At 46.2% G+C, this 121896-nt stretch overlaps 3 protein-coding genes across 7 annotated transcripts; 1 reads left to right on the top strand and 2 right to left on the bottom strand.

Annotated features, from left to right (window-relative positions):
- Positions 1-66793: 66793 nt before the first annotated feature.
- TRMT44 (tRNA methyltransferase 44 homolog) lies at positions 66794-79335 on the bottom strand. Of its 4 annotated transcripts, none has more exons than XM_081332847.1 (11): positions 79005-79335; positions 78097-78214; positions 76725-76941; positions 74478-74546; positions 72588-72695; positions 71449-71520; positions 70917-71017; positions 69657-69840; positions 68948-69332; positions 68379-68495; positions 66798-67192 (listed from the first exon to the last, which is right to left on the bottom strand). In XM_081332847.1, the coding sequence occupies exons 1-11, from the start codon at positions 79318-79320 to the stop codon at positions 66957-66959; spliced, it is 1923 nt and encodes a 640-aa protein (XP_081188973.1). In that variant the 5' UTR covers positions 79321-79335; the 3' UTR covers positions 66798-66956. The 4 variants fall into 4 exon arrangements, with proteins under 4 accessions (XP_081188975.1, XP_081188973.1, XP_081188974.1 ...); XM_081332850.1 differs by lacking the exon at positions 79005-79335 and adding an exon at positions 78316-78361 and having other exon boundaries at positions 66802-67192; XM_081332848.1 differs by lacking the exon at positions 76725-76941 and having other exon boundaries at positions 66800-67192; positions 78153-78214.
- Positions 78912-99775, top strand: ACOX3 (acyl-CoA oxidase 3, pristanoyl). 2 transcript variants are annotated; one of them, XM_081332845.1, is made up of 18 exons: positions 78912-78948; positions 80709-80899; positions 81588-81821; positions 83297-83371; positions 83794-83883; positions 84642-84785; positions 85854-85942; positions 88824-88920; positions 89287-89469; positions 90552-90674; positions 91789-91909; positions 92621-92743; positions 93745-93855; positions 94377-94492; positions 94683-94857; positions 95819-95886; positions 96357-96443; positions 98607-99775. In XM_081332845.1, exons 1-18 carry the CDS (start codon positions 78927-78929, stop codon positions 98724-98726), a joined length of 2169 nt encoding a protein of 722 aa, XP_081188971.1. In that variant the 5' UTR covers positions 78912-78926; the 3' UTR covers positions 98727-99775. The 2 variants fall into 2 exon arrangements, with proteins under 2 accessions (XP_081188971.1, XP_081188972.1); XM_081332846.1 differs by lacking the exon at positions 78912-78948 and adding an exon at positions 79374-79564.
- An 852-nt stretch (positions 99776-100627) lies between these two features.
- SH3TC1 (SH3 domain and tetratricopeptide repeats 1) lies at positions 100628-120657 on the bottom strand (the record flags this gene model as incomplete). Its single annotated transcript, XM_081332566.1, has 17 exons — positions 100628-101131; positions 102674-102870; positions 103881-104031; positions 104165-104287; positions 105088-105238; positions 106456-106636; positions 107138-108820; positions 109173-109214; positions 109675-109802; positions 110398-110602; positions 110979-111052; positions 111181-111319; positions 112654-112794; positions 113665-113770; positions 114530-114657; positions 115725-115999; positions 120542-120657. The coding sequence occupies 17 exons, from the start codon at positions 120655-120657 to the stop codon at positions 100895-100897; spliced, it is 4077 nt and encodes a 1358-aa protein (XP_081188692.1). The 3' UTR covers positions 100628-100894.
- Between the last annotated feature and the right edge of the window lie 1239 nt (positions 120658-121896).

A 121896-nucleotide genomic window follows, 5' to 3' on the forward strand; every position in this document is an offset into this window, starting at 1 on the left:
TCCAAGATCAACTAGCTTCGTGCCCAAGGCAGGACTAGAACTCACCGTCTCCAGGTTTCTGGCCTGGGGCTTTGAACCACTACACCTTCTGCCAAGGGGCTTTTCTGCTTTCTACCTTGTGGCTAGTTGCCATCCCATTCCCTGTTTTTAAGAGTTAATGGAAATCAGTAACATTTTTTTTAATCTGGCCTATTAAAAATTAACCTTTTTGATCCTCTTTGGCCAACATATAAATCAACAGGATTACCCATGAACCAAGGTTCATAAATGTTTCTGGCAATTAGTAGGCCCCTAAAATTGGACCTCCAGCAAAAAAACAACAACCAACTATTTAGTTTCTACTGTAATCTTTTAATCTCTCATTGTTAAACATTACAATCATAACGATAGTGTGTTCCATTATAAAGTGCCTATTCATAATGTTGCTACAAATTTTAATAATCTCATAAATCGCAACCAAGAATGACTTTGCTTTCATACTTCTCCGCTCTTGATCACAACCGTCACAGTTTTAATCTCTAATCAAGTTTATGGAAGTTGAGAGGACAGTCAAAAACATGGTCCTTTCAAGAATGTGTCAGCACCAGGGTCCTCAAGTAGCCGCCTGCTAAATGGTTTATATTGTGTGTAACCTTGGAATGTACTCTCCTATTTCGAAGTTTGCCACTTTTTTAACTGATTTAATTGTATTATTTATGGTTTTGTTTCCTCACTTGTTTTTGATTGTTTGATTTGTTGTTACTTTAATTGTGTGCACTGCCCAAAGTCACAATATCAGAATGGTGCAAGTCACGGTATTCCCTGTGACCGCTCTATAAAGAAGTGAAAGTTGAACTGTGAAGAAAGTGGACAGGATGAGAAATGACACTTTTGGACTGACTCTCTTCGGAGTAGCTTTTTCACACAGAACTTGTTAAGAAGATGAATTGATGGGTTGGATTACAAGGATTTGTAAACAAAATGAAATTCAATATAAAGGAAAGTAAGGTTCTACACTTAGGCAAGAAAAACCAAATGCACAGGTACAGATTAGGCAAAACCTGAATCAATAGCAGTAACTATGAGAGAGATCTTGGAGTCCTAGTGGACAGTCACTTAAATAGGAGCCAGCCGTGTGCGGCGGCAGCCAAAAAAGCCAACACAGTCCTAGGCTGCATTAACAGAAGGATAGAATCCAGATCACATGAAGTTGGTTCCCTTTCATAAGATTCTCAAACCTGGTCCGCTTCCATCACAAATCCCTTTTCCACCTGCTCACAGCTAAGCCTCTTTTGTTTCCACTGCTGGTGGTGAGACCAGAGTTTCTTTAATAGAACCCCAATACATAATTTTCAGCCACAGGTAATCTTTATTAAACATGCTATGTTATTATTTCAACGTATAGGTTACCCAACTGCAACTGGACAGATTACGAATAAAAAATAAAATATATCAAAGAAAAATAAAGAGTGACAGCTATTTAGGATAAGTATAATTTACCCCAGGTTTTTTTAAAAAGAGACATCTGCATGAAAATACAGTAAATTTGCTTTTTGCTCATTATTCATAATCTTGAAGCATTTAACGTCTCTGTTCCTCTTCCATTCCAAATTCCGTTGATTAAACTCTGGCCTAACCTTCGGCCATTACTTTCCTTGCAGGATAAGTCAAATTCTTTTAACATAAAGTTCTGCTCCGTCAGTCTCCTTGAATCACCTTCTCTACCAACCCATAATTAGCTCCAACTGATTCCCTCAACTTCCATCCACTTGTCAATCAAAAGGCTTAACTCTTGCTTCCTTGCAGCGGTATGAAATCACCGAATGATGTGTATCCAAATTCTCCACGCTGTGAATTATTGAAGGAAATGAAAGAGTAATTGAATAGAAGGAGATTTTCCCCCTATTCCTCCCTCAAACACTCTTGGCAAAGCAATGCTTGAATCTTTTTCTGTGAGGATTAAAATTGAGCCCCAAGTTCTCAACTAAGTTAGGCCCCTAAAAATGGGCAGCACATGACAGCGGGAGCCAAGTTCTTTTAAACTTTAGTAAGAAGGCTAAACAATATAGCAGTGGGGCTTTTATTAATGTTGACTTAAATGTCTGTCCTTTGGAAGGAACAGCGGCGCTTCCTCTCCAACCAATTTCTCCCACTGTACTTCTGACGGGGGTCCTGGTGAGGGGAAATTCCGGCTATGCTCACTTCTTAGGATAGCCTGTTCTTCCAAATCTATTTCTGAGACACTCCGTTGGGCTGAAATGAACACAACCCTGCACAGGTATCTAGACACGCTTTACCATTTCTGATGATCCTTTCTGATGAGTCTGCTCTCCATATCGTATCAACGGTTATCCAAAGGATTGCATCCATTACTGTCTTTGAGCAAATGGGAAATAGGTCTTTGGCGAGGCATGGCACAATAGGTTTTAAAGGTCCAAAACAAGATCTGAAAATATATTTTGTTCTCTCTCTCTCTCTCTCTCTCTCTCTCTCTCTCTCTCTATCTATCTATCTATCTATCTATCTATCTATCTATCTACTGTATCTATCTATCATCTATCTATCCAATTATAAGAGAATGCCATTTTTATTTTTTGCTAGGTCAGTTTTTGTATCCGCTGTGTATTGGCTAGGGTGGAACTGAATTTGGACAACAAAACCCTTTTCCATTAGGGCTATTAGATCTGGCTCCAGCTTGCAGCTTGCAGCTTCACATTCGCTCCCTGGGGAAGAGTGCCTTCGGGTTTTGTTTCCTGTCCAATGCCTAGAGCAGTCCCTGCAGTTTCCTTAGCAAGGTTTCCGGAAGTGGTTTGCCACTTCCTCCTTCCTGGGTGGGAGCGAGCAGCCCGAGGTCATTCAGCTGCAGCTCAAGGCAGGGCTAGAACTCACCGTCTCCCGGCTTCTAGCCAGGTGCCCTAACCATTGCACCAAACTGGCTCTCCGCGTCTCTGCCCCCAGAGCGCAGCTTTCAGACTGGGCTTCGGAAAAATGAAGAGGGTCGGTCAGCCATCAGTAGCTCCTGTATCTCTCCATTATTATCCGCGAGTCACTTGGAGTTTGCCGTCCAACTGCGGTAGCCCCGCTTTCAATCCCAAACGCTGAGCCCTCAGACAGACTCATTTCATTCTTCAAGGGGCCGTCCTTGTACCATTTTAATACATGAACAACATAATTTTGTATTTGATTTGATTGCATATGTTTTTATTCAAACTGTAACATTCATTGTGTTTTATTGTAAGCCATCAGAGGGCGTGGGCTAAAGTTTAAATACATTTTAACAGACAAATAAAAGACAAGACAGGAATCTTTCAGGCTCCACTTGTCACCCTATTGCAAAATGAAAATGCTGCTTTTATCATCAACGGCACCTTATTTTGTCACCATCTCCTGGGTATGAAGGGACCCTTAAGAGTGGATGTGAGCTGGTTTTTCCAGGGCACAGCCGTGGCGAGAGACCAGCTTGTTATTTCTCAGCTGTTCTGCCCGTGTAGACAAACAGCTTGAATTCAGAGTTGTGATTTCTTTTAACTTATTTCAATGCACACAAAACACATCACAGAAACTAATTTGTACCTAATGTAATAAGTACACGGTGCTGATGGCATGAACAGAAATCAGAGAGATGTTTGGGGGCTAATTATTGGGAGATGCCTTTCTTCCTCTGAAACTAATTAATCAGAATATAAAATAAGAAGCAGCTGTGCTTATAACGTAGGACTCTATATAACCAAAGACTGTTTCTTGTCTCTATTGTTAATCAAGTCAAATCTGCTTTCTATTTTTGATGTAATTTGTCTGATGTAATTCTGATTGAAGGATTTTAGGAGGGAGGAAAATTAGGAAATCTCTAAGGATTTATTAAGTACTTGAGAGTATCAAGTTTTGCATCATATTGTGTCAATCTATCTAATAGAGCTATTAAATTCTTGAAACAGACAGAAAATCATCTCAATTCAGGTTTTAGCTTAATGTGCACCATTTGTATTTTAATACTAAAAAAACACATTTTTCTATGGAAAAGTTATCTACTAGTTGAAAGGTCACCCAATATGAAAAAGAAGGAAATATGTGATTAATAACCTACTCTAGTCAAAAGCTCTGGTTCCTACAGCTTTTTAAAACCTATATCTTTCAACCCAGAATATTTGGTGGTGGGAAAGGACAGAAAAGAATTTAGCATTTTTTTATTAAAAAGTTTTATAATACATTTTATCTTTAGCAAACCAAAAAAAAACCCTCCCAACCCCCTCCCCCCCACCCTCTTCCCCCTCCCCAACCCCTCCCTCCCTTTCCCCTCCCCCCCCCCCCGGCTTCCCAGAGCAAAATACAGGGTATAAAAATACAATCATAATCTAACTTACGCAAACAATCCTAAACTATTTAAACTACCAAACTTTAACTCATATAAGAAAACTTCAGACATATATATATATATCATATCAATAATTATACAAATACAAAATAATACTTTCCAATCTAATACCAAAACACAGGGTGTAAAAATACAAACAAACAATCATAATCTAATTTACGCAAACAATCCTAAGCTATTCAAACTATCAAACTTTAACTCATATAGGTAAATTCCAAACATACATATATATATCATATCAATGATTATTCAAATACAAAATAATACCTTAAATTCATATTATCCTAATATATTATACAAATTAAAATACCATAGATTACTTCCAACTTAATTTTTTTTTATAATCACATCATTCTTATATTCTTATATTCTATTACCTACTCCAATATTGCCCATAAAAGTATTACAAATTTATTTCAATCACACATAAAACAATTTATATCAGTTTTATAAAACTATTCTTCTATCCAACTAGACTTTAACATACTAAAACCAAATTAATACAACCTTTCCTTCTCCTAATATATTATACAACTTAAAATACCATACACTACCTTCCAGGCTTAAAACTTTCCATCCAAATAACATAGCATAACCTACAGAGTATCAATAAACACTACTACAAATCTTCCCAATTAAATTTTCATAATCACCTTCAAACTAAAGCAACACAAAATATTATATAATTATTTTATAAGGGTGAAAAATGAATCCCCACATACTTAATCCTTCTAGCATCCTTATTACATTATTATCTCTTGCAATTATGCAACTAAATCCTCAGGTTTGCTTCATTCTTCCAGAAGCAGCACACCTCTTCCAATTTCTGGCCTTCTCCCGTGGTGATGAAATTTGACCCACTCCTGTAACTTTCACATCTGTCTGTGTTAGCCCTTCAACATCTTGTGGATTCTCTCTGGAACGTTGAGGCTCTCTGTCACCTTTTTTCTTTGTAGACTCCAAAGACGATATGGGGACTGCTTTTAAAACATTACAGTAAAAATCACGTGCCTGAACCACCGTGGTAAGACAATGCCTTGTACCTACATAAGTCACCACCATACCCTCTGGTATTTGCCATCTAAACTTAATATCACGTCGTCTCAATTCTTGTGTCAAAAAAGCAAATTCCTTCCTTTTTCTTAAAATTCTAGCAGGGATCTCTTTTAAAATCAAAACTTTTTGCTCATCCATTACAAAATCAATATTATAGGAGGCCTGGATAACTTCATTTCTAATCTTTCTCTTTGTGAAATAAACCACCACATCTCTGGGTAATTTCCTTTGTCTTGCAATCCACGAATTAACACGGAAGGTTTTATCTATATCTTCCATTATTTCATCTGCTGGTCGCTCCAACACCCCTTCCAAAACCTCAGAAACCATTTTCGTCAAATTTTCCTTAGGATTTTCTTTTAGGCCTCTGATTCTCAAAGCAAGCTCCATCTGAAAATACTGTGTTGAAATCAAATCATAATCCATTTTTGCTATCATATTTTCAGTTTCTGTCATTTTGGCTTCCATTCTAGTATCATTTTGAACAAGATCTTCCACTTTTTCATCCAAAATCTCAATGCTTTTAGCCATATTTAACATTGCAGATGTGATGTCTGCTCTCATTTCTGCTAATTTCTCTGTAAACTTCTCCTCCAACTTTTTCTCCATTATCTCAACAAATTGTTGCATTTGCTTTTCCATAGTTTCTTGGAGCAAACTCTGCAAATCTTTTACTGTAAAAGCTGATACAGATTCAGATGCAGAGGACAATGAAGTTTTCACCGAAGACTGCTGCCTCAGGGCAGGAACTTTAGAAGATATAGTCGCCATTTTCACCCTCTATTGTTAACTACTCACTTTCACATGCAGATTCAGCAAAGTCCATTGAGTTAAAGATCAAAACATCATCTTCACCAAAATCTCCTGCATCGCTCTGCCTGCGTCCTCGTTCTCATAAGCTCTTCCTTGCTAGCAGGGATGGTTGCGAACGCCCTGTTCTGCTCCAAAAAACCCGGAGCAGAGACGCCTCGCAGTCTGGAGCATGCCCAGGCTTCGGGGGGGGGGGGCCTCAATCCTTCCGCCACCAAAACTCTAAGTTCTGGCGGCCCCGGAGAGCTCTACCCCTACCTGGACGCTCACCCCCTCCTCTTCTCCCAAGGTGGGGGCTTCCGAGCCACCGAACAGCTGATTGACGCTGTTTTCGGCGGCTCTACGGAGCTGCGAGGCTGACAGCCAAGTAATGGCTGCCTCCGGCATCGCCTTGCCATCCGGAAGCCCAGAAAAGAATTTAGCATTAAATCAGCAAACCTAAGGCATAATTTACACCAAATTCTTAATCCTGCTCCTGAAAACTACTCTTAGGTGGTTTTCCTCAAGGGTGCCAATGAGCATAGCAATTACGTAGGTCTTCGGCTTTTCCACTCTTTATCCCCTCCGCAAGAAAGATGAATCCCGCCACTTTGATTCCTGAATGATGTCCTTCCCCATCTATTATTTTACTTAGTGACCATTGTCTTCCAGAGGTAGAAGAAGGGCATCCTGAGGTGCTGGATAACTGCAAAGGTGTGTCTAGATGACCTTTGGAACCTCGGCCAAGAAAGACTGCGAAGGAAAATGTTGGATAAGAGGAAACTTAGCCTGCAGCTAGATAGTAGACAGGACCAGAGGCTCAACAGAGACCCTCTCTAGTTTCTCCGACTGTATGGGAGAAATGGCAGGGGGGGAGGTTTTCATACTTTCAGACTTGCAAGCCTCCGTCAATGTAGCTTTACTATAAAGTAGAATTAGCTCCTCTGATTGTGATTCATATCTAGTTTATCCTTTCTTCTTCTTCTCCTCCTCCTCCTCCTTCTCCTTCTCTTCCTCCTCCTCCTCCACCTCCTCCTCCTCCTCCTTCTTCTCCTCCTCCTCCTCCTCCTCTTCCTCTTCCTCTGCTTTGGGTGTTGAGGGAGATACAAAGTTCTGGGCTTACTCTTCTGACAGCCTTAACCATGGTTAACTGATGGGATGACTCTTAAGGATTGCTGTTATTGAAGATACCCCTGAAATGGCATCAGAGAAGGGACACAATGAAGAGAAATAGAGGATTTGGGAGGAAAAATCACCTTTATTGAGTTGAAAAGCAGACCTAGATATACTTTAATGCAACCCTAGAAGCTATTTAGCTTCTATTTCTGAATTATTTCTTATTCAGAATATTCCATATTGGAATAGTGCCTGGGGTTAGGTGGATTTTAATGAAAAGGGTCTATGAAGCATAAAATGGTTAATAAAATGGTATGATGGACGGAGGCAATGTCTTTATTCAGTTTTACACCTTTTCCAGAATAAGCCAATATAACTGAAATTGCCAAAATTGGGAAGGAAACACTTCAGCCTTTTGGTACCATGGGGTAGCGTTATGCATAAATACTGCAGATCCCTGCATAGTGCAAACTAGAACAATGCAGAGAGGAAACACTTGAGCATCCTGGAATTCTCCCCTGGTTCAAACACAAAGTAGTGGGGTGGAGAATTCTATATCCGTTTACGGTACTTAAAAATTGCAGACTTGGCTCCTAGAAACATAATGATTGTTCCATTTCTCACAACTTTTTAAAGTCTCTTTTAAGGAGTCAAGAGAAATTCCAAAATGTTAAACAATCCTTGAGTTATTAAAAAAAATTGCAGGAGGAGGAGAACAGTTTTATAGAAAATTTGATCATACAATATAAGTTAGTTTTACAGTTGCCAAGCAAAATACAAGAGATTTCCAGTTATTCTTAAGCCTTATTCTTCCCATCTTTTTTTCCGTGATCATGCCTGATACATTTCAACACTTTTTCTTGTGAGAATGGAATGGTTGTCTCAGATGAATGACTGTGGTGGCCCCTGAATTGTGCCTGAACTGCGGAGGAAGCTGAAAGAATCCAAGATGCATTTTTGAGATAAGTGATTAATGTCCTTATAAATATTATCCGTGTGAGTTTTAAGCGTAGTCAAGATTTCTACTGATTGGCTTTTCAATAGAAATATATATTTGCTTGGGTTGTCATAACTTTAAAATGCATTATATGAATATGGTCTAAATGCACATCTTGGTGGGCTTTGAAGGAAATAACCCGGTGGTGATTCAGGCTCCTTGAGGATGGAAATGCTTGCAAGTAACAATCACAGCCCTTTCATAGCCCTGCAAAGGTGGACTGACTTAAAAACATGGGGAGCAGAGAGCACAGCCTATAATCAAGAACGGGGCTAAGCAGGCGGCTACAATAGTTTGAGTCAAAAGCCTGTTACAGCATTTTTTATTTTTTTTTTAAAAAAAGTTCCTCTTTTCAACTTCACAACCTCCTTTTCTATTTTTAAACAAAACCTGGGGTGGGGGGGGGACCCAACAACCTAAAAAAGAACCATTAACCACCTTACAGGAGTTAAGAGCTTAATTTATAAAAATCCACCAGAGAAAGAATCTTTTCCGTTCCTCCCACATGTCTCATTCTGGCATATCAGTTGGGGGCAATATTCCCCACCCCACCCCACTTTGTAACCAACGAAGCACGGCAGGAATGTTAAACATGCAAAAGCTGCATAGGATTCAGTGTCCCTCCCCCCTCATTTCCCCCCCCCCAAAAAGGTAAGTTTGTTCAAATGAAGAAGCGTAATTTTCCCTGTTGGGTGAAATCCTGAAGCGCACAAAGGCCAGCCTACCCACGTCAGTGATACAAGATTCCTCCTGCATAACTTTATAATGGTTTGAAAAATAAGCTCTTCTGCACTATGGTCCTAAAAACAAAATCAGGAAAAAAATCCTGCCACTTTTCTTTCCTTTCTGGACTGGCTGAAGAGCTGGCCAAGGCTTTGGCCTAATTATAAACCTGGTCCTTTCTCCTCTCACGTGAAGCCTCTTAACACAGAACATGGAATAACAGAGTTGGAAGGGACCTTGGAGGTCTTCTAGTCCAACCCCCCCCCCATTCAAGCAGGAGACCCTAGGCCGTCTCAGACAAGTGACTGTCCAGTCTCTCTTTGAAAACTCCCAGCGATGGTGCACCTTCCTCGTATCCCACAAATTAGGGCTACCTTATATGAGATACAGAAATACAGACAATCCCTTGATGGCCAGCAAAAAAGATGAAGAAAATATTTAGATCTATGGTGCCGTTTGACAGTGCAGCTATGGTAGCCAAACCACTGGCTGTTCCTATCTTATTCTTTCTTTTTGCCTCCAGCATTATCTGCACTTTCTCTGTTCAGTTCCTCTTTCTGTCCCATCCCTGTCAACTGTCCTTTATTCAGTCGCCTTCCTAGCAGCTTTCCACACTTCTTTGTGTGCTTCTTCAGAAATGCTTGGTCTCGTGTCCAAAACCCATGAAACTCAAGGAGGTTTCAGACGAGACAAGGAGACAACATCTGTTTCACCGTTTCAGCTGAGAAACAACGGATGGAGACTCATCCAGGAGAGAAGCAACCTAGAACAAAGGAGAAACTTCCTGACGGTGAGGACAATCAACCAGTGGAACGGCTTCCCTGCAGAGGTTGTGGGCGCTCCATCACGGGAGGCTTTCAAGGAGAGACTGGGCAGGCACTTGTCTGGAATTATGGAGGGTCTCCTGCGTGAGGAGGGGGTTGGACCAGAAGACCTCCAAGGTCCCTTCCAAGCCTGCTGTTCTATGTTCTATGTAGGTCACAATTCTCAGTAGATTAATTGAAATGTAAAAACTTGTCCAGTTGCTAGTTAACATTTTACATGTTAACTAAATTTCTACAGTTGTAATGCAGCCTGCAATTTACAAAACGCCATAAAAATGCAAAGCCTCCATTAACCTAGTAAAAATAATTGCAAAAAAAAGTTGTACACACAAAAACACCGGAGAGCTGCTGGAAAACCCTGGATGAGCCAAAATGCAAAGCCATCAGAGGGCCCCTGTGACATGTTAAATTACATTTACTTAAGAGTTTAGAAACCAGCTGGATGCAAGTCTGAAGACGTCACTAAGACAATGGTTTAGGATGACATCTGAAAAGTGTCTGAGTTTGTTCCTCCTGTAGAGGTGGGAAAAATCCTGGGTAAAATGGGCTCTACCACTGAGCTTGCATAAGCTGAACCGCATCTGTCCCTGGTGAATATCTCATTGCAGGAGGAATAGAAGCTGAAGACCCTGAAGAGATCTTTTGTGTGCAACAAACGTGAAAATGGGTAGAGCTTGGGTTAGAACAACGCGGTCTCCACATACCCTCCAGAGTTCCCTGAGACGATGCCTCATCTTCCCAGGGATGTTCTGATCTGCCCAAGCAGGTGTGGAAGACATCCTGGATTAGTCTGAAAACCAAAATGGGCCTCATCCATGACTGTGGTCTTGCCATATATTCCAAGCCTGGTCAAAACTAGCATGATTTTCAGTCCGTGGAGGTACTTTCTTACATTCAATAGAGCCCCCTTCTGCAGATCTATGCCGGAGTTGGATGCGAGTCAGAGGAAGTCGTAGTTACGACCAAATTCCAAATGCTTAGAGGGGAAGAGCCACCTCCTGCTAACAAAAACCTCAGGCTTGGATCTCCTGTGATTGGCGATGCAATTCCTAGTGCCTCTGAGTTGGTAGTTTGCGAGTATTTTTACCCACCACGTCTCTCCTTTGATATTTCCTTTTCTTTGCAAACTGTTTGGAAAAGTTGTGTTGTTCACCCATAGCCAAACAAAGTTCACTTTGGCAATATTGGGAACCCAGAAGATTTGGAAGGGGAGGGGAGGGGAGGGGAGGGAAAGGACTTACAAGATTTGCCATTTTTGTTCTCCATGCTCCACACTTTACAAAGCAACGTGTCATTCTCTTGGAGGTTTCTATTATGTTTCAGAGCTGGGGAGGCAAACCCACAATACTCAGAATTCAAGCTGCAGAAGGAAATCAGATTATAACTTCTGTTCAGGCAAGCGACATTTACAAGCATGTTCCCATGTATTAAGTTTCACAACTCAATTGCATTTGTTTATACAACCTCTTAGGTATGTGTTGCTGTATATTCTCTTTCTTTTCTGGGCAAAAGATTTGGAAATCTTCAAGAAAAGTTTGGTTATATAATGAAACTATATAATTATAGCCCAAGGAAATCAAGAAAGGTTTCTTGAAATCTTCGGGAAAATTATATCTTAATGAGGCCTTTCTTACCACAAAAACACACTGTTTGTGGCACCTGAAAGGCTGACTCATTCACTCAGGGATAAGCTAATGGAATCTTAATGCCTGCTCTAAATGGTTGTTTATCATTATATACCACCGAGGGTTGCTTCAATAGTTGAGGTGGCTGATAAACTGACTGAATAAATACACTTCCGCCTTGCAAACCAGGATGTGGTGCTGTAAGTGCTGGAAGGGGCCAGCTGGGAGAATATATATTAGGACAGACAACTTGGCCTCCACATCTCCTCAGTGTAAAGTCCCTGTGGGGGGAAATCTACACAGGTGGTCTTTGATTTACCATCAGCCGTGACCGTTCCAACCCCAAAAAAGGGGATTTGCAACCCCGATTCAAAGTTTCACACAGTCGGAGCCCCTCCTTGTCAAGTGCCAAACTTGAGGCACTCAGGAAAAGGGCCAGGTGGCTACATTTTGCAATGTTTTTGCCGAAAACCAGCACTTCCAGTTTTTGGCAAATCTGTGCCCATGGCAAACCATTGGCTCACTTAACAACTGTGTTATTCACTTAATGACCTCAGCAATTCATTTTGCAACTGCTGATTTGTTAATATTTCAGCGTTTGCTTCAGTAACACCAATCTGCAATATTTTAAAAAGGGCGAGTATAGTCTGGAAAATGACAGATGCATATCATTTGCAGGAGTGTGTAAAAAGGGTATTTATGTGTAAACCAGATGTAAGACTAAATCAAAGACGTTTACAAACTGAGTATGATAATGTTTTATTAGCTGAGGGGCTAATTGTTTTTATTTTTCTGGGAAAGCTTGCCTCAGAGTTCACTTGAAAATATATTCTACATTTTCTTTTGTGCTGCCGAAATTGAGCAGGGAATCTGACTAGGTGTTCCAGATTCAGATGGCAAATTCTGTTGTAAAACAATTCAGGCTTTGTTGTGCTGCCTCAGACTTCAAGGCAGATATCCTATTACCATGTATTTTTCATCTTCCTCCTCTTATAAAAACAGGTGTTGCCTATTCCAAATCACAAAGAAGATTATATCTTTATTCACTTTCTGCAATTACATGGTGTGCAGGAGAGGGATTCTCACAGTGTACTTCTCCATTTGAACTTTCACTCCTTGGCTGTGATTTCTGCCCGTTTTATCTAAAAAGGAGGAGGAGGAGGAGGAGGAGGAGGAGGAGGAGGAGGAGGAGGAGGAGGAGGAGGAGGAAGAGGAGGTCAGAAATTCATTGCATCAGCACCAGTGAGGAAGCGGACTTGATTTGCCTTATTCCAGAAAAGATGATGGCCGCTTTTTGATTTCCCACCAGACTTCACTTGGGGTGGACTTCTGTTTTGGCATGGACCGAGCTCCTGATGATCAGAGGAGCATCAGTTTACCAAACTATGAAATCTCTTTCTGCTGCTGTTGTTTCCTTTGCTGAATTATTTTTGTTCTCTCTGAGGAGAACAAGAAACAACAAGAAGCTGGGTGCCTTTCCTACTGCATCATCACCTCCCAAGGAACAAGGGGATTTTTCCTATCTCCCCTAATAAAAAGTAGAAAGAGTTTCCATTGGTCGGCTTCCCTTTCTGTTCACTCCACCTGTCCTAGAACATAGACAATAGAATAATAGGGACGGAAGGGACACCAGTGGGACCCCCTTCTCCAGCAGGAGACCCTATAGCATTTCGGACAGGTGGGTGTCCAGCCTCTTCTTAAAAACCTCCAGTGATGGAGCACCCACCACTTCTGGAGGCAACTTCCGTTCCACTGGTTAATTGTTCTCACTGGCAGGAAGTTCCTCTTTCGATCCAGATTAGATCACTCTTTCATGATTTTCCCTCCGTTGCTTCTTGTCCTGCCCTCGGGCCCCTTGGAGAATAGGTCGACCCCACCCCTCTTCTCTGTGACAGTGCCTCAAGCCCTGAAGATCCCTCCAGGTCCTTCTCTTGGTTAGATTAGAAATACCCAATTCCTCAATCGTGCATCGTATAGTTTAGCCTCCAGTCCACTAATCATCTTTGTTGCTCTTCTTCGCCTTCTTTTGGGGGGCTCAACATCTTTATTTGTATCAGGGTGACAGGAGGGATTGCAAAGAAGGGAAGGAAGAAGATTAATCTGCAGGAGTTGTTGTTTCCAGGCTTCCAGCACTAGGTGTTATTTCATACTCCAGATATGCTAGAAAATGGTATCCTTGTTGCCCCAAGGGCTCAGCTTTTAACTCAATTTCAATAGCTGCTCACCCATAACAACTCTTGATTTAACAGCGGTCTGAATAGCGTCAAAGCGCGCCTGGGGTTCTAAAATCGCTAATTTACTGTTAATGAAGAAGCTAGCAATTGCCTTCCTCCCTCCCCCTTTGGGCTCCTCAGTTCTTAACGGCTGGTTAAATATTTAAGTTTAGCTTGACAGATTGTGTTCTATTATGGAATATAGTCTCGTTATTAAATACTAATCCAACGGTCATAAATTTCGGCAGTGTACAGGGTATAGAACAGCAGATAATAAATTGTTAATAAATGTGGACCATTGTAGTAGGTTATGATGCTGTCAAGCTGAGTTTAGGATGTCTGAAAGAAAATCAGTTTTCAGTAAAATATTCCAAGTATAGGCAAAAACGTGAAACACCACAACCATCTCCAATAGATCACCATATAGACACTGCCGAGAAATATAATATCTTTTGCTACGTAGCTAAAACTTGACAGCTCCTTTGTAAAACAAGAACATTATTATAGGTTGCTCTTTAATAATACATCTTCTGGGATTCCTAAAAGAATGCTATGAACCTCTTTTTCTTCAGTGTGCCACTGCTGAGACTTTTGCCAAAAAAATACCCTTGTTCCCGCTGTGGGGATAGGTACCCGGTAGCAATGCCAAGATCCAGAATTTTCTCTTTTGCCTCTTGTTTTGGAAAAAAGGACTATCCCAGCACTCTCATTGCTTGGGCAGGCCCCATCTGAAAATATTAGAACTGCAAGGAAGAATTGGCAGGCTACTCAGATTGGGAAGACCAGGAAGGTGAAGCAACATCCCAAGACGCAGCTGTGGAAAACCCGCTTCTCTGCTACTGCCAAAAAAATGAATCGGAAGGGGGGATGGAGTCAAGGTCGCCAGGGGCTCAGCTTGAGAGGCTTCAGTTTCACTGCTAGATACATTTCTTGGTGGTGTTGGTTATACTGACTAAGTGAAGAGATGCTTTGGTTTCTTCAATGATGCCTTGGATGAATGGATGGATGGATATATTTATTTATTATTATTTATTTATTAAATTTTTATACCGCCCTTCTCTCGAAGGACTCAGGGCGGTGTACAGGGCAATAAATATCAAAATGTAAATACAAAAGTTAAAAAAGAGATTAAAAAGAATTAAATAATTATGCCCAAGAATACAATGCTAAAAATGTGTTAAGAACTTATTTAAATCCAACCCCAAACCCATCAGACCAGGCCAGATTGTTCGAATAGATAAGTTTTTAAATCACGCCGGAAGGAGCGCAGGTCGGGGGCCATCCGGAGCTCAACTGGAAGGCGGTTCCACAGGTCTGGCGCGCCCACAGAGAACGCCCTCCCCCTGGGGGCCACCAATCGACATTCCTTGATCGGAGGCACCCTGAGGAGGCCCTCTCTGTGGGAGCGCACTGGACGGAGGGAAGTTGATGCCGGCAGCAGGTGCTGCCGTAGGTAATCCGGACCCATGCCATATAGGGCTTTGTAGGTCATAACCAGCACCTTGAATCTCACCCGGAGGGCAACCGGCAGCCAATGCAGCTCGCGGAGCAGAGGTGTAACATGGGAGTATCGGGAGACCCCCAACACAACTCGCACGGCTGCATTCTGCACCAATTGAAGCCTCCGGGTGGTCCTCAAGGGCAGCCCCATGTAGAGAGCGTTGCAGTAGTCCAAACGAGAGGTCACGAGCGCATGAGTGACTGTACGCAAGGCATCCCGGTCTAGATAGGGCCGCAACTGGCGCACCAGGTGAACCTGGGCGAAGGCCCCCCTAGTCACAGCTCCTATATGATCTTCTAAGGAGAGCCGTGAATCTAGAAGGACCCCCAAGTTGCGAGCCCTATCTACAGGGGGTAATAGCTCACGGGGGGGTGAGATAGATAGATAGATAGATAGATAGATAGATAGATAGATAGATAGATAGATAGATAGGAGATAGGAATAGACAGACAGACAGACAGATAGATTCACTTAATGACCTTATAAGTCCACTTAACAACTGTGGCAAGAAAGGTCATAAAATGGGACAACATTCATCTAACCATTGTCTCGCTTAGCAATGGAAATTTTGGCCTCAATTGTGCTTGTACATTGGGGACTATGAGGTGCGCATTTTTTATGTACAGCCAAATTCCTTGCACATAATTCCTTAAAAGCTTCCTCGTGTTAGGTTTTTTCCTTTATTTTTCCCTTTTAAAAAAGAAGTTTGCACTTGCTAACGTGCAACTCTAACCTATGAGAAGAGCTGCAGAAATCATCCCCTCCTTTTAAGGGCAGTTCATTTTCATGACGTGGTGGCTTCCCTTTCTCTTGTTCCGTTTCCACCCCAAAGGGAGGGGATGTTATTACAAGAGCTATGATTGCCTAAATTACAATTTAATTAATGCCGAATTGAGAAATAGCATTAATGAACAAACCTTTGTGGCACGTCCTTGTGAAAAATCCCTTCCAAGTCATTAAGGGATGTTGCTAAGGATTAAGCCCTGATTTCCTGGCAGCAAGAATGTCACCTTCATCTGGCCCTGTTTGGAGAAATGTGTGGCTCAGTTGGGGAGCTTCTGGCACCGAGAAGTTCCTCCCATCGCCATTCAAGGCCTAGTACATAATAGGCACCCCGTGTGGGAGTCATGTTGAGAAAGCCAGCCGCCGTTTGCCTAAAACAAACAAAATGAGGCTCAAGAAAAGCTTTCTTTCTTCTTTCTTTTTTTTTCTTTCTCTCTCTCTCTCTCTCTCTCTCTCTCTTTCTTTCCCTTCCCTTCCTTTCCTTTCTTCTCCTTCCTTCCTTCCCCCTTCCCTCTAGAAGAACGTGTACCATAACAAGCTACTCCTCTGGACACCAGAACATGGAGGGCAGAACTTTTATTCTGTTTGTTTTCAGTTGGGTCAGAGCATTTTGCCTGCTCTGTCAGTAGCTCCTTCATTTCTCAGGCAGAGAATTTCACCTCTCTGGTAACCTGACTCCCTTACAAAACGGTGGCTATGCCCAATGTCTTTTTAAAAAATATGGCCGTGCCAGAGGTGTTACGAAGAAGGCTTGAAAAGATTCCCCACCTCTTGGAAGGAAAACCTTGCCAGTTTTCATTTATTGTCCCTCTTAAGTAATCTGGCATTATAAAACCACAGGCTTCAGCCGAACCCCAACTGTCCACTCACAGGAGTGTGACTGTTCCATCACAACCGAACTGAACTCGGTGCTAAATCTCCCTGCAACGAGATGGCAACCGGTGCTCTGAATTAGCCCCACGGCAAGCAACAACACCCATCCGTGAATTCGGCGATAATAGATGTAAACAGGGGAGAAGAATCCCGAATGACTTCACACTCCTTTACTTCGCCACCATGTGACATAACTCATTTTTTCACCTTGCGGAGAGTATTTCAAAATCCCACTCGAGAACTCGGATAGACAGGCACAGACTCTCACTCCAGGGAGTTGTAACGCTGAGTTAGCTCTGAAAGCTCCTGACAGATAAATCACTGTTGACTTGTGTTCAAATGTGGCACCACTGAGCCTTTGTGTGGAGGTGTGGAGGCCGAAAGGAGCGTGAAGCATTTCTGCCTGGCGGCTTGCAAATCTGAACCGTGGAAAAAGGGGGCAGCCAAGAGAGTTGATCCTTCCTCTCCTGGGCTGGTTCTCCTCGCCTTGCTTTGGCTGCTCAGAGACTTTCAGTGGAGTCCCAGAGGGGACCCGGGGCCCTCAGGCAGAGACTGGCTAGGAGGGAAGCATGCAGGCTTCCTTGCGCTGAGCAGACCTCTTGAATGGTGAGACAGATCAGAGGAAAACACGTTATGTTTATGGACTTGGCAAAACAGGGAAGGTGCATGGATCTAGAGCAGGGCTCATCAAACTCGGCCCTTTTGTGACTTGTGGACTTCAGCTCCCAGAATTCCTCAGCCAGCGTTCAAGCCAAGTTTGAAGACCCCCGATCTAGAGTGAGACAGAAGTAGCAGAGATTTGGCTAGGAATCCAAGGGCCCCCAAAGAGCTCTTTGGAGCAACCTTGTTGTGCCATTTTATTTTCTAACCAAAACTTAAATTCAGATTAATTTTAGGAACTTAGAAGAATTTCTAAGAACTTCTAAGAATTCCACAAAGATTTTGTAAGATGAAGTTGGGGGGATCATGTGTTATTGTCAACATCACTTATAATAGCTATGTGCTCCCTCCCCCTGCCACCACCACCCCAGTGGTGGGATTCAAATAGGCAAACAACTGGTTCTCTGTGTGGATGCCGCTTCTGGAAGTCCATTCCTGGCCTGGGCAACAAAAAATTAGCTACCGGTTCTGCCGAAGTGGTGCGAACCAGCTGAATCCCACCACTGCCTCCCCTCGAACTGAACCTCTGAAGCTTCTTTTATTTTTGTCTTTAGCAAATCCTTTAAAAATATAAAAATGGAACGTATAATAACATAGTTATCATGCTATTTGTTAGGTTGGTTCGTTGGCAGCCAAATTAATAAACTGAATGCTGTATTTTACTAGCTGCGTTGAGACGCTGCTTTCCTGGCAATGCTTATTTGGAGCAAATGGCAACACTTGATTGACTTTGTCTGAGCTCTTAAACTAATCTGGGATAGTCCTGATTAGTATTTGGATGGAGACCTCCAGAGAACACAGTACCAAGATTGTGGGTTAGGCTGAGAAATGGAAAGAATCATCCAGAAGAAAGCAGGCTGGCACAGATTTTTGGTGGAGAAAACCTGGCGGGAGGATCAATGAAATGGCAAAAATTCAAGCTCACTTTGAAGAAGATGTTCCTTTTGAGACACAATCACTGACAGAGAATTAAAAATGATCTCCCCTGAGCCTTTTGGTAAATTCCAACTCAAAAAAGCCCCTCTAAAGGACACGACACTTAACCTCACAATTTTACATGATTTATTTATTTTTAACGGTACAAGGATGTTTATAGTGCATGCTGAAGCTTTGTATATTGAAGGCAAACAACTGGAAAGCCAACCCTCTTAGGAGCCGGGAGAGGAGATCTCAGAATAATGCGGTGGGCAGGACCTCTAAGGAGCTGGCAGGCAGGCAGGCAGCCAGGGGTCCTGCCATCCACATGGAGGCTTCTGCTGAGAAACAGCCCTCAGAAACACAAAAGCAGCCGATTTCTTCATGCTTAGGAACGCCTAATGCTCTCCTCAGAGGGTTTTCTCTTCGCTTCTCCTCTTCTTAGTGTCCACGAATGCCTGGCCAGCTTGTGCAAGGCGCCTATTTCCCCCAACAGCCTGGAGAAAACTCTCCCAGATGTCAGCTCAGCATCCTCCATCAGCACATCGCAGCCTACACTCTTGTCCCATTTTGGGTTTCAGGGCCTGGGCTCGTCTCTCCACACTTCCCCGTCCAAGAGCCGTTTTCCCACCGTTCAGTCAAGAGCCGAGGATCCCTGGGGGTTGGCTTCCCTCCGCAGGTCAAAAGGCCACCCTGGGGCAGGCGGAGGGGGAGGATTTCCCACTGAGGGAACGGCTGAGGTTCACCTGGGTGATGGCAAGTATGCAGGCTGACAGAAGGAAGGGAGACCTGACAAACTGGGGACTAGAAGGCCTTCTTCCCCGTAGAGCCATTCTTTTAGCCGGGAGGGGAGACAACGGCCCGTCGTCCCGTTGTGGCTTTGATGAGACTGTGGTCTGTTGGCCATTTGTTTGTATATTTCACTTGAATCTTTTGAAAACGACAGTCTGGGTGATGGAGGAATTAATGAGGAATGCCATAAATGTTCTTAGTATATTCTGGTGAAGGAAGGGGAATGCACACACAGAAATGTTTTGCAGTTGTGTTGAAAAATTGTGACTACGCAGCTGGGATAGAACATTAGTTTTCTAATGGGAAAAGCTGTGATTGTTGGTTATTTCTTCCTTCCTTCCTTCCTTCCTTCCTTCCTTCCTTCCTTCCTTCCTTCCTTCCTTCCTTCCTTCCTTCCTTCCTTTCCTGACAAGGAAATAATCTCTGTTTATGAGCATGGAAAAATACCTTGAGGAATCAAACATATTTGCTACACCTTCCAGAAAATTGTGTTTGGAGGAGGGGGAGAACCACAATTTTCATAGGATAAATAGACCCACCTACCACACCCAGGTTACAAAAATCCAGATAATCACAACATGAAAGATTAAAGACTTTTCTGAATTTCTTTCAGGATTTTTGCAACATGCTGGTTGGATAAGCAAAATATAGTTTGTAGTGTTCTGTTGATGCTTTCCTTTTTCATTAAGCTCCTGCTGACCAATCATTTTAACTAAATACTGTATAAAGATCTACTTCTGAAGTCATAGCATTGAGATATCATTGGAATTTCGAATTTGAGAGGGAGGGAGGGAAGGAGGGAAGGAGAGAGAGAGAGAGGGAGGGAGGGAGGGAGGGAGGGAGGGAAGGAGGAAGGGAGAGAGAGGGAGGGAGAGAGGGAGGGAGGGAGGGAGGGAGAAGAGCTGGGCTGCATTTGGAAATTTATCTTCTTCCAATTCCATAATAATTAACTCTGGTCCATTGGGAAGTTTATTGTTGACATTGCTGTCAACAACCCTGTGCTTCTAATAAAGACCTCTCTATTTAATGAGTGATTTCTCTCAAATGGAAGAGAGGATCCTCAGAGCAGATTAGTTCTTTGGCCAAGAGCAACCAAGCCCATCCTTCCACTGGGCTTTTGACCTCAACCTTCTGATGCACTCACAGTTCCTAATACAGTCCCAGGTAGCTAATCCTCCTGGCTGGTTCTTCTGTTACACAAGCAATATTTTCCAGCGTTTCCAGCATGATAAAAATAGACTTATTTTTGGATTGTTCCTCCTAGCAATGACGGATGATGTCTAGGATTAGTTTAATGTACTCATGGATCTCCAGAGGTGCAAGATGAAACTTCTGCTTTTTACTGCTCCGATGATTGGTACTCTTCTAAATAGCATATCCCGTTCCTGATTCCGAGGCTGCTTGGCTTCAGGAAGTATTGGAAGAAAAGGCTTGGACCTCACATCAGACCTTGCCTGAATCATGGGAGCTTCCCACCTTTTTCAGCTGACCTGCACTGTGAGGTCCAAACTATTTCATCCAAATTATTTTCAAAGCACGCACAACTGATTTTTCTCCTTCTCCGACAATTGTGCGTAGCTGTTGAATATATTTGGGCATGTTGGATTGTAGCTGTTCTGCTTCTCTTGCTAAGCATAACAGTTTTATAATTTTTCATTTTCTTTCAGAAAATACTTTGGGCTACAGTTATATGCTCACATGTGGGAGAACATTCGGCTTAATTATACTAACTGCCAATAAAACATTACTTGACACCATATTTATCTGTCAATATATTGTGATGCCTTTCACAATCTTACCTTGATGTTATTGACGGAAGGACAATAGGATTCTTCAATTGGAAGGACCCTTTCAAGTTTTAGTCCATGTCCTGTTTGAGGTAGGAATCCAGATTAAAGTATCCTAGACTTATTATCATTTCTTGAACTTCAGTTGAGGGATCATCACCCCTCTGGGTCATGGGTTCCCCTGTCAACTCTCTCTTGTTAGAAAATGTTTTTTTAATGTTTTGATGCCTTCCTTCCTGTAACTTAATTCTTTCCTCCATGTCCTTCCCCCTGGAACGAGATAGAACAGATCCCAATCTTTTTCTATCTGACATCTTTTTAAGTCTTTGAAGAGTGCTGTAAGTTACTGAAACATCCCTGCCTAATGCTAAGATCTTTTGATCTCTTTTCATAAAACGTGTTGCTATTCTCTAGCCATCTATATTGCTCTTCTCTGAATGCGTTCCAATTTCTCTGAATACTTCCTAAAAAAGGGCAGCCCAAATTGGTCAAATTATTACATTGGGAGTCTGATTAATGCAGAACACAGTGGAGTAAGTTCTTCCCATGATATGGAAATTATGGTTCCATTGTCACAATCTAAATTTGCATCTTCCTTCCTTGCAGCTAAATCATATATTCATAACGCTTTTTCACAGAGCAGAGAAGACTATATCCTTCCGTTGAGCATTTGATAAAATGACATTATTGTGGTTTGAACAATAATAGGGCCATGTTTCTCATGGGCAGCCATGTTATTCTTTTTTGGTTTAAGATGATTGAATCCTGTGTTTTTAATCTTAATGTTGTAACTCTAACTATAGGAGATGACCAGGCTGAGTCCAAGGGAGGAGGGCGTCAAACATGTCATCAGTCTGGAGTCTCCATGTTCCCACAAGAGACCCAAGTCCAGCCCACCTTGAGTTACGTTGACTCTTATCTACCATTAGTAGTTCAGATTCTTGTAGAGAGTTTTTGCATACAATAAACCTATATATTCCTTTGAACTGCCCGGATTCCAGATGAGCTGCAGATGACACTAACAGAAGTATATGAGCTGGGAAGTATGTCCATATGATCTAATAAATAAATAAATCAGACTCAAATTCAAATTATAGTCAACTACTGTCCCAAAAACGTTTTTATGAGTTCAATCTCCATCCTATATCTGAAGAGTCACAACTTTTTTTAAAATACAATGTTAAGTGTACTTTTGATCAGTTTTATTTCCAGCCCTCCTTGGGGCAAAACCATCTACAGAATTTTTGGGAGAAGTGACACAAATTAGCTGGATGACAGCCAAGGGGCGAGAGTTAAATACAGGTCCCTTTTCTGTCTGGTTGAGTACAAAAGAGGGCCTTCTCCTTCAAGGGAGAAATTCTGGGCTGGGCAGAGTTTTCTGGCCAGCCAGATTCTCCTGAAGAATAAGACAGATATTCAAATCTTTATTGGGGCAAGGTGTCAAATTCTCTCCACATTGCATGACACCTGTGTGGATTTTGGAGACAATCAACCTAATTGTCTTTTGCCTTTTAATCAATTTTACTGCATCTACAAGTGAAATACTTATGCTAATTTTAGATACTGCTGTCTTAGACCACAATGGCCAATATTATGCTTACTATAAAATAAATAAATCAAAATTTAACACTTTTGATTTCAGCATTATATCCTTAAACTACTGAACTTTATCGTGAAAAGTTTTAGAAATTTCTAAAACATTCCTATAAAGACAAAGACAATAAAAATGTGGGGACTTTAACTCTCAGAATTCAGAATTCCCCAGCCAGCATGTTATTGGATTTTAAGAAAGCGATTAAACTTGATTGTTTCTTGAGAAATGAGTTGATTTCTCTTATCAAACCATTTTCAAGGCTGCAGAACTTCCTCCTGGTCCCGTGGTTATTCTCCCATTTCATTATACTCTCCACCTTGATCTGGTAGGCAATACAAATAGAAGAGGGAGCGAGGAAAGCTGTATACAGAGCTGTCTGGACCTGTGCAGCATCTCTTATTCCTTAATACTATGTAACAAGGTCTAATACTTAGTACATGGGCCAGCAACCTGTGGCTCTGGAGCCACATGCGGCTCTTTCAGCCTTCTCCTGCGGCTCCCAGTCATCCTCTGCCATTTGCAGAGAGAGAGGGGGGGCACTTATGCTTCCTCTCTCTCTCTCTCTCTCTCTCTCTCTCTCTCTCTCTCTCTCTCTCTCTCTCTCTCTCTCTCTCTCTCTCTCTCTCTCTCTCTCTCTCTCTCTCTCTCTCACACACACACACACACACACTGAGTGGGGGAAGAGGACTGGCAGACCAAGGGCAGGAGAGCCAATCCAATAAGAATGTGTGTCAGCTGGTCAGAGAAGATCATGAGGCCAGCTGGCCAGATGAGAAGAAAATTGGAGAGAGGGGGAGAGGGGGGAGGACAGAGGGAGGGAGAGAGAGGGAGGGGGAGAGAGGAAAGGAGGGAGAGGAAGAGAGAGAGAGAGAGAGAGAGAGAGAGAACTCATGCACAGCAGCCTCTATTTCTTTTTAATTAAACTCTTCACTCAAGCTTCCTCCCCCATCGAGTTTTGCAGCTCCCCGTGTTTTCTTTTCTCTGGGAAACGGGTCCAAGTGGCTCTTTGAGCATTTAAGGCTGCCGACCTGAAGTAGCCGAAGGACCGCTCGGGACGACAGGCTAGTTTAACAACAAGTTTATTAGAGCAAGACAAACAGAGAATAACTTGTCCGGCTTTTATAGCCGGCAGCTGGTAGCGAGGACCAATCAGATGTATTTATTTTGGCGCCGTGTCAGGCAGGGACCAATCGGCGTCGTCTTCTGTTGACAGCTCCGGCTTCCTCGTGGTGTGGTGTTTTGACAGCCGCGAGCTGTCAGTGGCTGCGCCTGCGCAGTGTGGCGGACGCTTTGACAGCTCAGTCTTCTTCACGGTCCGGAGTTTGACAGCCGCGAGCTGTCAGTGGAGGCGCCTGCGCAGTACGGGGAACTTTGACAGCTGTCAAAGTTCCCGCGTGTATTCCTGTCAGGCGGCTTTCCTATATATATGCTTTGACGATACTTTTGTGCTGTTAACATATACACTCAAGGGAATGTTTACATCATATATAATACACCCCTTACCCCTCCCCTGGTGCGTTTCTTTCCTCTTGGATGTTTGACCCTGCCCACTGATAGTCCTTTAGGTAGGTGGGTGGTCTTCGATTCCTGGATGATCGGCGAAGGGGTGGTGGATGGTCTGGTTCTGGTTCTTCGTTTTGGTGTTCAACTTCCTGGTTTGGGATAGGCAGCATTTCCGGAGGGGGTTGTAAGTCGGCGTTGGTTGGTTGCTCGGAATTGTGTGGCGGTTGTCTGGGTCTGAGCTGGTCAATATGGCGGCGTATGTTGCCCTGTGCCTGCGTAGCTATGAGGTATGAGATGGGCCCTGTTTGTTTTATTACTGTCCCTTGAACCCACTTGTTTTTATCTGTGTATGATCTTGCCCATATTAATTGACCAGGTTTGAGTGTGCGGCCGGGGTGGGGGTGCTGTTTTTCTTCTGGGTATGTGTCGGGGTGCAGTCTGTCGAGACGTGTTATTAGCCTCCTCCCCCATCTTAATTCCGCCGGTGATTTGCCCGTTGTGGAGCATGGCATTGTGTGTTGTGATAAGAGGAACTGGCTGAGTCGCCTCTGCCAGTTCCCTTTAACGAATTTTTTTAATGCTTCTTTCGTGGATCGTACCATAATTTCAGCCATTCCGTTCGACGACGGGTGGAACGGCGCCGACGTGACCAGCCTAATACAATTCTTCGTAGCGAAGATCTGAAATTCACGAGAGGTGAATTGAGGTCCATTGTCGGAAACTATGGTGTCAGGTAGGCCGTGCGTTGCGAATATTTTTCTTAAGGCTTGAATAGTGGCTGCGGACGTTGTTTTTCTAAGGGGCGTGACTTCCAGCCATTTGGAATAGCTGTCTACTGCTATTAAGAAACTTTGGCCCTGGATAGGTCCTGCAAAATCTATATGTATACGTGACCAAGGGTTCCTTGTAGTCTCCCATTTATGGATCGGTGCCTGGGGGGGTTCGCTCCTGGTCTCCTGACAGGTATAACACCCACCCACATACTTTTCAATTTGTTTATCTATGCCAGGCCACCATACATAACTTCTAGCCATTGCCTTCATTTTTACAATTCCAGGGTGCCCCTCATGTAATATGTGTAATGTTTGGTCTATGTTTTTCTCTGGTATGATGACCCTATTTCCCCATAGCAGGCATCCTCTATGTGTTGAAATCTCGTTTTTCCTGTTATAATAAGGTTGGAATTGGGGTTGTGGGTTTTGAGCTGGCCACCCTGTTGTGGCCCATTTGAGGACTCTGGCAAGTATTTTATCTTTTGCTGAATTATTAGCTATAATGTTTGCCGTCAAGGGGCATTCTGGAAGCTGAGAGATTGCTAAAATTAGGCTGGCTGGGGCTGGATCTGAGTCCCTGGTTTGTATGGGCAGTCTGCTGAGGCAGTCAGCATGTCCCAATTCCTTACCTGGTTTATGTATTAGTTGATAAGAATAGGCTGCTAAGAACGTTGACCATCTTAAGATTCTCGGGGAGAGAATTTGTGGTGTAATTTTATTCCAAGTAAATGTGCCTAGCAGGGGTTTGTGATCTGTAAATATCGTAAATGGTCTTCCATACAGATAATCATGAAATTTTTTGACCCCTGCTACTATCGCTAGGGCTTCCCTGTCAATTTGTGCATAGTTTCTTTCAGCTTTGGTCAGAGTGCGAGAATAGAAGGCTATGGGTCTTTGTGTGCCGTCCTCGAATAGGTGACTTAAGACTGCCCCAATTCCGTAGGGAGAGGCATCGCAAGCGATGCATATTGGGGTGTCTTCTCTGAAAAGGGTGATGGTTGAGCTTTGACAGATGATCTTTTTTAACGATTGGAAACTATTTTCATGTTCCTTGGTCCAGGACCAAGTTGTACCCTTGTCGAGGAGTCTATGGAGAGGCTCTGCAATAGTGGCTTTGTGGGGAATGAAAGCATGGTAAAAGTTTAACAGTCCCAAAAAGGATTGAAGCTCTTGCTTATTCCTAGGGCTGGGTGCGGTTTGAATAGCCCTTAGTTTCTCAGAGGTGGGGTGGATGCCCTGGCTATCGATTTTATACCCTAGGAATTCTGTAGAAGTGACTCCAATGGAGCACTTTTCCCGCTTAAGTTTGAGACCGGCTTCTCTGAGCCGGCTCAGCACAGCTGACAGCCTGTCAGCTAAACTAGCTTCATTTTCTCCGGCGATGAGAACATCGTCGAAATAGGGGCAGACCCCGGGTATTCCTTTCAGGGTCTTTTCCATGATACCCTGGAAGATACCCGGGGCTGCAGATATGCCGAACTGAAGCCTCTTAACTTTAAAAGCACCGCGGTGGGTGACAATAGTTTGCGCTTCCGCGGTGTCGTCTGTGACAGGCAGCTGTAAATACGCCTGCGAGAGGTCAAGCTTGGCGAAAATGGTGCCAGAGCGGATGGAAGCAAATACGTCCCTTACCGCTGGCACCGGGTAAGCATGGGGGCTGAGGGCTAGGTTGACTGTCGCCTTATAGTCAGCGCATACTCTCACTTCGCCATTAGGTTTGATTGGGGTGACAATAGGGGTCTCCCAGGTTCCCCCATCTGTTGGCTCTAGCACCCCTAGACTCACGAGTCGGTCAAGCTCGTTTTCAATTTTTTCTTTGAGGGCAAAAGGTACCCTCCTAGCTCTTATTTTAATTGGTTGGATTGCTGGATTTAATTGCAGGGAAATGGGGGGACCTGTATATTTCCCTAAAGTGCCCTCGAAAACGTCGGCGTACTTTTCGCAAACGGCTTCCAGGCTGGGTGTTTGAATGGTATTAACCCCTGATAAGGCGATGCCTAGTGGAGTGAACCAGTTAAGCCCTATCAAGTTGGTACGGTTCCCTGGCGTAACTAAAACCTCTAGGGTGCCTTTGAACCCCTTATACTGTACAAGGACCTTGGCTTTCCCTTCCAACGGAATAGGGGTCTTCTGGAAGTCTGCAAGGTGAACCAGAGTTTGTTTCAGGGGAATTTGTCTTCGGCCTTTCTGACAGATCTCCTGATAAGTAGTTAGCGAAATTAAGGAGACCGCTGACCCTGAATCCACCTCCATGTGGCAAGGCACCCCCTGAATTCTGACCCAGACCTTAACCTTGGAACTTATGCAGTTTACCCTATCGATTGTCTCAACCCGGTTGCCTGGTGGGGTTTCCCTGTTGGCCTGGGCAGCTGGCCTACCTGGGGGGTTTGCCTCCACCTCATTGACGTTGTCCCGGCCCTTGCTGCGGCACACCGGCTTGATGTGGCCAGTCTTCCCGCAGTTGTGGCATTTTGCGTTCCTAAAGCGGCAGTTTCCACGGGCATGGTTGCCCCCGCAGCTGGCACAGGCGGCTCGTTGCACGTAACGTGGGGGTGGCGGTGGAGGGTCCCTGGATCCTCGGCGGTCCGACGTTTTTCCCCTCCTCGGCTGTCGGTGCTCCATCCTGCGCTGTAGGGCTTCTCCATCGGTGAAATCTACCGACTCTCCGCTGTCGCTGAAGGTTGCGCTTTCCTGGTAGACGGTCGCCGGGGACTCTGGGGTCGTGTTCGTCGGCTTCTTTTTGTGGCTGTGTTCGTATGCCATGATCTCCCTGGTCAGCTCAGCCAGATTCATGTCGGGTTTGGACGTCAGTTTTTTTTGTAGCTTCTCGTCCCTCAGACCGATCACCACCTGATCTCTGATGCGGTCTTCCAGGTCGGGGAAGCAGCAGTTCCGCGCGGCGTGTCTGACCCCAGCGATGAACTCGTTGGCGGGCTCGTCCTGCCGTTGTTTCTTTTGTGCGAATTGCACCCGCCAGTACAGTTCCGAGCGAGCCGGCATGTAATACTTGTTCAGCTGGTCCACCAGGTCCGCGTAGGAGACTTCCGTGATGGGCACTGGGCTGAACAGCCCGACGGCTGCGTCGTACACCGGGGGCCCGCTGATGTACAGCAGGGCGGCGGCCTTTGCTCGGTCGTCAGTGATCTTACTGACGAGAAGAAATCCTTCAACTTGGCCGAGGTGTGATTGCCATCTCTCGGGATGGCGGGTATCAAACTCCCTCACACGGCCGAAGTTTGCCATGTCGTCCGGTCCTGGGTTGCTCCGATGGAAGTTAAAACTTCCGTGTCAGCTCTTGCCGGGAACTCTCTTCCTCGGCCGTGACTTCAGCTCCGGAGCGATCCCACCTTCGTCGCCAGTGAAGTAGCCGAAGGACCGCTCGGGACGACAGGCTAGTTTAACAACAAGTTTATTAGAGCAAGACAAACAGAGAATAACTTGTCCGGCTTTTATAGCCGGCAGCTGGTAGCGAGGACCAATCAGATGTATTTATTTTGGCGCCGTGTCAGGCAGGGACCAATCGGCGTCGTCTTCTGTTGACAGCTCCGGCTTCCTCGTGGTGTGGTGTTTTGACAGCCGCGAGCTGTCGGTGGCTGCGCCTGCGCAGTGTGGCGGACGCTTTGACAGCTCAGTCTTCTTCACGGTCCGGAGTTTGACAGCCGCGAGCTGTCAGTGGAGGCGCCTGCGCAGTACGGGGAACTTTGACAGCTGTCAAAGTTCCCGCGTGTATTCCTGTCAGGCGGCTTTCCTATATATATGCTTTGACGATACTTTTGTGCTGTTAACATATACACTCAAGGGAATGTTTACATCATATATAATACACGACCCCTGACTTAGTAGAAGGCAGTGGCCAATGAAGTAATCAGGATATGTAAATGGAGATCAGGCTAAGAAGCTGAAGCAGTGGCAGGACATGCACAGAGTCATTGGTGACTTTGACATAGCCAAGCTGGTTTCTAGAAGAACAATTTGATGGAGAAGGCACCACAAGATGCAGGAAAGAAGAAGGAAGAGGAGGAGGAGGAGGAGGAGGAGGAGGAGGAGGAGGAGGAGGAGGAGGAGGAGGAGGAGAACATAACTTTTAGGAATATGAAATAAGTCAAAGTTGCCTTTCCCAACTCAATGTCCTCCAGAAACACCAGACTTCAAATATCATGGGACAAGAAGAATGATTGCGTTAAGTTAGAAGGAAACATCACAAATCTTCTGATCGAGGAAATTAGTGCTAGATTATACAGACAAAGCAGTTTTCCCTTTTCTGTTGACTCCATCCAAAGCTGGGCACATAGCAAAATAAGCACCGTTCATATTTCAGCAAAAGAAGAGCATTCCTGGACTCACTAGGAATAGAAGAATCAGCCCCCAAAATCCCACTTCCTCCTCTGAATGATCGAAGAAAGCAGTTGAAAGTCCATGAAAGATGAAAAGGCTATAATTTTGGAAGACAATTGAGAATTGAATCCAACAAACCCGACACATAAAAGTCTGTTCCAGAGCTAATGGAGTGAATGGGAGTTTCTGGGGAAGAAATTGGATGGAGGAACCGCTTTGGGCTTTTGAATGTCATCCTGGCTCCAATATCGACTCCTTACTTAGCCACCTAATGGACTCAAATGTTAAAGAGAGAAGGAAATACGCATTTGTTTCTATTGGTAGCTAACTGGGAGGTTTAATGTCTTTCTCCCTAGAGAACCAATAAGTGGATTCAATTACTTGTTAGCTGTGAAAGGCTGATAATGGAAACACTTTATTCTACGTGATCACCCCTAAACCAAGCAACTTTTTGAGGAAAAAGAGAAAACTTTTATCCAGAAAGCAAACCTTTTGGCTGTTCCTAGCAAAGATGTTATGTGCTGCCCATTCAGATCTTTGCTTCCCAAATGGGTTTGATTGGGGGGTGGGGGTGGGTGGGAAAAGAATTTAACTGCCAGCTGGCTGTCAACAACAGCTGGCACACCTGGCATAGTGACGTGGTTCCCAGGGTGACAATATTATAATATGCAAACATTACAAGGTGGGACACGTAGCGGCTCTCTGAGTGAACACTGGAAACATTTGTAAAACAAGGAGCCCATTCCCACAGCAGATGCCACCTGGGCAAGCAGCCTTAGGCGACCTATTGTTGCAAGTACGGATGCAAATAATATGCTGAAAAAGACACTGGAGACTTGTTTGAGCGGCAGGCTGGACCGGCGGTGAGGCAGGCGTCTATTCCGTTCATTATGAAGCCTTCACACGGGATGGAATAGGTTGAGAATCACCTGGGCCGCTTTTGTGATCAGGAAGAGGAGGAGAAGTACAGTTTTGGACAACAGACGTGGCAGTGGCTGGAGAGGGCAGAAGACAAAGGAGTAAGAAAATCACAAAATAGAAAGGCCCAGAAACAAAAGTAGCTCCGGTGGCAAAAGAAAGCAACGGTATCAACCATTAGGCACCCTGGATGAAATCCCAAAACATCTGGAGAACCACTTGAACAAAGGCAGCTTTGCTCGGAAACAGCTGGCCTCCTGCAATTTCATTAAACAACATCTGCCCATCAGAGAGTCTTGGAAAGGACTTGAGAGATGGACAAAACTGCCACTTCGAGTCCTAATTTTTGTCTGACCGGGTAATCAACCATAATAATCATAACAGCAACATAGGATTAAATTTTGTAACACCTTACGTTCCTGAAATTGAAAGAGTCGCCAAAACCTAAATAAGACTATTTATAGTCAACTATTGTGTCAGATACAAAAACAGAGAACAGCACGTTTCTCTACCTGGCACGGGGTCTGACAGACTGCAGAGGAGGCGATTGTTTGTCTTGTCTCCAAAATACCGGGCAATGTAAAACCAATTTTTCTCATCCACTTAGAGAAATAGAAAGGAACATTAGAGTCCCAAATATACCCGGTGTTTTGCTTCTCTCTTGAGGCTCCAGGCCTTCGTTCCTTCCCTGTGGCCTGTTTATCAGCCCCCTTGATTGACAGCGGTGCTAAGTCCATGCCAAGCCTCAGGACTCCCGTGGAATTTAGCTTCACCTTTTAAATCAAGGTCTGAAAGGCACTTTTCTTCTGCTCTGGAAACATTTCCAGGCTGTAAAAAAGACAGGCGTGAGCTGGGAAGCTCCTGCACTCTGTGCTAGAACTCCCAAGGCTTCGTCTGCCTCCGAGGCACCCTGCGCTCTGCTTAATTACCCGTGTGGTCCATTTAATGACTGCAATGGGGAGAGAAGGGATTTGGGTCATTAAGCGAGGTGATCATGTGGGCACGTTTAATGGCCACCATGACTTGCAGCCACAATGGGCAGGCTCCATGACAGTCATAAATAGAGAACTACCCATAATGCAAATGAACAAACCAGGGAATTTACAACGTCATAGAGATTATCGCTTTCTAATATATATTCTGCATTAGGTGCAGGGAGTTATATGTATTGTATGCATTATATCCCATTAAAAGGCTGAGAATCGCTGTAAAAGCCAAAAGTGAATATTATGAAACATGGTCGACACAACACAGACCAATGAATAAATGAATGCAGCTGGTTCTTGGGTTACGACGGCAGTCGTAGTGCATTTTATTGTCTTTGAACTGTATCCAAACCATCACCCTCCGGAGAACGACCTCGCTTGAAATCCCTCAGTGTGGCCCTTTCTACAGAGGTGTCCTTAGCCATGTCGGCCCCACAAGGAACCAAGAGCCCAGACTCTGGGGGAAAAAGTAAATGAAACCATCAATTAAGCAAGTTTATGCACCTGTTCCTACTAGCGTTAAGGAATGCATACTTCGGTGACTGAAATGCATATATATGTCAATGTGGTGCAATAGTTGGGCTGCTAGATCTGGACTAGATCAGGGGCTGGGAGGCCGTGTTCTGGTCCCACCTCAGCTAGTGGGTGACCTTGGACAAGAATCAGCACAGGGTAATGGAGCACAGTGGTTACGCTGAGCCCGTTTGGGCACGGAGTCATCTGGTTCATGCTGGGCCAGGCTCTCTTCCTCACTAGATGGAGAGGTTGAAGAACATCTGTCTACCAACCTGAGGTAGACCAGTACGGTAGATCGTGACCTAAAATCTTCAATAAAGAGTATTTTATCCTGCAGCAAATTAAATGATGTCTATATATTCATTCTGATAACGCACAGATTTCATACTGGGTAATGCTGTTCGTGAAATGAAACCTTATTCACAGGACCAGTTTAAATTTGACAGTAATGCTGTTGGACACAAATCTCGTTGGCAGATTTCATGCACTCTAAAGCTGTGTTTGCATTTGATATAATTGCAGGTGTGGGTGGTCGCCATACAAAGCTGTTTCTACCATATCCCAAATGTGTGTTTAGAGATCATAGCAAATCATGGCTGAATATAAAATTACAACTAGACAAGCAGAAGTTACGTACATTTGATCAGTTTATATAGCTAGTCATCTCACTTTGGGCAGCAAACACAGGATTTAAACAATTAAAATAATAAATAATAGCAATAAAAATGATAACACAATAATAACACACTGGCGCCTCAGAGCAATTAAACTTAAACCATATAATCACAGTCAGGTTAATGCTAGTAATGACTGTGATCTGCAAACCATTGCCTTTCCTGGCATCAGTAAGATCTTAGTGTCTTAATCTGATCTGTTAAGAAGCCTCAGGGGAAGTTTAGGAAGCCACACTCCTCCTGAAATCCAGACTGAAGTTGTCAAATTAAACAAGAGCACTGCGGCTCCCGATGTAATGATATCAAGATTCGATTTTGCTGTGTAATTCGGTCTAGGGCTGCTAGATTTCTGCTACAGAATTCAGCCACCACTAGGGTGCAGCAGAGCTTATACAAAACTCTAATATTTCTGCCACCTAGTGGCCATGTGGATTTATGCTGCCCGCTTCTGATAGCCGGGAGCAAAGACAAGGGGCCAAAAATCCAGCATAATCCAGAAAGAATAATCCAGAAAGTGAGAATTAAGCAAAAGGGAATTATAGCTTTTGGGAAGCAAGATCAAAATCATTCAGAATACTGCATCCAGTTCTGGTCACCAGAACATTAAAAACACATTGAGACTCTGGAAAGAGTGCAGAGAAGAACAACAAAGATGATTAGGGGACTGGCGGCTAAAACATATAAAGAACAGTTGCTGGAACTGGGTACATCTAGTCTAATGAAAAGAAGGACTAGGGGTGAGATTATACCAGACAATATTTGAGGGGCTCCTACAAAAATGAGGGGGTCAAGCTATTTTCCAAAGCACCAACAGGCAAGACAAGAAACAATGGATGGAAACTAACCAAGGAAAGCAGCAACCCAGAACTAAGGAGAAATTTCCTAATGGTGAGAGCGGTCCACCAATGGAACAACTTGCCTTCAGAGGTTGTGGGTGCTCCATCACTGGAGGCTTTCAAAAAGATACTAGACAACCATTTGTCTGAAATGGTATAGGGTCTCCTGCTCGAGCAGGGGGTCAGACTAGAAGACCTCCAAGGTCCCTTCTAATTCTATTATTCTATGTTCTAAGAATTCCAAACTCAAAGGAAAGGAGTTAATGAATCCTTAGTTACCATGGCCCTGGTAACTAAGAAAGACCTTGTCCTTTGCCTTCTAGTCTTACTAAAACAATTAGTCAACTCAGTGACCCTTGCATAGTTAATCAAGGGCAATGGCAATTAAAATCACCAAAGATTAATAGTGTTAGCAATAGTATTGGATAGATGAAGGTCATCTGCAGAATGACCTTGAAGTAGTTCTTCTAACTCTACCACTAATAAACCCAACGGGAAGGGTTGAGTGTAAGATATAGAATCTCATTTAGTGTACAATAAATCATATTTTATGGCATGTTTACAGTGTTACCTTAAAAGCAATGCCTATTTTTAGCATAAAGCAGGCTTTATAAATATGAGTCTCCCATAAAAGCTTAGAAGCATTAGTATTAGACTTATAGTAAGCTAGACACTTCTTGAAGAACTAAATTATTATGGTTGTTCCCACAGCCAAATGTTTAGTCTGGATTTGGCATTTTTATCCACCTGTCAAGTCCTTCCCAAGGATCTCGGGTGAGGAGAAGTTATTGTTTGATGTTGTTAAAAGGATGTAAGCTTTTCCAAGTAAAGCTGCCTTTGGCAATTGACTGATGGGGATTTTGTCAATGCTGATGGGGTTCAAGTGGAGCTCCAGATGTGTTGGGATTCCACCCAAAGTGCCTATCGCTACTGGTACTCTACTTTTATTTTCAGGTCTTTGTGTTTTGTGAATTTTTCCAGTTCTTTATCTTCTATTCTGATACCTCAGAACAACAAAGTTGGAAGGTACCTTGAAGGTCTTGTTCAGGCAGGAAACTCTACACCATCTCAGAAAAATAGTGGACCAATCTCTTCTTAAAAGACTTCCGGCGTTGGAACGCCCACAACTTCTGGAGGGAAGCCGTTCCACGGGTTAATTGTCCTCACTGTCAGGAAATTCCTCCTGAGTTCCAGGTTGTTTCTCTCCTTGATGAGCTTCCATACGTTGCTTCTTGTCTGCCCTTCTGGGGCTTTGGAGACTAGGCGGACCCCCCTCCCTCTTCTTTGGGGCAGCCCCTCAAATATTAGAAGACTGCTAGGACATCACCCCTGGCCCTTCCTTTCACTAGAGGAGACAAACCGAGTCTCTCTGCACTGCAACACCCGTTATCTAGAGCTGCCTTTTTTGTCAACAATTGTGACCCCTGGGGTGTTACCTGGCAGATGTTTTCTGCTTGAATTCTAAAATCCCAGACCCCTCAGGCCTCCTTGATTTACAGCCACAAATGAGCCCAAAATGTCTGATGATCAGTGTGACATTTGTTGAGGTTTGCCCCATTTTATGACCTTTCCTGCCACAGTTGTTAAGTGAATCACTGCAGTTGCTAAAATAGTAACACAGCTATTCAGTGAATCTGGCTTCTCCACTGACTTCCCAGAAGGTGGCCAAAGGTGACCACCTGACCCCGGGCACACGGAGGCCATCATAAATGACACATGCCAGCTGACCGGCATCTGAATCCTGGCCATGTGACCACGTCGGGGATGCTTTTCCCAGCGGCTTTGCAACTTCAGGCGGCCACTAAACAAATAGTTGTGAGTCAAGGGTGTTTGTAATGCTTGTCCCTCGTTCAGACGATTCCTTATACCAATTTCTACTCCCCTACAAAGGGTTTGCACAGACCTTGTGCCACAGCCAGAGAAACAAGTGCTGCATCTAAAATATCAATCTGTAATTTCAAAAATTAACTTTTAGGCAGGGGGTTAATTCCAACTGCTAAGGGCAGTCGTTATCTCCTGCTCATTGCCTCCTGACCAGTGTCCTCCCATCCATTTAAAAATCTCCTTTTAAAGACCTGACATTCTTCATTCAGTATGTAGCAGCAAAGACGAAGACCTTAAGGAGACTCACCTTCCCTTCTCCGGGCTGCATAAATCAATTTATGCGCTGTCCACGTGGCAAAGGAATAAATACATATCTAACGTGTGGCTGATTTTTAAGATGATATATTGACAGAATTAATGAAGATACTTGATGATAAAGAGTTTCTGAAAAAGGAGCACTTCAGAAATTTTTGTAATACTGAGAGTGGATCATAGGAAAATTAGACATGAAAAAAATAAAGGGGTGAAATAAACTGAAGAAGAACAATGACTAGAAATTGGAAGACATATTAGAAGACAATTACTGTAATAGGGCAATAGATGGGAGTAAGGAAGGGGGGGTTGTGTGCCTTTTCGTTGCCATCTAGTGGGCCACTCAAAATTTTGCAGCCCAAATATGGAACCCCAAATGCCATTGCTTTTCTCCAAGATCTCAAGGTAACATTTATGGGGATACTCCTTCTTTTTCTTCCCAACTCTGCAAGGCAGAACAGAACGAGAGAAAATGCTTGGCCCGAGGTCGCAATGTGAATGTCATCATCTTATATACCAACAGAAGCCCTGCACGTTTCTCTACCTTTCCCATCTAATGACATGAAACCAGAGTAGAAAATGCCAATTTGGGTATCTGTGCAAAATAGGGTATTGCTATTTTCAGCAAGGTGCCCTTGTGTAGTATATCTTGCATCCTAAAGAAAATCTTGCAGTTTTTCTGTCCCTCTGAAAAACAAATAAAATAGCTCACCCTTAATAACCTGGATCTGCAGCAATACTTGGTGCCCACCGTAACTTTTCAATTTTGCTTGTGAAATGAGCAAGGAGCACAATAAAATTAGCAAATTCATTTTCTACTCTTCTTTCCGTCTTCCTTCTGTATTACGAGTTTATCATATTTCATATATATATTGGAAATTATTCAGTCCCATAGTATTTCATTTGCAGGAAAACAAAATAGCCCAATCGTGTTTTCTAATAAACTAGAACAAAATGTAGAAAGAGGGACTTAATACAATATAAAGTTATATAACATCATATACACACTGCAGCTGCTGACATATTTTATTTTATTATTATATTTTTTTCCAGTTCTGAGCCTTCTTGCCTCTATGGGAAACCTCTACAGTTTTTACTCCTAAGCAATTCTGCATGAGAGTCATTGCAGCACAGATTGTGAAATTAAAAAAGCTAGGTTAAGGGAGATTTCTTGACATCTCCTTCATTTAGGCCCAGCTTTCCCACTCCCCAATTATCCAAGTATCTCCAAAATCAGACCCCATGCCCCCATTTAAGTATGAGACTCTCAGCTTTGCCCACCTGTAAAAGTGCATGCAATTTCAAAAAATCATCTGAAGAAAGCAAGGTCTGACTTGCTCTGAAAACCTGGAAATGTCCTCTAGGACGTTTAGCCTGAGTCAGAGTTTGAACAGATGTGACTTAGAAGGTCCATGAACTAAAATCCAGGCAAGGGAAATATTCAAGCAATTCACGTTTTCCCTTCAAAGGACGAACGCTCCTGTCTCTTTTGCCTGGATCTCCAACTTCTAGCAAAAATCACTGGTTGGAGCAAAGGGTCAAAAAAAATCAAGATGGCAGCTGCAACCGCACGACTGAAGCCCCGCCCCTTCTACATGTGCAGTGCCTGTACGGGGGGGAGGGGCCTGTTCAAAGGATTGCAAAGGCCACCCTGGTTTTTTCTACTCCCCCAGCAGACATCTCCGTGGGCTGTGATTCATGAACGAGGAGAAGAGAAACGGGACGCCTCCCGAAAGTTATTCCTGAAGTTAATCGGAGAGACAGATTCCAAAGCCAACTATTTTGTTACAATCACTCTGAGAATTAAATACTATTTTTCCACTGCGCTTCCTCCCCTCGGTTGCTTTTCCTGGCATGAGTTCCTTCCTGCATTTTCCAGTTGCATGTTCTTCAGCAAAGCTTAACACAATCTCTAGCTGAAAAGGTTTTAGACTCCTGAGTTGTAAAGTGAACTAATCAATGGCCGCCAGGTTCAGTATCGCCTCCCGATACCCCAGAGGAACATTTTTAAAGGGATTAGAATGGGCGATGAATGAGGGTTAGTGTTAGAGGTCTGGCTTTTTCAACAAATTGTTCGATGATTTCACAGCTGAATTTTGATAATCATTCACTGGATGAAGCCTCTCTTATGATCACCATACCTGGCCCTTCCTGTCATCCTCACGCCAGCTAGAAGAAAGCTTTTGCTGAATAGGTTAGTTTCACAGATGTTAAGGTTTCTGTTAAGGATGTTCACGCATTAATGTGTATCTATTTAGAAAAGTGGGGATTTTCTTAATTGTTAAGCCATAATAATTGGCTTGCAATGCCACTTGATGCGTATTTATTTAGAAGTAAACCCTACTGTGCATAAGAAATATGCTTGGCTTTGAAGTTTATATTAGTGTGTTTTGACGGCCAAAATAAGAATAGCAAAAAATCTACAGACTGATCCTGCCTACGTTAGGGGTCTTCAGACTTGGCCCTTTTATGACTTGTGTACTTCAACTCCCAGAATTCCTCAGCCAGCATGCCTGGCTGAGGAATTCTGGGAGTTGAAGTCCACAAGTCATAAAAGGGCCAGGTTTGAAGACCCCTGGCCTATGTTATTGAACAAGACAAGGGTGAGCATAGGAAGGCGGGGGTGGATTAAATCAAAAAGATATCAGAAGGAACATTATGCTAAAACCCCACATCCTTTGTAAGAGTGTCCATGTTGCACACTTATTAAAAAGGAGTGAGGCTTTGCATTTCTGCAAAGATTCTGCCATGTTTGGATGCTGCTGACAAAAGGCCAGCCTAAATAGATTCTGTGCTGATGGCCACACAGCTTCCGATTTTACACCCATGATGGGAACCGTCTCGGGAACCCACCAAATAACAGAAAGTTACCTCTTTGTTTTCCAGAAGCTGACCAGGCTCTGCGGTCTGGAGCAGAGAGTTCTTCTCTCTGCCTGTTTTATCTCTTTTCTAAAAGGTTCCCTGGAATCAAAAACACCTGGCTGATTCATTCATCCAGTTCTTAGACAAAATGAAAATGAGTCCTCAAAAGTAAAGCTCAGACAGGTTAATACGGAGCGATCTGACACCGCGAGGTTCTGAAGGCTGGTAGCTGAGGAGGGCTGGGGAGCCGGAGTCAGCCTCTGCATTCACACCTTGTGCCAAACTATGTTTTGCTTTGTTTCTGTGTTTTTTTTTCCTTTTTTGAACCAGTCTTCCACCTCAATACTTCCACAGAATCGTAAGCCACAGTCCCACTAACCACATCTTGGCTAAAAGAATCAGTCATTACCTCATGCTGAGATCTGGAGCCTATCAGAAAAGGCAGTGAAGAAAAGGAGGGAGGGATGGAGGGGAGAATTCTCTTGCCAACCTCAAAAACAAGTCTAGTCGCTTGTCAGCATCCAGCTTGCAAAACTTAACACTGGAAAGGTCTTCTCAAAGAAAAGAAAGAGGGGGGGGGAAAGCGCTGAGCCCTCTCAGCATCACCACGGAGCCTAAAGGATTTGTCATTCTGTTTCCAGGACCAGATGTTTCCACACTGACTTCCACATCAGCCCACATCCCAGCCAATTCTCAAACCTCTAGGAGAGCAAAGGACACGTCAAAGTCACCAGTGAAGAGGAAGGCTACCAGATCTGGATTGAAGAGATCTGTTCTGCATCTCCCTGCTGTCACCTAGTGGTTGTCTGACGTTTTACAACTCAGTTCTGGCAGCTCTATATTTGATAAAATATCCAATTCTCTAGCAAAAATACTGTTCCTGGAAGCCTTACTAAGAATATGACCCCACAGGACTGTGATATACGAACTAAAAAGTCTGGCTTTAGGATTGAGAAAAGGGTGAAATATTGGGGGTCATATTGACAAATACGAACACAAAACTGTTTCAGAATAAATATGTGCCTCTCGGGAATGATATTAAAAAGGACATGTTAAGATGGGATAAGCGGCATTCATCCCTATGGGGTAGAATTTCTGAAATTAAGATGAATGTCTTGCCAAAGATGCTCTTTTTTTTCCAGGCATTACCAATACTTGCAACTGTTACTCCATTTAAACAACGGCAGGGGGATATTTCCAAGTTTATATGGCAGGGGAAACAAAAGCAAAAGTTAGATATAAACTATTGCAAGATGCTAACGAAAGAGAGGGCTTGGGTTTAGCAAATCTGAAACTGTATTTCAATGTTTGTTGTTTGGTCTGAGTAAAAGAGCGGGTGAACCTCCAGAATAAGAGCTACTTGATTTAGAAGGCCACGAATTAAGATTTGGATGGCACGGTTATTTATGGTATGACAATGTTAAAGTAAATGTTGATTTTTAACAATCACATTGTTAGACTTGTCATTCTAGAAGTCTGGAATAAATATAAAACAAGGTTTTTTTATGAAGATGTCTCTTGGGTGTCCCCTCAGGGTGCTTTTTTCAAAAAAGAAATGGTGGTGAAGCCGGACTGGTGGACCTATGGTAAAATAATATCATTTAACCTTGGTGATTCATTTCAACTTGAAAATGAGGATTTTATAGACATTCTTAACAGAATAATACAAAACAGAGTTGGAAGGGACCTTGGAGGTCTTCTAGTCCAGCCCCCTGCTCAGGCAGGAAACCCTATAGCAGACATGTCAAACACAAGGCCCTGGGGCCGGATCCGGCCCGCGAAGTGGTTTCATGTGGCCCACGAAGGCATCCTGGAAACAGTGAGGGAACCTCACGACCTCCGATCATTCCACCGGGGCCTGAAGACCTAGCTCTTTGAGCTCTCGGGCCCAGGCTGAGGAGAAATTTATTTTAATTGGGGTTTTTAATTTGTACAGGGTTGGTTTAATCTTTTTTAAATTGGTTTTTTAACTTTTGTATGTTTGATTTTTAACTCCCTGTAAACCGCCCTGAGTCCTCAGGGAAAGGGCGGTATATAAATGAAAAATAAATAAATAAAATAAATAAAATAAACGGCCCCCACTGCCTTGGCCCTTGCCCAGAGACCCTCCTTCTGCCAGAGACCCTCAGATCTGTCCCACTCCTGCCCAGGCCCCCATAGGCACCCTTGATGCCAACGATGTAGAGCTGGCCACGCCCACCCAGTAGGCCATACGCACTCTAGCCACGCCCACCCAGTAGGGCACGCCCACCCTGACCATACCCACCCGGCCCCCTGAGGGCAACCGCAATGCTGATGCGGCCCTCAATGAAATTGAGTTTGACACCCCTGCCCTATAGCATTTCAGACAAATGGCTGTCCAGTCTCTTCTTAAAAACCTTCAGTGTTGGAGCATTCACCGCTTCTGGAGGCAAAGCTCTTCCACTGGTTGGTTGTTCTCCCTGTCAGGAAGTTTCTCCTTATTTCTAGTTGCTTCTCTCCTTGAATTTTAAGCTACTGGACAGTTCAAAACTGACATGGCATCCTTTCAAATTTTTGGTCCTAGCAATATTTAAAAGAAAATATATTCTCCCATTGATGCTAGTTAAATTATTCTCCCTGCATAATTTATTTGTTCCAACCCAATGTCCACCTTCCTGGTGTTTTAGTAAATAAATTTGGACCCTTTAACAGGGCAACATTAGTTTAGCCTTCAGAAAGTCCAGCAACTTCATTTCTTCCCTGGTCTGAATTGTTTTGTCTGCAGGGCATACCTCTACAGTCCAGCATTTTTCACTTTGGAGCCTAATCATGCTATGCATCTTCATATCTCCCGCCAATGGTTCAGCTCCCAGAACATTAGATATGGAGAAAGAATAAATTAGCTAATCATCAGAGGCTTGATTCAGTTTTAATGACCCATGGAAAGACTCCCTACATCTTAGATCAACGTCTTTGGCAGAAAGGTCAGCCTTACCAAAGAGAAACATTTATTAACTTTATTGTGCCCCGGGAGCTCCCCAAGGAGAGAAGACCTTTCCAGAACCCCTTTTTCCAAATCTGCCCCTCAATAAGGTTGCTCAACTCATTCGTTTTCTGGGTTTGCAGACTACATTCAACCATAAGCCAACCAGACAGGCGGGGTTCATACAATACACTAGCACGCTCACACGGAGAGAGAGAGAGAGAATCCTGACTGTTTAATATTAATCATATTTTGTAAAGGAGAACTTTCATTGACTTGGTTAGGAATGTTGGGTGAGCACAGACTCTGCTTCTAGCCACATCAGTTCCTACAAACTGACGAGGCCGCTTCTTACTTCTCAAGTAATTGGTCTCCCCTGTGCTTCTTCCGTGGTCCAGCAAGCCCAGCCAGGAGCTGAGCATCAAGAACACCTCTGACCACGGTCTATGCAGTAAGAAAAAAAGTAGCTAGTTCCTCCCAGAGTTAACAGAAATACCAGTTATCACCACAACCTGTAGTTGCTGGGCTAAAAAAAAAATTGCAAGTATCACGAAACTGTGGAAAAGCAGCAAAAATTATGCCCTGGTGAGCTACCATGGGAAAGACGGGTCCCCACATACAGTTGGCAATCAGGCCTGCAGCCATGAGGATGCCTCGTGATCAAAGCACAGATTCAGGAGAAGAATGTTCATGGAAGTGTGTCGTTATCCATGAGTGGAACGTATTAGATTAACATGGGATTGGGTGGCCCATTAATCAATTTACTATCATTTTATTTGCATTTATGAAATGTATGGGGGCCATGGGGGGGCTCAGCAGTTAAAGAGGCTGAGTTTGTCAGCTGGAAAACGGACAGCCCAGGTTCAAGACCTGAGCACCACGTGACGAGGTGAGTTCCCGTTACTTGCTCCAGCTCCTGCCCATCTAGCAGTTCGAAAGCATGCAAATGCGAATAGATAAATAGGTTCCATTTGGGTGGGAAGGCAAGAGCGTTCTGTGTGCTTCGGCATATAGTCATGCTGGTTACATGACCATGGAAATGTCTTTGGACAAGTATGTTGGCTATCATGTGAAGACAGAACACAAACATTTGTTTGTCACATTCTGTAATTGAGTTTAGTACATTTTGGGTGACCATCCCACCTCTTAATGGGAGGAGAGCCATCTATCCCTTACAGCTACACATCTCCCATGTATGGAGCCACTATATCTTCCCCTTTAAACACCTGAAGGATGAAACTCAACTGAACTTTGCATTTCTTTGCATAATATGATAGTTAATTTCAGAATAAATAAAGCAATCACAGTGATAAACAATTCAGAGATACACATACTACTAACGACTGCAACATTTGTAGTACAGTGTTGATTAGCAGCTTGAAATGTCAAATAATTTTGCCTGAGAGGACTTTTATTTGTTTAGCTTTTACAGTTATAATCAAAGAGAAGTCAGATGTTTAAACCATATGGCATTCTGCTCTGATTTTTATCTAAGCATAATTTAATTCAGAGTTAAATTCAATAAACACTCTATACATTTTTCCAGGTTTTTTTCTAGTTCCATAAAATGTAAACAGATTACATATTGTATCTCATGATGTTCGGACTGTAGTCATTCGAGCAACAATTGCAGAATTTATTTAAGAAAAATGGAATTCTTCCTATATTTTCACCTCCAGCCCCTTAATCATCTTAGTTGCTCTTCTCTGTACTCTTCCTATGAGTTTCAAAATGAGTGTCATTTTTTTTTTGCATTGTGGTGAGCAAAACTGGATACAGGATTGCAAGTGTGGTCTTACCAGGGCATTATAAAGAGGTAATTAACATGTATTTACTTTCCCTCAGAATTCTGCTAAACATCTTCCCAGAGACACCAAACAAAATAATATTCCAATAGGCTTTTTGGGGGGGGGGTGTCTGGGAAAGGTAGAGGAGGAGGTGGAGGAGGAGGAGGAGGAGGAGGAGGAGGACGAGGAGGAGGAGGAGGAGGTGGAGGAGGAAGAAGATCAGCCACAGGATGGATGAACATGGTTACAGTGGCGATGAGTACATTCTTGGAAAACCTGAAAAACCAGGTTACAGACAGAACTTCATGAAGAAAATCTCTCTCTGTGGTTGCTAGAAGTTGAGAAAAGAGCTCGATGGCAGATAATCAATCAGTTAATCAAAATACTCCTTCCAGTGTCCTCTCCCTTCAGCTTCACCTCAGGCCAGTTCTATTTTTAACTCAAGCTGTGCCAGAAGCTCCTTGTTGAGTCCATGTCGCTTACTTCCAAAACAACTTTGCCTTCCTTAATTTTGTGCCCCTTGCTCTTTCAGCTTCCCTTCTGGCAACTCCAGACGGCACAGATTCCTTCTTCTTCTTCTTCACCCTCTCCCTTTTACAGCCCTGGCCTTCTTGCCCAGCTTGTCAACATCCGTGGCCTTCTTCGTACCACTGTTCCCACAAAACATCCTTCTCCATCAGACCCACTAGCCCAACTCTGCACACTTTTGTGACAGTCTGAATTTTTTTTCACTCTTTTCCAAATCAATTCCCACATCCTCTTTCCTTATGATTATTTTCCATTCATTGCTTTGGGAGAAACTGCTTTTTTTCTCCTACAAAAGAAAAGCAGTAAGAGCTATTTAATTAGCCTGTGTTGGGCTTAATCCTACCCTACCAAACCATGTACAGTTTCTCTGCTTATGCCCTTGTTCTACCTCTTTGTTGCAGAAAAGCCACCACTACGTTGGCGCAGCATATTCCTTTTCCTAGAAGCTCCTCGTTTAAACAGTCCCTTCCTCAAAAAAAAAATCTTTTGTCTTTGGAATTCTTGAGCCAAAATGCAAAGTTGATACGATCTCTTCAAAGCTTACTATCAATGTTCATTTTTGAATTGCTACCAACTAGGCCAGTGAGAAAGATAATACGTTAGCATATGGAAAGATTGAACGGTGGACGAAGCAGCATAATTTTATATATTAATTGTATATATACTGAGACAACAGTATAACCATCTCAAGAGAATATTCACCAATTCCTGACAGCTTTTAGGAAGACCACAATGGGCCAGCCTCAGCATTTGCAAGGGAATCTCAGAACAGGACAGTCTAGGCTTAGATTAGAATTGATGACGCTTTGCCTGCCAATCCAGCTGACAAATTGCAGCTGCTGACTATTTTCCTGGCATGAGATCTACGTATTGAACTTCTGTTTATCCATCCCACATTGGCTATCATTATAATTAATTCTACTACATTTAGATTTTTTTAAAAAAGTGATTTGTGGCTGAAGAAAAGTGGATTTAATTTGGAAAGACCTGTCTTGGGTCACCTTTTGAAGTGACCTCCATTCGAAAGAAGAACATCGTATTTTGAGTCCGTATAACAAGTCCTTGTTTTATTCCAGTGTGGCTTACAGGCACCCCGGGGGTTAAGCCAGCCTGAACATTTAAGTTGGACCCAAATATTCAGATACTGATACTGAACTGCAGTAAATACAGTCCCAATAAGCTACATAATTCTTTATGTAATAGTAACAATTTTAACTCTTGTGAGATACTTTTTCACCTTGTATGGGTTTCATTTAGCACAGATATAGGGCAGTAAAATAAAGTTCTGTCTGAGGCCCAAAGCAAATCTCTCAGAAGGAACCCTTGTTTCCAAGATTATTCACATTACAATAAAAATACACACCTGCAAAAAAAATAATCAGAATGCTGGGAAATAAGCAATTTTCCAGTGGTGATTCAACACTTGTGAATGTAGAATAGAATAGAGCTGGAAGGGACCTTGGAGGTCTTCTAGTCCAGCCCCCTACTCGAGCAGGAGAACCTATACCATTTCAGACAAGTGAATGTCTAGACTCTTCTTAAAAATCTCCAGTGATGGAGCGCCCACGACTTCTGGAGGAAAGCTGTTCCACTGGTTAATTGTCCTAATGATAAATTATGTCATGAAAATTTAGTTCCTCCTGGACATAGGCAATTAAAAGATGAGATGAAGACAAGGAACTGCCTCAAGGGGGACTGTTGTTTCCCCCTTTTCCTATTCTCCTCTCCCCATTATCAGCATCATCCACGGAAGAAGAAGACCTTATTCTCTCGTGACTGCGGGAAAGGAGAAGGGTCTTCAGTGGTCAATCGCTGGTCCAACGATTCTCAATTTTGAGAACTTTTAAGATGTATGCACCAATTCCCAGATTTCTCCAGCCAGCAAAGAGGTTGAATAACCCTGTTCTGGCCAATGAAGGGATCGACGTTGGTCAAGAACAGGTCAGAGGGAAGGATTGGGTACTGCTGCATGACATGGCTGAGTTGGCAGCTGTGGAAACTGGCCACCCCATTGCTATTTTGCAAAATTGGGTTTTTCGCCCCTCAAATCACATAATTGCAAAAACACTTGCTTATTCATGTTGTTTGGGAATTAAGAGTCAAACCTGCCTACTTCTTGATTGAAAAGAAAACCCAAACAATGCACTCCTGGACTTATTTTTTAAAGCACCGAGAAACGTAGGAAGTCCAGGGAAATTTTAAAAATAGCAATAAAATATTTTTGCCAGGTTTCAAACCAGCAACATACCATTTACCAGGCAAGAATTATAATCATCGTGTTGTTGTAGCATTTCTGATAAGGAGAGATTTAAAAGACATTAGAAAGGGACAGGTTATCTGTACCTGTTGCAGATGCCCTTTCATGCACTTACATGCAAACAGACATGTTAATGTATCTGCGTAGATTAAGACATATATACAAACATCTACGGTATAATCATGAAAGTGCCCAAGGAAAATCCTTCCACAGAAATGGAAGCAATTGTCAACAAGGCAGGAGGGCAGAGTAGCAAGGGAATTACCGAGTAAGAGTGCTCCTGAGAGTGCGTATCTCCAAACAATTGATAAATGTTGTGACCGGATTATCATGTGCCAATTTATAAAACACCCAGAATGAATACAGGATAGAAACAGCACAATAAAGCGGTTGATACAGCCCAGGAACATTTTTTGTATTTCTCTGCTGCCCTCTGGTGGCCATCTATGAGTTTACAGTACAAATATTTGAGCTGTAAAAATCCAAGTGACCATATACAGACAGGCACTCCTCGACTTACAACAGTTTGTTTAGTGACCAAAGTTACAGCAGCACTGAAAACAAAGTGAATTATGACTGTTTTTCATGCTTACGACCGTTGAAGCATCCCCATGCTCATGTGATCAAAATTCAGAGGCTTGGCTCCTGACTCAGATGGCTTGCTTCGGTCACTTGCAGGGAATTGGCTGGTCTTCGGTTGGCTTTTTTGTGGAGACAATATTAATGCTCCCTCAGCCATGTCTGCAAACCGACTCCCGTGTTGGAAGAACAACGGGCGTTGGCTTGGGGACAAGAGGGATATAGTTCCTGTCTGACATTTTGCATGGTGCAACCATCCAAAAACCGGCCTCTCCTCCTTCCCTGCCCAGGCAAAGCGGCCACTTGAGAAACAAGCTTGCTGAGAGGCCCAGCACTCGCGCTAAGTAGATTAATGCTCGCCCTTCCAAAAAATTAGGAACAGGGAGGGGGGAGAGCTCTCCTTAAATAATCCTCTTTAGATTTCAAAGCAGCTGATCTTCAGATATCCCAGTAAAATGGTGAAGGGGGAGTTCTTGAATCTTTGAAGCCTGGGTGGGAAAAGGCAGCTGTGAAGCATCCATCCGGGCTCCCAATCAGCTTCTCTCTCCTTAAGCGTCTCTGTACGGTTGGGGGGGAGGGGGGGAGAGAGAGACCCGTGGTTTGGAGAAACAAAGCCCCTGAGATCCAGCCAAGTTGGTGCTCAGTGACCCAGCCCAGTCCCAGAGCCAATTTCATCACACACACACACACACACACACACACACACACACACACACACACACACACACACCGGGCCTTGAGGCTTAAACTCCAAGTAAAGATGGGTGGAGGAAGGGTCAACCGCAGCTGGGCTGAATGGTGGTGCCCAGCCTTGGGTCCTCGTGAGGAGGCTGGCAGGAAAATATGGATCAATATTTTATCTCCTGTGGAATTGCATCAGCAGCCGTCTTCCAACCGTGATTTTGTCATCCCCTCAAGTCCAATGTCTTAGTCATGACATCAAAGGAGAAGCATAATCTAGAACTTGTATAAAATGGAAATGGATATTAGGGGGCAATTGAACATCTGAAGAGCTGAGCCAGACCTAAAATGGTCCATGGCAAATACTCATCGTGGATGGAAAAGTGTTGGCCTGCTGGGCTATCAAATAGGCGAGTTTGTGCATGTTCAGTCTCAGCACAAGAGGGATGCCAGAAAAAAACTTATTGGGGGAGCAGATCCACGAGTTAAAAAGAAGAAATTGAAATTCTTAAACGCAGAAGATCTAAGAAGATTCCAAGGGGGGAAACATTGCATATGTGACAGGAAAAAAATGCATGCGGAAAGCCACAGCTGAATTTTAATAGAAATGTTTGAGGACAGCCTAATAAAGGGTATCCATAACAGCTTTTCTAATGAGAAGATGACTTGAAGTAATCCAAAATGTTAATTGTACAGTATTATTTCAAATTGTTCTTGTTCATTTCACTGCCTTGGAAGCACCTATTTCAGCTAACTAAGGTAATGAGTATGATTAGCTCATAATTACTTTTTCACACAAAGATAATTTTAGTTGTCAATCAATCAATCATGCTTGTCATATTTGTTTCCTAATCGGACATTTTGCACACATCTGAAATCTTTTGCTTAAAAAAATGTAATTAGTCACAGATTCTCTGGGTATTGCAACACCATTTTGATACACGCATAATCTCTCCGTTGCTTAGAATTATAGAACCATAGAGATAGACGGGACCTTGGAGGTCTCCTAGTCCAACCCCCTTCTCAAGCAGTCAAATGGTTGTCCAATTTCTTCTTAAAGATTGATGGAGCACCCACAACTTCTAGATGCAAATTGTTCCACTGATTAATTGTCCTCACTGTCAGGAAATTCCTCCTTAGTTCCAGGTCGCTTCTCTCCTTGATCAGTTTCCATCTGTTGCTTCTTGTCCCGCCTTCTGGGGCTTTGGAGAATAGCTTGACCCCCTCTTCTTTGGAGAAGCTCCTCAGATATTGAAACCCTGCTCTCATGTCACCCCGTTTTTTTCTCTCTCGACTGGCCATACCCAATTCCTTCAACCTTTCTTCATAGCATCCAGTCCCTAAAAATCTCCCTGGCTCTTCTCTGCACTCTTTCTAGAGTCAACATAGTTTTTATATTGCGGTGACCAAAACTGGTTGCAGGGTTCCTAGTGTGGCCTCACCAAAGCCTTATAGAAATCTACCAACCTTTCAAGTGATCTCGATTCTATTCCCCTTTTATTTATTTATTTTTTATTTTAATCCCATTTATATCCCGCCCTTCTCCGAAGACTCAGGGCGGCTTACAATTTAAGCACAAACCAATGTGCTTAGCAATAGCCTTCATTCTATGTATATGCCTGCTTATTAGGGCTTTCCCCCCCCAAGCGGCATTATTACAAAGTCAGCTTATTGCCCCCCAACAATCTGGGTCCTCATTTTACCTACCTCGGAAGGATGGAAGGCTGAGTCAACCTTGAGCCTGGTGGGATGCGAACCTGCACTAATTGCAGGCATCTGGTGTTACTTAAGGAGGCATTAGCCCACTGCTCCACCAAGGCTCTTACTGCAGCCCAGGGCTGAGTTGGCTTCTTCATTCCAATTAGGATGGTTAACGGAGGACTGCCTGTCCTCCCTTTAATGTCCTGTGCAGGAGAATGGAGCACAGACACACACACACACACACACACACACAAGAAGAGGTATGGTTAGAGAAGGGCAGCAAAATGCAATTGTGCGCTGTTTTGGAAAAGTGGACTTCTACCCCATCTGATTCCCCCCCTCCCCCGCCTCCATCCTTTGCAGCCGGGCACAAAGGAGGCACTTTGAGCTGATGTTTCCGTATCCCTTTGCTGTCTAGAAGCGCTTTGGCGGAGAACATCATCCAGGGAAGATGTCAAATCACATGCATCACTTCAAATTAAAGGGTCTGATTCTTCCCTGTAATGTGAAATAACACCTGGCACGTGATGTCTCCGGCCCTCCAATGCTGGAACGTAGCGGCTGAAATTTCAAAAATCAAAATCTCCTTCGACACAAGATGGACTCCTGGCGACCTGAAAGACTTCACCAGAGCAGTTTCCTTTGGTAACACAAAGGAAGCACAAACGCGGTTTGCAATTAGGGTTTGCTCACAGACTCTTGTCTCCACGATACACACACACACACACACACACACACAGAGAGAGAGAGAGAGAGAGAGAGAGAGAGAGAGAGAGAGAGAGAGAGAGAGAGAGAGAGAGAGAGAGAGACGCTTCTGCCATTCTCTGCTTCCCCCGGCATCAAAGATAATTTCCGGGATCTGTGAAACGCTTTCACTGCCCCTCTGTTCCATTCTGCTTGATAGCTCATTGTACTGACATCTACAATCAAGAGAAAACAAATATTCCAGAAAAAGACACTTCTATCTATTTGGTGCCGGAGCCGAAGCCCACGCAGAGGCCAAAGTGAAGGAATGCGGCCCCCAGGCCATTTTCAAGTGTCACCAATGCTGGACGGCCCTGGAAGTTGTTGAGTAACATTTTAACACACCGTGTCAGTTTGTATCATGTCACGACACGCCACAAGCCGTCCTGTCCATCAGGCGCAAATGTGCTGTGACCGTTATCTGACTGGCAGCAGGACTGGAGAGACGGGGTGGCTGAGACCGGAGACCGGCTTGAACCAGCAAAGGGTTCGGTCCCAGGTGCAAGACAGGCCCGATGTGAGACGGACCATTGCAATGTATTCATTTCTACTTTTCCAAAGGCTGTTTTGTGCAGGTTACTTGATTCGTGGTTTGTCAACACGTATGTAATGGTAAAAAAGAAGAATTTTAGGAAAATACTTTCTGTTCATTTCCCACTAAAGGGCACCAGCAACATGTCATCCCATCTCTGTGCTTTCCTTAGGTCCAAATTCACACTGAAGCCTTGCTCGGCATCTCTTTGTAAACTCTGAACTTCTGTGTGTTTCGCATTCAAATCCAGATCTGATTGCAAAACCCTGTTTCGTTTACGACTGTTGTTTCCTGTAGATTCTCACTATTTAAGAAACGACTCCTGCTGCAGCCCATCCTCAGGGGGAAGTTCTCTTTACCAGAGCCTGTGCTTTGGGCTGCTCTGTGCGTAGCATTTATGTGGTGCCTGGTTGTGTGTGGCAAGCAAGTGTAAATAAATGTCTTCAAGTGAGTTACTGAGGGAAAATTGAAAACTCTTTGCCGTTCAGTCAATTTTTAATATGATCACAGACAAGCATTACAAATAAAAACATTGAAAACTTTTTTTTAACAACCCTGTAACCTCTTGCTTTGTGGTGGGGTTGGGGCGAGTGAATGGAGACGAGTATTTACTAGCCGGATGCCCTTCCTGTTGCCTATGCGAAGCTCACAGCAGATATTTTCTCTTTGCCTCCAGACAGAGAAATATCTGCCACTACCTAGGATTGAACTCACGGCCTCCCGATTGTGAGGTGAGAGCTCCACTTCTAGGCCACCACATCACTCTAAAAAAGAAAACATTTTAAAAAATAAAATAAAAAGCAGACAAAATAATATATTACAATTAGTGGTGGCTTATCAGCAGGCAGTTAGAGTCTGCCAAATTTTGCACACAGTATGCTCTGCGTAGTCTGTTCATACTGAACAGGCTGTTTATACAAATATCTTTCCGACTTACAGCCTCCATCGTCTGGATCCCATCGTTTGTCGGCCTTGGGCTGGCCGTGTGCTAACACCAGTCATTTGTGGTGCGGGTGGATGCAAAATGAGCTAAAGGCTCTGGAAGATGGCTTAAAATGCCCAGTTTGGGCTCCTGCACCTGGTTTGCTTGGCGAGATTTCTCAGCCAAGTTGGAATTTGGAAGGAAAGAATCCTGAGCCGAGTGAAACTCACAAAACAAGAACGGAACAGGAGGGGGACAATAATCTAAAGTCCCAGCTATGCAGTTGTGAATGGGCGAAGCTGCGGTCATTCTGCAGACTTGTCTGGAGACCCAAACAAAATAGAAAAAAAGGTTTCTGCAAAGTGGGTGCCCCAGAAGCAAAGAGGTTTTCTTCAAGGGAAACAATTGGGATTCAATCCATCCCCCTCCCCGAGAGAGGACCACCTAAAATCTCTGCCCCCTTTCTGAAGGGGCTGGTTCCGAGCCAGCAGCATGGGCGCTCCCCCCCCCACTCCTTCTCCGTCTCTGCTTCCCAAAAGAACGCCCCCCCCAAGCCAGGCCCAGGCAGGTTTAGAAGAGGCCCAAGGCAGGTGTGCTACTTGAATGAAGCTGGTTTTCTTCTGGTTAGGCTTCTCCCCACACACACACTTTTTTTCCCCCTCCATGCACAATAACACAATCCTGCTTCCTGCCGGCCCCCTCGTAGGCCATAAATACATGTCTGCACTGTGGGCAAAATTCGGGAAGGCACCAGGACTGGAGTGGATTGGGGGGGGCAAAAGCAGGAGAGTTTGCGCCTAATGAAGCACTTCAGCTCCCTGAAGCAGTGGCGGGGGTGGGGGGGTTTCCCACTTGGCTGTCTGGACAAGCAAGACGATAAAAGGAGGAGGAGGAAGAGGCCGGACTCGCCGAGAGAGCGACCAAAACCCTCAAAATCCTTTTCATTCTGCAGAACCCCCCACTGGCTCGGCCTCTGCTGTGTCGAGAGGCCTACAGATTACGGCCCCCATCGAGTTTGCATTTCACTCTGGGAGGCTCTGATTAAGGGTGAAGCTTTCTGTTCTCTCTCCGACAAAACCTCCTTCCTGCTTCCACCGCTTTTCTCCCCCTCGCAAGGTTTCAAAACCCACGGCTGACATGACCCAACTTTTCAAAATGTAATATTTGCCCGCCTTGCTGACCATATTGCCACCCGAACGCCACCCGGCAGCCCATCCCCAACCAAACTCTTTCTCCAAAATGCTTTTTGGCTGAGTGCAGAACAGAAAAGGCTTCTTAATGATGAAGACAGTTTTTAAAAAGAAAATGGGCTCTAAAATGGCAACGTGAGCAAAGATCAAATTAAATGCTGGAGGCAGAGAGGCAGAGATGTTTCTTGGGGAAGATGATGTAAGAGAAATTAAAGAGCAATTAGGGTATCCTGGAGGTATTTCCCATTCCTTTGCTTTTTTAATTGAATGGGTTGTATCAAATGCGCCTTTTCTCCCTGCTAATTGCTTTTGTCTGTCCACAGATGAGCCCCACCCCCCACCCCGATTGGGGGTTGCAACCGACTGACACACTCCAAAGTCTCCTTTCTGTTCTATTAATAAACCGAAGGTCTAAGTAGTTGCGGATATGCATTTACTCCTTTCCCAAGATAATTTTAACTCTTGAGGGGCTTTTGGGGGGGGAGCTTCTGCATTAGCATTTATTAGCAAAGGTCTCACGCCCAGATCCACACCGCATCGTCCTCCATTAAAACAGCTGAGATTCATTCGGAGGGGAAGATCAGAAAGATGAGCAGAAAAGTTCGTTCCCAGACAGTGGTGCTCAAGGGAGAGAGTGGATTACAGTGGGTTCCAGTTTTTCCCTGCGATCCTGGGAACAGGCGCAATGAACATCAAACATGAAAGGTGGAATAGTGTCGCGAGTGTGCATGCAACTTTCAGTTTTCAGAGCTGGTATTGTGCCCTAATGTAGTGTTGCCTTTTCCCCCCCCCCCTAAAAATGAACTTTGCATGTAAGAGCCAAGAAAGAGTGTGGAGTAGAGCAACAAAGGGGATTAAGCGACTGGAGGCTAAATCTTAAGAACAGTTGCAAGAATTGGGCATGTCTAGCTTAGTGACATGCCTTAGTAACAGAGTGAGCGCCTGTTACTCGTCCCAGCTTCTGCCGACCTAGCAGTTCGAAAGCACATAAAAATGCAAGTAGAAAAATAGGGACCACTACGATGGGAAGGTAACAGCGTTCCGTGCACCTTTGGCGTCTAGTCATGCCGGCCACATGACCACGGAGACGTCCTCGGACAAGCGCTGGCTCTTCGGCTTTGAAACGGAGATGAGCACCGGCCCCTAGAGTCGGAAACGATTAGCACGCATGTGTGGGGGAACTTTACCTTTACCTTAGCTTAGTGAAGAGAAGGATCAGTTCCCATCCATTGCTCCTTGTCCTGCCTTCGGATGCTTCGGAGAAGAGGTTGGCCCCCTCCTCTTCTCTGTGGCAGCCCCTCAGATACAGGAGCCCCCCCTCCTGTCCCCCCTGGCCCTTCTTCTCTCTAGACAGGCCCAATTCCTGCAACCGCTCTTTGTATGTTTGAGCCCCCAGCCCTCCGTCTAGGAAGGTAGACCCAACGTAAAACCGTATTTAATCCCATTTTTAAATACAGCAGATTTCCAGGACTAAAAGAAGACACAGCCGTAAACAAGGAGAAAACAGCTCCATAAATGAAAGGGTTAAAAGTGGGGAGGCTGTTCTTCCTAAACTCTGAATGGGTCTCTGGCAGACCTGCATTTCTTTAGTGTGTTGCTGTGGGAATGTTGTGTTGTGCAAGGTCCCACCGCCATCTAGTGTCCACCTGAACCTCTTCCGTACGACCGACCTTGAACGGAGAGCTATTCATGCTTAATTTTAAGGAACATTGCCTGCCAGATACAATTCAAAATACAATTTTCTGGCCTTAATGAAGAAAAACTCATTTGCTGCAGAAAGAGAAAGTCGTTAGCCTTTAGTGAATACAAATGCACCAAGACACTCCGTCCCCAGAGTATTATTCACCTTTATAAAAGATGCATTAATAAAGCAACATACAACCAGATAAAAGAATAAGCCTCTGTGTGACTGTTAACTAGTTGCAAAAAATATGCGGCCTCCCCTGGGCCACCCGGAGTTCAGTGCAGGAAGCAAAGCCAGTTTCTTCTCTTCGGACCAGCCTGCCAGCCCCTCTCTCGCCCTCGGGCCGCCATGAACCGCCGGGGGGGGGGGCCTTCAAAGGCCTCTGCATAAAAAAGGGCTATTTTGCGAACTAAAATGCACAAACTTCATTTACTGATGGCGGCCACGCATCACTGCAAAGCCCCATGGTGCTACAGGGAGTTCAGAAATTATGGCCGTCTGTACAGTGACCGTCCAAAGTTAGAATATCAGACGCTGAACGGGGGAGGGGAGGCTTCCGACTGTTCTGGCCGACTCAGGGTCCCCACCCTTGTGTACTTGTGATCCAGGCACTCAGCACCCGGCTGGCCATTGTGACTTTGCAAGGAGCTGCAGTTGCGATTTGCGCAACGACAATGGCAAAGCCAGCAGGGTTTGCACGCCCAGTCATGTGGGATCCTCATTTAATAACCCATGGATTCCTCGTTGACCAACGGCAGCAGGATGGCCATCGCAAAGTGACGTGGTCATGTGGCATCACACTTTTTATGGCACAGCAAGACAGTTCTGGTCCCAATTGCCATTATCACCTAAGCAATAGCAATAGCATTTTAGACTTATATACCACTCCGCAGTGCTTCACAGCCCTCCCTCAGCAGTTTACAAGTATTAGCCTGTTGCCCCCAACAATCTGGGTCCCTCATTTTACCCATCTCAGAAGGAGGGAAGGCTGAGTCAACCTTGAGCCAGTCGGGATTGAACTTCCTGGCTGTGGGAAGAGTTTGCCTGCAATGCTGCACTCTCACCACTGCGCCGTCCTGGCTAAGGACTATACGTAGCAAAGCCCATTGCTAGTGAAAGTCCCTACATTTTTCTGGCTCATGCTCGGGTTTCCTCAGATTCTGGAAAGAATAATAGCTTTATTTAGTAGGGCTGGAGAAGAAGTCTTAAATTTTGGAGTGGTGTGTTTTCCTACAGAAGCCCAGGAAAGACCCAGGCAAAGGCTTTTCATAGCTTTGATGGGGAATCTACCAGCTTCCAAGGTTGACATCTTCCTTGCAAACAGGAGCTTTGTTGCTAATAAAGCTAAATTCAAAAGTTTCACAAACACCCCTCCTTTTGTTTGTGCGTTTACGATGACCTTTATTGTCATTTTTTTTACTGTGGGCACACTGGCACACATTAAAATTGGAATTCTGTTGCCTGGTCTCAAAAGTGCACACACACATAACACACATATAAACATGCTATATACATAGATATGTATATATACCTACACCCATACGCATAAAAACCTATAAATATTAATCACCGTCCGTCTTGAGCACATAGCGGAAAGAGGAAGCTGGAGAGTTCACAAGGTTGATACTGTGATTGAATCTGGATGTTCTCCTTCGTGCGTGTGTGTGTGTGTGTGTGTGTGTGTGTGTGTGTGTGTGTGTGTGTGTTTGAGGTCTTAAGGAGGTAACATGTTACATCTTAAAATTATTTGCTCACCTTTGTTTAAGCAGATACAGCTCTTCCATTTATTTTGTCTCTGGCCAGAAATTACTATTGGAAAATTGTGCTTCAAGGATTCCCTGGAGGTGACTGCCCTCTCTGTGTAGAGTTTAGCTATAGATGGACGTTCTTTTGAAATATTTCCAAAATAAATTGTGAGGAAACAATTGCTGGAAGCAATAATTAAAATAAAATAACATTCAAGAGAGTATAACTTAAAAACACATTTGGGAATGCAGTGCACTTTTTGGAAACTGAGCTTCGTAGACCTTAATCAGGAAATATCTGAAAGCGAGGAGCTGACATAATTCTCTTCTTTCTCATCACGGAAGGCAGGGCAAGAATCCTGGATCCCTCACCCACAAAGGGGGAGGGGTGGTTTCAAAGAGAAAGTGACATGCTGATACAGCAGCTCTGCACCCACTTGCAGGGGGGAAATGGTGACGACCCCCTTCCACTGGGGTTTCAGCTGGTTCTCGTTCAACAGAGGGACAAGGAAGAAAATTTGCAAATAATTTGGTCACCTATGGGGCTTCTCGGGTGTTTTTTTTTTAAAGGCAACTGGACTTTCTTTGTTTTTCTTTGCAGATGTTTTTCTTCTCATCCAAGAAGCTTCTTCAGTTCCCAATGAAGAAGAACTGAAGAAGCTTTTTGGACGAGAAGCAAAACGTCTTCAAGCAAAAACCAAGGAAGTCCAGTAGCCTTTTGAAAAAGCACCTTTGGGAAAATAATTTGGTTAAAACGTCATTGAGCTCTTTTGCCCAGCATTGGATACCCACCTCTGTCACATTTGCATTTACTTTTTCAGTTTAGATTACTGTGCAGAGTTGGACAGAATCTCAGATACAGGGAAGCGCATCCATGCAGGTAAGAAGGAAGGGAGAACGGGAGGAACCGGGCTAGCCTGGAAGCCTTGGGCTGGAGGGAGCTTGAGAAGTCTTCCAGCCCTGACTGAGACACAAATCCTCGAACCAACGGCTGTCCAATCTCTGCTTGAAAACCTACCCTGGTGGGGGTCCCACAACTCCCGAAGGCCAGCTGCTCCCCCGCCCTCCCGAGAGCTCTCATGGTCAGGAAATTCCTCCTTGGGCAAGTTTTGATTTCCTTCTGCAAAGCTTCCGCCTGCTGAAAACTATTCTTCCCCCGAGTCAGTCCGAGGGTGACTCCAGGAGAGCCAGACTTTGCAAGCATCCAAATCCAGCGGTCCCCAACCACCTTTGGGGCACCAGGTGAAGCTTCCCATGAAGCTTTGCTCGCTTGCGCGGCCCACTTCCTAACGGGCCACAGACCGGTGCCAGTCAGGGGCCAGGGGGTTGGGGACCCCTCTCCTAATATACGCGTAGCATAACCAGTGTGTCTATTAAAAAAAAAAGTACGGCATAATGTGGACAGAATAAAGATTAAAAATCGATCAATTCCCATCAAACAATGGGTGTCTGGATGGACTGAGGCCGATCCCTTTAGCCCTTCCCTTCCTCCCTTCCTCCCTTCCTTCCCTTCCTTCCTTCCTCTCTTCCTTCCACTCCCCTCCTCCTCCCCTCTTCCTTCTTTTCTTCCTTCCTTCCTTCTTCTGTTATTTTTTTCTTCGGGGACTGGTGTTTTTTTTTTTACTTTCTGGAGCATCGCAAGATTCACCTATGATGAATGATTGCACATTAATAACTTGGCATGTGCTAACAGCTGCCACGGAGCCATTTAAAATGACCCCAGATGGAGTCAGCTGCTAATTTACAACGTGGCTGGGATCCCTCTAGATACCATGAATTAGTTTTGAAAAATGCAGTGAGCGAGAACCCCTGTCTGCTTCAATTTGTCCGGCTTCTACAACATTACAATATTCTTCGTAAATACACTACAGAAAGCTTTTTTTTTTCTTTTGCTTTAAATTTTTCTTCAAACAAACATTGAAAAATTACAGCACGTGTTGGGCTGCCTTAGAGAATTAATCAGATCTTCACAGGAAACAAAATGCGGGGCTATCTTTTCTTTTCTTTTTCTATTTATCAGGTGTTACTTGCAAAGCGAAAAATCTGCTCCAGGGACTGGCTCAATGACAGATATCTCCAGAGGCATCCAGTGAAAAAAGCAAAATGTCCAGATTCTGTCTGAAATCAAGCGACTGAAACCTTAAACCATTTTTTTACAGGCATCATACCTGCAATAGGCGTCTGTTACATGTGCAGTGCCTGTAAACACGTCTTCTTAGTTAACACTCTGATGAAGTGACAGACGTGCTGGATGCTTCCAGGGCACCCCGATCCCCGCGATTCCTTGTCACCAAAGAAGAGCTCCTAGCGCTAATGAGGATGGTTCTTAATTTCTTTCGATAAAGTTCACATGGTTTCTTCTACGTGGAAATATTCCCCATATTTGCAACCCACAAATGCCATACTTGAGTCCAGTTCTAATCACCATGATTAAATAAAAAACCTCTAGAAACTCTAGAAAGTGGTGCAGAGAAGAGCCACAAAGATGATCAGGGGTCTGGAGGCTCAATCCTGTGGGAAAGCCTGAGGGAACTAGGTGTGCTTAGAGTCTAGACCAGGGGTGGGGAACCTGGGCTCTTTTAGGACTGGTGGACTTCAACTCCCAGAATTCCTGAGCCAGCATGGCTCAGCTTGGAAACTTCTCTCTTTTCCTTCAGCGTGGCTGGCTCAGGAATTCTGGGAGCTGAAGTCCACGAGTCCTAAAAGGGCCAAGGTTGCCTACCCCTGGTCTAGACTAAGGAAGAGGGGGATTTGGGGAGGACAGGATAGCACTCCTCCAGTAGTGGAGTGACTATCAGAGAGAAGAAGAGTTTGACTATTCTCCAAAGCATCAGAGGGCAGGACAAGAAGTAACAGCTGGAAACTTATAAAGGAGAGATCCAGGCTAGAAGTAGGGAGTCATTTCCTGACAGTGAGAACAATTAATCAATGGAATCGCTGGCCTCCTGGGGTTGTGGCTGCTCCACCCTTGGAGGTTTTCGAAAATAGAGGACAATCATTTGTCCAGGATGGTATAAGGTGTCCTGCCTTGAGCAGGGGTTGGGCTAGAAGACCTCCACGATCCCTTCCTGCCCTATGAACCTATATTCTGAGTATCTCTTGTCCTCCGGGAATTGGCCTCGAATGTTCTCCTGGATCTAACCGCTGCTTCCCCTACTACAGAGTGGAGAGAGTGTGCAAGGGCAGGTGGAGCCCAGCTGCAGAACTGTCCATTCCTCAGAGCGGCTTTATTAATTCTGCTCAGCCGATCCCATTGAGCCCTATTTATGGCCACCAGCTGTCGCATTTCGTTGACCTTTGCAAAGTGCAATCTAAGGATGCACACCAGCAAAATACATTTCACATATATTTCCATATTAGAAGCACCATAAAATTTAAGTTAAGGAGATTTTGGCATAATGCTCATAACTTACGTTTTGGTATTTTAGGAAAGGTGGTAACAGCTTTTCCTGGAATAGCTACTAATAATTATGATCTGTGCTCGTCTGCCTTTGATGTTTTGGGCATAGAGCGAAGCGAAGCGAAGCAGAGCGATTTATTCATGCTCTTGTCACAATTACAAAGCCAGTTCCTCAAGACATCATTTCAACCTATTTATGGCTCGGAAATGAAGCTTTAGTCCTATGTCTCCTGAGATTAGTGAATCTAATTACTTTCCCAAATCTAGAAAGTGTTTTATTAGCTAAGAAGCAGAAACTAACGCATGGACCTCATTACTTCTTCTATGTTATTAATTTGTTTCAACCTTCATTATTTAAATTGCTAATTAGAAGTAACAATATGAAATTGTCATAACAAATGTGTCCAGAGGATAGGTATACGGGAAGGCAGGGTTCCCCCCTACAGCCACTGCTCACTAAGGATCCCCCCCCCCAAGATTCCCTTGGAGGGTCCTGTCATTTTATCAATGAATTGGTGGCTCATTTCTTACCTGAGCAGCACGATGGCCTAGAGGGGAAGACGCTCACCTCCCACTCAGAAGGTTGGGAGTTCAATCCCAGGCAGTGAGAGAGATTTCTCTGCCAGGGCGCAGAGAGAAAAAAATGTCTCCTGTGAACTCTGCACAGGCATCAAGGAGGGCAGCCGGGCAGAAACTGCTCAGCTCCACTCAGCCGCCCTGACCACGACATTACTTAAAAACGAAAGCTTGAAGAAAACGTCTGCTTGCAAGAAGAACTTGGGTGACTGTTAGTTTCTCAACATAACTCAGGTCTTGGAAAAAGGATTCTGACATCTGTATTTTTATGGAAGAGGAATTAACTTGCCTATTCTTTGATCCAGTCCCAAAACATTTTAATGGGTCAGGTTTTTTTATCATGACATAAAATTTATTATCAGAATACCAAAAGATGTTGGGATTCTAGAAAGAGTGCAGAGAAGAGCAACTAAGATAAATTAGAGATGATGATGATATGATGATGATGATGATGATGATGTACTTGTTGGAAGGGACCTTGGAGGTCGTCTAGTCCAACCCCCTATGCCATTTCAGACAAATGGTTGTCTAGTCTCTTCTCGAAAACCTCCAGTTTTGGCGCATTCACAACTTCTGGAGGGAGGTTGTTCCACTGGTTAATTGTTCTCAGTCAGGAAATTCCTCCTTAGTTCCAGATTGCTTCTCTCCTGCATTGGTTTCCATCCGTTGCTTCTTGTCCTGCCTTCAGGCGCTTTGAGGAATAGCTTGACTGCCTCTTCTCTGTGGCAGCCCCTGAGATATTGGAACGTTTGCTATCCTGTCCCCCTTCATCCTTCTCTTCATTAAACTAGACATCCCCAATTCCAGCGACCGTTCTTTATATATTTTAGCCTCCAATCCCCTGATGATCTTTCTTGATCTTCTCTGTACTCTTTCTAGACTCTCAACATCTTAAGGACTCAGAGACAAAAATATATGAAGAACAGTTGCCGGATTTGGGAATGGCCAGTCTAGTCTTTGGATTAGGATTATGTCACCATGAACTTGGAGAGCAAAATGGACATCGCCAACAAATTTGGAGTGCTTGGGTATGGTTAGAAAGACACTTACTTTTCTAGGCTGCCCTATGTTTCCTGGTAAAATACATGGGAAAATCCCATAGGAGGAAAATTCCACTTAGGGTTAGGGTTAGGTCACCATGAACTCATAGAGCAAAATGGATATCGCCAACAAATTCAGAGTGCTTGGGTATGGTTAGGACGACACTGACTTTTCTAGCCTGCCCTATCTATGTTTCCTGGCAAAATACATGGGAAAATCCCATAGGAGGAAAATTCCACTTAGGGTTAGGGTTAGGTCACCATGAACTTGAAGAGCAAAAGGGACATCAGCAACAAATTTGGAATACTTGGGTATGGTTAGGAGGGCACTGACTTTTCTAGGCTGCCCCATCTATGTTTCCTGGTAAAATACATGGGAAAATTGCATTGGAGGAATAGTCCACTTAGAGAAAAGAAGGACCGGGGGGTGAGGGGGTGAGGGGGACAGCGGTCTTCCAGGATTTGAGGGACTGCCACAGGGAAGAGGAGGATCAACCTATTCTCCAAAGCAGGGAAGGCAAGACAAGAAGCAATGGATGGAAACTGTTCTGAAGACACTATCAATGCTTCTACTGGATGTTTTGGTTTAAATTTATAACATTTTCATCTAGCTGTGGCTGAGAGTGATGAACAGTGCAGGCAAAGGGGGCGTCATTAAGCACGCTTCATTTGAACCCAACTGCCAGTGGCATTTTCTTTATATGGTTCATTTCACCAACAAATTATATTTCAAATTGTTATGACTGTCTGTTCATCATTTTCTGTATCAGAAAATTGGAAACATTGCCATGGTAATTAGTGAGCTCCTAGATCAATCAAATGCAATATGTCGTTGATAAACTTTAAAGAATCCAAGGAGGTTTTTCTTATATGCAAAAGTCATTCAAATTCAGGAAAGTTAATCATCTCCCCACAGTTTCCCCCCAAAATTCCTGAAGTGCCCTATGTGGATTCCAAAAAGATGTGAACTTCCACCTTCATAGTAGAAATTTATAATCTATCCAAAAATAGATTATGGAAAAATGTCTTTTAATTTGGAAATTGAAATTGACTCACAAAGTTCTTTTTTTAAAAAACCTAGATTTAGTAAAGACTGGAGGAGGAAACTAACTGCGGAAGACAGAATCCTCTAAACAGCCTATGTTACATCAGGGGTCTTCAAACTTGGCCCTTTTATGACTTGTGGACTTCAACTCCCAGAATTCCTCAGCCAGGCACACGAGCTGAAGTCCAGAAGTCATAAAAGGGCCAAGTTTGAAGACCCCTGAGTTAGAGGAATGGAGCCATTGCAAAATCAGAAGATAAAGACCTTTTAGCCAAATGATTACTCTTCAGATGGTCTGTAAAGCACACCAACCTTAAATATCATCGGCCTGTTTTTGACAGAATAATTGATTGCTGGGATCCTAAAAGACTGGAGGAATCTTAGACAAATTGGCCACCTTCATGCCCACCCACCCCCCGGGGCGTCCTGGACTTAACAACCATCCGTTTAGCGACCGTTCAACGTTACCATGGCACTGAAAAAAGGGATCCTCTGATACTCAAGGCTTTAAGAGGGAGTCTCCCTCCTTTGAAGTAAGCCTTGTTGTGCTCTGTAGATAAGCTGCACATTTAAAAGGGGAGCAAGATGTCCATTGTGCCCATCTTGATCCCTCCCGCCTGGCTGGAGTTAGCAAAGCACCTTGAAACTCGCCCCTTCCCAAACAGCCAAGTTCCGCCTATTTCCAGATAAAAATGATTTAGGACGCTGGCAGGTTTGTTGCTGCAGCAGAGGAGGGAGAAAGCCATCAGCTTCATTTTAAGAAATGCTGAGCCAGCCAGAATATCTCTATAAATAAGAGAGATATTTAGCATTTCTGGCAGCCTGGCAACCTCTGTAGACGCTAAAGAACCCCCAGAAGCTCAGCTCAAAGTCATAGCTTCATAAATCTCAGTTCATTCATTCATTTGTGCCTGTGGCCTTTCATTTATTTATTAAGTTCCTTAAGGCTGTTTCCAAAAGTTTAACAAACCCAATTTCATTAGTGTGGTTTCTTTCCACTTGGAATGATTGTGAACCTTGCATAGGATTCCTTAAAGCTTTTTTTAAGAACTTTTTTGTGTGTGAATAGTTTCATTTACAGCTTTGTCCATGAACAATTTAATGGCCCCCTCTTTTAACTGAAAAATTAAATTCTACGTCTACAATGCTAGGCATAAAAGAAGCCTATTTACCTATTTTGTGACATTCTACACCAACATTAGTTGAGATTGAAACTCAGCAAATGTACGAAGAGCAAGTGAGACTCTTTATAATCTAGTTTTCTTGCTTATGAGCAGCTGGCATCATCTAGAGAGGAGCTCAAGGCTGATTCTCTCACCGCCCGATATAATCCACAAAACCGTGGCCCTGGGGATCAATGAAATGTCCTGTGGCTGGGCTCCATATTCAAGTAGACGAGTTCACTAAGCAACATGCAGGTCATAGCCTTTGCCAATCCAAATGTCCCTTTACACACACACACACTTACATACATTACAGGTAACTCACCTATTGATATGGACCAAAAAGAAATGAGGATAAGTGGGCTCTGCTGCATCCCAACTACGTTCTTGAAAAGATTGAAAGCAACGGAGGCATATATTTGAAGAAATGCAGGCAGGCAGTCCTCATTTAATGACTGAAACTGGGGCCAGCAACTCCTTCACTAAGAAACACAGTTATTAAGCGCAGCCTCACCTGACTTATGCCGTAAGTTCTGCTACAGTCATGAAGCAAACTGCCATCGATCGTTATGTAGGTGAGTTCCCGCTGGCTTCCCCACTGACTTTGCTTCTCTGAAATCAGCTGTGATGGTAGCCAATGGTGATCACCTGACTGGCGGATGATGTGACTGTTGTCAGCCACACGGGCTGCGTACGAAGCACCAACGCAGGGATGCTCCAATAATCACAAGTTGGAGGAACGGACGCAAGCCCACTTGTTCGGCACTGTTGTAGCTTTGAATGGTTGCTGAACAAACCACAGCATCTCTCACCAAGTTCATTGAAAACTGGAAACTCAGTTTCCTGTCCCTTTGAGGGAGGAACGCATCAAACCATGCTCTAAAAATGCATAATAAAATTTAGGAAAAAGGACGCTAATAAAAAAACTTCCCCTGGAAACACGTGTGCTGTTCTTCCTTCCGGTGTGAACCTCCATTCCCTGCCCCCCCCCAGGTGCAGAAAGCAAGGAAGAGGAGCTTGAAAAGAGGCAAGCAGCCTTCCTTCTTAGGCCAAGAGGACGGCATCATGGTTAAGCCTGGGGGAACAAGAGTGGAAGCGGAGGAAGTGGGTCCGTTTGATACCCCTGCAGCCTGCCCCGTCGGGGTCGGTGGTCCTCGGTTGGCTTCTTCGGCCCTTCCTCGATGGTCGGTGTCCCGTGAACCTCGGGGGGGGGTGGCGCTGGTAATTCCAGATTGCCTCGCAAGCCCAAAGTTTAGCAGCTCTATACGTGTGTAGGCTAATTTAGCCCCTTGCACTACACGGTGCACACTCATCCATACACACACTAATCCAATCGCCACACACCAGTCCCGGGAGCTCAGGGCCGCTGCGTGTGAATGCGCTGCCATCCTGAGAGTGAAACGCTCAGAAGCCGGCCCATGAGCTCGGAGATCGGACCTTCGCCCTCACGAACCGGCCCAGCCGCCCAACCTCCCTCAGCAGCCCCACCGACCCCGACAGGGCAGGACGCCAGCAGTGGTGGGACTGAAAGATGTGAACGACCGGTTCTCTGTGTGGATGCCGCTTCCGGAAGTCCATCCTGGGCCTGGGCAACAAAAAAATAGCTACCGGTTCTGCAAACTGGCGGAATCCCACCATTGGACACTGGAAGATAAAACTGACGGGCAGCCCCACCCCCTGCTCGCACCGATGGGGTTACCTAGTTTGGGTCACGAAAGGTCTGCAAGGAAACCACTCAGCTCAGAGAGCACCAAGATTGACCCCTCGTGTCAATCCTGAACCACAAATATTCCCCTTTATTGGTGCTACGCTTAACTGGTTTCCCTACGCTTAACTGGTCTGAAGAACTGGCATTCATCCAGCCACACTAATCCCTTAATTTAGTTATGTGCCTGTTTATTTTTAGATTCTAAAGGCTTCAGCCTTATGGGATAGATACCCCAATCCTCTTTTCGGATGAGCCCCTTTTCCCTTCCCCAAATCAAAACAGCCAGGTAGCATCCTTCTCAATGTAACAAGTTTGGCCGAGTTGAGCTGGCTCCCTTTAGTAAAATTTGTTAGTTGGGAAAAGTGCTATCAGGCTCCTCCCAAATTTGGCTTTCGAAAGACAAATATGGCTCCCCTTCTCCTCCTAGGGATCACTCTTCCAAGGATGATCTGGGAATCTTCTGGTTACATCTTACTTTAAATTCTTAGTTGTAGCTCTGGCTTTATCTCATTTTAACTTCTTACAAGTAAAAATGAATACACTCCAAATCAGCGAACACCTTGATGCAAACAAGGTCATCACTAAAAGTCAACATGGGTTTGTCAAAAACAGATCATGCCAGACAAATCTTATTACATTCTTTGACCAAGTGACAAAATTAGTGGACCAGAGGAACGCTGTAGATATAATTTACTTGGACTTCAGGAAGGCATTTGATAAAGTAGATCACAACCTACTACTTGATAAGATAGAAAAATGTGGGTTAGATAGCATCACCACCAGATGGATTTGTAGCTGGCTGACAGGCCGTACTCAGCGTGTGGTCCTCAATGGAACCGCATCTACATGGAAGGAAGTGTGTAGTGGGGTGCCCCAGGGCTCTGTTCTGGGCCCAGTGCTCTTCAATATCTTCATTAATGATTTGGATGAGGGGATAGATGGGGAACTCATCAAATTTGCAGACGACACCAAGCTGGCAGGAATAGCCAATACTCCAGAAGATATGCTTAAGATACAGAAGGATCTGGACAGACTCGAACACTGGGCACTATCTAACAAAATGAAATTCAATGGTGAAAAAAGTAAGGTTCTACATTTAGGCAGGAAAAATCAAATGCATAGGTATAGTATAGGTGGTACCTTGCTCAATAGTAGTAACTGTGAGAGGGATCTCGGATTCTTAGTAGACAATCACTTCAATATGAGCCAGCAGTGTGCTGCAGCTGCCAAAAAAGCCAACACAGTGCTAGGCTGCATTAACAGAGGGATAGAATCAAGATCAAGTGAAGTACTAATACCACTTTACAATGCTTTGGTAAGGCCACACCTGGAATACTGCATCCAGTTTTGGTCACCACGATGTAAAAAAGATGTCGAGACTCTAGAAAGGGTACAGAGAAGAGCAACCAAGATGATTAGGGGGCTGGAGGCTAAAACATATAGGGAACGGTTGCTGGAATTGGGTATGTGTAGTAGTTTAATGAAGAGAAGGGCGAGGGGGGACATGATAGCAGTGTTCCAGTATCTCAGGGGCTACCACAAAGAAGAGGGAGTCAAGCTATTCTCCAAAGCACCTGAAAGCAGGAGAAGAAGCAACGGATGGAAACTAATCCAGGAGAGAAGCAACCTAGAACTAAGGAGAAACTTCCTGACAGTTAGAACAATTAACCAGTGGAACAACCTGCCTCCAGAGGTGGTGAATGCTCCAACACTGGAGGTTTTTAAGAAGAGACTGGACAGCCATTTGCCTGAAATGGTATAGGGTTTCCTGCCTGAGCAGGGGGTTGGACTAGATGACCTCCAAGGTCCCTTCCAACTTTATATTATTATTGTTGTTGTTGTTGTTGTTGTTATTATTATTATTATTATTATTATTATATTATTATTATTATTATTATTATTATTATTATTATTATTATTACTCATAAATATGCATATTTTTGAACTGCACAAATGCCAGCCATTAGGATCATCAATATTACTTTAATCATAAGCTTTAGAGTTCCTGCTCTGAAATAAAAGTATCAAGAGAAGTGATAAAGCAATGAAGCTGTGAAATTCACATTCTTCGTATTACTTTATTTCATAATCTTACTGTTCTACTGTTACTTATGACCTGTGGCTGTAGCAATAAACTAACCAACTTACTCTATGGCCCAAACTGATCAGAAAAGTCACAGTCCAGACACAGTCTACCCTGAGGCTCCTTGGTGCTCTCTGAGCTTGGTGGTTTTCCTGCAGACGTTTCATGACGCAAACTAGGTGACATCATCGGTGCACCCGCCTAGTTTGGGTCGTGAAACATCTGCAAGAAAACAATGGTCTCCAAGACTCACAATTTAGCCCCACGGACTGACTTGGTCCAAAAATGTTCCGGGAAATGAACCTTTTAGTAAAAGGGGGAATCTATACACTCTTAGCCATCAGGCTGACATTTTAATGCACAAATGAATATCCATTATTAAGAAGATAACTCAGTTAAGCAACCCCAAATGCTGGTCAACGTTTTTGTTCTGCTGTTTCTTTTGTCCTAGGAACAGAATAAAACATAGAAGCTGCCACGCTCACGTGAGGCTGTTTGTGACTTTTTATTTAGCAAAGTTGAAGTAGCGGCTCTTTATTGCCCGGCGTGATTCGTCTTTGGTTCAGCTCGGTGGTCCCGTGGGCATAGGAACAGGAGGCAGAGGGCAGAGGGCAGCCTTGAGGGTGGTGCTGGTCAAACCAGCACAGCCGGGTTTTTGTCGCTTCAGAAGGGAGACGGGCTCCCGTCTGCTTCCTGGGCCTCTCCTCTTGTCTCCAGTCGCGGATGCGAACTCTCCCACGTTGGACTGGGGGGAGGAATCAGGAGGACAGGCCAATTAGTGCCAAAAGACAAACCCCACCTGCCCCTCCCCCAATCTTACTGGTAGGCATGCGCCCAGAGGAAGAGCGCAGTCCTTCCTCCCACAGAAATCCAATTTCCCCATGGATCTGAAAGCTAACTCGAGCGCTGGGGTGTTTGTCAGCTTTGGGAAATAACCACTGCAAGAAGACTGGGAGGGCCGGGACTGCGTGAGCTGGACCAAGGCAGTCGTGTGTGGGAAGCGTGCCGAACAAATGCTTCACTCAACGACTTAATTCGGACGCAACTCAAGGACTACCTGTAGAGCAAGTTCATCCATCTCCCCGCTTCTCCCACCCCCAGTCCCTCAAAGAGCCCCACCTTCCCAGCACTGAGAGAAAGGGCAAAAATGCGTCTCTTTCCACGTTCCTCTTCTGTCGATTTTAACATTAATTTAATTGCAGTGACTTAACAATCATATTTTACACTTTATACCTGAACTATCGTAAGGACAGCCCGTCCACGACTTTTTCCCTTATTTTGGCAGCTTGAGAATCCAAGTGATGTACAGATTAAACCTTAAAGTAGTATTTTTTACCTAGCTATGGCCCAACCAATACATCAATGAGATTATAGGGAATTACATAATTCATTTATCATTTTAGCAGATCCTAAAATTTGAGAACTAGTGATACACAGAACTAGTTTGCTGATATTAAAAATAATAAAGTTGCAGATACAATTTTCTCTGAATTCTAAAACTTATGGTGTGGTGATTACTTTTGCTAATAAAAAACATTGAGAAGATATTACAACATTAAAAATGAGAGTAAACAATACAACCAATAAATTGCATTAAAATATGCTATAAATCCCAAGGCAGACACTTGACATCAGAAACTCTCTGTAAAATGATGGGATGACTAGCAAAGTAAGAAATCTTAACCTGATGCAACAAAGCAGCTTCCGTGGGAGTGCCGAGGGGAGATCACCTGGAGAGGAAATTCCACAACGGAGAAGGCCCTTCCTTCTAGACACCCACCACCCTTGACCTGGAGGAAGCATCTAGAGATCTTTCCAGGATAATCCCACCACGAGTAGTTGCCTAAAGGAAGACAGACTCTTCTACGGCTCACACCAAAAGCCTCCAAAACTCAGCCCAGAAAGGGACAGTGACGGAACTACATTCTTACCTTTAAATACCTGATAATTATTTCTAAGCAAGGTCTGTAGGCCCCCATACTCCTTCTTCAGAGTTTTCAGCGTGTCCTTGTCTAAATGTCCAGCAATTTCACTCAAGGGAAGACTCTCTACAGAAAACAAGATTGTTAAAAAAAACCTGTTAATTCTCCGGGGGCTTCTGGAAATCCATGTCCTTTGGATTATTCACCTCTCCCTCCCTCCCTCTGTATTATTCCCCCCCCCTTCCTTTCTCCAAAGGTTTTTATTTATTCATTTTTTTTAAAAAGGCTGTACCAAAAGGGTCACTTTTTCCCCTTTTTCAAGATTATATCCCACACTGTGCTTTGCGAGCCTTCAGACTGATATTAACCTTAATCTTTTTATGATGTCAATCATCGACACAGACTTCTTTTGTTACTTGTGAGGCTCGAGTTCTATATAAACGCTTCCGCCACTGAAGAACAGCTGAAAAGCTCAGGCTGTCTGTCGCTAATTAAGTGTGTGGAGAATTTGACCTGCTCGTTCAAATCACCCTCCGGAGCCTAATCCTTCAGGCGCCGACGTCAGGCGCAGGGCTCACCTCCTCCGTTCCAGGGGCTGGAGGCTCCGCAGAGGCTCCCTTCCATCTCCCCCAACAGCAGATGGGCTACCTGCAAGGCCACCCGGTCCACGAAGGCACGCGGGAGGGCGGTGCAGTTCCTGACCTCTTCTTTGCCCCGAGGCAGAAACCCAGAGGGCAAGGCAGTCCTGCCCTCCCTCTCCCGAGAGGCCTCTTCGCACAGCCGCTGACTGGCGGCCTCCGCTGTGGCCGAAAGACCCTCCTCCTGGGGGTGCGAGGGAAAGCCTTGGCCCGATGCCCGGCTCGGGTGGCGGGGCTGGCGCCTCCTGATGTAGCGCCTCCTCTCCTCTGCAAGGGCAGGGCCTTCTGCCGCCGGGCAGGTTCTGGACGTCCCAATTAGACAGACCTGAAACAAAGAGGATTCCTGCGGTTAAGAGCCCAAGGGGATCGTCCGGGATCTACGTGCAAGGCCTATCAGGGCCGCCAACGGCTCCGGAAGCCTCACAGGCAATACAGGCTCTCCTCGACTTACAGCCGTTCGTTTAGTAGCCAAAGTTACAACGGCACTGAAAAATGTGACTTATGTAGCATCCCCATGATCACGTGATCAAAATTCAGAATTGAAGAAGGCGGGATGTGCAGCTCAGGCTTTGGGAAACTCCCCTCACACAGTCGAGGCTCAACAATAAGGCTATTAAAATCTAGAAAGAGCCACGAAACCAGAAGTTACCCTTTTAGTGGAAGGAATTCTGAGGCAATCTTCTTCTACTTTAAAGCCGCATACGGCCCCGACTTCCGTCACGAAATCAAGATATTCCCTGTATTGGCTCTTCTGACTCCGCCTCCGGTTGTATTTCCCATAGAAGTCAAAAAAGCAGCAAGGCAGCAGAAAATAGCGACAAGAATACGACGACCTGCAAGCAGGGGCACAAGGCCGAGTCAGGCGCTGCTCACAAAGCCTCCAGGGACTTGGGATGAGGCGTGCCCGTCGAGCTGTCAGGAGCCGAGTGTGGGAGGAAGGGAGACACTGGGAGAAGAAGCCAAGTAGCTCCTACTTTACGGGGTGAACAACGTCTCACAGCTTTCTAAATACCAGATTAACTTGTCTGCTCAAAACGGACGTCTGCAGTTAGATAAGTCTGACTGAGGCTTCCAAATGCTCACTACTAAACACGACTGCTAAGTACTGCGAGCCACATCCTCTGAGTACTTTGCTACTCAATACAGGGGTCCCCAACCCCTTGGGCCACGGCCCAGTACCAGGCCACCAAAAGGACGGGTGCGCGTGCATGCACATCTCCATTTGCACGAGTGGCAAGCGTGCATGCCCGCCACTCGTGCAAACGGAGCTGCGCTAGCACACATGCTTGCCCGCCGCTCACGCGGAACCATCGCCTTTCCCCTCCCCCGCTGGTGCACAAACCCAGAAAGGTTGGGGACCTCCGACTTAACGAGCGGCACTGCTACTGTGCTGGTTGCTGTGCACCCTTTGGGAACCGCTACGGACCCTGTGAAAAAATTAGAGACACTTAACAGTGATATGAACTGAGAAAATTTGGGAAATTCTGCTTTAGAAGTAGTTTAGTATTCATGCTGCCTTCACCAATTTCCACTTTCTGGAGGTTTCTCACAACTAATGTAGAATTTTGGCCAGTCCGTTTTCTACCCACTCTCTGCAGGAGCTCAGATGCTGACTGGCCTCCAGTTTCTATTCCTCTGAATCAAAACTTTCTTAATCTCCTTCTTTTATTCATACCTCACTTCCTCTTTCAGTATTTCCTGAGATTCTTAATATCACTTTCACTACATACATTTCTTCAGATACAAAAAATGTTCCTTGGCCTAACTTAAAATGCATTTGATTTTAATGTCAATGGTATATATACGTATTCCCGTTTCGAACTGCTTGGGTCAAGGCGGCAGCTCCCAAGCAGAAGAGCTGCGGAAGGGCCCGGATCGCTCCATTTTCAGAGGCCCACCCAGCTGGTACCTGGCTGCCATTACGGGTATCCAGGGCGTCAGTTCGTCAGAGTGGTTCCCAATTAGCCAGTCAACATCTGGATAAAGGTTGTTTGGGTTAATGGCACTTTCCTAAAATAAAAAGGATGAAAACAACTTAATAAAATATGGAAAGGCTTGCCGGTATTTTTCCATCGAAATCTATCAGTACAGGTAGTCCTCAACTTATGACCTCAATTGAGCCCAAAACCTTTGTGCCTAAGCGAGACAATTGTTAAGTGAATTCTGGCCCATGTCACAAAAGGGGATCACATGAACCCGGGGACACTGCGACCGTCGTAAATACGACCCAGTTGCCCAAACATCTGAATCTGGATCACGTGGCCACGGGGATGCTGCAGTGGTCGTCAGTGTGAAAAATGTTCATAAGTCACTTTTTTCACTGCCGTTGTAACTTTGAACAGTCACTAACCGAACTGTCGTTAAGTTGTGCACAGCACGATGGCAGAGGGGCCCATCGGGGCAGAAGCCCTGGGTGAAAGAGACCCACATCTCCACCCTACCTCCAAGCGGGTCTGTGGGCCGTACGTGTCCCATATTTTCCTTCTTCTGACGTCGATTCCTTTTCCCGAATGCTGGAAAAATTCACACAGGAAGCACCGTTAGCGAAGCGGCCTTGATCGTAACATACACGTGAAGCAAACATTCCTCTCTTTTCTTCTGACAACCGATAAAAACAAACAAGCCATTCTGGGCACAGGAGGCGGCCTGGGGACTGGAGCAGCCTCGACCCTTCGGCTCCCTGGATGGACAGACAGGGGCCCAAATCAAACACAACAAGCTAGTCCTCAGGAGTTCAGTTCAAAGGGAAAAAGGAGAAGGAAAACCAGAATGCTTGGGCATGGAGTTTTAAAATGTTACGCTTGCATGTCAATCAGTTAAAAAGCTGCACTGGCTACAATGTGGCTGGAGTGTTGTTATTTATGTATCTGTAGCTAAGATTCTTACTTTATCCCTTCATAACAAAAAAAAGTTTCTACTTGGGAGACTCAATGCCGAATAAACAGTAAATGCTTACTTACTGGGGCTTATTTATTTATTTAGAAAATGTATCTGGCCTCTAAATTCACTCCAAGAGCGCTGAACAACCTGTTTTCCCTTCTACACTAAAAAGGGTTAAATGTAACAGCAGTATAATAAAAGGAAACAATACAAAACCACAACAGCATACTAAGGAAGAAACTAAATTGCCAAGGATGAAACCTGGCGTCCCAGGGCAGGGTGGAGGATCTAAGTGATCCCAGATCTCCTTCTAGGTCTGTTATGGCTTTTCTGAAACGTTACAAGGGCGGGTTCAGTCTGATCTTGGGTGGGTGGGCGGCCCTTTCAAAAGAGGGGCTGCGAGGGAGGAGGCACTTCCAGAGATTGAAGGGTAAGGATCAGCACCTTAAACTACAGCCATTCGGCACTTCCCCACCGAAGTTACGTCAGTGTTTCTCAACCTCGGCAATGTTAAGATGTGTGGACTTCCACCCACCACCCACCCACCCCCACCCCCGGAATGTGTTGCCGAGGTTGAGAAACGCCATCGCCATCAGTTTGGGGGGGGAGGGCTGGCAGGTGCATCAGCCGCGGGGGACCAACTTATTAGAGGGGGAGAGAGAGAAAAAGTGGTTGGATCAATCCTGTGCAACTGACTTACCCCCTCGTTACTTAAAATGTGAACTAGGAGTCCATTTCCACAGCCAAGGTCCACAAAAGACTGCTTCTCGGCCAGGCCTCTCCGAGCTCTCTCGTCTTCCCAAAGGATCTAGCAAGACAGGATCGCCATTCAGAAACTCCAGATAACAGCCAGCGTGAAGGAGCAATTGGAAATGATCAAAGGGCGAGCTGGATTCACAGAGACCCAGGAGATTCCACGTCGGGGCTGACTCCTGGGGCATGAGCCCACCTTCCCTCCCTCTCCCAGTGGGACCTCTGTGGGGGAGGGGGAGGGGAGGGGCTGAGCTCTGGGGTTGAGGCTTTGCCCCCCCCCATCCTGAGCAGCTTTCCCGAGTTCTGCCCTGCCACTCGGGAGGGTCTTTAGAGATATGCAAGTACCTGCAGACACAGAGGCCACTTCACAACCCCAGCGGAGATGGACTTACTCATGGCCACCAACGTGAAATTCCCTTTAAGTGATTGCTAACTATTAGCAACACTCAATTTTTTTAAAAAATTATATATTTATTATATTTATTTATTATAAATATCCCACTTTTATTATTTTTATAACTAACAGAAGGCAGCAAATAGAACTAACCCTGCTCATATTTTCCCCACAACAATAATTCTGTGAGGTGCCACAGGCTGAGAAAGCGTGAGTGATCCAAAGACACCCAGCCAGCTTTCATGGCCAAGGAGGGGCTAGAACTCACAGGCTCCTGGTTTCTAGCCTTAACTAACACTGGACCAAACAAATCATTTCAGAGTTCCTTTAAAATGACTTCATCACGTTCAGTTTTCCTCCCTTTCCTGGAAAATTGAAGCTGTCCAGGCAGTCTCTGAACCAGACGTGCTAAGCGCTGCCACCTGGTGCATTCTGAGGAATCAAAGAGCAAAACTGTTCCTACTCGGCCAGCAAAACCTCTAGAGGCCGCTGGAGAGCAAGAGACCATTTTCTTCTCTCTTTGCTGCCTCTAGTGGCCATCTATGCTTTTGCAGCCTGGACGTGGGAGACGTCCAAGATTCAAGTGGGACTTTTGGATTCTGTGTCATTTTAAACTTTTACCAACAGCTCTTTCATACCGATAATTTGCTTTAATACAGTTTGAAAACATTGTAGGGCTAATCTTAGGTTGGGGAAAAACATGAGTGTGGCAGCCCCTTTTCTAGCCAACGTATTTTATTAAAAGGCAAGTTTAGTTTTTGGTTTTTTGCTGACCCTGAAGTCCATTAGCTTTACATCCAGATACGTGCAATCTAGTTCTCCAGCTGAGCCTGCATTATTGTTTGGATGCAACATGCAAAATCACATTAACCAGCAGATTTTCTGGAAGAACTTATTGTAACCAACTCTCCATCTACCGATCAAATTATTTTGAAAGGGTCCCACACACTGAGCCTTTATTATGGCATTCAGTATCTGTTCGTGGCCTTGATGTTAGATCAACTCTGAGCAGGAACCATTTGGATTTTAGACAGCTACAGCTTCCTGGTACCTTGAAAGAGACGCAGGATGGACTCACGCCTCCCCTGACAGTCAGTCCTTCAAGGTAGACGAGATCATGAAAATGACCCATCTTGAAACCTCCCCTTCTGTGGCTCTCCACACTACTGTTGGTACTCTGCATCTTTTTCGTGAAGAATAAATAAGGTAAACCAAATTCTCACACATAATACTCAGCCGCTCCTTGTAAGCAAATACATAATCTCCTAACTGAAATTATTAACAGAATTGTGCTCAAAATGTATCTTGTGTATCCAATTTAAAGTGTCAAACTTTCACATTCAGAAAAATCTATTCTTTATAGCTGAATTTTAAGACAGTTATTAATTTAGAATAATTTATTCTTTCAGAGTAAACTTTTAATTAGTTTTAAACATCACCTACCAGTAGATAAGTAGCTATAGCAACATCCTCATATACAAACTTTTCAGGATCTGTTACTTCAGGCCAAACCTGCAGGCAAATAAAGGTTCAAGTGATTAACTATAAATATAGATTAACTATATTCAAGATAACAGGTTATTTCAAATTTCCAGCAGATGCCTACCTAGGGCACATTCAGGCCCACACAGAACAGCCGCCACAGTGGGTTGGGGAGCCTCCGTAGAGAGATGGCGATAATCCTTACGTTGGCTCTCCCTGCCAACGCAGCCCACCCAGGACCCACGTTCCTAGCACAAGGCCCGTCTCCCTCCAAAGCAACCCAGGTCCTTTTACTTGCATGGGCTAAGTGCATTCAGACATCGCTTCGGAGGCAAGGGTGTTATTTTCTGCACACTGTCAAGATGACCAGTGTTACTTTCAAGAGGAGCCACTATGCTGGGGATAAACACCATTAACTATCCATTTTCTCCAAGTATCTTTTTCTTCCTTTCCCTCCAAAACTGGGTGACTTTGTCCTCAGCCTTCAGCTGGCACAAAGTGCAAGTGGCCCGGTCACTCACACGCGCACCTAGATCAAGGCACGTTTCACCTCTGCTCCAGGAGTTACGCTGGTTACCAGCTGCCTTCTGGCTTCAATTCAAAGTGCTGGCAATGAACTCTAAAGCCTGACCTGGCATGAGGCTGGGCTGAGGGATCCCTCTCTCCAATCACACCCACCTGCCCAGCAGGGAGAGCACGGCGCAGACCCTTCACCCCGGACGGGTGCCGGGAGAGGCTTGCCTGCTCTTTGGCCCATCCTTCCGCCAAGGTCAGACTGCTCCCAACCCGGCCGGTCTTCAGGAAGGGCCTGGAAACAGGACTTTGCCCTCAGGCCTGGGGGGTTAACTATAAAGTCAGTTATATTGTTAGGGAAACTGACTTTGGTCTCCTGGAAAAAAAAATTTTATTTTAATTCCATTTATATCCCACCCTTCTCCGAAGACTCAGGGCGGCTTACAAGCTTAGCAGTATTTATGTTTTATGGTTTCACTACTTTCCCTCATGTTGCTTCATTATTCGTTTTACTCTTTTTTTGGTGTCCAGAATCACATATACTGTGTTAGAGCAGGGGTGTCAAATTGCCGGCCTGCAGGCCGGTTGCATCATACAGAGGCTGCAGCCATCCCAGCTCCGTCAATGCAAAAAAGGTCACGATACGTCACGACATGATGAGTTTGACACCCGTGTGTTAGAGGGACAGCTGTATAAATTTACCAGATAAATAAACAAGCAGACCACCCAACTTGAAGCTCATTAAATTGGGAAGCAGATTCTGCGACAAACCCAAAAGTCTGCTTTCCTCCCACATTTACACCAACAGCTCCATGCACGAGACTAGGCACTGCTTTGCTTCTGAAAGTGATGCATCCATCAGCAAAAAGTTCCTCCAGATTTCACGTATCTCGGAGTACAAACGGGGCAAATGTTGTACAATAGGACACAGGTTTGGCATCAGGTCTCAAATCCGGACAAAATAAGGCAGCAGCAAAGCATTTCAACCTTCTAGAAGCCTCCTTTAACAGAGCTCAAAGCGGCCACCTTGGGAAAAATCAAACTTCCCCGGTGCAACTGAGTGAGATTGCTGAGCTCTCACAATTTACAGATTTCAGGCAATCTCAGCAAGTCTCAACAAACCCAACAGGTTTTTAACACAATACCTGTAATTACATTTCTCCATCAATCTAGCTACTCCATAGACCTGATGAAGTGAGTTGCAGCTCATGAATGCTTCCTAACATTTGCTAACCCAGAAAGTTGTTAACAAGATTCCCTCAGATTTCACAAACTCAGGTGTGGCTCCGAGAATTATGACACAGCTTTAGCCCATATTGCATTTCAAGAAGATTAACGGCCAACACAGGCAAGCATCCTCTCCATCTGGCAGAGATGAATTCTCACACATATATGCAGATCTCACGTTTTTCAATCATAATTCATGCTTTCCTCTGACACAACTGGATTTCAGCTTCCCCCTTCCTTTCCTCCGTGGTTTTAGGTCTGAATTCTCCACAGACTTTCCCATGAAATCAGAGGAAGACGAGACACTGCCCAAGAAACATCTTCTGTTCCCAAGGTGCAAGCATCCTCCTTGATTGGATTTCCTTATGCGTTTAAGAACAAAATTTATGCTTTTCATTTAAGAGACACTTTTCTGCACGTATGTTACATTCAAAAATGTCAAAGCAAAAAGCATCCAGATCTACTTACTTTGACCATCTCTTTGTACTTTTCCTTTAAATCTTGATAAACCTTGCTGTATCTAGCTACAGAAATTAGAGACAGCGTACTCTTAAATTCATTTTTTGTGATCTCCGTAGACCATTTAACCAGTTTAGAAAGCAATTCACTTCCCAGCCACGTTGCTTTAGGATATACGATTCCATCAGGAACGTATTTTTCTGGATTCAGGAGCACCGACAGAGTCCTACAAACAAACAAAACTAAGGATCAGTGTCAATCTGTAATAGAGCACTAATTTAATTGTGCCTCTGGCCAATCAAGCAAGATTCTTGTTTTAGTTTAAACTAGGATGCAGCAAAATGGGACGGTATTTTCTCAAATGGAAGAATTGGAGGCAGAGTTGGTTTGGGGAGAGGAACGCAGCTGGCAGCCCACCCTCGCCTGCAGCCTCCTTAGAAAGCAGCACCAACCAGCACAGGTGAGCTTCCCTGCTTCTTCCAATTAGAAGGATCCAGAAGCTTGTTCATTGCCACAGGGTGAGGGATCTTCACGATGCTGACAATACCCAATTATGTAATTCCACCCTGGTGAACTAAGCAATTAAGCCACAAACGTCTTATATCTTGGTGTCGGAAAGCCATGAGGATCTGGGACGGGAACAAAAGCTGAACCCTGGCAAGACTCGGGTTTTGGGGGTACACCAGGTCTAAGCCATCCTTGGTACTATACTCTTGCAGACAGGACTGGTGTGCAATCTTGGAGTCCTCCTAGACCAGAGGTAGGCAACCTTGTCTCTTTTATGACTGGTGGACTTCAACTCCCAGAATTCCTAAGCCAGCCATGCTGAGGGGAAAGGGAGAGGTTTCTGGCTCAGGAATTCTGGGAGTTGAAGTCCACGAGTCATAAAAGAGCCAAGGTTTCCCACCCGTCCTAGACTCATGACTCCTGCTGAATGGGCAGGGGGCAGTCATGGCTAAGAGGGCCTTTGCGCACCTGCTTCTGCTGTACCAATTGAGCCGGTTCCTACCCACAGTCGCTTCCAGAATGAAGTACTGCAATGAGATCTTTATAGGGTTGGCCCTCAAAGAGTATCCAGAAGGTTCCACTGGTACAGAGAGCAGCAACGCCTCTGCTCTGAAAAAACTGGTTGCAGATTACTCCCAAGTCCAACTTACGTGGACCGTGGTGCCAAAAACCAAATACTACCAAACTGAGGGCAGTGACTCCCAAACCAGATGCAACCTGCTAAACTTAAACCTTAATGCAGAAAGATTCCGTATATAAAACAGTCTGGCAAGGCTGAACGACGCAAACAGAAGCAAAGAATGATCACTCCCTTAAACGCATCTTGTACTGTGGTAAAAGGATTCAAGGACAGCAACATCTTCTGAGCACCCACCATTCATCGTCCCGTATGTGCCGGAGCCGAATCTGATAAATATTGCCAACCTTCACCTTGAATTGCCCTTCGCGGGTCTCTTCCAAAGGCAGAAAGGTCACCGACCCATTAAGGACATCTGTAAAGAGTTGCAAACTGTATGGCTTCGTTCTTTGTAGAATACGCGTCTTTTAGAAAACGATAAAAAGAACGTTACGCAGAACTCTGAATTCAATTTACCGAGCATATCGCTTGGCAGGGTCAAACCATCCAGGGCAGGCCTGTCAAACTCGCCACGTCACGTGACATCGTCTGATGTATTGCGACTTTTTCCCCATTTCCGGCAGCGGGGCAGGCGCGGTTTTGACTTGGCGCATCTGGCCCACAGGCGGCAGTTTGACAGGCCTGATCTAGGGGGTGGGGAGAGGAGGGGGGGCCCGCAGACCAGACCGAGAAAGGGAGAAGGCGCCCCAGAGGGGGGGAAGGGAAACCACTCCCAGGCGCTCTGAGCCCCTTTCCTCGCGGATGTTTCACGACCCAACTAGGGACCCTCACTAGTGCGCGGTTAGGGGCCTCTAGAGGATTCTTCCAGATTCTCTCCGCCGCCCCAGAGGCAAAGGCGGGCAGGGCGGGGGCGGCGGCGGGGGCGGCTCCCTCTGCTCTGACCCACCTTCCCACCCCCACGGCCCGCCCAGCCTCCCGCCCACGGGGGTCGGTCCGCCCCCTCCCGGGCCCCGGGGAACACACCCGGCGGGCGGGCGGGCGGGCGGCCGCGCTCCCCTCCACTCTCTCGGCCGGCGAGGCTGCAGGCAGAGCTCCCAGCGTCCCTCCAGGAGGCCGCCGCCGCCGCCATGCCGGGCGAGGCGAGGGAAGGTGAGGCGGGGACGGAGGGAGGGAGGGAGGGAGGGAGCGCGAGGCCGGCCGCTCACCTCGCACCACCAGCTCCGGGACGGGGGCGGCGGGCGGCGGGCGGCGGGGCAGCAGCCGGCGCAGCACCAGCTCCGGCGGCCCCTCCAGCCCCAGCGCCGCGGCCCCCGCGCCTGCGCAGAAGGACCGCCAGGCGCGCTCCGCCGCCTCCGGCACGCCGCCCGTTCGGGGCAGGCGGAGGGGCGGCTCCGCGCAGGCGCCGCTCAGCCGCTTGTTGGCCACCTGCGGCCGCTCCAGCCACACGCCGGCCGCCGCCCAGAAGCCGCCGGGCAAGCGCCCCGCCGGGTCCCGCAGCGCCGCCTCGCCCGCCGCCTCCATCGCCCCGCTTCCGGGTCTGTGCCGCCGGCGCCTGCGCGGTGGAGCTCGCCGGGCGGCCGGAGCCGGAAGGGACGGCGGCCGGGCCGGGACCGTCCCGGCCGCTTCGCTAAGGCCGCCTCCGCGCAGCCCGCAGTCCCCGCCCCGCTTGTTTTGCTGTAGAGGCCAGAGGGCGCCCGCGAGGTCGTCTGTCCGAGCTCCCAGAGGCTGCGGAGGGAAGGCTCGGCTCGCGGCGGCCTTTCTGCAGGTGCGGCGGGCGGAGGGGGGGCTCCGTCTCTGGGAAGCGCGGGGGGGGCCCGGGGCGCAAGGGGGTGGGGGGCGGCGGGGGGAGAGAAAAGGGTGGGGGGCTACTTGGGAGCGGGCGAAGAGTCCGAGCGGGGACCCCCCCTCTGGCCCCGCAAGGGGTGTGCGGGGGTGGGGGCCGTTCAGGACAGGGGGAGAGGCCGCCCCCTCCCCCCCTCGAAAGGGCAGCCCCGCGGGCGGCCCCCGGACTCGCCCCCTGCCCGGGAGGGCCAGGCTCCCGCAGCCGCCGCTCCGCCAGACCGGCTCGCGCCCCCTCGCCCCGGCTCCCTCCCGGGCGGGGCGTCGGCAGCCCCGGAGAGCCGCACCGGGACCGGCAGCTGCTCCTTCTGCCGCCAGGGGCGACCGGGAGCCTCTCTCTGCGCCTGGCGAAGCCCCGGGTCTCTTCCAAGGCCGCGTACGGGCAGTCCTCGACGTACGACCGCAATTGAGCCCGGCGTTTCTGTGGTTGAGTGAGACCTTCGTTAATTGAGTTTTCCCAGGAGACGCTTCGTGACCAAATCGGGGACCCTCCTCATCGCTGGGCCAGACCAAACCCCCTTTCCCCCCCCCACCCCCGGTCCTGGCACGGATGGGGGTCCCCGGTTGGCAGGGAGACCTTTCTTGCCAATGTGGCTAAGTGAATTGCTGCAGGTGTTCAGTTAATAACCCGGTCGTTCAGTGAATCTGGCTTCCCCCTCTACTCTGCTTGTCAGAAGGTCGCCAGAGGGGATCGCGTGACCCCCGGGACACGACAACCGTCATGAATACGAGTCAGTCACCAACTGGCTGAAATTTGCATCACGCCACAGGGATGCTGCGGCGGTCGTGTGTAAAACTGGTCGTGTCACTTTTTTCAGTGCTGCTGTAACTTCAAACACTTCTAAGTGGAAGACTGCTTGTAACCTGCCTGCTATAAGGAGCTCAACTGGATCGCATAGGAACGTTTGCCAGGAACTTCTCAGAAACTGCACCTGTCAGATTAGATTAGAAATGGAGGATTATCTCCGTGTAGACGTGGCTACTTTCGCACAGGGCACAATCTTGAGACGGTAATCTGCACATTTCTGTCTTTCTGCCAAGCATTTCTGACGTCCTCTCCTCAATTTCAGTTCGATTTCCAGTGTCCGGCTACCGTATCAAGATGGCTCCGTTTGGGGAACTGGCACCGTCCAGCTCCTCCGACCCCTCGCTGCTGCCGGACCTCCCCAAGGGGCCGTTGTGCGCCTACCGGAAGAAGGCGTCCTTCGAGTGGAAGGAGATGGCCCTCTTTGTGGAGGAGGAAGACCTGATCCGCTTGAAGGTGAGGCTCCGCAGGAATTGGGAAGGAAGCCTGGCCCGTGTGTGTGTGTGTGTGTGTGTGTGTGTGTGTGTGTGTGTGTGTGCTTCAGTGGTAGCGTTTTCAGAAACAGAATATTTGTGACTCAGTTGAATTATGGAGCTCTTATTGTTCTTTAGTTGTTTCCTTGCAGACGTTTATTACTCGGCTCGATAATATCATTGGCACAAGCAAGTGTAGGCTTTGCTGCCTCTTTTCTTTTAGAAACTATACAAAATGTCTGCAAGGAAACCACTAAGATCAGAGGGCGCCAAGAACGCTGCCTTTCCAGAAAAGTTGGTGATGAGAAGATCACCACCACCACAAATAAAGGGAAATACATGCCAAGTTGTGTCACCAAATACAAGGTTTTAGGAACCCGGAAGTTGCTGTGACGTGAATTATTCCTTAGAGGAGCATTTGAAGCATCGTCAGCCTTTTTTCTAGCGCTAAAGGCTCCAAACTAGCATATGGAGACCGATCCTGCCTTTAGATTGACAGTCCCAAAGGCACAACTTGCAAGCAGGAAGGAAGAGGAGGAGGAAAACGCATTCTGCGTCTTTGGGTGCATATTTTCTTGCGTTCTTTGCCAGAAATGCCTTAAGAATGTATGTACTGCCGACAGCGGATGTTTGGAATTGACTTGAGCATTCTGAATTTTTTGTTCGTGAAGCACAAAATATTCTCAGCTCTTGAAAACGACCCTCTCTTTGCTCGTGTTCCTGGGGAAGAGTTGCCTCTGGAGAAGTACCGGGAGCTGACCTTTCTGCGCTGCCGGAAGCTTTTTGAATACGATTTTCTAACTTTGGAGGAGATTCTTGAAAAACCCTTGAAAGTGGTCATTCTGATCAGCTGCCTGGGCATGTACGACTGGTCCCTGGGAACCAAATACTTACTCAACTACCAGGTAGGCGCAATTCTTCTCACTGGAGCCGCACGATCATCTTTTTTTTTTTTGTTCATTTTATGGTCCTTGCTGTTGGGAAAGTTCTCTGGTGGCTGTTCAACTAGATTTTTGCTTTGATGCCATTTATCAACTTTGTTGCTTAAGCATGTGAAATTGCCAGGCTGCCAGGCTAGCACATGGGCTTCTCCTCATTTAAATACGAAGGGAGTAAACTATTGAAACTGCTAATCCAGAGCCACATTCGGCTCTGAAAGCATGGGCAATGCTTTCTACTTTCGGCTTAAGCAACGATACAGGTAGTCCTCGACCTATGACCGCAACTGAGCCCAAAATTTCTGCTGTTAAGTGAGACATTTGTGAAGTGAATTTCATCCCCTTTTACGACATTTCTTGCCACAGTTGCTAAGTGAATCACTGCAGTTGATAAGTTAGTAACCCGGCTGTTAAGTGAAGCGAGTTGTTAAGGCTTCCCTCATTGACTGTGCTTGTCAGAAGGTCGTTAAAGGGGATCACGTGACTCCGGGACGCTGTGACCGTCAAAAGTATGAAACGGTTGCCAAGCATCTGAATGTTGATCACATGATCCTGGGGATGCTGCAACGGTCGTAAGTGTGAACAACAGTCATATGTCACTTTTTTTAGTACCGTTGTGACTTTGAACGGTCAGTAAATGAACTCTTGTAACTGTTGCAATTATTCTCTTGTGAGACGGATCCCTGCTGAGCTGAAAGAGAGAGGGAGGCCGTGTGGAAGCCGCTCCGCAGCCAGGAACCCCGGGGCGAAAGCCTCCGGAGCGCTCAGGGCGGGGAGCAAAGGAGACCTCAGCAGGGGACCCTGGGCCACCTCTGCCACTGTCAGACGGGTGGACTCCATCTCCCAGAATTCCCCAGCCAGCTGGAAGGCAAAGGGGAGGGGAAGCATGGGGCATGAGTGGGAGGGAGGAGCCAAGGGTGCCCGGCTGGTCCCGCCCACTGAATGTGGACCGGCTCCAGCTGCGGGCTCTGGGTTTTAGTCCAGCCAGAGATGCCTCCCCCTCAGGCTGGCCTGGCTCAGTTGTCTCCTCCATGCCCAGAGCAAAACACAGTTTCCAGAATTTATTTTATTCCCTCCTTATGTTTCCTGTGAAAAGCTATTTTGTCCTAATGTCTTTCTCCTTTTTTTTCGCTTTATCTGTTTAATATAATCCTTCATAAAATTTTTGGGAAAAAATCTATCTTGCCCGGAAGAATAGTTCAGATTTTTTTATTTATTTTTTTACTTGAGCAGCAAATAGTGCAACATCTTTACATTTAAACTTTTCCGAACATTGCATGATTCTTAACTGGCTTATTTTGAGTTATTCATTGTTTAATGCTTTTTTAATTTTTGTATTTTATGTCTCTTAATTTTTATTGTTGTGAGCCGCCCTGAGTCCTTAGGGAGAAGGGCGGCATATAAATTTAATAAATCCTAATCCTAATCTGTTAATGTGACAGGTGTTCAAGGACACCATTGAGAGTTCTGGATCTGAAAGACACAGAAAATTTATTAAACAAGTTGAAAGCATGGAGGTACGTCTTTTCTGCTATATGGAATTTGAATTTGTTGGCATCACTTTTACAAAAAGATTAATTTCATAAAAAAGGATGATAGGAATCTTCTGTAAAATAGGAAGGCTCTCCCTTTTTCAAGTTTGACTGTGTTAATACTGTAGATTTTCTAGTTGCCGAGGAATCGCCAAAGGGCAGATAAGATGCACAGTCCAGGCCCTCCCAGCAATGCACATTAAAATATCCATGTCGTGGCCGCCATTGTGACTTATTTGACACACAGACAAGCCGCAGACGGCCTACCAAGAATGGGATCTGTTGGACGTTGGTAATGTCCTCTTAGCCCCGAGGCTCAGCTCACCAGTGGAACCATGGCACAACAATGCTTCTCTGTGATTGTGTTCCCACTCTTAAGATCTCTTTTGTGTGTCTCTTGGCCACAGATATTTGGATGTTTTGCGCTGACTGAAGTCAGCCACGGCAGCAACACCAAGAACATCCGGACGGTTGCAAGATACGACCCGGACACGCAGGTCAGATTATCAACGGCCAGCAGCTTCTAATCCTCAGTCTTTAGTTTTATTAAAATAATAAAATTGGATGGTGGTGAAACTGTGTTTAAATGGACTCGTTGGCTAGTGGGGGTATCAGTTTTTCACCAAAATCTGTTTAATGGCATAACTGTGGCCTTTCAAGCAACTCAAATTGCTTCATTTAAATAATTTACATGACATCTCTGCGCTGGAAGAATTTAGATCTAGGCTTCGTTGGCCAGCAAGGCTACTTTTGAGATTTCCTGCAGAATATTTCCTGTTTCTGTTTAAAAAGTCCTAGCATCAAATACAGGCAGTTCTTGACTTAGGACCACAATTGAACCCAAAACTTCTGTTGCTAAGCAAGACATTTAATTTTGCCCCTTTTTGCCACCCTTCTTACTACTTGCTAAGTGAATCACTTCAGTTGTTAAGCTAGCAACCCGGTCATTAAGTGAGTCTGGCTTCCCCTGGACTTTGCTTGTCAGAAGGTCACAAAAGGGGATCATGCGACCCCAGCACGTTGCGGCCGTCATAAATATGAGTCAGTTGCCAAGCGCTTGAATTTTGATCCTGAGACCCTGGGGATGCTGCAGTAGTCACAAGTGTGAAAACGGCTCCCGAGTCACTTTTTCCAGTGCCGCTGTAATGGTCACTGAATGAAACTCATAAGTCGAGGACTGCTTGTAGAGCTGGGCAGTCGGTTTCTTCCCTGCTGGGCGCTGAGTGTCTCTTCCCCCCCCCCCCCGACCCTGCAGGAGTTTGTTCTTCATTCGCCTGACTTCGAAGCTGCCAAGTTCTGGATTGGCAACATGGGGAAGAACGCCACGCACGCTGTGGTCTACGCCCAGCTCCACACGCCCGACGGCCAGCACCAGGGGCTGCACTCCTTCGTGGTGCAGGTGAGGGACACGCTCCAGCTCTGCTTTTCCTTCGCCCTGTGATCGATACGCTCAGCAGGGCACAACGTCCCATTTTGTGGCATCCTGACAGAGAGATCCGGGGGGGGGGCTTCTTCGGCACTTTCGGTCAGTGTGGACAGCCCTGCAGTTTTCTTGGCAAGATTTTGGAAATGGCTTGCTGTTGCCCTCTTCTCCCGCGGGCTGAGTGAGGGCAGCCAGCCCAAGGTCACCAAGCTGGTTTCGTGCCTAAAGCAGGACTAGAACTCGTGATCTCCCAGTTTCTAGCTGGTGCCTTAACCACAACACGATTCTTGACGCAATCAGAGCACACAAAACCTGGCAGGTTTTCATTGCTTAAGCCGGCCTCAGTCACCACCAAAGCCAAGGAGAACCGGGATGGTGAGGTTTTCTAGGTCAGGTGAAGCCCAGGTGTGATGGGTTGTTCACGTATAATTTTAGGTTTTACGGCCACTCACTCATGCACGATTCTGGGCAACTCGGATCCTCCCAGGCTCAAGTTCACCCCAGGCCATGAAAGTGGACTGGAGGACGGACGTTCCTCTCGTACTGGATAGCAGAAGACAGGAACGTCTTGTGACCCGGGTGGGAGTCCCCCTGGGGGAGGGGAAGGAGAGTCCCAGGCGGTGATGGCCCCGGTGCCCCTCCCCAACGAGGTTTCCTTGTTTCAGAGCCCCGGGGAGCTCCGTCCCCTGAGCTTCACCCTCTTTGCCTGGCTGCGTAATGTCTGCCCCCAGCGACATCTCTGTGCGACCTTTCTTGGGTGATTGCCTAACTTGGAGGTGGGCTTCAAACGGAGAATAATTTCTCAATCATCCAGGTCCTGGTTGTCCCAAAGGTGCTTTTTCCCAAACTGAAAAAGCTGCTTGGATGAGAAGTGATATCTGTTCAAAGAAAAAAACCAAGAAAATCCAATTTCCTTTTGGAAAAGGCACCTTTGAGATGATAACGATATTGGTGAAACAAACGCCTTCAGCACCTTAATCTAAGCAAAAGGGCTCCCATAAATGCATTTGTTGATTTGAACGTGCCGTGCCTCTGTGCTTGCAGATTCGAGATCCGAAAACCTTGCTTCCAATGCCAGGCGTCACGGTCGGTGACATAGGGAGGAAACTTGGGCAGAACGGCTTAGATAACGGGTAAGTACCCTCGGGCAGCAGGGCGCCAGTATTTCCACTCTGGGTGAGGGTTCAGGCTAAGGCACCAGCTTAGAAGCCGGGAGACCAGGAGTTCTAGGCCCAAGTTGGGCACAAAGCCAGCTGGTGATCTTGGCCCAGCCCTTCCCTCTCACGGCAAACCACTTTCAAAATCTTGCCGAGAAAATTGGAGGGGCTTTTCCAGGCAGCCAGAACGGACGCGAAAGCACCACAAAAACAAACAACTTTGGAATGTGAGGCTCCGAGGCTTTCTGGAGTTGAAACAGGACATACGAGGATACTTTGTATAAGCCTGTTAGGTTTGAATTTGAATTTGAATTTGAATTTTATTGAATTTATATACCGCCCTTTCCCGAAGGACTCAGGGCGGTTTACAGGGTATATAAAACATCGATACAAAAATTAAGACCAATTTAAAAAGATTAAACTAAGTCCCTGCATCATGTAAAACCCCAGTTAAAACCCCAATTAAAACTCAGCCTGAGCCGGAAAGCTCGAAGAGCCAGGTCTTCAGGTCTCGGCGGAATGATCGAAGGTCGGGGGCGGTCCTGAGCTCCACGGGCAGCTGGTTCCAGAGGGCAGGCACCCCCACAGAGAAGGCCCTCCCCCTGGGTGTCATCCGCCAGCATTCTTTGACCGGCGGCACCCTGAGAAGACCCTCCCTGTGGGAGCGCACAGGACGAAGGGAGCTTGATGCCGGCAGCAGGTGTTCCCTCAAATATCCTGGACCCAAGCCATATAGGGGTTTATAGGTCATCACCAGCACCTTGAATCTCACCCGGAGGGCAACTGGAAGCCAATGCAGCTCGCGGAGCAGAGGTGTTACATGGGAGTAATGGGAAACTCCCATCACAACTCGCGTGGCTGCATTTTGCACCAGTTGAAGCCTCCGAGTGGTCCTCAAGGGCAGCCCCATGTAGAGAGCGTTGCAGTAGTCTAAACGGAAGGTCACGAGCGCATGAGTGACTGTGCGTAGGGCATCTCGGTCCAGATAGGGTCGCAACTGGCGCACCAGGCGAATCTGGGCAAAAGCCCCCCTGGTCACAGCTCCTATATGATCATCAAAACTGAGCCGTGAATCCAGGAGGACACCCAAGTTGCGAGCCCTATCAACGGGGGGTAACACCTCACCCCCCATTGTTAACGATGGAATAACTTGGTCAACCCGAGATGCCGGTATGCACAGCCACTCAGTCTTGGCAGGATTGAGACGAAGCCTGTTTCTCCCCATCCAAACCCGGACCGCCTCCAGGCAACGGGACATCACGGTGAGGGCATCACTGGGTTGGTTCGGGGTGGAGAAAAAAAGTTGGGTATCATCAGCGTACTGATGATACCCCACCCCAAAACCACGAATGATCTCGCCCAGCGGCTTCATATAGATGTTGAACAGGAGGGGCGAGAGAACTGACCCCTGAGGAACTCCACAAACGAGAGGCCTCGGGGCAGATCTCTGCCCTCCCGTCAACACCGACTGCGAGCTGCCCAGGAGATAGGAGGAGAACCACCGTAAAATGGTGCCTCCCACTCCCAACCCCCTGAGACGCCGCAGTAGGATACCATGGTCGATGGTATCAAAAGCCGCTGAGAGATCTAATAGGACTAGGACAGAGGAACAACCCCTGTCCCGAGCCCGCCAGAGATCATTCACCAGCGCGACCAATGCCGTCTCCGTGCTGTGCCCAGGCCTGAAACCCGATTGGTACGGGTCCAGATAATCAGTTTCCTCCAGGAACAGAGGAAGCTGATGCGCCACCACGCTCTCAACAACCTTCGCCAGAAAGCGAAGGTTGGAGACCGGACGATAGTTGTTTAAAACAGCCGGGTCCAGGGCAGGCTTCTTGAGGAGGGGTCTCACCACCGCCTCCTTCAAGGCGGCAGGGAAGACACCCTCCTTCAAGGAAGCAGTTATTACTGCCTGGAACCAGCCTCGTGTCTCCTCCCAGGCTGCAAAAACCAGCCAGGAGGGGCACGGGTCCAATAAACAGGTGGTGGAGCTCAGCCTCCCCATAATCCTGTCCACATCATCAGGGGAAATAGGATCGAACTTTACCTATCCCATTGTCAGACCTGCCCCAACTTAGACATTTAGGAAAGAAAGACTCCATTAGGTTGAAGTGATAGGTTCTTCTACTAAAGTTAAGTGGTTACAGCAAAAACAAAGCTGGGCCTGAGTATTCTTGCACAAAAGTTACACCTTTTCCCCTCCCCTGGCCCTCCCCCTTTGACCAGTCCATCATTGCCCATGAGTAGGCCTTTCTGATGCCTTGGGAACGGCTTGGATGCTTGGCGCCTCTTGATGTAGTTTCGCATTCTGTTCCCAGGCTATTTTGTCCTTGGCGGCCGCTTCATTCCAGTTTTGCACCTCTGGTTCTTGCCAATGTGTCTCCCCTCCCGCCGTTTGCATTCTCATTCCCAGGCCCGGACTTTACTACCCCTTATTCCTCCCCCCCTCCTCACGATTTATGGCAGGATGCCAGCAAAGCAAAGAAGTTGAAGGTGGCAGATCTGACAGCCAAGGGGGCTCCCTGGCCAGCGTTGTCTGAACTTGGAAGCTGTCCGGCCAGTCCCCGTGTGGGGGGACCTGCAGGAGTTTTTGGGGGCTGGGCTGGGCTGCTGCTTAAAGTCCGTCCTGCAGGAAGGGGGGCAGGATGAGCTGCTTCCAGAAAACTGCATGTGTCTGTCCCAGGGAGCCCCATCCGCAAAGTCTTCCTGCTTTGGCCAGAAGAAGGAAAGCAGCATTGTGGCGCAAACTTGCTTTGGGTGGGGGGGGGAGATGTGCTGTTCTGGCTGAGGGTTGCTTTGTGTGTACGCTGAGCCCAGGAGGGCCCCCCCCATTCAACCATCTCTTGAAATCTGCCAGGTTTGCCATGTTCCACCAAGTGAGGATCCCCAAAGAGAATTTGTTGAGCCGAACGGGCGATGTCAATGCTGAGGGGAAATACACAAGCGCCTTCAAGGTAGGAACTCTGCTTCATATCAGGAGTCTCTCTCTGTTTTTTTTAATCCCACCTTTATTAGTTTTTACAAACAATTCAAGGTGTTGAGCAGACCTCATGGTCCTTCCTCCGCCTGTTTTCCCCACAACAGCCCCGTGAGGTGGGCTGCATTGACAGACTGGGACTGGCCCAAAGTCACGAAGGCCTAACGTTGGACTAGAACTCCCCCTCTCCTGGTCCCTAGCCCGGAGCCTTCCCCACTAGACCACACTGGGTTCATTTCCCTCGCCTGTCAACAGAGTTGCCGTTGCCTGGGAGGACCCGGTCTCCCTGCAGGGTTGCGCAGGGTGTATCACCGCTTCCTTGGGGTGGGTTGTGTCTCCTCAGGATCACAAGCAGCGCTTGGGGGCTTCGCTGGGCACCTTGTCCTCCGGGAGAGTTATGATCATCTCCATGTCTGTGGTCAACCTGAAGCTGGCCGTGTCGATAGCCATTCGCTTCTCTGCCACCCGGCGCCAGTTTGGGCCGACCGAGGCCGAGGAGGTGCCTGTCCTGGAATACCAGATGCAGGTGAGAGCAGCCCGGCCGGCGGGAGCTGCCTCAAGGTCAGGCCTGGTTCTCGGTAGGCGACGGCTCTCGCCGGGCCGTGATTCAGTTGAGAATTCTGGTCATAAGCCATTACGGTCGTAGGTCGAGGCGGCCGCTTGACCAGAAGGAATGTTCCGGCCTTTTTCATGGTTAAGTGAACGTGTCAGTCAATAAGCAAGTGCCTTCCTTTGAACCCATGGCAGTTGGGTTTTTTTGCCAGAAAAAATGTTTTGCAAAAGTCCCCGCCTCAGCCTGATGCGCTGCTTTGGGACTGGGAAAAATGCCAAGCGGCAGCAGAGAGGACCAACAGGTGTGCGGGTCCCTGTGGGAACGTCTGTGCCAGTTCTCTCGTAACTGCTCCAAATTTAATTTAAAAGATTAATTTGAAAGGTAAGGCAAGCATGGATGGTCCTCCACTTACAGAAGTTCATTTAGTGACTGTTCAAAGTTACAACAGCCCTGAAAGAAATGACTTAGGACCGTTTCCCATACTTGCCACCTTTGCAGCATCCCCAGGGTCACATGATCAAAATTCGGACGCTTGGCAACTTTCTCATATTTAGGACGGTCGCAGAGTCCCTTTGGGGTCACGTGGTCCCCTTTTGCGACCTGAGAAGCATAGTCAAGGGGGAAATCAGATTCACTTAACAACACGTTACTAACGTTATCAGCTGCAGTGATTCACTTAACAACTGCAGTAGGAAAGGTCATAAAATGGGGCAAAAATCAGTTCACAAATGTCTCACTTAGCACCAGAAACTTTGTGCTCAGTTGTGGTCGTTAAGTCGAGGACCACCTGCACCTAAGGCCCCTTTTGTTCCCTGACCTTAGGCCTGATTAATTTTGGTGATATCTTTCTCTCCTCCCGTCAGTGACCGGGGAGGACCTGGGGAAATGGGGCCGGCCCTGGGTGGGCGGGAGCAGAAACGCGAATGGAATCCGTGGGATTGTGAGGTGGGGTGGCGGGGTTTCCGCTTCCTCTCAGAGTTTGTGGCGAAAGCTCCGCTGGAAAGGACGTGGGCCTCCCCGCTCCCCCAGCTCACCAGCCCGTCTCTCGATTGCAGCAGTGGCGCCTGCTTCCTTACCTGGCAGCCACCTACGCCTGGGACTTCTTCTCCCGCGCCCTCTTCCTCCGCTTCATGGAGTTCCACATAGGGCAGCTGATGAAGGACAAGAGCGCTCAGCAGGTGGGGGAGTCTCCTTCCACAGCAGGTCTTGTGCCCCTCCCCCAAAAGATCCCCTTCCAATCCCTGGGCCCGGGGCAGTCCGGGTGGCTGCGCTGGGGACCCCCCCAGGATATCACAGGCAGTCTGGGTTTTTTTTTCATGGTGCAGAGTTCATTGCGTTTGCATGAAAAGGGTAGACGGGTAGACGTTGCTTTGGGCCAAACCCTGAAGGTCATCGCAAGGTCATGGCGGAGGGGAACCCCGTGGAGATAGAGCCACCCTGTACTGGGGCACTGGGGAGCTTAATATTAAAGAGTCTTCCTTTCTACCATAAAAATAGAGTTTTGAGTGGAAATATTGAATGTATACAGGCTGTGCTTGACTTAACAACAGCTCGCTCAGGGACTGTTCAAAGTTTCAACGGCACTGAAAAAAGCGACTTATGCCCATATTTCACACGACTGTTGCGGCATTCCCTCTCGGTCACATGATTAAAATTCAGACGCTTGGCAACTGACTCGTATTTATGACAGGCGCAGTGTCCCAGGGGTCACGGGATCCCCTTTTGTGACCTTCTGACAAAGTCAATAACAAAACCAGATTCACTTAACAACCACAGTTACTAATTAACAACTGCAGTGATTCACTTAATTACCGTGGCAAAAAAGGTCGTAAAATGGGGCACAATTTACTTAAATGTCGCACTTAGCAGCAGAAATTTTGGACTCAGTTGCGATCATAAATCAGGGATTACCTGTACATTTATAACTGAACTTCTCCTCAGATTTACAAAATAGCTATGTGTGTATGTATTGCAACAATATTTTTTATACTTAAGTGTTCTTTTCCTGCAGCTGCATCTAGCTATTATTTTTGGGGGCGGGGGGAGGGATTTGGAGCATGGGATTCTTGTTAAATAAGCATGCAAATAAATCCAGTATAAACTTTATGCATCAGATAGGCAGGAAAGTGCCAAAATGTTTTGCGTTTTGTTTCCCCCTCCTGTGTCTGACTTTCCCCAGGGAGGGGCTGCTGGAGGGACCCCCCCCCTCCTGCCGTGGGGAGGCAGCTGGGCTGGTGGCGGTGACTGCTGTGTTGTTCTTCCTCCTCCTCCTCCTCCTCCCTCTCCCCCAAGGCTGAGCTGGGCCGTGAGATCCATGCCTTGTCCACCTCGGCGAAGCCCCTCTGCTCCTGGCTCACCCAGCAAGCCATCCAGGAGTGCCGGGAGGCCTGCGGGGGACACGGCTACCTGGCCAGTAAGTGAGGAAGCTCTCCTGGGCCCCTGCCATGAGGGAGGACAAAAAGGAAGGAAGGGGGAGGGAAGAAGGAAGGGGAGGGGGGCAGGCTGGGAGGGGCCTCCCTCAAAAGGCTGCAGCTGCCTGGTGACGCACTAGTGCAAAAGTGTATTCCTTTTTCACAAGTTAAAGGTTTGATTCTGACAATATTAACTGGTAAATACAGGTAGTCCTCGACATACGACCATCATTGAGCCTAAAATTTCTGTTAAGTGGGACATTTGTTGAGTGAGTTTTGCCCCATTTTTTTTTAATCCCATTTATATCCCGCCCTTCTCCGAAGACTCAGGGCGGCTTACAATTTAAAGCACAAATCAATGTGCTTAGCAATAGCCTTCATTCTATGTATATGCCTGCTTATTAGGGCTTTCCCCCCCCAAGCGGCATTATTACAAAGTCAGCTTATTGCCCCCCAACAATCTGGGCCCTCATTTTACCTACCTGGGAAGGATGGAAGGCTGAGTCAACCTTGAGCCTGGTGGGATGTGAACCTGCACTAATTGCAGGCAGCTGGTGTTACTTAAGGAGGCATTAGCCCACTGCTTGACCGTGACAGAGGTAGATTTATTTATTTTTTGTAATTTTCAATAAGGATTTTTGTAGCTTTTAAATAGATGACGGTCCCTTTATAATGCTTGTGTCTTTTGTGTGCTATTTATCCCTGACCCCCAGTGAATCGTCTGGGCGATATTCGTAATGACAATGATCCAAACTGCACTTACGAAGGAGACAACAATGTTTTGTTACAGCAGACAAGCAACTACCTGCTGCGCTGGATGAGTGAGAGATCCCAAGGTTAGGGGCCGGGGGGGGGGGCTAGAGGTTGCCATGCTCAGAGCCCAGAGAGGTGGGCAATGAAGGGAGTCAGCAGATGCTTTCCCCTCCCCCCGGTGCTACTGTGCATCTAACTGCCTCCCCCACTCTAGAGGGCCAGGTAGACGGTCCCTTCAAATATCCCATGTCGGGCTTTGAAGGCAGCAGCCAGCACCTTGAATTGGATCCGGCAGCAAATATCCATAGCAGTAGCATTTAGACTTATATACTGCCTCATAATGCTTTACAGCCTTCTCTAAGCAGTTTACAGAGTCAGCCAGTTGCCCCCAACAATCTGGATCCTTGTTTTACCATAAGGACGGGATCAAACTCCTGGCAGTTGGCAGAGTCAGCCTGCAACACGCCATTCTAACCACTGCGTCCACCAGGGCTCAGCATCCATTGCAGCTCCCACAACAGAGGTCAAATGCGCAAATCCAGACTTGTACAAAACCATGGAGTCTGCCGCATTTTGAACCAGTTGATACTTTGCACAAGCAGAGCCCCATGTAGAGTTCATTACTGGAGCCAAGGCAGGAGGTGACAAGCATATGAGTAACTATGAGCAGGGATGATTGTTCCGAGAAAGGGTGTAACTCACCATAGGCTGAGACATCTCTATTGGGTAAATGGTTAGTTTTATTCTACTTAAATAGGCTCCTTCACCAATTCCCTTCACTTGACTTTAGAACATAATGCATGGGAGCATCTAGGATGCAGAGGACCCAATTTGCAAAATTTAGCTGTATTTTGGAAGCAGTGCCCTCACTGTGACAAAAAAGGGCACTTCTTCTAAAACCAGATATTTTTAGGAAAAGTGCTGACAGGAGTTGAGACCGGAGGTCCAGGAAAAGAGTTTGACCAGTAGTGAAGGCGGGGGAGAGCACCCGACCTCCACAGGGCCTCGGAGCAACAGAGGCAGTAACTCCTCGTGCCTTTTGGCTGGAGGTTTGGATCTGATGTCACTGGCACTTCATTTACAGGTCACCCTGTTTCGTCACCCCTGGGATCGGTTGATTTTTTAAACGATTACGATGATATTCTCTGTCATAAATTTGTGATTCCAGATGGCCAAGACCTCATGGACTCTTCAGGTATTTCTTTTCCCACTGCCCTTTTGGGATCTCCTTTCGGGATCGGGGAATGTTCCAGGGGAGAACTGCCTGCTCCTAGTTTCTTGGGCCTGTGGGCGGTCACCGGCTGCTTGTGGCTCTAACCGGCCTGCGTTGTGTGGCCCTCCTGAGCAAAGGGGCCAGTGGGCAGAGGAAGTGCAAGGCAGAAGTGGCAGCAGGGCTTCTGGGGGGGATGTTAGAGGGGACTTATCAGAAGGGTGGCTTGAAAAGCCGTGATCTTGGCGCATTAAGTGAACTTCCCGATGTCAGTGAAAATGGATTCATCCCTGTAGGATTTGTTAGTCACAGCGCCTGTTTATCCTTTTCTTCTTTATGAACTGCACGCAAGAGAAAAAAAATCTGCCTGGCAGGTGCTCTTGAATTCTGGCAATGCTCATAAAGCATCTAGTGGCCTTCATTACACTTATGGCTGCTCGCTGTCCTCTTCATCGCGTTGAATTGCCCGAATGAGTGTCTAAAACAACTGCAGTTCCTTCCTCCAGTGTCCTTGAGGGCCTACAAGTGGCTGGTTTGTTACTTGCTCCGAGAAAGCGTCCAGAAACTGAGGAAGCAGGAAGAAAGCGGCTGTGCTGATTTTGAGGCAAAGAACAACAGCCAGGTAACTTCCGGTTCTAATTTCAGAGTTCTGTGTTTTCCTTCAAGTGATCGTAGCAGCCTCCACTCACTTTAATTCCACAGACACCCTGTGTGGGACAAGCGTCAATTCATCTGGAAGGCGGAATGTGTTATATTTGTAGCTCTGCTTTTAAATTGTCATCCTGAAGTATCCTTTCCCTTTTTCCCCACAGGTGTATTACTGTCGTTCTTTAGCTATAGCTTTTATTGAACACACAGTTTTAGAAAGGTACCACAAACATGTGCACAGTCCCAGCACGCCAGTGAATCTTCAGCTGGTACTAAAGCTTATTTGTTCACTCTACGGACTCTGGTCCTTAAATAAGCACACGGCAACACTCTACCAAGGTGAGACTGGCTTTGTCTTCTTGGGAGCTCTGTGACCCATAAATGCCTGTTGTCAAACACTTACAGTTCACCTTATCTGCTAGCCCACTCAGAAATTAAAGTGCCCAAATTATACCATTTAAATAATAAGGGTGAAACACATTACATGCTAAAATTTCAGCCTCTGTGTTTTTGCATTTTAGTTTTTAGTCATGCCTCTTTTTCTAAAGGATGATGTATTTCTCTTGAATAACTTAGAGTAAACTTTAAGCCTTCCATTCTGTTACTTAACCTATTTCTAAGTTGTCCCAAGTAGAATCGGGGCCAGACTTAGCTCTAAATAAAACTGGCAAATTAACTTGCTGCTTGCATGCCTGGCTTGGTTGCTGCGGAACGTTATAGATTTCCTTGTTAAGAGACGCTGCTCCTTCATAGGCCTGGGACACCCTCACCCCAAAGCAGGCTATTAGGGAAGGCTGTGCAGCGCTTTGGATTCAGGAACACCCCCCCATCCCCTAAGGTGTAGGCAGGGCCAGGTGGAGGCTGTGGAAAGAGGGCCAGATGTCTCTTGGATTTGCCTGTCCAGGCCTCTCCACCCTCCGAGGCACAATTTGCGAATCCCCAATGGGATATTGTTAAGTCACCCTTCTCTGTGCACAGGTGACGGTCCTGCCCTCAGCCCAGGAAGAGCAGCTCCCTCCTGAATCTCCCTCCCTCCCTCCTTCCTTCCTTCCTTCCTTCCTTCCTTCCTTCCTTCCTTCCTTCCTTCCTTCCTTCCTTCCTTCCTTCCTTCCTTCCTTTCCTTCTTTCCCAGTCATGCAATTTCCATATCCTGAAGTCAGGAAGGTCTCGAATGCAAAGCACTGGAGCGTTAATCTTCAGTACAGCACCTTCGATTTATTTCAGGAATTATTTCTGCATATCGTGTATCCAACAGGAACTGTTTCATTCTGAATGTGTTATTGCTCTAAATACGTTTCAGGTGGCTACATTTCAGGTGAAAATGTTGGTAAATGGATACAGGATTCAATTCTGGAACTTTGTTCAAAGGTATGTGCCAGTAGGGACTACTGAAATCTTGAAAGTTTGCCAATCCCATCAGATTTCAGTGGACATTTAAGTGCACGGTGTTAACTTCACCATCCATGATGTAAGAGAAGACCCAAGAAGCTCTTCATATCCTGAACCTCCTTATGTTAGCTTCAGTGCAGAACTGCAAGCAGTGTCCTCTCTTTCCACATCCTTTGACCTGCCTGCCCTTCCCAGCAAGTCACAGCCAGGTCAGGTCCCTTTACTGAGGAGGAAATTTGGATTCAGAGAAACAAGAGGGATCACTTCCCATCTGCCTCCCCTGAGCTGCATTTTCCAATTTCAGCTTCCTTGGTCCAGTTTAGAGAGATTATTTGGAGCCGTTTGCAATCCCTGTTGGGTGTTATTACACTTGTGTCATTCATGAAAATGTGTTAGCCAAGTTTTCTGAAACAAAGCAAGTTCTCTCCTCTTCCCTCTCCCTCTCCTAGCTGAAAGACGAAGCGGTGGCTCTGGTGGATGTCATTGCCCCCCCTGATTTTGTCCTTGGCTCCCCAATTGCCAAGGCCGATGGAGAGGTAAGCAGGGCTCACCCTTCCCTGGGGGGGGGTGTTTGTCTTCTAGCCTGTCTTCTTGCTTTCTGAATTGCATCACACAATATCACAATTGCATCCCAATCTGTGCTACCAACTTCCTTGTCCTTCCTTTGAAACCTACTGCTTTGACCGAAACCTTTCTTGTTTTTTTTTTATTGAAAAGTTTTAAAATACATTTTATCTTTAACAATTCCCCCTCCCCCTCCCCTACCTATCCCTCCCCCCCCTTTCCCCCCTCCCCCCCCCCACTTCCCAGAGCTAAGTACAGGGTATAAAAACAAAGAACAATCATAAGCATCCATATGCTACCAATAATAAATTCTTAAATCTATCACTCTCTAGCTCATATAAGATAACTACAAGCAATACTAATATTTCATATAGAAAAAAAAGAAAATAGAAAGGAAGACTTATTCAAATGCTAAATGAAACTTTTTAGTCCCATATTTGTTCTGGATATATTCAATCCATTTTTTCCACTCCATAATATAACGTTCTTGCGAATGATCTTTCAAATAAGCCGAGATCTTTGCCATTTCTGCCAGGTCAGAAACCTTTAAAGTCCATTCTTCTATAGTCGGCAATTCCTCCTTCTTCCAATATTGACCTATTAAAAGTCTTGCTGCTGTAATTAAATTCAACATCAACTTAGTGTCCACAACAGTAGCATCTGCAATTATACCCAACAAAAAGAATTGCGGACAAAACTTTATCCTTTGCTTGAAGATCTTCTGCATATTCCACCAAATTTTTATCCAAAAAGCCTTAACCTTTTTGCAGGTCCACCATATGTGAAAATATGTTGCATCTTCACCACCACACCTCCAGCATTTTGGCTGATAATTCGGATACATACTTGCAAGCTTTTTAGGATCTAAATGCCATCTATAAAACATTTTATAAAAGTTCTCTCTTAGATTTTGAGCTTGTGTAAATTTTACGTTCCTCACCCAGATCTTTTCCCACGTGTCCATTGTAATAACTTCTTGGATATTCTGGGCCCATTTTATCATACAATCTTTAACAAGTTCTGTTTCTGAGTCAATTTCTATCAATGCAAGATATATCCGTTTGATATGTGCTGGACCCTGATTTCTAATTTGCTTTATCAAATTTTCATCAGTCATTGCAAAACCAGTTTTCTGATCTTCTTTCCACCTGGCCCGTAACTGAGTATATTGAAACCAGGTTTGAACAATCTTCTCATCTCGCAAGAGGTTATACGATTTTAAACACCATACACTTCTTTCCAAGCTTAAAATCTCCTTATACGTAGTCACATCATGTTTGAAACCAACATTTATGTTTTCTATTGCGTGTTTTGGAATTGCCCACAATGGCATCTTACAGTCTAACTTATGTCTATACTTCTTCCAAACTCTCAATGCCTGTCTTAAAATATGCACTTTAAACACGTTATCTACCTTCTTATCATACAACAAATATGCATGCCAGCCAAATAACAAGTCGTGGCCCTCAAGATTTAATAATCTCTCTTGTGTCAAATTAATCCAATCACTTATTCCTGCTAACGCAGCAGCTTCATAATATAATTTAAGATTGGGCATTTTTAGGCCACCTCTTTCACGAGTATCCTGCATAATCTTAAGTTTAACTCGTGGCCTTTTCCCTGCCCAAATAAATTTATTGATACCCCGTTGCCATTCTTCCAAATTAGAATCTTTCTTAAGAACCGGTATCATTTGAAATAAGAATAAAAATTTAGGCAGGACATTCATTTTCACTGCTGCGATTCTTCCCAGCAAAGACAATTGCAATTTTTCCCAACTCTCCATTTCTTTTTGAATTTTTCCCCATAATTTTTCATAGTTATTTTTATATAACTTTGTATTAGAGGGTGACAAAAACACCCCCAAATATTTGACCCTTTTAGCAATCTCAAATCCAGTTATTCCTTCTAAAAGAGCCTTTTGCAATACTGTCATATTTTTGGCCAGAATTTTAGTTTTTTGTGCATTAACTTTAAATCCAGAAACCCTCCCATATTGCATTATTATGTCCATCAGGTCCACAACAGAGTTCTCCGGCTGGGTCACCGTAACAACCAGATCATCTGCGAACGCTCTCAATCTATAATCCTGATCTCTAATTTGTATACCTTTCTTGTTTTTTATGTTTTTCCAGCTATATAAAAATCTATGGAGTGCAGTTCTTCAGAGCCCAAAGATCCTGGAAAGACCCTCCTGGTGGTCAGAATTTTGTAACAACAAACCTGTTGTTGGCAAGTTGAGGTCCAGAATGTAAACAGGAAAGCCCATCAAGAGCTGCTAGTGAATCTTCATCACTGGAGGGAAAGGATCATGTTAACAGAAATGAAAGAAGACACTGAGCTTAGGAGACACAGCCGAGCATCCATGAACCGGCTTCTTGTCTGCTTTTAAAATGATGAAATATTCCTTCTCTGCCAGTTCAGCATTCCTTCTCAAACTTCTCGAACAATAATCTGTTAAAATAGCTTTCTGTCCATAAATTAATGACAATACTGAAAGCCATCAGCTTTTTTCTTAGATGTCCCTTTAAATATTTGCCTTTGGTCCACAAGATTAATATCATTTTATTCTTCAGGAAAAGTTTTGAATTAAATTGTCATTATTTTGCATCTTATATCAATGTTCCGTGTCACCCCCGAAGGCAATAAAATAAGCAGCAGCCCAATCCTGTAGCAAACAGGAAAGGCATATTTCAGTTCCTCTGAACTCTCATTGTGGAAGGCTTTTTTCCTTTTTTTAAGTTCTTCGCATGCTTTTCTTTTTAAGAAGTTTTAGGATAGCCAACGCTGAAGAAAAAGCCCTGAATGTCTCTCTGACTTTCCAGCTGCTAGGTGCCTAGAAGGCTCTGCTAGGGAAGAATAGACTGTCTCCATAGGAAGGGAACTATGACACCCTGGCAATGGACTTTGCAGGTCCCCACTCCTTCCTTCCTTCCTTCCTTCCCAGTGAAACGTGGAAACCTTTCCCAGTTGTGCAAATCCAACACCCTTTTTATTACTGGTCAAAAGTCTCCATTGAGAGACCCCAGGCAGATCAGGAAAACTACTTTGAATCAGGAAAGGCAACCATTTCAGTTCTTAAGCATTATTGACTTACAGAGTTGGAATCCAATCCTGAAGAAAGTGGCTGAGGAAGTGTGTTTGCTCAGCTGGGATCTATTATGGGCCAACTGCTGCATCATTTTGACAGATTCTGGCTCCCACTACCTATAAGGCAAATCTTGTAATCCGTGTCTGGTTGATTCAGTTTTCTATAGCTATGTATGTCTGTACAGTAATAAAAAGATATGATGTTTGTTCAGTATGTCCATTCAAATTCACAGCAGCTTACAAGCAAAAAATAAAATTGTCTGGTACCACATGAACACCCACAGTAAGACTGAAAATAAAAAGCATCTGCAACAAAAACATGACAATATTCGTGGTAAGGTAGAGTTCTAGGAGAACCCCCAACCCTTCCACATATTTGTCGCTCTGTTCTGCATGTTGATTTGAGGAAGAAAGAGGCACCTTGCATGCAAAGAACTGGGCATCCAGTGTTTCTTTCATTGATCTTCAGTTCCTTCTGTGCTTTTGGGTTGAGGAAATTCTTGTCAGATTTATTCCAGGATGAGGACATAGGTGTTCTGCTCCAACAGAAAGAATCTGTTGTAACTGGCTCAGTTGCACGGAGGGGCATCTAAGGATAATCCTGAGACAGACAGTGACAGTTGCTATAAAGGGAATGTACTGGAAGGCACCCAGCTTCCTCATGTCACACCTTGTCAAGTTCTCTTGAATGGCTCAGACACATTTGAGCTTTTCTTTCTCGCCCTAAAAGAAAAAAGACTAAGCCAAGGCCCAACTCTCTAGATCCTTTAGAACATCTGAAGACCACAACCGCCCTGCAGTCCTTCATGGACACAAGAGGATGTTGAACAGAATTCGATGAGCCCGCTCTCTGGGAGTGCTAGGGAAACCCTCAGACTGTAACTGGGTCCCCCACCGAACCTTACTGCTTTACTTTTACTCTTTTTCATATGGAGATCCATCAGTTGCTGCCTCAGGTAACATATACTGTAAACACCATTTCCCAAACAAACCTGGAACTATGTTAAAATTGGAGCATGAGAAAATGTTAAGCTTCAGTTTGCATATTATTTTAGCATATTTATTATTTTCAGTTAGACGCTTTCATTTGAACACGACCACCGTTCGCTGACTTCAACTGTTCTGTGGTTTCATAGCCAGCTCCTTCCGGGATCATCCCTGATGCCCTTTTCTTTCTTGACTTGGTCCTTATTTTGGGGGGGAAATGGGGGGGGAAGAGGAGGAGATGCCGAGTGCTGCAGAAACTGAAGCTCTTGGCCTCGGGTGCCAGAAAAAAGGGGGTTGCTGTCTGCCCTCGCAAGCCCCCCAGCCAGTGTCTAGAGGGAGAGCCGCCTCATGGGACCTTCCTCCCGGGAGGCTGGTCTGGAGAGAGGTTGATTCTGCAAATATTTAGCTCCGTGGCGAAGGCTCTGGCTTTCTGGTAGAAGAAGAGGGACATCTCTCGGTCGATAAGGAAATTGTGGTAAATTATGGCCAGTCTGGTGTAAATCTTCAGTTGCGCCTTCTTGTTCCCCAAGTCCATGGCAGCAGCCAGGGCCAGATTATAATATCCTGCGGCATCAAAAGGATCCTGAAACATCAAGCAAGAGACTGCGATTACCTTTCTTTAAAAAAAAATGGAAACAGGCTGGTTGGTAAGTCGAAGTCTAGGAAAACAACAAGGGTGTCCGGGGATTGCCCAGCAGCTGTCCAAACGAAGTCAGAGACGCTGACACGAACTTGGAGTTTTATATACCGTAAATAAATACATTTTACGCCTATGTAGCCAACAAACCAGTCAGGAGCATCGTCAGGTAAATCCCGGAGCACCCAAAGGAAAAAGGCGGGAAAAAGGGAGAACTCCCCCTCCACACCCACAGCAACCAATCACAGAGCCAGCACTCTGCAACCAATCAACGATAACAAATAACAACTCCGCGATCTGCCTCACTCTTGGCTCCTCCTACTGGCGGCTCGGCTGGCTCGGCTCGGCTCTGCAACCCGGAAGTTGGCAGCTTTGGACACCCGCTGAGGTAAGGCAGCCACAACCTCCCTCCCTTATTCCAACCTCAAATGGCGATTACACAGCCTTCCCACACACACCGTCTCACACATCTGCCACTGAGATTCGGCAAAGGTGGCAAAGCTCATTCTGGGCCAGCGTTTCAAGAAAGGCCAGAGCGCCTTTTGTGGTCAGCCTCCTGCCCTGCCTGCTTCTGCCTGCCTGCTTCTGCCGGGAAGGGGGCAGGCGACGGGGGGGGGGTGGCGGTTTCGGTGCCGCCACCGCCTCCAGCTGCTTTATTCCCCCTGGGTCCCCTCGCCGTGCCCCTCGCCTGCCTGCCATGGGGTCACTCCAGCCATCCCAGCCCCTCAGGACTGTCCCCCACTTTTTCCCTTTCCTCCCCTGGCTTCTTATCGAGTCTAATCCCTGCATTTCGCTTCTGTTGGGGAGTGATAACAGGCCGGGCTTCTCACCCGGCTTCCCAAGCTGGTGGCTTCCTCAGCCTGCAAAGAAGGCAGGAAGGTGCAGAAGAGGCGTGTGTGTGTGTAAGAAAGGTGTGCAAGAACAAGCATCAGTGTAATGAGGACAGCACATGCGCTCATCTAAAATTAGGAGCCTTTACTTTCTACAAAAACATTTTGCACCTTTGAATTATTTGTAAGAGGCTGTGGACTGAAGGCCACAACTTGATTGCCCCTCTCCTTTACACAAATTCTTTAAAAGGGGCCAATGCACTGAGGTGGGGGGAGAGATAGAGGCAGCAGTCACTGGGGGAAATAGCATTTGAAAAACAATCACAGCCCGAGTTCTCTAAATCAGCAAGGCTTCCTCATCAAATTAAAGGGGAGAGGGACACAGGGGAGCTGCCATTAAGAAGAAGCTATGAATCTTGGGAGATAAAGACAAGCCTCTGCTGAGCTTCTTGTGGATCTCTGCCTTTCTGGTAAGATGATCCAATTTATTTTGGGCAAAACATGACGAAAGCCACCCTTAGCATAGATTGTTTGAAATCATCCCAGCTTCTCCTTCTGTTCTGGTCTGTACTCTTGTGTCTCCCTTCCTAAGTAAAGATTCCACAACCAGGTGAAGCAAAAGGGATTTCCTGTCTTCAGGTTCTTATTCCTGTCTTACCTTCAGGTCGTAGAAGGTGATGTCTCCCAGGAGAAGGTATACTTTGACATAATAGAGGGCTTCCTCGTCAAACTCCAGCGGGGAGGGGCAGAGGGAAACGGCTTTGAGGAAGAAATGCTCAGCCAGTTCACACTGACCCAAGTGATGGTGGATGACCGCCAGGCGGTGGTAGGCCACTCGCTCACTTAGCTGGTCTCCTAGCCAAGAAGCAGAGAGAAAACCAGCCATCAAAGAGAGGAAGACGGCAGGCAGCAGACCAGGGATGGTCCTGATTCACTGTGTTTAGGAGTGAACAGCAGGCCCAAAATATGCCACCAGGAGAAACTCAATGTCTCCTTAACGCAAGACTTGGCTCTTCGCTTATGCTGAGATACCTGCTTTGATGGCGGCAATAAAATTCATTAAAGTTCCTGAGAACGGTTGTTGGCCACTATGTTTGATTCTACAGAGGATATCTGAGGATGACAGGAAACATAATTTCCCAGAATAGTTTGGATTTTGACTCGCCTGCTTGGCAAAATACTAGCTGCCAAACAGTCTTTGAAGCCTCCAAAACTGGCCCTTGAGATGTTGCTTCAAGAGCGGTCCAGCCTGAGACATGGGAGTAGGGGCCGAAGGAAAAACAGTCTCAAAAGAATACCAAATGTAAATACTTTAAACAACTCTGGCAAAACCTGTCAATCCCTGGATTCAGCCCTCCTTTTTTCCCCCTTTCCACCCTGTGCACCGTAGAAGCATTTGTGGAGATTGCACTGACACAAGGCCAACGATACGTCTCTTTAGCTACAACTTTGAATCAAGGGACTGAAGGTTGAATCATGACAACTGGACTAATTTTTTCTTAGCTTGAGATGTTTTGGTGCTCATCCAAGCAGCTTCATCAGCCAGAGCAAGTCAAGTGAGCAGAGAGTCATTCAACCTTCAGGCACCTTTGCCTGTATGACGAAGAGTCTTCATCGACCTATTGCAACGCATTTTGGGGAGAAAATCCCTGAGGTTGGTGTGGCAGGCATTGGTATGTTCCAGTGATTCTCTGCCTAACTAGCTTGCTCTGACTCATGAAGCTGCTTGGATGAACAATAAAACATCGGAAGCTGACAAAACAATTAGTTGCCACGATTCAACCTTCAGACACCTTTGCCTGGATGACCAGGTATCTTCATCGACACCCCCAGGTGACTTTCGGAAATGCACTAGACAGGTTTACCTAAATTGACACTGAGCATTAACGAAGTCTGGGCGTATCCGAGACATTCTTCATACTTCCGTAAGGTCAAGAACAACCCAACCAACTTGTTGAAGAGGCGAAGTTCAGCGCTGCCGTTTTTGGCCTTCATGGCGAGTGGCAGAGCCTTGTCCTAAAGCAAGAGCGGGAGAAGAACGCAAAGGGCCGTCTGGCGGAATGTAATGTCACAAAGGTATCAGTCACTCAGCCTTATCTGCCCAATGTCTGGAGGACAACCCGTGAGAAGGTGGGAAGAGTATACCCACCCTGTAGAAGGGCGCTGCCCTTTCCTTGTCCCAGTCTCCATTGAAAAATATGTCTCCCGAGGCTTCGAGCATTTCCATTTCTAAATTGGGGTCCTGAGAACTCAAAGCTGTGTTGTGAGCAACCTAGGAAGAAAGGAGGGTTCTGCCAGATGGAGCAACACAAAAGGAACAGTTCCAACAGGAGCGCAACGCAACCAAAAGCTGCTTCTAATCCACTTTTTCTCCCCTTCTTTCAGTGTTCCATAAATAGACCTTATGGAATTAGAACTGCTGCTAGCCGCCTCTCCCTGGTGTCACATTTTACATTTGAATAAGAACTGGGTCATTTCCTCTTTGCTGGAAATGTAGGAGATCTTCTTGAATCACTCCAAATCCCATCATTTCAGCTAAACTTGGTGACAACTTGAAGATGCTAAAGGCACCAGAGAGAAGACGGTCTAGGCAAGAGCAACTCTGGCTGAGGAATTCTGGGAGTTGAAGTCCACAAGTCATAAAAGGGCCAAGTTTGAAGACCTCTGTTCTAGGCAGTTATGTCAAATTTATTACACAGGAACCCCTTGTTTTACAACCACAATTATGACCAGCAACTCAGTCATTAAGTGGTTGCTAAGTGAAACCATGACTGTGTTCATGGTCTTAATTCAGCTTTCCTTTGCTTTACAGACTTGCAAAGGTCATAAATGCAAGAATTAATTTCTCACTGTTGAAACTGTGAGTGGTGACTTAACGAGTCAGTCACTAAACAAGGACTATTTATGTAGCATGTTGAAAGATATTCGCTTAATTTAGACCACCAGCTTGGTAACATTTGAAAAACACTGAACCTGAAACACGTATTTCTAGATTTGCTGTCACATCTTTTTCAGTTAGAATAACTGAGGAGAAGTTCAGCTTCAGTGACCTCCCCAGATCATTCCTCTTACCTGGATATAAACGTCAACTAATTCATTCTCCCGCAGTGCGTAGTAGATCTTTCCTGCCTGAAGCCAGGCCTGAGCCTCCTTGCTTTTGGCCTGAAGATCGATGAATATCCCAAGGCTTCTCTTGAGGTAGTCCAGGGCAAAACGGCAGGCCCTGAAGCGGACAGAGAAACACCATCCAGCTGACCTTGTACTGTTACTCTCAAAACCTCTGAGGACCAACCAACCAATATACTTTGGTATATTGTGGATCCTTTAGATCCTTCTGCCATACTCAGGAAACCCATGAAGCCAAAGCCATGTTTGAGAGGCTTCCCGTTCAGTTCAGAACTGAAGAGGTTTCTTAGATGAGAAGCGAAACATTGTCAAAGAAAACACTAAGAAAGTCCAGTTGCCTTTTGGGGGAAAAAGCACCTTTGGGAGTGACAGGGGAGAATTGTACATTCAGATTTGCAAGTTCCTGTTAATGTAGCTTTACAATAAAGCAGAATTAGCTTATCCAGCCATGTTTCCTATCTGGTCTACCTGGAAGGCTAACATCAATCTTGCAAATCTGACAGTACAAAACTCCCACTATCACCATTATAGCCTGATAACTTAAAGAGACTCTGTCCTGAGCCGGTTGCTCTGTCTGCTGTGGGATATTCTCCCTCTTAGCAGCTGTGGAAACCATTCTGGTTAGAAACCTCTTGGAGACTGTGATCAAACTAACGACACTTGGACAGAAATATGACTAGATCTATAGTAACATCATTAACACCAGCCCTGCAAGTTAGAGATCCTCATGCAGAACTGCAATCAACCAATCTCTCCCTGCTGGTGGAATTTTTGTCTGGCATGGTTCCTGCACCACACAGGGATAAAAGTGGAGCACATAAAGCTCTCAGGATGAGAGAATTTAGACAAGCTCCACCAGTTGAAATTCTGCTTGTCGTGAAACTCATAAAGTCAGAAGGAAAGTGGCAGGCCAGGGTCCTCCAGGGCTTTCCCTGCAGTATCGTAAGCCGGGTCTTCTCAGCACCACTTTCACAAGCCTGTTTCTGTGGGTCTCTTAACTTCAAAGACTGGAATGCCTGACCCCCTTAGAGAGAATGTAGGCATCCTGCAGCAACTGTGAGGAAAGGCTGAACAACGCGGCTTGTCCAGCAGAACTCATGCCAGGACAGGGTAAACTGGCTCGCGATGATGGAAACTTTAATCCCAGACATCAGAAGAGGGCCTGTTCTTGGGATAAAATAACTTTTTGTCCAGAAGAACAGAGACTCTTCTGCCTGCAAAAGGGCACTTTTGTGTCCAGCTCACTAACAAAGTGGCCGAGTGTCAAAACCCTCTTCATCTGAAAGGCAGAAGCTTGTGCATTGCAGTTCCTACCTTTCTGTTCCCAGAGACAGATAGAGCTGGCTCATGGTCTCTAGCACCTGCCCTTCCATGACCTTGTCAGACATCCTCCTAACCAAGGTGAGCTGATATTCGTTGTAAAGGACACACTGTGCCGGATCTGGGACAACCATGCTGTAGAAATGACACAGATGCTGGACAGCCTGGAGTTGCCCTAGAAAGGAGGAGTGGTTGGCCAATTAATGCAACAAAGTCAACAGCAAGACACCTTCAGCCCCCACAGCTTTTCATCAGTCTACAGAGCAGCCATTTATGTGCGTCAAGGAAGAAGGCATGAGAAAATCTTACTCTACACAGAACCTTGCTCAAAGCATAATCCAAAGAATTTGCAAAGTTTTAGAATCTTACCAGTCCTTTGGGTATTGAAAGTAAGAATAGGAATAACAGAAGGAGGAGGAAGAGGGGGCAGAAGCTGCTACGGTCTCTTCCTGTGTCTTCTATCCCTTTATGGTTCCAGATCATAGCAGAGGGAAAAGCGAAGACATCAAGCAGACTTGCCTTGAAATGTGTGTGAGCAGACAAAAGAAAGTTGAGTAACGCCCTCAAACCATAAGATATCCAGCTTAGCTCCTCCGGGCAGTGGCTCCTCACCTTGGTAGCTAGGTAAAAGCTGCACATTATTTATACTAATTGTGAACCCGGGAAATGAATTTACCTTCCACATCCTCGAGTTTCATTGCAATCAGAAAGGCCCACTCATAGCAACTCCGCCCCTTCTCCTTCTGAACCCCATGGGCATAGTGGCGCCCCAGCCGGAGGAGGATGGCCACGAAGTTCCCCCCACATTCTCCACTGGAGAGTTGGGAGAAGAGCTGGATGGCTTTGATCAAGAAACATTCCCCCAGGCCTTGGGCAGATGAGCGCAGGCACAAGACACCCAGGTTGGCCAAAGCCACCGCCTCATTAGCCATGCTTCCCAACTCTCTGGAAATGCTCAGAGCTTTGAAGTAGCTCTCTGCAGCTCGCCTGGGCTGGTTCTGCCGTCTCAGACTAATGGCCGCCATGTTATGGATGACACCCAACTGCTGGCGGGTGCTCCAGCGGGACTCTGTGACTGCATTTAAAATGTGCAGAGCCGTCTCATTCTGCTGAAGGAGGATGTAGAGCCAGCTCAGGAAAATGAAGTGGTCAACAGTGTCTTCCAGCTGTGCACTCATGTTCAGCTCTAAAACCTCCTCCATGTAACCAATGGCTTTTTTGTATTGCTTGTATCGGCTATGCAGCTGAGAAAGTTCATAGTAAATGATGCTGCACAGTTTCTGGCAGCCCCTGCTCCCTTCCAGCTTACTAAGCAGTTCTCTGAGGTAAAAGGCCATGAGGGAAGGGTGCATTTGTCCCCCAGGTGTGGGACTGTGGACTGCGGAGGAGTTCCTTAACACCAAATCAATACTCCTGAACAACTCCTGCAGAGAACAGGAGCTGTGGGAAGACACCACCTTGGCGCAGCTGAGCGCAAGACGGGGCAGGCATTTCTTGCTGTAGAGTTGGCCAAGCTTTAAGTAGCAGTCCACGGACCCTCTGCCGTTGGGCAACCCCTGGCCCGTATTCAGCAGTTGCTGCAGCCTTTCCAGGAAGGGGGCCGGTTCCTGCCCTTGCTTGAAGCTCAGGCAATGCTTTGCCAGCAGGAAGCAGGCTCTGGCCTCAGCGTTTCTGCTCTGGCTGAGCACGGCCCTTTTCAAGGCATATTTCAAGATCTCTAGTGACATCTCTGCACCGTCTGTGTCGCTGGACATGCCCATCAGCAAAGAGGCAGCTTTGTCAAGGAAGCAAGCACTTTTTTCCATGTTCTTCTGTTTCAGGTAAATGCCTGTTAGATGGATGTAGAGAGTAGCTACCAAGTGGAGGTCACGAAAATCCCCCCGTAGAGTTGCCAGAGCTTCTTCAAAATACACCCGAGCCTGAGATAGCTTGAATTTCCGGAGACTCATTCTCCCCAGCAGGTAGCACAACCGCGTCATGGCCCAGGGCAGGTCGGCTTGTCTGGCCACTGCCCGGGCTCGAGCCAAGAAATCCATCAGCTCTTGCTCAGTGGCATCACCATGAAAGGACATCTTGAGAAAGGACAACGGAGGGTCGTAGAGGTCCCTAAAGCCATCTTCGTAGCCTTCCCGATTCAAAAATGACAATAACGAATCAGGAATTTCTGGCCCCAAAGTACCATCCTGGCACACGGAGAAATGTGGGTTCTGCAAAAGGGGAGGATCCTCCCGCCTGTCAGAAGTGGGGGGCTGCTGCTTCTTATCCTCAGTCTGTTGAAAGTCCTTCATCTTCATTAGTGACCGCACCGCTCTGCATGGAATTGGACTCTCCTTTTCATTAAAGAAGGAAGGTGGCATTTCTGAAAGACAAAAAAAAGAAGTAGTCCCAGGGTTCATTCTAGGTTGGATCACTTCTTGACAAGTTTCCCTCTGTTGCTTCTTGTCTTTCCCTCAGGCCCTTCGGAGAGTAGGTTGAACCCTCTCACTCTTCTCTGTGGAAGCCCCTCAAATGTCAGAAGACTGCTATCATGTCACCCCTAGTCCTTCTCTTTAGACTACATATAAAACATAACTTCATTAGGTATCTTCATTAAAGGTACCACATAAAGCTTCCATCACACTTCATGTTAGCCCAATGTTTCCTCCTCCACCTTGTTTTACACTTAAAAAAAGGAAAATGTCCCCTCCCTCTTGAATCTTTACACCTTTTACCTTGTTCACGAGGTTTTTGAAGGCCAACATCATTCTCTGCATCTATAAGATGAGACAAATGAGGACATTGTTCAGCCCATGTTTGGCTCTTTGACTGTCTACTGTGAGAGGCCTAATACTGTAGTGAGACTCGAACTCCCCTCCTGGTGCATCACAGGGGATTCTGCAACACCCTGGGGACAGTGAGTGGCAGTAAGCAGACCTTCCAATTTTTCTTAAGTGCAGAAAAGCTGAGAAATGACCTATTAAATCCTTTGAAATTGAGGAAAATCATATTCTGGCTATATTCATTCTCATTTAAACTTCATCCTGCTGAAATATCCAAATGATTGAATCTTTAAATTCACGCTCATTCAGTTCCTTAAGCTGGAGGCTAACGAAATGTAAGTGATATATAACTTGGTAGTCCATACAGCCACTTGTATTTTTCTTTTTATCAAAATGTCAAATCCAAGAGGCGCCCAGAAGCCTTGCACCTACATTCTGCACAGGAACTGCTCACCAATTTGATAGATGCTGCAAATATTCTCCTGGGAGGTTTGTGTCAAGAGCCTGGTCAGGTTATCCAAAAGGGATTCCTCTTTCATGAAAGAATCACCGTCTTCCTTGAAGAAATCCATGTATGGAAGTCTGAGAAAGGGAAAAATATGGCAATTTTAGGACATGTATGGCTTTCCAGGCAAGTCCTCCTTACCAAAAAATGAGGAGGAGGAGCAAGGAAGCAGTGTGAAAAGTAGGGGGAAAAATGGGAGATGGGAAGATAAAAGCGTTGGCGACATTATCTTTAAGGAAAGTCTGCTGATCAATCATAAGGCTATCCCATCGGCCATCTTCCTTGATGTTGTGTTGTGGGTTCTGGAGAGCAGGAAGGACGCCGAGATGAGTACAGCATGGCAGATCTTTATTAGGTGGAGGTGACTGTACTGAGGAATAGGGGTTACCTGCCCTCCTTTTGTACCTGGCCATGTGAGCAGCCGGCCAATCGGTTTGAACCACTGTTTCCCGCCAAAACCTGGGTTCCCGCCAAAACAGTTATAGTTCAACGCCCCCTGGTGGTGACTGCTATGTAAGTGTGTATGTGTTCTCTTCACCTGGATGCATAACACTTGATGCAGAGAAAGGGACACAGATCTGCTTCATTATCACCAACCCAGGTCAGAAACAACCTTTTCTGCCTCACCTGACGTGATACATGACCAGTGTCATTGGCTTGAAGGGTGCTTACTCTGCATTGATGGCCACAAAGCCCTCGGGCTCCACACAACTGCTCTGCACAAAGCCAACCTGGCCCGTAGAGAGTCGCCTTCCCACAAACCAAGGCATGCATTTCATGAAATAGCCAATGATTTCAATTGTGTCTCCTTTTTGGAAACTGATCTCGTCTGGCACAACACTTTCATGGCTGACGACTGCGGCAGATAATCCTGTGGCTGGACAATACAGAATTGGGAAGATATCAAACAAGTCCATAACATGTCAGAGATGTTAATTTTAATGTTACAAGTTTCACAGAGAGTAACATTAGAAATAGGAAGTCATTAAACCCATCCAGCTTAAAAGTGGAGCGTATTTCTTAGTGTATAATAACAACCCCTGCAATAACCAGAAAAAAAGACCAGATAGAAACATTGAACATTCCTCATATATGATCCTGATGATGAGGGTGGAGGCGGCAAAGGCAACTGGGGATCCCATCACAGTGCAATGCCTACTGGGGCAAGATGGAGGTCAAATGTTATGGTGAAGAGACCTCTTCAAGATACAGAAGCAGAAATTAAAAGTCCAGTTTTAATTATTGCTCCTTACCCACTTGATCTGTGACTGGAAGTGCAGTTATGCAGGCAAACCCGTCAGAGGCTGCATTTGCTTTCAGAAACCATCTACAAATTCAAGAAAATAATATTCAACCTAATATAAATGGCATCACTGCAACGCATTGAAGATAAGCTAGTCTCCGGAGCTCTCGTTCAGACAGAGAGAAGCTCCGCAAGGGAACTCAGGTACCTACTGGTGGAAGGGCACTGACGTCTCCAAGATATCTGTGGTGTGGCTGTTCCGGACTTGCTCTGGAGCTGCCAATTCCACCTGGCAAATGGCTCTTCGATTGGCTATATCAACGTTCTCAGGACAAAACCCCAAATAGGCACCTGAAGGGGAGAAAGCAGCACATGAAACAGAGGGGAAAGTTTGAAGTTGTGGACGCGCTTGTCATTCATCAAAGAGTAACATTATGCTTTGAGTACTACTTGGTGGGAGAGTGGAGATCTCATGATTGAAGTAGCTCTTTTTCCCCCAGGTGGAGCAGATGGGCTGCGAGAATAACCTTGGGAGACAGGAGGAAAAGCTACAGCCAGGACAGCAGTTAGACAAGGAATATCTCAGCCCCTCAAGGTAGTCCAGAGAGGAAACCAAAATCATGAGCAATAACACTCCTTTTAATGTAAAGTTACAGTAACAGGGTCTTGCAAGTCTGAAAGTGCTTCCCCCTCCCCTGCCTAGGGAGGGTCCCTTCTGAGACCTCACTTCCTGCTATCCCTCCACCTGGTACCAGCCAGTCCTTAGGCCCTTTGTTGCGCTTGTATTTGAGGAATCCAGAAGGCCAGTCCTCCCGAAGGAAGGGCTTGGGAGCTGACTGGGAACGAATTCCAAACCAGAATTCCTGCTTTCTCAGCTGCCTTGGAGCTCTCCTGTGGCTTGGACTGCAACAAGGACCTTGCTCAGCCACTAGTCGCTCCTTGTTTCTCTGGGAGCCCAACAGCCAGCAGCTATTTTAGTGGCAGGAATGAAAGCTTTTTCCTTTTCCTGTTTGCAGCTTCCCTCTGGTGATGGAGAGATGAAGCAAAGTGCCGACTAAAGGGGAAAAAACAATGCCCCGTTTAATTTTTTATGGGCAAAGATTTCAAATTCTCAGGAGGGATATTTCATCAGTTCTTTAGCCAGAAAGACTGGCCTCAACTGCAAAATGAGTATCTTGTATAACTAAATCCTTATTCTTCATGGTGGAATGGGGGGGGGAATAAAGGCAGATCAATAGCCCCCCCCCAGGGAAATTCCTGTATTTTTCACTGATCAGCAGCCTTTCCATATTTTGTTCTAATTACAATTTCTGGAGACCTTTCTTTTGAGGTTAGCGTCACAGAGAGCATGCTGCAGATAACTGTTGACAAATGCAACCATGTGTGAATGCAACTCCTCAAATATGCCTCTTCACACAAACACCGGTTCTGAGCCTTGGCACAGCCGAGGAGACAGACAGACAGACGGACAGAAGTGTGATCCCAGCCAGAGCAGAGGCACCTCCATCTCTGAATCCAATTCCCTTCCAACCAACAGAACCTCTTATTTTTTTTCTTTATTTGAAGTCATCTTTTCCTCCCTCAACCAGGTGGTTATGGAACTGAGGCAGGGCCCAAAGCTTCTGCTCGCATCTCATTCAGCTCATTAAATACAGTTTCACAAGTGCAGATAAAAACTCAGGTACCTTCTTGAATCAAGAGTCCTCTGTACACCCGTTGGAGACAATTCTCATCTAGGAGGACCTCAATTCCAGCAGCTTCTTCTGGTGAAGAGAGCCAGAAAGAGTCGTCCAGCAACAGAGTCTCCAGACAGGGATTTAAGAAACCTATCAAAGGCATTTTTCATATTATCCAACAAGGTTTATTCTTTAAAAATAAGTAGCATTAATCTGAAGCGTATTCTTCCTGGAAGTACCACAATTTTTGATGAGGTACACAAACTCCTTGACCTCCAGATTATTTCTACCCTTAATCCATCCCAGGTTCAAGAAGAAAAGGAGGGGCAGCTGTGCCATGGGGCAAAAAGGATCCTTTGATCAATACAAGTTGGAGAATGAAACGTCCTTATTTTGACAATTGTTGGATTTTCTGATTTTGTTCATTTCAACCTGAATACAGTAAAATAGTAAAACAGTCCCTAAACTCAGGCCCTTTCCCACCTCTGACCAAAATCTCCCTTTCCTGATCCTTCCACCAGCAAAAACTCCCCTGGGTGGGACTGGCAGATTGGGGCCGTGGCCGTGTTGCTTTCCACCCCCACCCCAGTTATTTGCCTTGTAGTGTAACAAAACAGATTGTATATTCCTGAAGCTGTATATTGTATATTCTTGAAGCTGTCCTTGGATGGGGAAGGAATAAGTGGGCAAGGCGACTTTCACAACCCTAGCAGTTCTGTCAATCATTTCTCTCGGCTCAGAGGTTGAGAAAACTAGAAAGGAAGAAGAGGGGCAGTCGGTGCAGCAGAGGCAAACAAACCTGCCCAAAACCACGGTTAGATCTTGGACTCAGGGAGGTGGATCCAGTCTGAATAGTTCTGGCCTCTACCCATGAAAACCTCCGGTGTGAAATTAACTGAGGGACTATCAGACACAACATTTAAAACTGGATCTTTAAATTTGCATTTCTTAAACAATTGTCTTCATAGTCACTGGACCAACAACCGGCAAAATACCAAATGTTCTTGTGTGTTGCTTTACCAAGAGAATAGTAAGTTATAAACTTCCAGATTTCCTCCAAGGTCCAAAATGTGATGGCAATGAGGTGGTCTTCACTGTGGATGGACAGCAGTCTGGCCGACAACTCCTGAGGAAGGCAAAGAGGAACCGGGCATTTCTTCTGGGAACAAAACTAGTAAATCTTTGAGCTTAAGTACAAGAAAGTCATAGTGGCAGCCTGATTCTGTATTACACAAATATGGCTGGCCAAAAATGGAAATAGACTTTTGCAGCTAATTTCTGCCTTTCACTGGCCCGGTTACATCTGCTCTTAAAAGTGTTTATAAGTTTGGCAATCATTATTCCATTATGCTATGTGTTTAAAAAAGTATATTTTCTGAATGGTTTAAGACAATTACATAGGTAGAAACGGAAATTGACCTCCATATAAAGCGCTCTATGGAATCTTGTGAGACAAAATCACCTCTAAATCTCTTTAGGAGAGGGAGGGGGGACCAAGAGGAAAGAGGGACTCACAGGTCAGGAGGTCCAGAACCACTGATCTCCACCACTGTGTCTTCTACTAGCCAAAGGTTCCAGGATCCCAAATTTGGGAAGAGCCCTTGGCTCCATGGGGTTTCCCCAACTCCTTCCCACGTCGCTCTTTCCAAGCACACAGAGGGGAACTGCAGCGAAGCCTCAACCACCTCCCTCCCTGCAGCTTCCCTACATTCAGGAGAATGTCTGACTTGTGGCAAAAGAGGCCACAGAGGCCCCGCCTGTCAAAAGGAGGAAAACCGTGGCGCAAATGTCCCGTCTCCTCTCCACACCACCCTGGAAATAGGTTGGAGGAGCCACTGGGCTCATAAGACAAAGGCCGTCTTTCGTCCTACCTTTACAAACTTACACTGAAAACCGCCACGGCCCCTTGGCTGTCATTCTCCAGGAGACGGAGTCTTCCCTGCAGATACCCCTGCAGCTGGGAATCGGGAAGGCCTGTCCTTCGTCTGATCAGGGTTATCCTCAGGAAGAGAGCTGAAAATGTCAGGTTTACGGGTGATGGAAACTTCCCCAGGAACAGCCGTTCAGTTTTCCTTTCGCCCTCTCCCTGCTGAGGGCAGTGGGGCTTCCTGGTCTGTTGAGGGCAAAACCCCATCTCCGTTTCTTTTCTGTGGGGCAGCTATGGGGCAGCGGGAGGGACCCTTGGCGTAGAGAGAGATGAAGGAAAGCCGCCAGCCGGGCAATGGCCAGATCAGAGCCCCGGCCAAGAAACTCATTTTGGGAAGCCTCTCAGACCAGCCCTTCCCCAGTGCCCACGAGGAGAAGGGGAGGGAGGGAAGCACTTTCAGACCCGCCCAGAGCTCTTCCAATAGATGTCGTCCTGACCTCCGCGGCTTTGCTCTCCTCCCTCCTCTGATGGACCTTGCCTGGCCGAGGCCTGGTCCAGGCTGCCCAGCAGAGCCCCAGATTGCCAGCAAGAGGAATAAAGACTTTCCCCCAAGCTCTGAACACCCCCCACCCACCCACCCCATGGACTGCTTGACCCCCTTCTCCCAGAGCTTCACTTTTCCCTCCTCTGAGGAACTTAATCTCCATTGCAAACTTTATTCTCTTTGGCATAGTTAATTAAATACTCTCCTTTTGTTATAAATTTTGTCTGTAGCCTTGAGTGCTTCCGGGGTAGAAAGACAGGGAATCAGCCCCCAAAATAAAATATAAACATTAGTAAACATTTGAATACCATTCCCGTTACTTATGATAAAAGTATTTATCCATATTTATTTTTGCCTGATTTTATGTATTACTTTAGCTGATGCCCATCTTTCTTTGCTACAAGCCATGGGGTCGTGGCAATTGTGCCCTGCAGCAGGTTTTAATTTGCTGAATCACAAAAGCTTTGGCATCTCAAATTAGTAAAACAGTTTGTCAGAAAATGAGATCACAAACTTTCACTCTGGCCAACCAGAGATTATATCGGGGGGGGGGGAGCATCCCTAAAGCCCAGAGAAGAAACCCATTCAAAAGTTAAGGGGAAGCTGGAAAGATTGGGGGGGGGTGTCTGTGTGGGTGGGTGGGTGTCTGTCTGTATATGTGTGTGTTACCTTTCTGCGGCTGCTGCAGTGTAGCTCCCTCCTTCCGCGCTGGAGACGGCAGGGCTTTCGAGTGGGCAGGTGGACATATCCGGCCGTCGGGGTCTGGCTGTCCCAGGAGCTCCGGCTCTTCTTCTTCCCAGCCCGCTGTCTGCCCTGCTCCGGGGTCAAGGGGAGAGCCGAGCGGAGGCTTTTCCGGGGGAAGGACATCGGAGGTGGTGGCCTCAGGGCTCCCGTCAGCTGCTTCTGCTGCCGCTCCTGAGGACTCCATGTTTTCTAGCTGCGGTCTGGGCAGCAGAAACACCTGGTCACACAAGGCCTACATGGCGACAAACCATCTTTGGTTAAAAGGTCGCCTTTGCTAGGAGCCAGGCGCTGGGTGGACTTTGACAAGGCGTTTCTTCATCGCCCCTTTTGCACCCTCAGCTGCGCAATAAGACTGTCCGGCTGCATGAACGCAACTAGCTCACGCCTGGGAAGTTTCTGGAGCACCTGAAACCGCAGTTCATCAATTTAATAGGAAAGCGAGTTCACCTCCTTTATTCCCGTTCAGCAGTTAGCCGTCCTGCCTAATACTGCTAAGCTTGTAAGCCGCCCTGAGTCTTCGGAGAAGGGCGGGATATAAATGGAATAAAAATAAAAATAAATAAAATAAAATAAAATAATTCCCACGGACAGGTCTCCATTTCTGATAGATCTGAAGAAAGGAAGACACCTGGACACCAGCTCTGCTGAAACAGAGACCCTGAGTCTTGAGAAACGTGTGTGCCGAGGCTGCCTCTTTATTTCCTTGATTTCTGAGAAGATGGGAGACCTGCCTGGGCTCAGAAGACTCTCCCCGAGCAGTGGAACATCTGCAGCTGTCACGATGAAGTTGGAAGGAAGGGGACCTTCTCAGCTGGGCTCGGCACGGGCCAGGATTCCTCCCTGCCTGTTGGCTGCCGTGGGAGGAATGCTTGCTGGGGAGGGCTGCCAGATGGAGATGGGCACTTTCGTGCTTCCCAGATGCCCGCAACTATCCTAGGGGACGCTCCCGCGGCCCTTTTCCTTCTCAGCCTTGCAAAGGGCATCTTGAGGGCCACTGGGAGAAAAGGGCAGGGAAGGCAGCAGGGTGCAAATCTCAGAGGCCCCTCCCCCTCCTTGCAAGAAGGCCCCGCCCTCCTTTTCTCAGCCACTCAGACTGAGGGGAAGCGAGCTATCGGTGCCACTGCAGTGCCCCTTTCCACCAATGGCCCTGGGCCCACCCTGGTGTCCCAGAGCGGGTAGCTGCGTCGGCAGCCTTTCTGACATTCCTGCCAGACGCTGATCCCCTCTCCTTGCTCAGGATCGTCCCTAAAGTTTTGCTCATCGTTCAGGTTGTGAAAAAAAAACAGTTAACACCCAAAGAGCCAACTTAGCAGGCACCTACCTCCTTCAGTCTTGCTCACTCCAGTTTTCGCTCTGCCACTCCAAAAGTGTTGATCCTTCCCTTCCTGTTCAGGCTCCCAGCTCGTCCCCCACCCAGTTCTCTCTCTCTCTCTCTCTCACACACACACACACACACACACTTTCTTTTCCTGTCGGCTGTGGGCTAATCGGGCCCTTTCTGCAAACACAGCATGTTGACCTTTAACAGGCTCTGTTAATCTTCACAGCCTCTTCCTGAAGGTAGGTCTTGCTCAGAAACAGCCTGTCCGACCTCCTGGGCCCGAGTGAATTTATGAACCTCTTTTCCCCCAAGAATTGCAAGAGCCAAAATATCCCTGCTTCCTCCTAGCCGCAGTTGTCAGCCCTGCCACTCTGGCCCCCTGGAAACTGCTGCCGGCCAGGAAACCCTCCAGAGACCAGGCGCGAAGGGGGGGCTTTCGAACCCAGGGGCCTTCAGAGCCCCCAACAGCGCAGGGAGGGGCAACTCCTGAGCCGGCTGCAAATTAACCCCCAACGGTTTGAGGACACTTGTTGCGATGCTTCAGGTTTGCACAAATTGAACAGACTGAGAGTGACCAGACATTGAGGTTGACCTCAACACCCAAGGGCCCCACTCAGAAGCCCCATTTGGCCCCATTTTCTGGATCAAGGACTGCACAGTCTCTTGTTTCACCTTCACGGGGCCAGTCCAGGCAGCGGTGCTGAGACTCAGTGGAGCTTTTGGAAAGCAGCCCAGCTCCCTTTTCTCACCTGTCCAGGCTTGGAGCACAGAAATGACCTTCTCTCCCACCCCCACCCCCACCACACACATGCCTGGAGTTCCTCTCAATGGCTCATGAATTACGGAGCCTGGAGTGGATTGCCCTAAAGAAGGGCTTCTTCTGCCTCCAGACCGTTGCCTTGGATGCCCAATTCCTCAGGGTCACTTCCCTAAAATGCCACAACAGAAACATCTGTGAAAGTGCCAAAGATGCTCACAAGAGGGGAGAGTTAAGAGAGGCTCCACCATTGGCTAATTGATGCTGCAGGAAGCTTTTTGCTTTCCTTTCTTAACTATAACCACCATTGCTGTGTCGTCTTCAGCCTGTCCTTTGGAAGCTCAAGGGGCAAAAACTCCTTTCTCAGGGGAATGGAAGGAGAGCTGGACAGCAGCCCCAAAGCACCCAAGAGCCCCCACCCCGCCTGCCCCCAGCTCATCTGAGTTCTGGAACTGGTGGAGCAAATAATTTGTCTCCTGCTTCACCACCTAGCCATCCATGAGGGAGGTTTGGAGTGTGCAGGAGGCGCCACCTGCATCTTGGGGGGGGGGCTTCCTTTCCCTGCAAAGGGCCAAGCAGAGGTGCTGCTGGACAGGGGTAGGGGACGACCTGATGGGCCCGTGCCAGATGGCCAGAGGCCATGTCTGCATTGGCCCCCAAAGCCTGGCGTCTCCCCAAGGCCTGCACAGGAAGGGAGGGGGCAGGCGCAGAGCCCCCCCTTCTATGAATGCATGGTCCCCTCAAGGACACCTGGCTTCACAGGGCCCCTAGAAGAACTGGGAGCAGCTATTTAATATGGGAATTGTTTCTGAATTGTTCCCGAGATGTTCCTTTTGTGCACCACCCTAGAGTCGATCTGACTAGATCAAATATCAGTACTGACCAGTAAAAAGTGATTGAGGTGTCCATATGAGCGAGAGCAGATTCTATTCATGCCGCAGAGGGCCAACACATGTCAACACATGTCGCAGTCAGTTACTGTCCTGGCAGGGCTGGCAGAGAAGAATTGAGACCACCTCCTCCTCCTCCTCCTCCTCCTCCTCCTCCCCCTCCTCCTCCTCCTCCTCCTCTCTGGGCCTAGAGGGGAGGGAAGGGAGGCTGAGCTACAGCCTTGCTGGAATCCTTTGGCAGGCCTGGGCTCTCCCTTCCTTCTCAGCCACGGAAAGGGGAGGCGAGGGGACAATCGGCCAGGCTCAACCCTCAGGAAGGGATTCTCCTTGCTGAAAAAGTTCTCTGTGAGGATTACCAGGCCTGTCAGAATCTAAATGGACTCTCTCCCTTCTGACAGCAAGTATGACAGACATTTGTGGAACTTGGGCGGAATTTCCAATTGATGCCTTCATTTTGATTGGAATTCAGCCACTCGGGTACATAATCTACACTGGGAAGCAGAGGATAACCACGCTGGTTCTGCCGGATCCCTTATCAAGGACAGAACCAGAGACCACAGGATCCCTCTGGCCACCTGGAGGAGCCGGAGCTGGTAGCTCACCAGATGAGCCCCAGGAGCTGTTGCTACGAGAGGCCTGACTGTTGCTACAGAATACCGGCATTAGTAACCAATCCCTCTTCCTGTCTTGTTCAATATGGAAACTCGATAGTCCAGTTTGCAGGTAAGAACCCAATTCTAGACCTCATTCCCAGCTCCAACTGGTTTGGCAGAGACCTTCCATCAGGTGGGGTCTGCCGTGGCCTGTTGGGGCCTTAAGTGCACCCATTTCTAGAGCAAGCCTACTGGGCCGGATGACCCGGGGGTCTCGTCATCTCTTGGGTCAGAGTACACATTCTCTGCATGGGGGTGCCCAGGAAGACACACCCCGGGAGTTTCAGCCGGTCCAAAACCGGCTTCCTCCAACCAATACATGCAGCCCCAGTCTTACGCCAGCCGTGTTCGCTACCCCCTTCATTTCTCAGGCCAACTTCTTCAAACACTTGCGAGACGCCTGCGTAGCTTGAATGAATCTGTGTGGCCCGTTAGAGCCACTAGATGCCCTCTGAGTGGCCCCAGCCTCTCAAGACCAGCTATGAAGAAGCACAATGTTTTGACCGCCTGAGGCTCATCCACACCTGGGTCTCTGCATTTTCAGTTCAGTCTCTCTCTCTCTCTCTCTCTCTCTCTCTCTCTCTCTCTCTCTCTCTCTCTCTCTCTCTCTCTCTCTCTCTCTCCCTCCCTCCCTCCCTCCCTCCCTCTCTCTCTCTCTCTCTCTCTCTCTCTCTCTCTCTTCTTACCTAAGTGATTTTCCAATGGTTTCCACTTACTATAGCATCTGCTATCTGTTTTATATATAGATGGCATTCTAAATCCATTTTAATTTGAAAACCAACCTTAAGCACTTCTGGAGTTGAAAAGTGCAATAACAATATTTTAAATAGACTTTTTTGTTAGACCATTTGATGGCGCACAACATTCTCTTTCCAGATGCCCAGATTTGGACTTCCTTGGTTCTGCTGCACATCAAAACACAAAAACACGACCCCTCCCTTTCCAAATCCCTTTTCGGTGGATCTGCTGTTTTGAATTTCTCCGAAAGGAAGCTGTGGACACAACGGGTGTTGGGATGGTGGGACTCCAGTGCTTCCTTTCATTGTTTCCTTTAGGACCGGCCCCGTTTCCTGCTTTATTGCCCTGCCCGCTTGGCTGGTTTGCCTGCAGAGTTTCTGCACCGTCTGCTGAGGAACATCCACACGGGGCAGGGGTTGGGCAGGGCTTGGAGCGGGGAGCTGGGCAGCATGGGCAGGCAACCAAAGGGATCACGGCTCTCCTCACACCGGAAGTGCATCACGCAGCGCCTTGCTCTACATTTAAGAAGAGCAGCTCCTGAAGAGCATTTAAGTCGCGCCCTTGCACAAACTCTGGCAGTGGGGAGGTTTGGAACAGTGTCCTCTGCGGCTCTGAATTCCTGTTCGGAAATGGAGACTGTGAATTACTTTGCTGAAAAGAAGGTGCCCCTCGACTCTCACTAGCAAGCCAGGGAATGTCGGGCAGAAAGCAGGTCTGTGTGAGGCGGATCCCGGCTACTCCCAAAGGACTCGGAGTCTCCTTGGTGACCCTCATCAAGTGGAGGGAGAGAAGGGTCAGCTATGGACCAAGTCCGCCGCTCTGTTAACAACTTAGATAATGGAAATGGGGGATGGAGAAAGAGTTGTGGAAGAGGACACTCAACTGTGGGGTTCAACTCATTCTCCACAAGACAGGGACAAAATGTAACATTGTTTTGAGTGAGCGCGAGAGAAGGAGACTGAGAAGAACAAGCTGAAATTTACCAGAGATGAATGCAAAGTTCTTGACTTGGAAGGCAGATTTGCAATCCTCAGACTTGATCACAGCAGCGATGGGTGCCGAACATTTTCCGGAGGCCTGAAGGGCCTGGCTGGGGAGTGACCATCTCAGAGAAATCTATCTATATGTGGTGGCTAAGAGCCAATGTCGGTGTGATAGCTTATAAGCATTGTGATCAACCAGGGTTATGGGTCGAGGGCAATTCAATTAGCAGACCCAGTATTGCTTTTGGTAAAAAGCTACGCGTATAAGTAGTCATAAAGTACTAGCTTATTGCATACATTTAACTGTATATCCTTGCATTTGCATTCAAAGCAGCATTTTTATCTCTCTCATTCAGAAGTAAGAAGCTCCCTGTGTATTTATTATTATTTTATAAACTGTCTTTCTGACAGTTTATAAACCTTTCCAGAGTTACAGAAGATAGCAAGCAAAATGTACTTTTTTCTCCTAGTAAAAGTTTGGGAAATGTCAACCGTCAACAAACAAATGAACAACGCCCAAAGATCAGAAACTCACAACAGCAACACCTGAAGGGCAACAGGTAGCTGGCTCTACTGGCATTGCCATAATTAACTCAGGATTAAAATGCAGGTCCACACTGAGCAAATGATGGCTTACTGGTTGGATGGCTGCATTTTATCCCTGTTCTTCACTACTACACTATTATTTGAATCAGAAAAGCAGGTAACATAATTTAATTTCATCACCAGGTTTAAGGCTTTTGCCTCCAAAACGC

Source organism: Vipera berus, assembly GCF_964194415.1.
Source record: "Vipera berus genome assembly, chromosome: 7".
NCBI classification, from domain to species: domain Eukaryota; kingdom Metazoa; phylum Chordata; class Lepidosauria; order Squamata; family Viperidae; genus Vipera; species Vipera berus.

Excerpts from the sequence above, each read along its gene's own strand:
- ACOX3 (XM_081332845.1), top strand. The coding sequence starts at position 78,927 with ATGCCGGGCGAGGCGAGGGAAG. Across the intron at positions 88,921-89,286 it reads AATACACAAGCGCCTTCAAG|GATCACAAGCAGCGCTTGGG; the intron begins GTAGGAACTCTG and ends GTGTCTCCTCAG. Across the intron at positions 90,675-91,788 it reads AGGACAAGAGCGCTCAGCAG|GCTGAGCTGGGCCGTGAGAT; the intron begins GTGGGGGAGTCT and ends CTCTCCCCCAAG.
- TRMT44 (XM_081332847.1), bottom strand. The coding sequence starts at position 79,320 with ATGGAGGCGGCGGGCGAGGCGGCGCTGCGGGACCCGGCGGGGCGCTTG. Across the intron at positions 78,215-79,004 it reads CCCGGAGCTGGTGGTGCGAG|ATGTCCTTAATGGGTCGGTG; the intron begins GTGAGCGGCCGG and ends AACTCTTTACAG. Across the intron at positions 72,696-74,477 it reads CTATAGCTACTTATCTACTG|ATCCTTTGGGAAGACGAGAG; the intron begins GTAGGTGATGTT and ends CTGTCTTGCTAG.